At 55.0% G+C, this 131237-nt stretch overlaps 12 protein-coding genes and 1 pseudogene across 48 annotated transcripts; 7 read left to right on the top strand and 6 right to left on the bottom strand.

Annotated features, from left to right (window-relative positions):
- The first annotated feature begins 13839 nt into the window (after window positions 1–13839).
- Window positions 13840–18169, top strand: ZBTB32 (zinc finger and BTB domain containing 32). 4 transcript variants are annotated; one of them, XM_074386544.1, is made up of 6 exons: window positions 13840–13892; window positions 14949–15918; window positions 16165–16238; window positions 16350–16418; window positions 16542–16706; window positions 16884–18169. In XM_074386544.1, exons 2-6 carry the CDS (start codon window positions 15047–15049, stop codon window positions 17156–17158), a joined length of 1455 nt encoding a protein of 484 aa, XP_074242645.1. In that variant the 5' UTR covers window positions 13840–13892; window positions 14949–15046; the 3' UTR covers window positions 17159–18169. The 4 variants fall into 4 exon arrangements, with proteins under 4 accessions (XP_074242645.1, XP_074242643.1, XP_074242644.1 ...); XM_074386542.1 differs by having other exon boundaries at window positions 16542–18169; XM_074386543.1 differs by having other exon boundaries at window positions 16165–16418.
- A 215-nt stretch (window positions 18170–18384) lies between these two features.
- On the top strand, window positions 18385–39714 carry KMT2B (lysine methyltransferase 2B). 3 transcript variants are annotated; one of them, XM_039465856.2, is made up of 37 exons: window positions 18385–18763; window positions 19844–19916; window positions 20159–22182; window positions 22734–22847; window positions 22957–23107; window positions 23384–23663; window positions 23835–23890; window positions 24108–24383; window positions 24957–25051; window positions 25309–25407; window positions 25538–25651; window positions 25806–25952; window positions 26050–26145; window positions 26565–26682; window positions 27452–27565; window positions 27733–27917; window positions 27993–28082; window positions 28174–28278; window positions 28391–28464; window positions 29069–29184; window positions 29279–29370; window positions 29451–29588; window positions 30252–30410; window positions 30643–30763; window positions 30839–30917; window positions 31011–31171; window positions 32156–32383; window positions 32464–33757; window positions 33846–33935; window positions 34012–34121; window positions 37554–37691; window positions 37772–37846; window positions 37946–38123; window positions 38490–38597; window positions 38713–38796; window positions 38916–39045; window positions 39134–39714. In XM_039465856.2, exons 1-37 carry the CDS (start codon window positions 18401–18403, stop codon window positions 39407–39409), a joined length of 8151 nt encoding a protein of 2716 aa, XP_039321790.1. In that variant the 5' UTR covers window positions 18385–18400; the 3' UTR covers window positions 39410–39714. The 3 variants fall into 3 exon arrangements, with proteins under 3 accessions (XP_039321790.1, XP_039321791.1, XP_074242638.1); XM_039465857.2 differs by having other exon boundaries at window positions 18397–18763; window positions 20225–22182; XM_074386537.1 differs by lacking the exon at window positions 19844–19916 and having other exon boundaries at window positions 18692–18763.
- Window positions 39715–39794: 80 nt separating this feature from the next.
- On the bottom strand, window positions 39795–43515 carry IGFLR1 (IGF like family receptor 1). 2 transcript variants are annotated; one of them, XM_010347939.3, is made up of 5 exons: window positions 43455–43515; window positions 41866–42069; window positions 41216–41400; window positions 40541–40913; window positions 39795–40454 (listed from the first exon to the last, which is right to left on the bottom strand). In XM_010347939.3, exons 2-5 carry the CDS (start codon window positions 42020–42022, stop codon window positions 40129–40131), a joined length of 1041 nt encoding a protein of 346 aa, XP_010346241.1. In that variant the 5' UTR covers window positions 42023–42069; window positions 43455–43515; the 3' UTR covers window positions 39795–40128. The 2 variants fall into 2 exon arrangements, with proteins under 2 accessions (XP_010346241.1, XP_074242639.1); XM_074386538.1 differs by lacking the exon at window positions 43455–43515 and adding an exon at window positions 43332–43414.
- Window positions 43516–45461: 1946 nt separating this feature from the next.
- Window positions 45462–46817, bottom strand: U2AF1L4 (U2 small nuclear RNA auxiliary factor 1 like 4). Its single transcript, XM_074385688.1, has 4 exons — window positions 46701–46817; window positions 46531–46589; window positions 46305–46392; window positions 45462–45626 (listed from the first exon to the last, which is right to left on the bottom strand). Exons 1-4 carry the CDS (start codon window positions 46815–46817, stop codon window positions 45462–45464), a joined length of 429 nt encoding a protein of 142 aa, XP_074241789.1.
- On the top strand, window positions 46285–48167 carry PSENEN (presenilin enhancer, gamma-secretase subunit). 4 transcript variants are annotated; one of them, XM_010347937.3, is made up of 5 exons: window positions 46291–46373; window positions 46756–46882; window positions 47084–47175; window positions 47597–47701; window positions 47875–48167. In XM_010347937.3, the coding sequence occupies exons 3-5, from the start codon at window positions 47115–47117 to the stop codon at window positions 48012–48014; spliced, it is 306 nt and encodes a 101-aa protein (XP_010346239.1). In that variant the 5' UTR covers window positions 46291–46373; window positions 46756–46882; window positions 47084–47114; the 3' UTR covers window positions 48015–48167. The 4 variants fall into 4 exon arrangements, with proteins under 4 accessions (XP_074242641.1, XP_010346239.1, XP_010346238.1 ...); XM_010347936.3 differs by having other exon boundaries at window positions 47057–47175; XM_010347935.3 differs by having other exon boundaries at window positions 47020–47175.
- An 88-nt stretch (window positions 48168–48255) lies between these two features.
- Window positions 48256–56895, top strand: LIN37 (lin-37 DREAM MuvB core complex component). Of its 3 annotated transcripts, none has more exons than XM_003937370.4 (9): window positions 48256–50320; window positions 54528–54603; window positions 54785–54835; window positions 55155–55184; window positions 55265–55350; window positions 55438–55604; window positions 56357–56497; window positions 56586–56659; window positions 56733–56895. In XM_003937370.4, exons 1-9 carry the CDS (start codon window positions 50287–50289, stop codon window positions 56812–56814), a joined length of 741 nt encoding a protein of 246 aa, XP_003937419.1. In that variant the 5' UTR covers window positions 48256–50286; the 3' UTR covers window positions 56815–56895. The 3 variants fall into 3 exon arrangements, with proteins under 3 accessions (XP_003937419.1, XP_010346244.1, XP_074242640.1); XM_010347942.3 differs by having other exon boundaries at window positions 54285–54603; XM_074386539.1 differs by having other exon boundaries at window positions 53701–54603.
- Window positions 56896–56905: 10 nt separating this feature from the next.
- HSPB6 (heat shock protein family B (small) member 6) lies at window positions 56906–59444 on the bottom strand. Its single transcript, XM_010347944.3, has 3 exons — window positions 59139–59444; window positions 58099–58221; window positions 56906–58011 (listed from the first exon to the last, which is right to left on the bottom strand). The coding sequence occupies exons 1-3, from the start codon at window positions 59334–59336 to the stop codon at window positions 57844–57846; spliced, it is 489 nt and encodes a 162-aa protein (XP_010346246.1). The 5' UTR covers window positions 59337–59444; the 3' UTR covers window positions 56906–57843.
- Window positions 59445–60265: 821 nt separating this feature from the next.
- PROSER3 (proline and serine rich 3) lies at window positions 60266–73477 on the top strand. Of its 3 annotated transcripts, none has more exons than XM_010347947.3 (11): window positions 60266–60533; window positions 61304–61400; window positions 61732–61934; window positions 64803–64930; window positions 65037–65140; window positions 67267–67349; window positions 67455–67597; window positions 69413–69600; window positions 69716–70634; window positions 70731–70812; window positions 71022–73477. In XM_010347947.3, exons 1-11 carry the CDS (start codon window positions 60523–60525, stop codon window positions 71140–71142), a joined length of 2079 nt encoding a protein of 692 aa, XP_010346249.2. In that variant the 5' UTR covers window positions 60266–60522; the 3' UTR covers window positions 71143–73477. The 3 variants fall into 3 exon arrangements, with proteins under 3 accessions (XP_010346249.2, XP_003937423.1, XP_010346247.1); XM_003937374.4 differs by having other exon boundaries at window positions 60267–60533; window positions 65040–65140; window positions 70985–73477; XM_010347945.3 differs by having other exon boundaries at window positions 60267–60533; window positions 70985–73477.
- Window positions 73478–74348: 871 nt separating this feature from the next.
- Window positions 74349–75086, bottom strand: LOC101034992 (proteasome subunit beta type-2 pseudogene; annotated as a pseudogene).
- Window positions 75087–79546: 4460 nt separating this feature from the next.
- On the top strand, window positions 79547–92682 carry LOC101051439 (rho GTPase-activating protein 33). 5 transcript variants are annotated; one of them, XM_010347950.3, is made up of 21 exons: window positions 79547–79742; window positions 81766–81863; window positions 81944–82028; window positions 82404–82484; window positions 82588–82725; window positions 83154–83246; window positions 84491–84613; window positions 84697–84774; window positions 84858–84924; window positions 85022–85081; window positions 85178–85330; window positions 85411–85513; window positions 86249–86393; window positions 86477–86559; window positions 86643–86750; window positions 88395–88540; window positions 89202–89355; window positions 89445–89590; window positions 89665–89739; window positions 90657–91316; window positions 91418–92682. In XM_010347950.3, the coding sequence occupies exons 1-21, from the start codon at window positions 79737–79739 to the stop codon at window positions 92680–92682; spliced, it is 3867 nt and encodes a 1288-aa protein (XP_010346252.2). In that variant the 5' UTR covers window positions 79547–79736. The 5 variants fall into 5 exon arrangements, with proteins under 5 accessions (XP_010346252.2, XP_010346253.2, XP_039322387.2 ...); XM_010347951.3 differs by lacking the exon at window positions 79547–79742 and having other exon boundaries at window positions 80612–81863; window positions 91418–91809; window positions 91897–92682; XM_039466453.2 differs by lacking the exons at window positions 79547–79742; window positions 91418–92682 and adding an exon at window positions 88718–88961 and having other exon boundaries at window positions 80612–81863; window positions 90657–90970.
- A 416-nt stretch (window positions 92683–93098) lies between these two features.
- On the bottom strand, window positions 93099–97191 carry LOC104650468 (inactive serine/threonine-protein kinase TEX14-like). Of its 6 annotated transcripts, XM_039466455.2 has the most exons (13): window positions 96754–97191; window positions 96517–96671; window positions 96176–96436; window positions 95982–96074; window positions 95242–95577; window positions 94808–94965; window positions 94542–94735; window positions 94384–94456; window positions 94210–94298; window positions 93983–94120; window positions 93637–93797; window positions 93400–93449; window positions 93222–93308 (listed from the first exon to the last, which is right to left on the bottom strand). In XM_039466455.2, exons 1-12 carry the CDS (start codon window positions 96871–96873, stop codon window positions 93431–93433), a joined length of 1797 nt encoding a protein of 598 aa, XP_039322389.1. In that variant the 5' UTR covers window positions 96874–97191; the 3' UTR covers window positions 93222–93308; window positions 93400–93430. The 6 variants fall into 6 exon arrangements, with proteins under 6 accessions (XP_039322390.1, XP_039322389.1, XP_039322388.1 ...); XM_039466456.2 differs by lacking the exon at window positions 93637–93797 and having other exon boundaries at window positions 93099–93308; XM_039466454.2 differs by lacking the exon at window positions 93222–93308 and having other exon boundaries at window positions 93375–93449.
- LOC120362692 (rho GTPase-activating protein 33-like) lies at window positions 97145–98303 on the top strand. Its single transcript, XM_039465746.2, has 2 exons — window positions 97145–97430; window positions 97518–98303. The coding sequence occupies exons 1-2, from the start codon at window positions 97158–97160 to the stop codon at window positions 98301–98303; spliced, it is 1059 nt and encodes a 352-aa protein (XP_039321680.2). The 5' UTR covers window positions 97145–97157.
- A 416-nt stretch (window positions 98304–98719) lies between these two features.
- PRODH2 (proline dehydrogenase 2) lies at window positions 98720–121411 on the bottom strand. Of its 15 annotated transcripts, XM_074386530.1 has the most exons (24): window positions 121133–121411; window positions 120861–121057; window positions 120642–120774; window positions 120470–120556; window positions 115015–115095; window positions 114776–114931; window positions 114531–114697; window positions 113130–113240; window positions 111703–111788; window positions 102887–103001; window positions 102374–102539; window positions 102137–102291; window positions 101996–102056; window positions 101797–101921; window positions 101603–101695; window positions 100863–101198; window positions 100429–100586; window positions 100163–100356; window positions 100005–100077; window positions 99831–99919; window positions 99604–99741; window positions 99258–99418; window positions 99021–99070; window positions 98843–98929 (listed from the first exon to the last, which is right to left on the bottom strand). In XM_074386530.1, exons 1-23 carry the CDS (start codon window positions 121304–121306, stop codon window positions 99052–99054), a joined length of 3075 nt encoding a protein of 1024 aa, XP_074242631.1. In that variant the 5' UTR covers window positions 121307–121411; the 3' UTR covers window positions 98843–98929; window positions 99021–99051. The 15 variants fall into 15 exon arrangements, 9 of the variants coding, with proteins under 9 accessions (XP_074242632.1, XP_074242631.1, XP_074242630.1 ...); XM_074386531.1 differs by lacking the exon at window positions 99258–99418 and having other exon boundaries at window positions 98720–98929; XM_074386529.1 differs by having other exon boundaries at window positions 98845–99070.
- Between the last annotated feature and the right edge of the window lie 9826 nt (window positions 121412–131237).

The raw sequence follows: 131237 nt of genomic DNA, 5'->3' as shown, positions 1-131237 counted from the left end.
TGGAGACCAGCCTGGCCAACATGGTGAAACCCCAACTCTACTAAAAATACAAAATTTAGCTGGGTCTGGTGGCACAAGCCTGTAATCCCAGCCACTCAGGATGCTGAGGGAGGGGAGGCTGCAGTGAGCTGAGATCACACCATGCCCAGCCCAAGACAGATACTTTAAAAGAGTAAATTGGCCAGGAACAGTGGCTCACACCTGTAATCCCAGCTCTTTGAGAGGTCAAAGCAGGCAAATTCCTTGAGGTCAGGAGTTCGAGACCAGCCTGGCCAACATGGTGAAATGCTGTCTCTACTAAAAATACTAAAATTAGCCAGGAGTGGTGGCAGGTGCCTGTAAATCCAGGTACTTGGAAGGCCAAAACATGAAAATCACTTGAACCTGGGAGATGGAGGTGCAGCGAGCCGAGATCCCACCACTGCCCTCCAGCCTGAGTGACAAAGCCAGGCTCTATGTCAAAAATAAAATAAAGAAAAAGAAAATAGGCCGGGCGCGGTGGCTCAAGCCTGTAATCCCAGCACTTTGGGAGGCCGAGGCGGGTGGATCACGAGGTTGAGAGATCGAGACCATCCTGGTCAACATGGTGAAACCCCGTCTCTACTAAAAATATAAAAAATTAGCTGGGCATGGTGGCACATGCCTGTAATCCCAGCTACTCAGGAGGCTGAGGCAGGAGAATTGCCTGAACCCAGGAGGCGGAGGTTGCGGTGAGCCGAGATCGCGCCATTGCACTCCAGCCTGGGTAACAAGAGCAAAACTCCGTCTCAAAAAAAAAAAAAAAAGAAAAAAAAAAGAAAAAGAAAATAAAGAAGGGAAATTAGGTTAAGTGAGGTCATAAGGGTGGAGCCCTAATCCAATAGGACTGATGTCCTTACAGGAAGAGAAAGAGACACCAGGAAGGGCATATGAGGCCACAGTGAGAAGGTGACCTTCTACAAGCCAAGGAGAAATGCCTCGGGACAAACCAACCCTGCTGGCACCTTGACCTTGGACTTCCGGTCTCTGAAAGTGTGAGAAATCAATGTCTGTTGTTTGAGCCACCCAGACTATGGTATTTTGTTATGCAGCCCTAGCAAACCATTACATTCCATCTCTTCTTTGCTTCCTACTATGCCCTTTCTACCAAGCACCATGCCTAGCACACAGTAGGTACCCCCAAAAGATGCACAAACATCATTGCCTCCTCTGGGAAGCTGCATCCTTCACCCCTCTCCACTCCTTCTCCCCTCAGCTTAAGTGCCTCTTCTCAGCTTCACTTCCTACACTTTCCACTTGGCTCTTGAAGAATAAGTTTTGAGGTCTAATTCCTCTCTAGGAAGTGAAAGCTTTAGGCTGGGCACAGTGGCTAGTGCCTGTAGTCCCAGCACTTTGGGAGGCCAAGGTGGGCGGATCACAAGGTCAGGAGTTCAAGACCAGCCTGGCCAACACGAAGAAACCCTATCACTACTAAAAATACAAAAATTAGCCGGACATGGTGGCAGGCACCTGTAGTCCCAGCTACTCGGGAGGCTGAGGCAGAAGAATCACTTGAACACAGGAGGTAAAGGTTGCAGTGAGCTGAGATCTTGCCATGGCACTCCAGCCTAGGTGACAGAGCAAGACTCTGTCTCAAAAAAAGAAAAGAAAAGAAAAGAAAGTGAATTTGCAAGTACCCTAGACACAAATAAGGGTTAAAAAAAAAAAAAAAGTGAAATATTTGAAGGCAGGGCCTGGGTCTTCTCCAGGGCTCAGCACCAATGGCATGTACCATACAAATTTTGTTTTGTTTTGTTTTGTTTGAGGTGGAGTTCCACTCTTGTCACCCAGGCTGGAGCGCCATGGCCCAATCTCAGCTCACTGCAACCTCCACCTCCCAGGTTCAAGCAATTCTTGTGCTTCAGCCTCCTGAGTAGCGGGATTACAGGCCCCACCACCATGCCCAGCTAATTTTTCTATTTTTAGTAGAGACGAAGTTTCGCTGTGTTGGTCAGGCTGGTCTCAAACTCCTGACCTCAAGCGATTCGCCCGCCTCAGCCTCCCAAAGTGCTGGGATTACAGGTGTGAGCCACCATGCCTGGCCAGGAGTTTAATAAATATTTGAGTGAATGTAAGTTTCTTGACCTTGATGCATGGGCCCTGGAGAGCTAGAAGACCTGAGTTCTAAGCTTCACCCCTTTGCAGCCTCGGACACTGAGCCTCAAATGTAACCGTGGTCTGGGGTTTTTCCTGAGATCAAAGCTTGGGGAAAGTCCTTTGTTCTCTGAAAGCTACAGGGTTATTTTCACATCTGTTATGAACACTCTCACCATTGAGCCGAGCGCCTGAGGCTTAGTCAGCTGCCTGGCTCCAGCTGGACTTCCTGCTGTACCTCAGATATACTAAGCTCACTCCTGCCTCGGGGCTTTTGCACTTGCTACTGCTTCTGGGAACACACTGCCCCCAGACTTTCCCATGGTCCCTTAATTTTCAGGGTCTACACCAGAGTCAAGGCAGATGATACTGACTGCAAGGAAACAACTCAGTTACATGGCATTGCGGAACAGAAGAAATACCACTGCTCATTTAATCCCCTCAGTGACTCTGAGAAGGACGTACTTATTTCTTTTTTCTTGAGAAAAGGTCTGAATGCTGTCATCCAAGCTGAAGTGCAGTGGTGCAATCACGGCTCACTGCAGCTTCTACCTCCTTGGCTCAGATGATCCTCCTACCTCAGCCTCCCGAGTAGTTGGGACTACAGGTGCGTGCCACCACACCTGGCTAATTATTGTTTTCGTTTTTGTTTTGAGATGGAGTTTGGCTCTTTTTGCCCAGGCTGGAGTGCAATGGCACTATCTCGGCTCACTGCAACCTCCACCTCCCGGGTTCAAGTGATTCTCCTGCTTCAGCCTCCCAAGTAGCTGGGATTACAGGCATGTGTCACCAAACCCAGCTATTTTTTTGTATTTTTAGTAGAGACAGGGTTTTTCCATGTCAGCCAGGCTGGTCTCAAACTCCCGACCTTAGGTGATCCACCCACCTCGGCCTCCCAAAGTTCTGGGATTACAGGTGTGAGCCACCGCGCCTGGCTTAAATACCTTTTTCTACATGTCAGTCCATTTTCCCAAAACCAGGGCCAATGTGACCAGACCCGAGCCCCATCTACAGAATCAATCCTAGTTAATCATAGCGTAGCTCAAATACTGGGTTCTCACCACAGCAGGGTTCAAGTCCCAGCAATGCCCGTACCCACTGCGAGAGCTGAGATAAACGACTTCACCTCTCTGGCCCTCAGAGGTTAACCTGGCATAGTAATCACCTCCCTCACAGAGTTATTTAGGTTTCAAGGAGTTGATGCACAAGCGTGCCACATGGATAAACACGAGGTGCTGTTCTACCACAGTGCCAGTCCTTCCCCCCTTTTTAGCGGTTTCTGTCCCTCTCGGGGCCAGGGACGACTCAGGCTGTCTCTGTCACGACCGACAGCTCCAGCTGCTTCCCCAGGCTCTTCCGCGAGGTCCCCTCCTGTCTCCTGCCCATCCCTATTCCTCCCCGCTCCAGCTCCTCAGCGAGCCTCTGCGATGGAGGCGCCGACACACTCCGCGGAGCGAGAAGGGACCGAACTCCTCTGGCAGCCTGAAGCTGCTCAGCAGAGGGCAATCTAAAGCGAAGACGGGGCCGGGCGTGGTGGCTCAAGCCTGTAATCCCAGCACTTTGGGAGGCCGAGGCGGGTGGATCACGAGGTCGAGAGATCGAGACCATCCTGGTCAACGTGGTGAAACCCCCCTCTCTACTAAAAATACAAAAATTAGCTGAGCATGGTGGCACGTGCCTGTAATCCCAGCTACTCAGGAGGCTGAGGCGGGAGAATTGCCTGAACACAGGAGGCGGAGGTTGCAGTGAGCGGAGATCGCGCCATTGCACTCCAGCCTGGGTAACAAGAGCGAAACTCCGTCTCAAAAAAAAAAAAAAAAAGGGAAGACGAGCCTCGAGACCAATCAGAAGCGGCAGCGGCAGCGCAATGCCAGCCTCCCTAAGGTCCCCTGGAGCCTTATTGGCTGTGCTTGAGAAAGAATCCCAGGTTACGCCACTTAGAAAGGAGCAGAACGAGCCAATCAGCGGTGCAAGCGCCGCGGGGGCCCAGGCCAGAAGCCCCGCAGGGGCAACTCGGGAGATTGGCAAGGGGCGAGTTCGCAGGTTGTCAGTCCCGAAGCCCTGCCCAGGAGGAAAGCCTGCTGGAGGGAGTCTAACCCCTGGGCCAGTTAATGTTGGGGTAGCGCAATCGGCCGTTCCCTCTGCAGAGTCGTGGGGTGGGGTGGGCGGGGAGCGGGAGTGCAGGCACAGTCACTCCCGGCTCAGTTACACAGCGCACAGTTAATCCTGCTGAGCATACAGTCGAGGTGGCTATGGGAATTGGAAGTGCGAGTGTCATGCTATCAATCACGGCACAAGGCACTGTCCCATCTTGTTTATTCCCTGTCCCTGTACACTTCCAGGCGAGGCGGGACGAGCTGTGCGGGTCATCGTGGTGGCGTGAGAAAAGGGAGCTGTTTAAAGGCACTGAAGCCTGGCTGGCTTTTTTTGTTTGTTTGTTTGTTTGTTTGTTTTAGACGGAGTCTCTCTCTGTCGCCCAGGCTGGAGTGCAGTGGTGCGATCTTGGCTCCCTCCCTGCAACCTGCGCCTCCCAGTTCAAGCCATTATCCTGCCTCAGTCTCCCGAGTAGCTGGGACTACAGACGCCCGCCACCACGCCTGGCTAATTTTTGTGTTTTTAGTAAAGACGGCGTTTCGCCATGTTGTCCAGGCTGGTCTCGAACTCCTGACCCCAGGTGATCGGCCTGCCTCAGCCTCCCAAAGTGCTGGGATTACAGGCATGAGCCACCGCAGCCAGCCTGGCTGGCTATTTTATTTTATTTTATTATTTATTTTGAGATGGAGTCTCCCTCCATCAGGGAGTGTAGCTCGAATGCTGGACTTTCCCTACAGCAAGATTCGAGTCCCAGCAATGCCCGTACCCGCTGCTGCGTGACCTGAGATAAACTTCACCTCTCTGGCCCTCAGAGGTTAACATGGCATAGTAATCGCCTCCCTCACGGGCTTATTTAGATTTCAACAAATGATGAGTGTGATCTCGGTTCACTGCAACCTCCAACTCCCTGGTTTAATCGATTTTCTTGCCTCAGCCTCTCGAGGAGCTGGGACTACAGGCATGCGCCACCACACCCAGCTAATTTTTATATTTTTAGTAGAGATAGGGTTTCACCATGTTGGTCAGGATGGTCTTGATTTGCTGACCTCGTAATCCGCCTGCCTCGGCCTCCCAAAATGCTGGGATTACAGGCGTGAGCCACCGCATTCGGCCTATTTTATTTATTTTTATTTATTTATTAAAGACAGGGTCTCACTGTGTCGTCCAGGCTGCCATGCAGTGGCATGATTATAGCTCACTTTAACCTCAACCTCGTGGGCTCAAGCGATCCTACTACCACCTGGGCCTCCCAAAGTGCTGGGATTATGGGCATGAGCCACCGTGCCTGGGCTTGGCTGGCTCTTACGGGCCTCACAGCCAATCAGGTGTGGTAGCAGCCTACACATCCCCTACACACTTCACAGATTGTAGAGGGTTGAGAGAAAGGTGACAGAGTTTGCAAATGGGAGCTATTCAGGGTGGAAAATTAGAAGCAAGAAAGGCAGGTCAGGCATGGTGGCTCATGGTTGCAGTCCCAGAATTTTTGGAGGCCCAGGCAGGAGGATTGTTTGAGCCCAGGAGTTCGAGGCTGCAGTGAGCTATGATTGCATCATTGCACTCCAGCACCGGCAAGAGAAGGAGACCCTGTTCATAAAATAAAAACAAAATTTTTTTTTTTTACAAAAAGAAGAAGATCGGGCGTGGTGACTCACGCCTGTAATCCCAGCACTTTGGGAGGCCAAGGATGGCAGAACACGAGGTCAACAGATCGAGACCATCCTGCTAACATGGTGAAACCTCATCTCTACTAAAAATACAAAAATTGTCCCGGCGTGGTTGCTCGTGCCTGTAGTCCCAGCTACTTGGGAGGCTGAGGCAGGGGATTCGCTTGATCCCGGGAGGCGGAGGTTGCAGTGAGTCGAGATCACACCACTGCACTCCAGCCTGGCGACAGAGTGAGACTTCGTCTCAAAAAAAAAAAAAAAAAAAAAAAAAAAAAAAAAAAAAAGGCCGGGCGCGGTGGCTCAAGCCTGTAATCCCAGCACTTTGGGAGGCCGAGGCGGGTGGATCACGAGGTCAAGAGATCGAGCCCATCCTGGTCAACATAATGAAACCCCGTCTCTACTAAAAATACTAAAAATTAGCTGGGCATGGTGGTGCGTGCCTGTAATCCCAGCTACTCAGGAAGCTGAGGCAGGAGAATTGCCTGAACCCAGGAGGCGGAGGTTGCGGTGAGCTGAGATCGCGCCATTGCACTCCAGCCTGGGTAACAAGAGTGAAACTCCGTCTCAAAAAAAAAAAAAAAAAAAAAAAAAAGACAGTGGTACTCCTGAGCACCCGCTGAGGGAGCCTCCAAAGCTGTTCAGGTGAAGGAGGATCAGGGTCCAGTGTCTTCCTGTAGAGAATGGGGAAGGACAGACTCCGCGGCAGATCAACTCTGGGGCCCGGCTGGAGGTCAATGAAATCTCAGCCTAAGAAGCCTGAAGCCTATGGATCAGTAAGACTCAAGGCCCTGCCCCATCACAGCCAATCGGCTGCGGGTCCGCTCGGGAGTGGCGCTGTCCTAGGTGCCTCCCAGGCTGCCCCGCGCGCGCAGCGGGCCTGAGCTGCAGAGTGCGGCCCGAGCAGCAGCCAATCAGCGTCCGCTTCAGGACCCAGGAGTGATCACATGCTGGGGCCTCGCGCCCCTGGCCTCGCTCCACTCCCCACTTTTAACGGCCATTCGGGCCGTCCTGAGTGTGCATGAGGCTGAAAGGGAAGAAGGAGCGGGCCGGGCAGGTGAGTGCCATGGTTTTTATTTGGGCTTGGGCCGGGCCCAGGGAAAGCTAGGGTATGGGTGCTTGAGTGGCCGCAGTGAGGACTGGGAAGTGCGGGTTAAGGGCTTTAGCCCTTGGGAAGTGCGGCCTCCTGGCCGCCTTTAGGCCTAGGATTGGCAGAGGCCAAGCCAGCTTGCCTTCCGTGTTGGCCCATGGCCCCCGAGGCCAGCCTAAGTTGGAAGGGTGTTGTGGGGAAGTTGGAGGCCCTTAGCTCTGTAACTGGCCCTGAGGTATGGCCTCTGGACGATGAGAGGTGATCAGGGGTCTCAGGACTGAGCCTCGATCTAGCGACTGAAAGGAGAGGCCTGTGGCTCTCCAAAGGTTATGTAGGGGCGGGGCGCGGTGGCTCATGCCTGTAATCCCAGCACTTTGGGAGGCCGAGGCAGGTAGATCGTTTGAGGTCAGGAGTTTGAGACCAACCTGGCCAACATGGAGAAACCCAGTCTCTACTAAAAAATACAAAATTAGCTGGGCATAGTGGCACCTGCTTGAAATCCCAGCTACTCGGGAGGCTGAGGAGGAGAATCGCTTGAACCCGGGAGACGGAGGTTGCAGTGACCCGAGATCGCACCATTGCACTGCAGCCTGGGCAACAAGAGCAAAACTCCATCTCAAAAAAAAAAAAAAAAAAAAAAAAGAGAAAAAGAAAGAAAGAAAGAAAGGGGCCATTCATTGTGAATGGATGCAGCTGAACCTGTTTTCTGACTTCTAGTCTAGTTCTTTTTCCAGTTAATCCACAAAAGGTGTGCTATGAGGGGGGTCTCTATGATCTAGATCAGGTGTCCGCAAACTTTTTACACAGGGGGCCAGTTCACTGTCCCTCAGACCGTTGGAGGGCCACCACATACTGTGCTCCTCTCACCACCAATGAAAGAGGTGCCCCTTCCTGAAGTGCGGCAGGGGGCCGGATAAATGGCCTCAGGGGGCTGCATGCAGCCCATGGGCCCGTAGTTTGGGGACGCCTGATCTAGATTCAGCTCACCTGGGCATGATTATATCTGGTTCTTGGGTCACATAGAGCACAGATTTAAGGGAAAAAGGGAACTAATTAACTGCTTGTGGTGTCTCTTTTCTGGAAGTCTTGGATGTACTTAACTAGAAAGAGTGAACATCTTTAAAGTTTATGTAAGATTTGGATAATCACTCTTAATCCATATAAAATGCTGTGGGGAATTTAACCACCCTCAGTTGTGGAAAGAGATGGGTTCATGGGAAGAGTGGTGAGTTCACAGAACTTTTCTAAATTGAATCTTATTCAACTTTGCTTGCGAAGAAGCCTTGATATTTAAAATAAGTGAAATAGAGGGAGAGCTTTTTCACAAAACAAATGATCATCCCTCTCATTGGTCTATTCTAATGGTTTGATTTTCATTACAATATTTTAGGAGAATTAGTATTTGTGTTGCTATGTTGGCATTCTTACATTAACCTGGGTTGTGCCTCAAGAAATTCATGATACAGGATTTATGGGAACCTCTGACTTTGCAGCCAGGCTGTGCCCCGAGCCCCTTGCACATTTACCCATCAATGTTCCATTGGTCAAGCCTATCAGTAAGAATAAGAAATATCAGGCCGGGCGCGGTGGCTCAAGCTTGTAATCCCAGCACTTTGGGAGGCCGAGGCGGGTGGATCACGAGGTCGAGAGATCAAGACCATCCTGGTCAACATGGTGAAACCCCGTCTCTACTAAAAATACAAAAAATTAGCTGGGCATGGTGGCACGTGCCTGTAATCCCAGCTACTCAGGAGGCTGAGGCAGGAGAATTGCCTGAACCCAGGAGGCGGAGGTTGCGGTGAGCCGAGATGGCGCCATTGCACTCCAGCCTGGGTAACAAGAGCGAAACTCCGTCTCAAAAAAAAAAAAAAAAGAAATATCAGATTTCAGGCTGGGCACGGTGGCGCATGCCTGTAATCCTAGCACTCTGGGAGGCCAAGGTGGGCAGATTACAAGGTCAGGAGTTCGAGACCAGCCTGGCCAGCATGGTGAAACCCCTCCCCAATTTTTTTTTTTTTTTTTTTTTTTTGAGACAGAGTCTTGCTCTGTCGCCCATGCTGGAGTGCAGTGGGACAATCTCGGCTCATTGCAAACTCTGCCTCCTGGGTTTAAGTGAGTCTTCTGCCTCAGCCTCCCAAGTAGCTGGGACTATAGGCACATGCCACCACACCCAGCTGTTTTTTTTTTTTTTTTTGAGACGGAGTTTCGCCCTTGTTACCCAGGCTGGAGTGCAATGGCGCGATCTCGGCTCACCACAACCTCCGCCTCCTGGGCTCAGGCAATTCTCCTGCCTCAGCCTCCTGAGTAGCTGGGATTACAGGCACGTGCCACCATGCCCAGCTAATTTTTTGCACTTTTAGTAGAGACGGGGTTTCACCATGTTGACCAGGATGGTCTCGATCTCTCGACCTCGTGATCCACCCGCCTCGGCCTCCCAAAGTGCTGGGATTACAGGCTTGAGCCACCGCGCCCGGCTTTTTTTTTTTTGTCGAGACGGAGTTTCGCTCTTGTTACCCAGGCTGGAGTGCAATAGCGCGATCTCGCCTCACTGCAACCTCCGCCTCCTGAGTTCAAACAATTCTCCTGCCTCAGCCTCCCGAGTAGCTGGGATTACAGGAACGTGCCACCATGCCCAGCTAATGTTTTGTATTTTTAATAGAAACAGGGTTTCACCATGTTGACCAGGATGGTCTCGATCTCTTGACCTCGTGATCCACCCGCCTTGGCCTCCCAAAGTGCTGGGATTACAGGCGTGAGCCACCGCGCCCAGCCAAGTTTTGTATTTTTAGTAGAGGTGGGGTTTCACCTTATTGGCCAGGCTTGTCTCGAACTCCAGACCTTGTGATCCACCCACCTTGGCCTCCCAAAGTGCTGGGATTACAGGCCTGAGTCACCACACCCAGCCAAAACCCCATCTCTACTAAAAACACAAAAACTTAGCCAGGCGTGGTGGTGCAAACCTGTAATCCCAGCTACTCAGGAGGCTGAGGCAGGAGAATCACTTGAACCCAGGAGGTGGAGGTTGCAGTGATCCAAGATTGTACCACTGCATTCCAGCCTGGGTGACAGAGCAAGACTCTGTGTCAAAAAAAAAAAAAAAAAAAAAAAAAAAAAAAAAAAAATCAGATTTCAAATTTTATTCAGTAATAGGAGTATTAGGCTGGGCACAGTGGCTCATGCCTGTAATCCCAGCACTTTGGGAGGCCCAGGTGGGTGGATCACCTGACATCAGGAGTTCGAGACCACTCTGGCCAACATGGTGAAACCCCATCTCTACGCTAAAAATACAAAAACTTAGCCAGGCGTGGTGGCAGGTGCCTGTAATCCCAGCTACTTGGGAGGCTGAGGCAGAAGAATCACTTGAACATTTTAAACTGCTGCTGGCTTTCCGGCCTTATGAGCGGAGCTAGAGGCGTCACAATAAAAGCTGATTGATTAGCAGAGAATGTACTGATAGCAACCGATGCCCAGTGTCATTTTCTGTGCGTTCCACAGTCTTCTCTTTCCCCATCGAACTGTGCGTCTTCATGGGGAGTTTCACGTTGGTATCTCTCTGGTGCCTTCTGCAGCCTGGAGGCTCTCAAGTTCCATCTCAACTGCCTGACCTGGGCCGGTGACATCTCTCACCTGGACCCCTAGCTAGGGTGGACGGATCCCAGAGGCAATGCAAGCTGCTTGGATTTCTGCCCAGAAAGAGGAAAGTGGGGAAGGCTTTTGAGTCTAGGGAGGGGGAGAATTTATTTATTTATTTATTATTTTTTTGAGAAGGAGTTTTGCTCTTGTTACCCAGGCTGGAGTGCAATGGCGCAATCTCGGCTCACCGCAACCTCCGCCTCCTGGGTTCAAGCAATTCTCCTGCCTCGGCCTCCTGAGTAGCTGGGATTACAGGCCATGTGCCACCATGCCCAGCTAATTTTTTGTATTTTTAGTAGAGACGGGGTTTCACCACGTTGACCAGGATGGTCTTGATCTCTCGACCTTGTGATCCACCCGCCTCGGCCTCCCAAAGTGCTGGGATTACAGGCTTGAGCCACCGCGCCCGGCCCAAGGGAGGGGGAGAATTTTTAAGAACAGCATCAGGGCCGGGCACAGTGGCTCACGGCTGTAATTCCAGCACTTTGGGAGGCTGAGGCAGGAGAATCACTTAAATCCAGGAGGCAGAGATTCAGTGAGCTGAGATCACGCCACTGCATTCCAGCCTTTGTGACAGAGTGAGACTCCATCTCAAAAAAATAAAAAATAAAGAACAGCAACAACATGCCAGGAGAGGGCTCATGCATGTAATCCCAGCAGTGGATCATCTGAGGCTAGGAGTTCGAGGCCAGCCTGGCCAACATGGTAAAACCCCATCTCTACTAAAAATACAATAATTAGCCAGGTGTGATGGTGTGTGCCTATAATCCCAGCGACTTGGGAGGCTGCGACACAAGAATCACTTGAACACAGAGGCAGAAGTTGCAGTGAGCTAAGATGGTAACATTGTACTCCAGCTTGGTGACAGAACATGATTCTGCTTCATAAAGCAAAAAAACCAATGACAACATCAGAACAGCACCAGCAGTGTCCTTACTCTTCCAAGTCAAAGTGCTGTCTGATTCTGCCATCTGTGCAGGATGGCTTGGGTTACACTGTCAAGAACGCAGGGAGAGGGTAGAGAAGGGCTGAGTGTCATCAGCATAGGGGCTGCAGTGCAGAGGGCCCTGGAGATAACTCAAAGAAGGCCGTCTCTAAGGGGATATCCTTATGTGGGGTTCCCCATTATTGAGGGCTTTTGTTCACTGAAAGGGGAGTCCCCTTGCCCCTCCCCGCTTTTAGGTTCCCCGAAAGCCCACTGATGCTCCCTGGGTACTACATTTGGCTTACACAGGTTGCTGCCCTTTGAGCAAGCTCCAACTCTCTTGATCAAAGAGCAAACCAGTGGGGGAGCTGAGTCACAGGCGCATGACATGGGGCTGGGAAGCCAGGAGGCCAAACTCAGATGGGTGACGATGTAATTGTCCAGACCCCTATACCCTTCCTCTATCCTGGGGGCTGGTCTCTCAGGGCTTTCCACACTTCTTCCTTGTCTTGAGGGACTCTTATTTCTGTGTTGGAGGAAGGGTGTTTCCCTCTGTGCCCGTACATATCAGAGGGATTGATGCTTTTCTGTCTTCTAGATGGGTGTCTAACAAGTCCCTGGGTGTGGTGGTGTGAGGAATTAGAAAGCTTAGAAATGGAAAATACTTAACGTTCAGAGTAGCAGATGAACACGGCTCTCACATTTGCATTTTCCCTTTCATTCTGACTCATCTTCCCCTCTTACCACCCTGTTGCCCCTCCACCAGCCTCACCCATTGACACACCCTGTCTGATCTAGGAAGGGTTAACACCCGCCCACACCCATGCTAGAATAAGAGGGAAGGTGTGGTGGGCCTGGAGAGTGGGAGATTGCTCTCAACATTTGGGGGTCCTGGAGCCAAAGGGAGAAATGGGAGTGAGAGACAATATTTGGGTCTAGGAGGGGACTGGGACTCTTAGATCCTCCTCCCTTAAGAGAAGCCTGTGGGGAACCAGAGTAGCCTACCAGTGCCTGACTTGTTTATCTTCCATCATTTGCTGCATATATGATATGCCAGGCACATATCATCAATGCTTTATCTGCTGGACACGGTGGCTCACGCCTGTAATCCCAGCACTCTGCGAGGCCAAGGCAGGAGGATCATTTGAGCCGAAGAGTTCAAGAGCAGCCTGGGTAACATAGTGAGACCCCTGTCTCTACCAAAAATTAAAAATTAGCTAGGCATGGTGGCTCAAACCTGTAGTCCCAGCTACTCAGGAGGCAGAGGTGGGAGGATCACTTGAGCCCAGGAAGCCAAGGCTGCAGTGGGCCGTGATCCTACCACTGGCCAACAGAGCAAGACCCCGTCTCAAAAGAAATGTGTCATCAACATTTGTTCGATAAATGAAAATTCTGCTATAGCATCAGGGATAACAGAATAATGACAAACAGAAAAAGAAACTTGAGCCTCTCAGACCTCATCCCTTCCCTAGATATTAAAGAGTGCTGAAGTGTGAAAAGAGGGGAAACCTCTGGGGACCTTGACCCCTTGGGCAGGAAGTGAAAGAAACCCAAGTCCTGATTTCAGAGAAATGACATTTGTCATCCGCCCAAGAAAAGGAGGTTTTCACTTCGAAGACCACCACAGGTCCTTCCTGGGGTTGCCCCTTTCAGAGCTTGATGGGAGGATCTGAGTCACTCACGCACCCAGCCCCCCAGGTGACATGGGTCATTCCGAACCAGCAAGTGAGGCTTCCCTGTACCAAGTCAGGGAGAGGGAGGAGGCCAGCTTCTGGCTCCTCCGCCCTATTCTTGGGATCCAAATGTTTCAGTCCTTTTTCCTTCTGGGGTAGCAGAAACAGCTGTGCGGTCTGCTGTCATCTCTGAGAAAGCACCACACCACTGAATGTTACTGTGTACTTACAAACCACGTTCATATTCGTCATGTCACTTCATCTTCACCCCCACCTCCAAATGAGGTAAGCAGAGATTATCCCTAGTTCATGCATGACGTTACTGAGGCCCAGAGAAGTGACCTGCCCGATATGACTCAACTAGTAAGTGGCAGAGATGAAATTCAAAGGCAGGTCTGAGGATCCCAAGGTCTTGCTGCCACAATTGCACTTCTTGGACTCTAGGAGTTCACAAACGAAGTGAGGAGACAGGAGGCTAGGGGTAGAATGTGTGCATTCTGGAAGCAGAGGGGGTGGTCTCTCCTGCAGGCAGAAGGCAGAGGCAGGGTTAGAAAACCCCACCCCCTCGGGGGGATGTTGGCAGACTGATACTTGGGACATCCAATGGAGGCCTGTGAGGTCAGGGGCGGGGCTAGCTCCAGGGGGGCCCCAGGAGCCCCAACAGCAGTTCAGAGCATGCGGTGTCCTGAAGCAAGCTACAAGTGGTGAGTGATGGCTTCTCCCCAGCTGAGGCTTTCTTCCCATCACAACTCTCTGTCCCTTCCCTGCCAACCTGGAGCCCTCTCCCTGAGGTGTCCAAATGTAGCCCTCCCTCCAACAAGGGCCCCTGCTCAGGGAGCCTGCCCCTAGGACTCTGCCTGCTGGGTGCTAAGACATTTGGGTTCTGATTCTCTTGGTATCTGGGTTCCCAGCTCTCTTCTTAAAAGCCAATGTGGTGGTTTTGATGTGTGAGAAACTCCTGCCTTGTTGGGTGTGGTCTCCCTATTCTTCACTTTTTGTCTAATGAAAAACAAATTAAACCATCTCCTTATCCGAATCTTGAGCAGAAACAGCCTCCCTGTTTCCAGGTCCATCCCTTCCTCCCATTTCCCCAGGGGTCCATTCTCCAAAACCTCTCTCCATCATTGGAGGGTCCTCTCCTGTGGCTTCTGCACCTGTTTTCCTCATTCTCTGGATGGGAATGTCTGGTTCCTTCCCTGAGGATGTGTTCTAGAAGCTTCAGCTTCAGGCCGATGATTGCTGGATGCCTTAGCGCCTTCGCTCCTGCAGCCAGGTCCCCTATCATGCTGCTCTCTCTGCCTTTCCTGTGCGGTGGGCTTGTCGGGGAGGACCCACTAGCTCTCTAAGCTCTCCTGTGACACTGTGTCGTGCTCCATCCCTTAGTGCCAGGGTTGGCTGGGTTTTGTGATGATCCTCTTCTCTGGAATGAGGAAAGCCTGGCTTGCACAGAGGTGTTTCCCTGCGGAGGGGGTTGGAGAAGCAGAAGTGGCAGTATCTGCTATCTTTACGTCAGAGACTGCTAACTGGCAGACGTCCCGTATGCCTGTCTTAAACCCACTACTAGGTATTTCTGTTAACTGCCTGGCCCTTGCTCTGTAAGTCCTGAATTTGGTCTAGTTTCCATTCTCTCGCCACCATGCCTACCCATTATGATTCCAGATAAGCTCCAATCCTCTCTTGGGTTACTCTGTTTGCTCACTCAGGACAGAGGGCTCTGATCTAGGACCACCAACTCATACTCTCTCCCCTCACATCCACAGGCTTGAGATGAGATGTTCCTCCCTCCCCTTTCAACCATGGACCTCACACTGTGGCCTTTCTCTTAGAGCCTCTGAGACTGGTTCCCAAGCAAGGCACAATGCCCCTGCCCCCCATAAGACTGCCCAGCCCCTATGGCTCTGATCGGCTGGTACAGCTAGCAGCCAGGCTCCGGCCAGCACTATGTGATACCCTGATCACCGTAGGGAGCCAGGAGTTCCCCGCCCACAGTCTGGTGCTAGCAGGTGTCAGCCAGCAGCTGGGCCGCAGGGGCCACTGGGCTCTGGGAGACGGCATCGGCACTTCCACCTTTGCCCAGCTCCTGCACTTTGTGTATGGGGAGAGTGTAGAGCTGCGGCCTGAGGAGCTAGGACCCCTTGAGGAGGCGGCCAGGGCCTTAGGGGTACAGTCCCTGGAAGAGGCATGCCAAAGGGCTCGAGGAGACAGAGCTAAAGAGCCAGATCCAGGCCTGAAGAAACACCAGGAGGAGCCAGAGAAACCCTCCGGGAATCCTGAGAGAGAACTGGGGGACCAGAAGCAGAAACCAGAGCAGGCTTCTCGAACTGGTGGGAGAGAACAGACGTTGCACAAGCAGGCACCACCAAGAGGCAGCTCGGAGAAGGCAGGAACAACGCAGGAGGCTCAGGGGGAGCAGACGAGGTCAAAGGAGAACCGCCTCCAAGCCCCTGTTGGCCGCAGGGGAGCAGATGGGAAGCAAGGAGTGCTCATGTGGGTGAGGGAGAATCCAGGGGGCTCCGAGGAGAGTCTGTGGGAGCTCCCTGGCCCCTTTCCCCTAGCAGACTTCCCCCAAACCAGTGTCACCCCCAGGCCCCGGTGGGCTGAGGCCCCTTGGCTGGTGGGGGGCCAGCCTGCCCTGTGGAGCATCCTGCTGGTGCCACCTAGATATGGCACTCCCTTCTCCCACAGCGCCCCGACCACTGGAGCCTGGCAGGAGGTCTGGCAGGACCACAGGTGAGTGGAGGGCCTAGTGCGCTCTCTCCAGGCTGGGAGGGCATGGCCCAGGAGGGGCAGGCCTGCTGGGTGGAAGGGCGCCGGATCTCTAATGCACAGTTCCTGAGCTGGGGATGGGACAAGAAGCTGCTACCACAGGGCATGCCAAAGCCCAGCCCCTGGGAGGTCTTGGGACATGCCCTCTTCAGCAAGGGGTCAGGCTCCCAGGTTTAGCCAAGGCTATAACTCTTCCCCACCCCATCCCAGGATCCCACTGTCCCTAAATGCCCCCAAAGGGCTTTGGAGCCAGAACCAGTTGGCCTCCTCCAGCCCCACCCCAGGTAAGCCCGAAGCTGTCCTGCATACACCTGCAACATGGTCTCTTCTCTGGGGTGGGGCCCAGGAGTCCAGGTTGAGCAGGGCCGCCATCTACCTCCCTCCGTTCCTTCTAGGTTCCCTCCCCCAGGGCCCCACACAGCTCAGCCCTGGGGAGATGGAAGAGTCTGATCAGGGGCATACAGGTGAGTGGGGCGGGGGAACTCGTGCTTCAGCCCCTGTAGCCCTTGATTTCTTGCCTGAATGGTACAGTTGAGTTGGCGCTGGGTCCCTGGCCCTGCCCTCCTTTGCATTCTCTGTCCCCACAGGTGTACTTGCAACCTGTGGAGGTCATGAGGGCAAGGCAGGCTGCCCACCTCGCCCGCACCTTCCCCCGGCCCCTCCTGCTCGATCTCGGCCCTATGCGTGCTCTGTCTGTGGAAAGAGGTTTTCACTCAAGCATCAGATGGAGACGCACTACCGAGTCCACACAGGTATGGGCGCCCTGCCCTGTGTGAACTGTCGGCTTTCTTTCCAACTCCGCTCCCGAGTCTCTCCCTGCGTGCCCAGTTCCTGCGCAATCCCCTCTCCCCGTGGCCCCATGTACCCCCTAACTTGGCCAGCTTTTGCCCCCTTCTTCCCTCCTTCACCGGCCTCCGCTTCTCCCCCAGGAGAGAAGCCCTTCTCCTGTAGCCTTTGTCCTCAGCGCTCCCGGGACTTCTCGGCCATGACCAAGCATCTGCGGACGCACGGGGCTGCTCCATACCGCTGCCCCCTGTGCGGGGCCGGCTGTCCCAGCCTGGCTTCCATGCAAGCGCACATGCGCGGCCACTCGCCCAACCAACTCCCGCCCGGATGGACCATCCGCTCCACCTTCCTCTACTCCTCCACGAGACCGTCCCGGCCCTCGACCTCTCTCTGTTGTCCCCCTTCCTCCACCACCTAACGGGGTGTCGGTAGCGTCTCAGCCAAGAGTCCAATTAAAGAACGAAAACCCGGCCAGCTCGGCTTCTGACCTGGCACCGCTGCTACAGCGGCCTAGCAAATTCCGCCCCAGAAAGGGCGCCGAGTGCCCTCTCCCGGACGATCACGGGTCGCAGAAGCCCAGGCCAGCGAGCCCTACAGGGTGAGGGCACTGAAGTGTGCAGGAGCGAAGGTTAACAGTAGGAGGATTGTCGATCGCATCAGCATAATAAAGAGTTTCCTGTGTTCTCCCTTCAGGACTAGAAAGCCGAGTTTAGTCTGTGCACACCCCCGCCCACGCCCCTTGTCCTGTAGCGGCCCCTGGTGGTCCAACGGAGTAGACACTTCCTCCAACCCCAAGGCGCCCCATCCTTCCCCGGAGACAGCCGGCCGCGAGGGCTCGGTGTCCGGGTACACCTTGCGGCAGGTCCTGGGCTGGTGACGGTTGTGCGACCGCAAGTCACTCGCCCCTTCCACTGCAATCCACGGCGTGGAGTCTGATCTGGGCGCGCTCGGCCCAGGGTGGGAGAGGAACGCGTGCTCCGACCTTGCTCTCGGCCACCTGCTTACTCTCCTGGAGCACACTGACCCCGAGACCGCGGCCTCTCCGGCGTCTTCCCTCCACGCCGTGCCGAACTGCTGCCGGGTCGCGCCTGGAACCGAGACTAACTGTGCTTTCCACCGCTCCTTCTCCAGCCCACGCCTCCAACAGCCGCGAACTGCATTTCCCAGGGCCTCGGGATCCCGGGGCCCGAGCCCGCGGCATCCTGGGAGTGGTAGTCCACGCGGTTCGCCGGCCTAGCCAAGAACAATGGGAGGAGCCTGGGGCGAGGACCACACCTCCCGGAGGTCCCGCAACCCGCTTTCCGGGTCCTGGCCGGGAACCCCCGCAGTCCCTGCTCTCGCGCCCTGGTTGCCGGAGAAAGAAGCGAGGCGTCCGGACTACATTTCCCGGAGGCCCCCGCGGCTCGCCCCTCTGCGGCGGCGACGCGGGGTCTGTGCTCCCCAGGCGCGGTCCGAGGGCGCCGGCCGGCCGCGGACTCACGCTCCCGTGGTGCCCCGCGCGTGGCCGCCTCGGCCCCCGGCCCCCGGCGGCCCAGCGGCGGCGCTGGTTGTTGTCGTGCGCCGCGGCCGCCCCGCCCCGCCCCCGCTCTCTCCCCTCCCCCCGCCCCTGCGCACGGGCCGCCCCTCCCCCCGCCTCCCCGGCCCCTCTCACGGTGCCAAGATGGCGGCGGCGGCGGGCGGCGGCAGTTGCCCCGGGCCTGGCTCCGCGCGGGGCCGCTTCCCAGGCCGGCCGCGGGGCGCCTGCGGGGGCGGGGGCCGCGGCGGACGGGGCAACGGAGCCGAAAGAGTGCGGGTAGCTCTGCGGCGAGGCAGTGGCGCGACGGGGCCGGGCGGAGCCGAGCCTGGGGAGGACACGGCCCTGCTCCGTTTGCTGGGGCTCCGCCGGGGCCTGCGCCGGCTCCGCCGCCTGTGGGCCGGCCCGCGGGTCCAGCGGGGCCGGGGCCGGGGTCGGGGCCGGGGCTGGGGCTCGAGCCGGGGCTGCTTGCTGGAAGAGGAGAGCAGTGACGGGGAATCCGACGAGGAGGTGAGGCGGTCGGAGGCGTCCCCGGCGCCGGGTGGGGCGGAGGCCGGGGCTTCCAGGGGTCTGGGTTGCCCCGGGGGCGGCGTGGGCAGGCCGGGTTCTCAGGGTTCCTTCGGAAAGACGAGGCACGGAGGGAGGGAGGCTGCATGCAGCTTCCGGGGGAAAGGGCCTCTGGAAGTGGGTAGAGAAGCCCCGGCTGCAGCCGGGCAGTCGCGCCCGATGCCGGTCCTGTTGAAGTGTCTTGGGCCGATGCTTTTCGGCAGCTGGCAAAGCTAGGGCAGTGGAGGTTTGGGCGAGGAGGCAGTGGGTACTGCATCTCCAGCCAGTGGTGGTTGACAGCGGCAGCGTGGCCTTGGCGAACGGACTGGAGCTGTCTGGGCTCTTACCTGTGGGCCGCCCCGCCGGGCCTCGAAACCTCCTGGTTTCTCCAGGGCCCACTTCCTCTTGGCATCTCAGGTGCAGTGGTGGAGGGCATCTTGTTGGGGCTCCGGTTGAACAGGAGTGGGATGAAGGCCCGGACTGGGACTGGGCACTCTCGCAGGTCAGACCTCAGCTTAGGATTTCTCCCCAGCCTTTCAGAACAGGCAGGAAGGTGGGGGTTGCGTTACCCAGGACAGTTAATAACCACCTGAGAGTTGGCAGTGGAACCTGTGCAAAAGGCATCTGATGCTCTCCCTGCCTCTCCACTTGCGGACCCCTGTTCCCAATTTAATTCAGAAAGAAGTCGTGCCCCGAAAGGGTGTCTGTGGAGGTCCCGCTTTGGCCTGAGTTGGAATCTGAGTTAGGCCTGCTGCCTTCCCAGAGGAGACCCTGTCGTCTTCTTTCCTGGGCCAGTGAACCACGGCTTTGGCTGTGCTGGTGTGGTCCGGCACTGGGGATCGGGGTTGGAAATATCTGGTGCCTGCAGCCCTAGGGAGAGACCCTGTCTTTTACTCCCCTTGACCTTTGAGCCTTTTTCAATCTTTTAAAATAAGAATGGGTATGCTAAGTGGGAACTGGGGATATTCCTCGATACCTGAGGTGGCCCGGGGGCTTTGGCACTGACTGCTGTTTCTCCCCTCCACCCCTGGTCCCCTAAATCAGGAGTTTCAGGGTTTTCATTCAGATGAAGATGTGGTCCCCAGTTCCCTGCGCTCTGCGCTCCGATCCCAGCGAGGTGAGTGACGGGGGAACTCCACCTCTGTAGAGTCACAGGAATTTATCCTCACCCTTCATGTCAGCTCTTCCCTGTTGAGCTAGTCTCTGTCAGTTGCCGAGTGTGTTCTGTGTTCAGAGTCCAAGCTAGGCTGGGCAGTGGGGGAAACACACAAGCAAGACTTAGTCCCTGCCCTCCTGGAGCGCCTTCCTTGGTCTGCAGGGCCGGCTTGATCCATCTCCCCACACCTATTCTCCTTTTAGGTCGAGCGCCCCGAGGTCGGGGTCGCAAGCATAAGACGACCCCCCTTCCTCCTCCTCGCCTAGCAGATGTGGCTCCTACCCCCCCAAAGACCCCTGCCCGGAAACGGGGTGAGGAAGGCACAGAACGGATGGTGCAGGCACTGACTGAACTTCTCCGGCGGGCCCAGGCACCCCCAGCACCCCGGAGCCGGACGTGTGAGCCCTCCACCCCCCGCCGGTCTCGGGGACGGCCCCCAGGACGGCCAGCAGGTCCCTGCAGGAGGAAGCAACAAGCAGTAATGTTGGCGGAAGCAGCTGTGACAATCCCCAAACCTGAGCCCCCACCTCCTGTGGTTCCAGTGAAACACCAAACTGGCAGCTGGAAGTGCAAGGAGGGGCCTGGCCCAGGACCTGGGACCCCCAAGCGTGGAGGACAGTCAGGCCGCGGAGGCCGTGGAGGCAGGGGCCGAGGCCGAGGTGGGCTCCCCTTTGTGATCAAGTTTGTTTCAAGGGCCAAAAAAGTGAAGATGGGACAGTTGTCCTTGGGACTCGAATCGGGTCAGGGTCAAGGTCAAAATGAGGAAAGTTGGCAGGATGCCCCCCAAAGAAGAGTTGGATCTGGACAGGGAGGGAGCCCTTGCTGGAAAAAGCAGGAGCAGAAGCTGGATGATGAGAAAGAGGAGAAGGAAGAAGAGGAAAAAGACAAGGAGGGAAAAGAGAAGGAAGAAAGAGCTGTAGCTGGGGAGATGATGCCAGCCATGGACAAGGAAGAGGCAAAGCTGCCACCGCCACCTCCGACTCCTCCAGCCCCTTCACCTCCACCCCTCCCACCCCCCTTGATATCTCCTCTACCCCCACCCCCACTCTGCCCTCCTCCACCACCCCCAGTGTCTCCACCACCCTTGCCATCCCCTCCACAGCCTCCTCCCCAAGAGGAGCAGGAAGAATCCCCTCCTCCTGTGGTCCCAGCTACCTGCTCCAGGAAGAGGGGCCGGCCTCCCCTGACTCCAAGCCAGCGGGCGGAGCGGGAAGCTGCTCGTGCAGGGCCAGAGGGCACCTCTCCTCCCACTCCAACTCCCAGCACCGCCACGGGAGGCCCTCCAGAGGACAGTCCCACCGTGGCCCCCAAAAGCACCACCTTCCTGAAGAATATCCGGCAGTTTATTATGCCTGTGGTGAGTGCCCGCTCTTCCCGTGTCATCAAGACACCCCGGCGATTTATGGATGAAGACCCCCCCAAACCCCCAAAGGTGGAGGTCTCACCTGTCTTGCGACCTCCCATTGCCACCTCCCCACTTGCTCCCCAGGAACCAGCACCAGCCCCGTCTCCACCACGTGCCCCAACTCCTCCATCTGCCCCAGTCCCTCTCCCTGAAAAGAGACGGTCCATCCTAAGGGAACCCACATTTCGCTGGACCTCACTGACCCGGGAGCTGCCCCCTCCTCCCCCAGCCCCCCCACCTGCCCCGGTCCCTTCCCCACCCCCTGTTCCTGCCACCTCCTCCCGGAGGCCCCTACTCCTTCGGGCCCCTCAGTTTACCCCAAGCGAAGCTCACCTGAAGATCTACGAATCGGTGCTTACTCCTCCTCCTCTTGGGGCTCCTGAAGCCCCTGAGCCAGAGCCTCCTCCCGCCGATGACTCTCCAGCTGAGCCTGAGCCTCGGGCAGTGGGCCGAACCAACCACCTCAGCCTGCCTCGATTCGCCCCTGTGGTCACCACTCCTGTTAAGGCCGAGGTGTCCCCTCATGGGGCCCCAGCTCTGAGCAACGGGCCACAACCTCAGGCTCAGCTACTGCAGCCCCTGCAGGCCTTGCAAACCCAGCTCCTGCCCCAGGCACTACCGCCACTGCAGTCACAGCCACAGCTGCAGCCACCACCGTCACCACAGCAGATGCCTCCCCTGGAAAAAGCTCGCATTTCTGGCCTGGGTTCCTTGCCACTGTCTGGGGTAGAGGAGAAAATGTTCAGCCTTCTCAAGAGAGCCAAAGTGCAGCTATTCAAGATTGACCAGCAGCAGCAGCAGAAGGTGGCAGCTTCCATGCCAGTGAGTATGGTGCTTGGGCCCAGCTGCACACCCATCCATCCAGCCTCCATTGTCTGCAGCCCCCTAACGTCCCACCTCCTTGGACACCTTACAGCATTGTGGGGAACCCTCAGAACCAGCCTTTCCCTGATCCCTCACCTTCCTGTGTTCCTCCCCAGCCTCAATCCTTCTCTATGCTAGTTCCCTATCCCTATCTTCTTCTTCTTCCTTTTTTTTTTTTTTGGAGATGGAATCTTGCTCTGTTGTCCAGGCTAGAGTGCAGTGGTGTGATCTTGGCTCACTGCAACCTTCGCCTCCCGGGGTTCAAGCGATTCTCCTGCCTCAGTAGTTGGGACTATAGGTGCCCGCCACCACACCCAGCTGATTTTTGTATTTTTAGGAGAGATGGGGTTTCTCCATATTGGCAAGGCTGATCTCGAACTTCTGATCTTGTGATCTGCCCGCCATGGCCTCCCAAAGTACTGGGATTACAGGCATGAGCCACCACGCTCTGCCCCCTGTTCCTATCTTTTTTCACAATCCAGCCCCTGACCCTGTTCATTTCCTGCCAGCTGAGCCCTGGAGGGCAGATGGAGGAGGTGGTCGGGGCTGTCAAGCAGATCTCCGACAGAGGCCCTGTCCGGTCAGAGGATGAGTCGATGGAAGCTAAGAGAGAGCGGCCCTCGGTATGCATCGGGACGAGGGCCCTGAAGAAGGCTGGCAGGAGGAGCAGGGCTGTGGGAGCACAAGCAGCAGCTGCCGATATCTCACACACATTCCCGATATCTCTCCCAGGGTCCCGAGTCCCCTGTGCAAGGTCCCCGAATTAAACATGTCTGCCGTCATGCTGCTGTGGCCCTGGGTCAGGCCCGGGCCATGGTGCCTGAAGATGTCCCTCGCCTCAGTGCCCTCCCTCTACGAGATCGGCAGGACCTCGCCACAGAGGGTAGGTGGGGAGACTGGACAGCCATGTCAGGTTTGGGATGACTCCACACTTGGGTGACATGCACCCAAGAGCCTAGGAGAGAGGGAGCCAAGTCAGGCGCTGGGGGTTAGGTGGCGAGTGGGCTGGAGCACTAGGTCCTACAGCAGCTTCGTCTGGGAGCACTAGGAACTTGTTGCTGTGAAAAAGCGAGAGGCAGATTGTGGGGAAGCAGGGAAGTGAGGTAGAAGGCCTGGTGGCTTTATGGCTCCATGCCCTCCTCCTTGTCTCTTGCTGTAGATACATCATCGGCGTCTGAGACTGAGAGTGTCCCATCACGGTCCCAGCGGGGAAAGGTGGAGGCAGCAGGCCCTGGGGGAGACTCAGAGCCCACAGGATCTGCAGGGACCCTGGCCCACACACCCCGGCGCTCACTGCCCTCCCATCACGGCAAGAAGATGCGGATGGCTCGCTGTGGACACTGTCGGGGCTGCCTACGTGTGCAGGACTGTGGGTCGTGTGTCAACTGCCTAGACAAGCCCAAGTTTGGGGGCCCCAACACCAAGAAGCAGTGCTGTGTGTGAGTAGCTGGGCGTGGCTTCATTCCCCTGCTTGTCGGTCCTCTAGGCTTCCTACCTCGCTCCTCTTCTGCCTGGCCAGAGCAGTGGGGTTGGCATCCTTGTGGAGAGCTTCCTCTCTTCCCCCAGACCACCAGTCCCCTACCCTGGTGACGTGCTGCTCCCCTCCCCAGATACCGGAAGTGTGACAAAATAGAGGCTCGGAAGATGGAACGACTGGCTAAAAAAGGTGACGAGCTTTAAGGAGCATTTCTTCTCAAAACCATGTGCTGTGGAGGGAGCTGTTTCTTTGCCCTCCTCCCTTGCAGCTCACCTTCTTTGTCTTTTCCGTCATGTGCTTTCACAGCTCCCGCGTTCATTCCCTGCCCTGCTTCTTTCTGGCTTCTCTCCCAGTGTCCCATGTCCCTGGCTGCGCTCAAATCCTACTAAGTCCCCTGTTCCCGCAGGCCGGACGATAGTGAAGACGCTGTTGCCCTGGGATTCCGATGAATCTCCTGAGGCCTCCCCTGGTCCTCCAGGCCCACGCCGGGGGGCGGGAGCTGGGGGGCCCCGGGAGGAGGTGGTGGCCCCCCCAGGGCCCGAGGAGCAGGACTCCCTCCTGCAGCGCAAGTCAGCCCGGCGCTGCGTCAAACAGCGACCCTCCTATGATATCTTCGAGGACTCGGATGACTCGGAGCCCGGGGGCCCCCCTGCTCCTCGTCGTCGGACACCCCGAGAAAATGGTGCGAACTGCTCAATGTTCTCTCTTGATCGTTTATTTAGTCCTATGTCTTGAGTGGAAGGAACAAGACCAGACCCAGGGCTGTGTCAGTCTGATAGAGAAGGTGGCTGAGGGCAGAGAAGGAGGCAGTTTTCGGGTAGACATACAGAACTGGCCTATGAGGTTCTCAGCCTAATGAGTGAGACTTGAAGAGTCATCCTAGATCTGGTGCGGTGGCTCACATGTGTAATCCCAGCACTTTTGGGAAGCCAAAGTGGGAGGATCACTTGAGCCCAGGAATTCAAGACCAGCCTAGACAATATAGTGGAACCCCGTCTCTATAAAAGCAAAAGTGGTGGCATGCATCTGTGGTCTTAGTTACTCAGGAGGCTGAGGCAGGAGTTCTGGGAGTTCAAGGCTGCTGTGGCCTGTGGGTCACACCACTGCATTCCAGTCTTGTCTCAAACAAGAAAAAGAGTCGTCCTGGCAGGTCTTGGTTAGTTAAAGAAGGCCCTGGGAATCCAGGTAACATTTGGGGTTGTAGAAGAGGGGTGTGGAAGGGGAGGGACCTCACTGCACATTGTGTCCTGCCTAGAGCTGCCACTGCCAGAACCTGAGGAGCAGAGCCGGCCCCGCAAACCCACCCTGCAGCCTGTGTTGCAGCTCAAGGCCCGAAGGCGCCTGGACAAGGTCAGCACGGCCCGCTCCGAGAGCCCCTTCCCTCCAGGAGCTACCTGGCAAGTCAGAGTGACAGGCACACCTGAGTGTCATGGTGTGTCCACACAAGAGGACAGGCCCTGAGGGATGAGGCGGGCCTTGCCTGTCTGGAAAGCAAAGTGGGGTCTGGATCAGGGTCTGGTTCCAGTAGGCTGGGGGAAGGGCGGTAAAGAGGAGTCTGCATCGTGGCCAGACTGGCAGCTCTGAACTCCCCAACCCTTCCTCCCTAGGATGCTTTGGCTCCTGGCCCCTTTGCTTCTTTTCCCAATGGCTGGACTGGAAAGCAGAAGTCTCCTGATGGTGTGCACCGTGTCCGTGTGGATTTTAAGGTATGGCATTGAGTGGGGCGGGTCGCTGGGCCTCTGGTTGGAAGAACCTCGTTGACTGTGCCAGAGAAGCCAGGTGGGCCTGACTTGTATGTCTGGCTGCCCTCTGATCCTGCGTCCTCTCTTCCCCCAGGAGGATTGTGATTTAGAGAACGTGTGGCTGATGGGGGGCCTGAGTGTGCTCACCTCCGTGCCAGGGGGCCCCCCGATGGTGTGCTTGCTGTGTGCCAGCAAAGGACTGCATGAGGTTAGATCTCCTTGTTTCTTCACAGACCCCCAGATCTCTGTTGGCCGTCAAGGCCTGATTCCGTGGGCCTTTGGGCCTTCTCAGCTGGGTCTCATCCCCTCGCCCTCAGGCCTCATGCTATACCCATCATTCACTCCCCGCTCCCTGTCCCCAGCTGGTGTTCTGCCAAGTCTGCTGTGACCCTTTCCACCCATTTTGCCTGGAGGAGGCCGAGCGGCCTCTGCCCCAGCATCACGACACCTGGTGCTGCCGTCGATGCAAGTTCTGCCATGTCTGTGGACGCAAAGGCCGCGGATCCAAGGTTTGGGCCCAGGGGCCAGCTGGGATGGGTGGAGGCCTGAAGGTGAGGGCATCCCTGTGCCAGCAGGTTTCGCTATCTCTGTCTCCACATCCAACAGCATCTCCTGGAGTGTGAGCGCTGCCGCCATGCTTACCACCCGGCCTGCCTGGGGCCCAGCTACCCAACCCGGGCCACACGCAAACGGCGCCACTGGGTGAGAGATGACGTCCACCCCCTTGCCTTGGCGCTAATAATTAACAGCACTACCCCCAAACTTGCTCTAGGCTGGGGCTCTCAGGAAGAGAGGGGGTTTGGGGATCCTCTTGAGAATTTGATTGGTAACATTTTCTTTTCAATAATTTCACGTAGATCAAATTTACATTCAGAATTTGTGTGGAGTAGTTTTAGGAGCTTATGAATCTCATGTTTCCTGGGCTCAGAATCCCCTGCTGTAGTCCAGTGTCCACTCCTACCCTCCTCCTGTTGCGCCTCCGTGTCTGTTCTGCATGTCTCTTCTCTTACTCGTCCTTCCTTGTTTGCTTCCTGCATACTCCCACCTCCTCCTTGCCTATCTCCCATTCATTGCTCTAGCCCAGTGTCTGGCTTTCCCCTAACATCGCCCTGTTCCCCCAGATCTGTTCAGCCTGTGTGCGCTGTAAGAGCTGTGGGGCGACTCCAGGCAAGAACTGGGACGTCGAGTGGTCTGGAGATTACAGCCTCTGCCCCAGGTGCACCCAGCTCTATGAGAAAGGTGGGGACCGGGCAGGGGAACTGGACACCAGGGGCCATGGGGAGATGGCCAGGCTCCTCGACAGGCCTTAGCATAGACCCTCTTTTCTCATGGCTTTCCACCTTCTAGCTATGGGACTGTCTGTTCAGTTCAGGGAACTCTTCCACAGAAGTCCATCCAGGATGCAAAACAGGGATGCATAGCCTCTCTGAGGGTGGTGGGAGTGGAAGGCCTGGGACCTACCATCTTGTCTGAGGTACTTCCTGAAACCTCATATCTCCACCAAGGGGTTTGGAAGTATTCAGGCAGCGCATTAGCAAGGCTTTGTGTTCCGCCAAGTTTGAAGAGGCCTCATTCTAGGGCTGAGCACAGTGGCTCATGCCTATAATCCTAGCACTTTGGAAGGCCGAGGCAGGTGGATTACCTGAGGTCAGGAATTCAAGATCAGCCAACATGGTGAAACCCCATCTGTAGTAACAATACAAAAAATTTACTGGGCATGGTGGCAGGTACCTGTAGTCCCAGCTACTCAGGAGGCTGAGGCAGGAGAATCACCTGAACCCAGGAGGCAGAAGTTGGAGTGAGCCAAGAACTTACCACCACAAGACTCTGTCTCAAAAAAAAAAAAAAAAAGAGGCCTCATCTTCAAGTAGCTTTTAGGGACTGGTAGAGACCCAAGACGGGATCCTAATGGAGGCAGCTAAGGTATGGCTAATCCCTGAACAGAGCCACTCAGGGCTAGGTGGGAACCCCAGCACCTCTGACTCGTCTTTGTCTTCCCTTCCTCCAGGAAACTACTGCCCGATCTGCACACGCTGCTATGAAGACAATGACTACGAGAGCAAGATGATGCAGTGCGCACAGTGCGACCACTGGGTGCATGCCAAGTGCGAGGGGCTCTCAGGTGAGTCAGCGGAGCACCTGGGCTGCAGCCTCAAGCCTGTGGGGACCTCTTCCCCGACCACAGGCCGCAAGAGGACAGGTGGGCTAAGGGTCCTGCTGGCCTAGGGGCTGCTGGGAGCCCTCACATCCTCTGAAACCACTTTCCCCTTTCCCACCTGGCTATCCTAGATGAAGACTATGAGATCCTTTCAGGACTGCCAGACTCGGTGCTGTACACCTGCGGACCATGTGCTGGGGCGGTCCAGCCCCGCTGGCGAGAGGCCCTGAGTGGGGCCCTCCAGGGGGGCCTGCGCCAAGTGCTCCAGGGCCTGCTGAGCTCCAAGGTGGCGGGCCCACTGCTGCTGTGCACCCAGGTCTGGAGGGCCCGGGAGGCAGGATAGGGTGGGGCCAGGTCCAGCCCCAGCCCTGCTGACTTCCCCGCTTTGCAGTGTGGGCCGGATGGGAAGCAGCTGCACCCAGGACCCTGCGGCCTGCAAGCTGTAAGTCAGCGCTTTGAGGACGGCCACTACAAGTCTGTGGTGAGTGGGACACTGGGAGGAACAGGTGGGTTCCAGGAGGAGAGGGCTGGGGTTGCGCAGAGGGGGCTCAGCCTGACAAACCCCCTTACAGCACAGCTTTATGGAGGACATGGTGGGCATTCTCATGAGGCACTCGGAGGAGGGAGAGACCCCAGAACGCCGGGCTGGAGGCCAGATGAAGGGACTCCTGCTGAAGGTGGGCTCTTCCAGGGACACCCGTGGGGTGGGGAAGTGGGCCCTTCAGACCCTGCTTCTGCCAGCTCTCCTGGGGAAGCCGGCTCTTCTCATCCTGTTAATCTACTCCCCAGCTGCTAGAATCTGCGTTCGGCTGGTTCGACGCCCACGACCCCAAGTACTGGCGACGGAGTACCCGGCTGCCAAAGTGAGCAAGGCTGGGTAGCTAGCAGGAGGGGGGCCAGGGAGTGAGCGCAAGGCCAGGGCATGCAGCGGCCATGCGGGCTGAGAAGAGATGAGCAGAGGTAGGGTCTGGAGTGGAGCTGAGGGGAGGGTGGTGGAACCCGGGTGAGATTCCCTGGTGGTTCTGGACTAGCAGAGCTTTGTTTCTGCTTTGCACAGGGCAGTGTTGGGGACAAAGCAGTGAGCAAGTCAGATTGGGCTCTGCTTAAAGAGCTCATTGTGGACCAGGCAGGCACTGAAGACCCAGATGGTCAGAGCAGTGATGGAGAATACCAGGGGGCAGTGGGGGCCCAGAGAGGGCACCTGCTGGAGCCAAGGCGTCAGGGAAGGCTTCCTGAAAGAGGTGACATTGGAGCAGAGCTGAGGAGGAGGAGTATTCCAGGCATGAGGAGCAGTGTTTCATATGTCCAAGGTGGCACAAGAAGGCCTGGCATATTTGGCAGACTGAGAGAAATTCCACGTGGACAGAGAGCTGTGGGTGTCATGGCGAGTTCAGGCTGGTTTGTGGGCGGGTGCCCATCCAGCCGCCCTTGTTGGGCACATCAGCTGCTAACCCTGCCTGTCCACAGCGGGGTCCTTCCCAATGCGGTGTTGCCCCCATCCCTGGACCATGTCTATGCGCAGTGGAGACAACAGGAACCAGAGACCCCAGAGTCAGGGCAGCCTCCCGGGGATCCCTCAGCAGGTACTGGGAAGTTAAGGGCTGGAACCCAAGACCCCTGCATTGGTGGCCAGGCTCTGGGTCCTGATTCTTAGACCTCTTCCCACTTCCTCTCCAGCATTCCAGGGCAAGGATCCTGCTGCCTTTTCACACCTAGAAGACCCCCGTCAGTGTGCACTCTGCCTCAAATACGGGGATGCTGACTCCAAGGTGAGGGCTGCTCTGTGACGCACCAGGTTGTGGGGCCTGGTCCTGGACTTTCCCATCATGCTACTCCCCTTCTGCCCCAGGAAGCAGGGCGGCTCCTGTACATCGGTCAGAACGAATGGACGCACGTCAACTGTGCCATCTGGTCGGCAGAAGTCTTTGAGGAGAATGACGGCTCCCTCAAGAATGTGCATGCTGCTGTGGCCCGAGGGAGGCAGATGGTGAGGGCACGGGCCCAGAGAGGTGGGCAGCCCTCCAGCTCTCGGGGAGGCCTCCTCCCGTGCAGACAGTTCTTCACATTCCCTACCTGGCATCCTTTTGCTGCCAGGCTGAGGTCTCTTGATTGCTCTGGGATGTTGGTGCTGATGGCAGCTTTTTCCTATGTAGGCCCTCTGGCCGTAATCTGGGCCTGAAGCATGGGAGTCTAAAAGTGAGAAGCATGCCCGTTGATTAAACCTAGGCTGCATGCTTTCTATGCTAAGTGGCATTGAGCTTCTCACTACATCCCCATGAGGTTAGAATTCCCTGCTCTTCAGAGTGGTGCCTGGGCCAGGTACAGAGAAGCCTTAAGCACTCTTAGGAGTTGGGGTGGTAGAGATTCCCTCTGTGGAGGTAGCTGTGAGGATGAGAGTAACATAATCTCCGCCTAAGAACAGTATGGCAAAGACGGTCAGTGCCATTAGCAAGCAATAGCTGTTACCGTTCTTGCTTCAAAGAATCAGTTTTGTGTGTACCTGGGCCTGGATGTAGTTGGGGAGAGGCTGCACCTGGTGACAGCCTTTGCCATGCCAGGTGCCAGGCTAGACGGACCCAGGCAGACTCAATGACAGTGGTGCCTGGCACCTGGCCCTGGCTTCTCCCCTGAGCTTCCCTCCCCTATGCAGCGCTGTGAGCTCTGCCTGAAGCCTGGCGCCACGGTGGGCTGCTGCCTGTCCTCCTGCCTCAGCAACTTCCACTTCATGTGTGCCCGGGCCAGCTACTGCATCTTCCAAGACGACAAGAAAGTCTTTTGCCAGAAGCACACTGACCTCTTAGATGGCAAGGTGGGCCAGAACTTTGGGGTACACAGCTCCTTCCTGTCCTCTCTTCCTGTTCACTCAGGGACCCCTGTGGCCCCAGGCCTGGGCCTGCCCCTTCACAGTGTCTCCTAGTCTTGTTTTCCCAGAGGCCTTTAGGCCAAGCCCCTGACTGCTCAGTTCTCGCCTATAGATTTATCCTGGGCCTTCCCCTTCCCCCACCAATCCAGCCACCCTACTTTATCACCCTCTCTCCCAGGAGATTGTGAACCCTGATGGTTTTGATGTTCTGCGCCGAGTCTATGTGGACTTTGAGGGCATCAACTTCAAGCGGAAGTTCTTGACGGGGCTTGAACCCGACGCCATCAATGTGCTCATTGGTAAGCTGCTTGCTCTCCGCCCTGTCTTCCTGCCCTGGCCTGCCTGCCTCTCCTGACCTCCACTTTGCATCACAGGCTCCATCCGCATTGACTCCCTGGGTACTCTATCTGATCTCTCGGACTGCGAGGGACGGCTCTTCCCCATTGGCTACCAGTGAGCAGTCGGGGTGTTCGGTGGGGCCAGGGGGCTCCACAGCTGGATTCCATTTCCCAAGCATCTTAACCCTCTTATCTAACCACACTCCAGGTGCTCCCGTCTGTACTGGAGTACGGTTGATGCCCGGAGGCGCTGCTGGTATCGGTGCCGAATTCTGGAGTATCGGCCATGGGGGCCGAGGGAAGAGCCAGCCCACCTGGAGGCCGCAGAGGAGAACCAGACCATTGTGCACAGCCCCGCCCCTTCCTCAGGTGTGGCCTTGGCTCTGTCTTCTTCCTGAATGCCGCTCTCCCTAAACAAACCCACAGATTCCTGTTCCCCGCTCCTCTTTGGAAAGTCCAGGAGCCTTGTTCTTGCTTCAGTTGCTGTAATGTATCAGCAACTCGCTTACTGCTGTACCTTACGTGCCAGGGCTTTGCCTGGCTTTTCATGATAAGTGAGGAGGGGAGAGTGGCTTTTGGACGACCGCAGGGAGTAGAACACTACAGCTCCCTAACTTGGGGCTCTGCTTTCATGTAATGCCCCCCAGTGTTGCCATACTGCACCTCAAGGGGACAGTGGCTGAACACAGTAACATGGTAGGGAGCTGGAATTGGAACTGGATCTGCTCAGCTCCCAAGCCGGCCCCCTTAGAGTCACACTGGCAGTGGGATGTAGCTGAGAGCTGGATGGCACAGGGCACAAAGAATGGGCTTGGAGATGAGGGAGAGGTGGTTGTGGCAGAGCAGGAGGCAGGAGAGATTTGGATGGTAGAAAGGGCTTTATTCCAGGTTGGAGCAAGACAAGAAGTGAACAGAGGAGGTGGGTATACCCATCCCTACGGGAAACCAGGGAGTGTTGGGAGGAGAAGGGAGATTAGTTTGCAGAGATTGGGTGGAGCCAGGTAATGGAGAGCCTCCAGGCCGGGGCGGGGCGGGGGTGTCTGATGTGGTAGGGATGCGCCAGGCAGGTAAGAAAGTGGTAGGACTGGCCATGCTGGGGAGAGGGCTGTTGTGTGCAAAGCCTGCAGCCAGAGGCAGAGAGAAGATGGCAAAGGACAAGAGCCCTGGCCCAGTTGTGTGCAGGTTTTGCTAACTCCACGGTGGGCTTGGCCTAGGCTGTCACTGGAAACTGGGGCCTGTTGTGACTGGGTCAGGGTCTGGGGCCTGGGAGGCACTGTGGCTCAGGAGGAGGGCATGTGGGCAGGCTTTAGCACAGAGCCCCTGCCACCCCAATGCCGTTTCTTGCCTCTTCAGAGCCCCCAGGTGGTGAGGACCCCCCACCGGACACAGATGTTCTTGTCCCTGGAGCTCCTGAGCACCACTCACCCGTTCAGAACCTGGACCCCCCACTGCGGCCAGATTCAGGCAGTGCGCCTCCTTTCGCCCCCCGCTCCTTCTCGGGGGCTCGAATCAAAGTGCCCAACTACTCGCCATCCCGGAGGCCCTTGGGGGGTGTCTCCTTTGGCCCCCTGCCCTCCCCTGGTGAGCACCGGGCATGTGGGGGTGGGGGGTGGAGCCAGGGAGGTAGGAGCTGCTGGTGATACTGACTCTCCCCCCCACAGGAAGTCCATCTTCACTGACCCACCACATCCCCACAGTGGGAGACCCGGACTTCCCGGCTCCCCCCAGACGCTCCCGTCGTCCCAGTCCTTTGGCTCCCAGGCCGCCTCCATCCCGGCGGGCCTCCCCTCCTCTCAAAACCTCCCCTCAGCTCAGGGTGCCCCCTCCTACCTCAGTCATCACGGCCCTCATACCTACCTCAGGGGAGCTGGCTCCCCCTGTCCCAGCCCCATCTCCACCACCCCCTGAAGACCTGGGCCCAGACTTCGAGGACATGGAGGTGGTGTCAGGACTGAGTGCTGCTGACCTGGACTTCGCGGCCAGCCTGCTGGGGACGGAGCCCTTCCAGGAAGAGATTGTAGCCGCTGGGGCCATGGGGAGCAGCCATGGGGTCCCAGGGGACAGCTCTGAAGAGGAAGCCAGCCCCACCTCCCGATATATCCACTTCCCTGTGACTGTGGTGTCTGGCCCTGGTCTAGCCCCCGGTGCCCCACCTGGAGTCCCCCGAATTGAACAGCTGGACGGCGTGGATGATGGCACTGACAGTGAGGCCGAGGCAGTACAGCAGCCTCGGGGCCAGGGCACTCCTCCTTCGGGGCCAGGAGTAGGCCGAGCAGGGGTCCTCGGGGCTGCAGGGGACAGAGCCCGGCCTCCTGAGGACCTGCCGTCGGAAATTGTGGATTTTGTATTGAAGAACCTAGGGGGGCCTGGTGAGGGAGGTGCTGGCCCCAGAGAGGAGTCACTCCCACCTGCACCTCCCCTGGCTAATGGCAGCCAGCCCCCACAGAGCCTGCCTGCCAGCCCAGCTGATCCCACTCGCACATTTGCCTGGCTCCCAGGGGCCCCAGGGGTCCGGGTGTTAAGCCTTGGCCCTGCCCCTGAGCCCCCCAAACCCGCCACATCCAAAATCATCCTTGTCAACAAGCTGGGGCAAGTATTTGTGAAGATGACCGGGGAGGGTGAACCTGTCCCACCCCCAGTGAAGCAGCCACCCTTGCCCCCTACCATTCCCCCAACAGCCCCCACCTCCTGGACTCTGCCCCCAGGCCCCCTGCTTGGCGTGCTGCCCGTGGTCGGGGTGGTCCGCCCTGCCCCACCCCCGCCACCCCCTCCCCTGACGCTGGTGCTGAGCAGTGGGCCTGCCAGCCCGCCTCGCCAGGCCATCCGCGTCAAGAGGGTGTCCACCTTCTCCGGCCGATCCCCACCAGCACCTCCTCCGTTCAAGGCCCCCCGGCTGGATGAAGATGGAGAGGCCTCAGAAGACACCCCCCAGGTTCCGGGACTTGGCAGCGGCGGGTGAGTGTAGGTGCTGAGGCTGACAGAGCAGGCCAGGGGACAGATGGATGGGAGACACAGCTTATCCTTCTCGGGCTCGCCCTCCCAGGTTTAGCCGCGTGAGGATGAAAACCCCCACAGTGCGCGGGGTCCTTGACCTGGATCGGCCTGGGGAGCCTGCTGGGGAAGAAAGCCCTGGGTGAGTGGCCAGGCCCCTCTCCCTGGAGGGTCTGGGACCTCTGTCCTTCCCCTTCCTGACAGGTCTCTTCTCGTAGGCCCCTCCAGGAACGGTCCCCTTTGCTGCCACTTCCAGAAGGTGGTCCTCCCCAGGTTCCTGATGGTCCCCCAGACCTGCTGCTTGAGTCCCAGTGGCACCACTATTCAGGTAGGGCCTGCCTTGCCCTCTCTCTCCCTGCTTGCCTGTGTTTGGCTCAACTGGGTGACTCACAGATGCAGAATCAGTCCTCTTTGAAAACCAGTATATACTCCCGGGGGCCAAGCCTGAGGCTCGGTGCTAGAGTTAAGAGATGGCCTTGGGGAGCCTCTGGCCTTCTGGGACAAACAGACATGGAAATGACATTTTAGCTCTATGTGAGATCCTTTAAGAGGCTCTGTCCAGCATGGCCAAGAGCTCAGGGGAGGGCCTTAGAGCCTAGCATGCCAGGGGCTGAGCGCTTCCTAGAGTAGCCAGTGGTGAAGTTCTAGGATCATTCAGAGGATTTAGCCCACCTAGCACCCAGTTGAGGGCCAGGGACAGTGGGAAGATCAGAAGAGTGGTGTCCCAGAGGCCTGGGGAAGGGAGTCGCCACAGTCCCAGCTGCCACAGAGACTGCCAAACCTGTGGAGTCTAGGGTTCGTGTCCGGTGAGAGCAGGTGGCACGGGATGGGGTGTAATGTTGGAGTCCAGAATGGAGACCATGGTTGATGAAGGCAAAACAGCCTAGGCACCTGGCCAGAGTTCAGCTAAGAATCGGGAGGGGGAGTTGGGCCAGCATCGTGGAGGTGCTTAGTGTGAGGGCCAAGACAGCAGAGCCATGGATGGGGGGAAGGGCTGGCTGGGATGGAAAAGGTGGGAGGAGGTCCTGGTGGCTGGTTTTGGACTGGTTACCTCTGAGGTGAAGGAGAGGTGGGAGGACAGGTGTTTATGCAGAAACTGTAATGTGCAGGGTGGGAGGAGCTTGGAGGAGGATTGGCTGATGGACTCCTTGAAGCTGGCAGTGAAGTTCTCTGTTGGTCCCTGAGGGCAGTTTTGGGGGGAATGGTTGCAGCCAGGTAAGCTAGTGTTTGAGCAGCCTGAAGCTGGGATTTTTTGGTGGCCCTATCCTGTCCAGATGTTTGGATTTTCTCATGACACAGAGCTCAGTTGCTGAGGAGGGACGTGGATGTGGATTGAGACTGCTTAACTCAGAGGCTGCTTATGTCTCAGAGATGGCCTAAGAATATGGCAGTGGCCTTGGGAGGTCCCTGTCCTCAAGGACTAGACCACATTTTGGTGGGGGGACACAGACGTTAGTTAGCCAGGGCACGTTAGAGCAGGCACTGAGAAAGTGAGCATTGACAGCCCCTGCCAGAGCCCTGTGGTCCGTCCTGCCATATTCGGGAAACCCTGGAGGTGAGGGGTAGGGACACAGGGAAGAAGTTGTCAGAGGTGGACTCTGGGGCACTGAGGCCTGGAGACAGCGGGAGTCACATGGCAGGAGTGTGCTTTAGAGTCTCCCTTGGGTAGGGGAGGTGGGGTAGGGTGGCCCAGAGAGGGGACGTGGGGAGAATGTGGCCATGCCAGTCTTGCCTCCTAAACCTGTTCCACTCAAGATTTTGTGCCCCTACCCCGCATCAGTCAGTCCCCAGCCCACACCTGCTTGAGCAGCAGCAGCATTTGGTGCAGCAGGTCCCTCCCACCTTGAAATACTGTTTTTCCTTAGCTTCCAGAGCTGCTCCTGTTCTCACCCCTGGTCCTGCCTTCTTGTCCACAGCTGTCAATCTAGATGTGTCCCAGGGCCCTGGCCTTGACTTCTCTGTACACTCACTCCCAGGGGCTCCCTTCCAGCTTGGTGGCTGTCCTTCCATCTGTGTTCTGATTATCTCCACATTGCTTTCTGCAGCCTAGACCCTGTCCCTGAACTGTGGCCACCTCCAGCCCGTCCTACTGCCTGCCCATCATCTCCATTAGCAGGTTGCAGGGGGTGGTTTTTAAGAGGCCTCTCAAAGTCAGCGTGTCCCAAACTCAGCCCTCCACCCACACGCCAAACCCATTCTTCTTTTGCTGAGACAGATGTCTCTGTCTCAGTCTGTGGCAGTTTATCCTTTCAGGTGTTCAGGCTCAAGAGTTGTCCCGACCCCCAACCCCCTTCCTCACATCCACATCTGCTGCATCAGCACATCCCATCTGCTCTGTTTAATCTATTAACCCTTGAGAAATCCCCTAAATAGCTCATAACATACAGTGTACTTGGCTCTGTGCATGTGAGCCTATATAATAATATATTTGTAGCTGGGCACAGTGGCTCACGCCTGTAATCCCAGCTCTTTGGGAGGCCGAGGTGGGCAGATCACCTGAGGTCAGGAGTTTGAGACCAGCCTGGTCAACATGGTGAAACCCTGTCTGTACTAAAAATACAAAAATTAGCTGGACGTAGTAGTGGGCACCTGTAGTCCCAGCTACTCTGTAGACTGAGGCAGGAGAATCGCTTGAACCTGAGAGGCAGAGGTTGCAGTGAGCCGAGATCACGCCATCACATTTGAGCCTGGGCGACAGAACAGGAATCTGATAATAATAATTTTAATATATTTGTAATAGTTACAGAAATTTGCTGCATCTAAAAAAAAAAATGCAAAACTATAATTCTTTTTTTTTTTTTTTGAGACGGAGTCTCACTCTGTCGCCCAGGCTGGAATGCAGTGGCGCAACCTTGGCTCACCACAACCTCTGCCTCTCAGGTTCAAGCGATTGTCCTGCCTCAACCTCCTGAGTAGCTGAGATTACAGGCGTGCACCACCACGCCTGGCTAATTTTTCTTGTATTTTTAGTAGAGACGGGGTTTCACCATATTGGCCAGGCTAGTCTCTTTTTTTTTTTTTTTTTGAGACGGAGTTTCGCGCTCTTGTTACCCAGGCTGGAGTGCAATGGCGCGATCTTGGCTCACCGCAACCTCCGCCTCCTGGGTTCAGGCAATTCTCCTGCCTCAGCCTCCTGAGTAGCTGGGATTACAGGCACGAGCCACCATGCCCAGCTAATGTTTTTGTATTTTTAGTAGAGACGGGGTTTCACCATGTTGACCAGGATGGTCTCGATCTCTCAACCTCGTGATCCACCCGCCTCGGCCTCCCAAAGTGCTGGGATTACAGGCTTGAGCCACCGCGCCCGGCCTTGGCCAGGCTAGTCTTGAACTCCTGACCTTGTGATCTACCCGCCTCAGCCTCCCAGGGTGCTGGGATTACAGGCATGAGCCACTGCACCCTGTGATTCTCCAGTATTTTAAATTTTGTGTGAGAAACAGAATAATGACAGGTAGATGGGATTTATGGTACACTGGGTTTGAATGAGCCATAGGTGTGTCCTGCCAAAAGGCCCGAAGCCTCCGTGGAATGCTCTTGTACCCAAGAAGTCCTGCAGAAGAGGAACTTCTGAGGGGAAGAAATGTCCATTCTGCAGGCCTCACGGGGTGGGAACTGGAGCAGTAGGAGGGCCATTAGACCCCAGTATCTGTGTCTGCGCCTAGGAGTGGAAAGAGTGGTGTCTGCTGGGAGCACAGTGGGGCTCAGGGGCTTCTGAGTCCGGAAAGGGTGATCCTCACTCCCACCTGCTTCTTGGGACCAGGTGAGGCTTCCAGCTCTGAGGAGGAGCCTCCATCCCCAGAGGATAAAGAGAACCAGGCCCCAAAACGGACTGGCCCACATCTGCGCTTCGAGATCAGCAGTGAGGATGGGTTCAGTGTGGAAGCAGAGAGCTTGGAGGGTGAGTAGGGGGTGCAGTGGCAGGAGGGAGAGTGTCCATAAAACTCATCCTGACTCAGCCCTGGCCTGCTGTCTCCCCAGGGGCATGGAGAACTCTGATCGAGAAAGTGCAAGAGGCCCGAGGGCATGCCAGGCTCAGACATCTCTCCTTTAGTGGTAAGAGGTGTGCCCGAAGTGCGCTGGGGGCTGGATGTCTCCCCTGAGGGCACGATGGGCCCTCCACATGACAGATGTGTCCTCAACATCTCCCTACAGGAATGAGTGGGGCGAGGCTCCTGGGCATCCACCATGATGCTGTCATCTTCCTGGCCGAGCAGCTCCCTGGGGCCCAGCGCTGCCAGCACTATAAGTTCCGTTACCACCAGCAGGGAGAAGGCCAGGAGGAGCCACCCCTGAATCCCCATGGGGCTGCTCGGGCAGAGGTCTATCTCCGGTGAGAGGTCTGGGGTGTGATACCTGGGTCAGGGTGCCCTATGAGAGCTCTTGAGGGTGGGAGTTAACTGTTTAGAGTTTGGAAACTGAGGCCTGGGGAGGAGACACTAGGTCACTTCAAATTATTTCTAGAGTTGGCCAGGTTTGGTGGTTCACACCAGTAATCCCAGCACTTTGGGAGGCCAAAATGGGAGGATCACATGAGTCCAGGAATTCGACATCAGTGTGGGCAATAGGGCAAAACCCCATCTCTAAAATAAAATTTTAAGTTATTTCTAGAGCTGACATCAGAAAAATGAACCCCACCCATTTCCCCTTTAGCTGTGTCTTCAATAGTGTATTCCTCCCTCCCCACTCCCACCTGCAGGAAGTGCACCTTTGACATGTTCAACTTCCTGGCCTCCCAGCACCGGGTGCTCCCTGAGGGGGCCACCTGTGACGAGGAAGAGGATGAGGTGCAGCTCAGGTCAACCAGGTATGGAGTGTGAGCTGGGAGGCAGGCGGTGGTCTGGAAGGGTCCTAGAGAGTGAGCAGGGGTGAGCGAGGTCATTCTGAGCACCAGCGTGGGTGACACTGCTGTCCCTCACCAGACGTGCCACCAGCCTGGAGCTGCCCATGGCCATGCGCTTTCGTCACCTTAAGAAGACGTCCAAAGAGGCTGTGGGTGTCTACAGGTGAATGGGGTTGGGGGGGAGGATGCCCCTGGGTGGACCGACAGGTACACTGGGTTAGGGGTGCTGTCTGGTTTCTGTCCCCCTCCCCCCCTGAGTTCCCCGTTTGTCCTGCCTTGCAGATCAGCCATTCACGGGCGAGGCCTGTTCTGTAAGCGCAACATCGATGCGGGCGAGATGGTCATTGAGTACTCCGGCATCGTCATCCGCTCGGTGCTGACCGACAAGCGGGAGAAGTTCTATGATGGGAAGGTGGGCTCCCAGTGGCAGTGGAAAGTGGTGGGTGAAGTGGGCTGGCCCACGGGGATGGAGCACCTGATCCCCCGCCTGATCCCTGCAGGGCATCGGGTGCTACATGTTCCGCATGGATGACTTTGACGTCGTGGACGCCACAATGCATGGTAATGCCGCCCGCTTCATCAACCACTCCTGTGAGCCCAACTGCTTCTCTCGAGTCATCCACGTGGAGGGCCAGAAACACATTGTCATCTTTGCCCTGCGCCGCATCCTGCGTGGTGAGGAGCTCACCTACGACTACAAGTTCCCCATCGAGGATGCCAGCAACAAACTGCCCTGCAACTGTGGCGCCAAGCGCTGCCGTCGGTTCCTTAACTGAGGCCGTGGCCACCCACCACGACCCCTCACACCTCCTGCTGCCGTCGCTGCCATCTTGCCCCTAGCCCCTCCTAGAGCATCTCACCCTCACCCTCATGTTCAGGGTGGATGTGGGCATGCAGGCGGCAAGGGCCCCGCCTCCACCCCTCCAGCCCACCCAGCAATCGCCCCCTTTCTGCCCGGGGGGCCCAGGATGTAGATATTGTACAAAGGTTTCTAAATCCCTTCTTTTCTATGCACTTTTTTATTTAAGAGGTGGGGTCCCAGGTGGGAACCCCCCCACAATAAAGTCTGTCAATGTTTGGAGAGGTGGTCTTCCCATTTGTAGGATGTAGGGGCAGGTAGGAACCCTACTTCTCCACGCCCATCCATTGTGAGCCAGGGAATTTAAGCCTCAACAGGTAGTGAGAGGCCATCATTCAGAATTAGAAGTCAGTCATGGGGTCTGTTGTGGCTTCAGAACAACACAGATCACAGCAAGTGCCTGTGGCAGGGCTGTTTCTCAGAGGGGATTGTGGAGGCCCAGGGCACATGGGGTCAGCCCTCCCACATGTGGCCCTGTGTGTATGTTGGAATGGGCCCTTCTAGGGCAAAGAGCAGTGAGGGTATCTGTTGAGTCTTTGCCCAGTTAGGATTGTACTTCAGGAAGTACTTCAGTACTAATTGTATGCTGGGACTAGTAGTCAGCAAGATGGAGTGTTAAGCCCAGGGAACCCCAGATCAGCCAAGCTTGGACAGCACCCGCAATGCATCTGCCCTGCCTAGCTGGGCAAGGTGTATGCCAAGCTGGTCCAGAGAGGCAGAGGGCTCCCTTGCTACCACCATCTCAATCAGAGCCCGAAGTGGCGAGCGACTTGGCCTCAGCGAGTAGGCAAAGGTGGACCAGGCAGCCGGCAGCCCATATCTTGCAGCCAGGTGTCGAGTAGTGCCATGGGCCATGCCCCCACCTGGCCCAGGCTCAGGGTCTAGCAGTATAATCAGCTCTTCCAGCACCTCCAGCTCATCCAGGAGGCGAGACAGGGGCTGTGACGCCAGACTGGGCAGTTCTGGGAGAGAGAGGGGAAGGGTAAAGGAGAGGAAGGACATCCAGTCCACCTTCCCCCGCCCTCCCCGGGGCTCTTCCCGGACTAACCCCTGCTCAGTGGTGAAAGTAGAGAAATCTCCTTCCATGTGTCCCCCGTCTCCAGGGTGCCTGGGGAGCACAAATTTGAGGGGGTGTGGATGTTGGGGACTTCGCAGACCAAGCCAGGATAGGGATAGGGGTCCACTTTCCCCTTGGGCCAGCAGAGGTGCCAGAGCAGAGCAAACAGGAGGAAGGCTGTCACCACCAAGGTCAGGAGCAGGACCAGAACCAAGAGCGGGATGAAACTCGGCAAGGTCTGCCCAGGGACGGGCTCCGGGGTCCTCGAAGCAATGGAACTTGCTGGTGAGGTGGGCTCCTGGGAGCTAGAGGTTCCTGGGTTTCCAGGTGTGAGGGGGCACTGCTCCTTGGCAGGGACCGGCCTCTGGGGATAAGGGGTTGGAGTAAAGCAGGAGGCCACACTCCACTCCAGCCCCCTCCCAAACTACCCATACTTATCAAACCCTTTGATGGGGCCACAGCCCATCTGATGTGATACCTGATAAGGTAGTTGAGTCCCGCAAGGCCCAATTACCTTAACCTAGGACCTCCCGACTCCTGCAGGCCAGCCACCTCACTATACCACGGCCCCGCCCCTTGCCCCTTACGTAAGGCTACGCCCGCTCCCTAGATCCAGGCCCCCCATATCTGGCACGCCCTTGCCCAGTCGGGAGTCCCATCTGCAACCTCTCTGCAGCTCCACGGGGTTCTTCCCCCGCCCGCGGCGGGAGTGGGGATCGTGGCTCCGCCGCCGCAGGGGCTACATAGCTCGGCGCCGTCGGGGTTGCACCGCCCAGGAGGACACTCTCGGAACGCGGGCTTTATGATATCGCCGTGGTCATTGAGTCCGCAGTTTTCCTCGAACTCGTGGTCTAGCGGGAAAGCTGTGCTCCAGTGTAGCCGTCTAACCCCACCCTGCGCAGGCAACGCCCCTCTCCCTTCGCCCAATCCCGCCGAGCTCCGCCCCCTTACGGCGCTCCCAGCCTATCAGCGTGCGCCCCGCTCCTGTCACTTTTCTCCGGGATCTCCTCTCCATGCCCCTCCAGCTCTGCACCAAGTTCCGCCCACGCCCATTTACTCTGCATAAAGCTCAGCCTTTCTACGCGGCCCCTATCCTGCCAGTCTCCCCAGCCATATCCCTTCGCTGTTGCCCTACGGTAGCCCGCACTATCCCCTTCTGCACAAGCTCTGCCTGTCATCCCTATCTGATCTGTATAAGGCCCAACGCTTCGATCCCTAAGCAAGCCTCTCTGGCCCGTAGCCCACAGACCTTGCCCCTCCCCGCTCCGGATCACCTGCGAGCTCCGCCCAAGCAAGGCTGTGTGTTGGATTCTCACCTGGGCAGGGGGGCGGCCCGAAGCGCTGCAGGCAGACGCTGCAGCACTTGTTGTCTGGGTTCCAGTATTCAAGGCGGCCGCAGTACTGGGAGGCTTCCGGCGGTGGCGCCAGGGCCAGAAGCAGCAAGGCCGTCAAGAGGCGTAGTCCAGGCCCCATCTGGGTGGCCGTGATAGCGGGACTTCCAAAACAGCGCCTCTGCCACACTTTTCCGGGGAAACCGGGCCGAAGAAAGGACACGGTGATGTGGAGGAACAGAATTCCCACGCTCCTTCGGAAGCCGGTAAGCTATTCCCCAACTCAGCCGGTTATCAGAAAAGCCAAGGCCACAAGGGGGCTAAGAGAGCGGGATGCGGGATCTAGATTGCAAGAATGCATATCCCACCTCTGCCATGTCCTCACCTACCCACCGTCCCTTTTCCATACCTAAATGAGACAATAATAGCACCTGTCTCATAGGGTTATTGTGGGGAATTAGAACCGTTATTAGAAGTAAAACAGGCTGGGTGCGGTGGCTCACACCTGTAATCCCAACACTTTGAGAAGCCAAGGCATGCGGATCACTTGAGCCCAGAAGTCTGAGATCAGCCTGGACAACCAAATGAAACCTCGTCTCTACAAAAAATAAAAAGCACTTTACCAAGTGCAGTGCTTCATGCCTATAGTCCCTGCTACTAGGGAGGCCAAGGTGGGAGGATTGCTTGCGCCACCGATTCTAGAACAGGCTAGGCAACACAGCAAGACCTCATCGCTAAAACCAAAACCAAAAAAAAAAAAAAAAAAAATGGCTAGGCACAGTGGCTCATGCCTGTAATCCCAACACTTTGGGAGGCTGAGGCAGGTGGATCCCCTAAGATCGGTAGTTCAAAACCAGCCTAGCCAACATGGCAAAATGCCATCTCTACTAAAAAGACATTAGCTGGGTGTGTTGGCAGGTGCCTGTAATCCCAGATACTTAGGAGACTGAGGCAGGAGAATTGCTTGAACCTAGGAGGTGGAGGTTGCAGCGGACCTAGATTGTGCCATTTCATTCCAGCCTGGTCAACAAGAGTAAAACTCCTTAAAAAAAAACAACACAACTATCAAGTTTACAAACGTTCTGGAGGAAGAAAAAAAAAAAAAAAAACTAAAGTGCTTAGAATAGCACCTGGCATATAGTAAACTTAATTTGTCAGGCATTACTAACTCCCATCTCAATTCAGCAGGCAACAGAGGAGCCAGCCCATGCCCAGTTTATCCACATAAAGCCCACCCTTTCCATATGGTCCCTATCCCACCTCTCCAGCCATATCCCTTCTCTGTTGCCCTATGGTAGCCCACCCTATCCCTTTCTGCACAGGCTCTGCCTGCCATCCCTATCTGATCTGCATAAGGCCCACCACTTCGATCCCTAAGCAAGCCTCTCTGGCCAGTAGTCATCAGACCAGCCCTTACTGGCTGGAGACCACCTCCCAGCACCTCACCTCACCTTTGAATCCTAATCTAATCGGGGCTAGGACTCCTCCCATGTGCCACAACCAGATCTCTCCCCCTTGAAGAAGTCTCAGATGGAGGTGCTAAGGTTTCCAGCACAAAGGTATCCCCACCCTACCAGTGCTGTTAGGGTCCCGGGTCCCAAGCTGGCCGTTCCAACTTCCTCAGTTGAAGCTGTGGCCGGAACCCCAATGTCGTTTCCCCCTTTCGTCACATGTGTGGGTGGAAGGAAATGTCAATTCGATTGCTATGGTTTTACAACGAAGAAAAATTCACTGTATGGTACTTTAAGAGAGGGGCGGTAGAAGAAGTTCTCCATCTTGAGCAGATTACATTATGAAGCCCGGGAGCCTGGGAAAGACAGGGCAGGAAAGTGAAGGGGGCTTTGAGGAGAGGTCCTGCCAGGAACATCTGTTCCTGTGGGTGGCAAAGGGTAAGGCGGCCAGGTCCTCAGAAGCGGCCATGCCGGTGATCTGGGGAATGCCAGCAGTTTCTCTCTCGAGGACGGTGGCCAGTATGGGACCTTGGCGGTGACCTGGGAATAGGAGTCTTGAGAGTTGGGTTGGAACCCTGAGGAGTGGTGCAGAGATCCGCAGGCCTGCCTCTCTGCTCTGGGATGAGGCAGGAGGATGCTGAAACAACTAGAGTTCTAAGACATGGCCCAGAATAGGCACTCAGTGGCCAATATCAGGGGTGGCAATCCAGGCTGGTCTTGGATTAGGGGTTCAGGCTGGTTTGGGGATGGGGACTTAGGTACTGGTCTCCAGATGGGGCTCAAAACTACACTTAGGGTATAAGAGTCTTGGGCAGGCATCCGAAAACTACGGCCCGCGGCCCCCTGAGGCCATTTATCTGGCCCCCCACCACACTTCAGGAAGGGGCACCTCTTTCATTGGTGGTCAGTGAGAGGAGCACAGTATGTGGCGGCCCTCCAACAGTCTGAGGGACAGTGAACTGGCCCCCTGTGTAAAAAGTTTGGGGACGCCTGGTCTTGGGAATGACCAGGCGCAGTGGCTTAAGCCTATAATCCCCATACTTTGGGAGGCCGAGATGGGCGGATCACCTGAGGTCAGGAGCTCATGACCAGCCTGATCACCCTGCTAAAACCCCATCTCAACTGAAAATACAAAACATAACCGGGTGTGGTGGTGGATGCCTGTAATCCCAGCTAAGGTGAATTGGTTGAAGCTGGGAGTCAGAGGTTGCAGTGAGCTGAGATGGCACCATTGTACTCCAGCCTGGGGAAGAACAGCAAAACTCCATCTCAAAAAAAAAAAAAAAAAAAGTGTTGGCTGAGCGTGGTGGCTCCCACCTGTAATCTCAGCACTTTGGGAGATCGAGGCAGGTAGATCACAAGGTCAGGGGTTCAAGACCAGCCTGACCAAGATGGTGAAACCCGTCTCCGCTAAAAATACAAAAATTATCCGGGCATGGTGGCAGGTGCCTGTAATCTCAGCTACTCGGGAAGCTGAGGCAGAGAACTGCTTGAAACCAGGAGGCAGAGGTTGCACTGAGCTGAGACCGTGCCATTGCACTCCAGCCTGGGGAGGAAGAGCAAAACTCCATCTCAAAAAGAAAGAGTCTTGGGGATGCTGTTACTGGGGCTTAGGGTCAGGCTCATCTGAGGACATAGGACCCTTTTGGCACGAGGAGACTTAGCAGGCTCGTCCCAAGGTACCTGCACCTGGGTCCCCGCCCATAGAGCTGCTGCCTGAGGTTTCGGGAAATGGGCCGCAGATGCATGAAGTTGCAGAAGCCACCTTGGGTACATTCCCTGCATAGACGGCAGAGATATGGAGGAGGCCACTGTCATGACAGCCCCTACCACACATACAAAGTCTGGGATTCCAAGTGTCCATCCCACCCTTGAACTACCACACCCCATCTCATACTGGTGACAGCATGACTCCCAGAAGTCGGTGACAGGAGACAGCTTGGCGTGCACACCTTGCCCATTGAACCACCGGTTATGGAGTTCAGCCACAGCCCGCTCTGCATCCTCCTCCCGCCGGAACTGCAGGAAACGTCAGTCAGGGTCAGCAGGAGAACTCAGAGATCTTCAGGGGACTCATTAGCAGCTCTGGGGCTGGACCGGATTTAGTGATGAACTTCAAGCTGAGAGGCTTCAGTGGCGACCATCAGGCATTGAAATCCCTCCACCTCTGGGCCCTAAGCCGGGGACAGCAAGCACCTTGACATAGATGTTGCCCACGAGGTGGTTCCTAAGGTTGTCGTACACATTCATCTCTTCGATCTCCCCATACTTCTCCTGCAGTTCCGTGAACACCTCCTGTGGAAGACGGAGAGGAACTCAGCTGAGCTCCCACAAGAAACCCAACCTACCCCTGCCAACCCTCACTTCGAAGAAGCTATCATAGTGCTGCTGCAGCTCCACGTCGCTCACATGACCTGGGGGAGGGGGCAGGGTGGAATCAGGGCCTAGCTTGCTGGGGGCTGCCCACCTAGCCCGAAGGCCTGGTCCCTTACTCACAGTGTGATCCGTCTGCATTTTGGGCTGTGTTCTGTGGATTCCGATACAGGTTGAGCAGCACTATGGTCTGCACAGAATTTAAAAAGGGCGGGGCCTGAGATCAGAGGCCAGGGCTGCATGCAAACAGAGTGAGGCATGAAGGTTGGGGGTGGAACCTTGCACCCCAGAAGGAGCCTAAGCATCATGAGTGCATCGGCGATCCTTTACCCTAGGAACAGAAACAGGATGGAGGGGACTGGCAAGGACGAACAGCTAAGGTGTGTAGACTGTACCTAAGGGGGCGCGGCCAAGTTCCCGGGAGACAGGTATTAAGGCTGGGGGGAGGAGACTGCAAAAAGGGCCAATGAGAAGAAAGCCGGGCGGTGCGGGGGTGGGAAGGGCCTCAGGAACCCGGAATAGGCGGGATCTAGCGACGACTGCCCCAGAAGGGTAAAGGCCGGGAGGCGTTAACCACCGGGGCTCACCACCGGCTCTCACCTGGCTGAAAGTCGGCTTGTTGTGAAGCCGGGAGCATCGGTCCCCGTGCCGGCAGGCCCCGATCTTAAGGTAAAAAGAGCAATTAACCCTGGAAGAAGTGCAAAGAGGTACACAAAGGGCCGGGGAGGTCGGACACCCCAGAAACACCTTCCTCATCCAGGACCCCAGTGCCCCGGCAGGCCCCGATCCCGACCCCTCGAGAGTCCACTCCCAGCCCCGTTCTCACTTGTCCTTCTCAGTCCCGAATATCGAAGCTAAATATTCAGCTATTTTTACCCGAGCCCTCTAGCTCTGGCTGCGCTACGTCACTTCCGTTCCCTATGAGCGCTGGGAAGTGTAGTTCGTTGCCCCCTCCAGGAGCTTACCAAGCGCTGGGAAACGCCCCAGGGCGCTTGCGCGTGGGAGGTGCGCGCCCTCCCCGCAGACTCCCCGGCAGGAGTTCTCCCAACAGCGCTTGCGTGCAGTATAGCCTCGCCCAAAGAAGACTACAATCTCCAGGGAAACCTGGGGCATCTTGCGCAAACGTCCATAACTGAAAGTGGCTAAGGCATCCCAGCCGGAGGAAGTGAGCTCTCCTGGTGAGTTGGGGGTCGTTTAGCCCACCCTAGTAAATAAAAAGAAAGAGCTCTTTCACCCAGCCAGCTTGCTAGTCGGGGCGAGGATGCCCTGCTTGCGCAAACCCACCTTTACATTTATCTCTGATTTGTCGTAATAGGGTGTGGTTGTTCGTGATCCTTGCATCTATTACTTAGGGTCAAGGCTTGGGTCTTGCCCCGCAGACCCTTGGGACGACCCGGCCCCAGCGCAACTATGAACCTGGAGCGAGTGTCTAATGAGGAGAAGTTGAACCTGTGCCGGAAGTACTACTTGGGTAAGGGCAGATCGCTAGAGTCCCAGGAGAAGAGAGGGGACTGGACTAGAGCACTCGAGGGGAAAAGGGCCTTGGGGCCTGGATTCATGAATCTAAGAGATGAAGCACCTGCGAACGCCTACTCCTGGGTTTGAGTGGGGAGGGCCGGGGTCCTGAGGAACGAGGAAGCTTGGGCCTCAATTTCTGGATCCCAAGAGAGGAGGGGAATTGAGGGCCTGGACTCTTGGGTCCTGCGAACGAGGTGATTGAGGAATCAGATTCCTGGATCCCAAGGAGGGGCCGATTCCTGAATCCCTGACAGCAGAAATCTCCATTGAACTTGGGTGTGAGAGAGTTTCTTCCAAATAGATCTTCTAAGTGGGAATTGCAGAAGATCCTCATTGCCTTGTGAGGTTTTTGGTTTTGTTTTCTTTTTCCCTAGGTGGATTTGCTTTCCTGCCTTTTCTCTGGTTGGTCAACATCTTCTGGTTTTTCCGAGAGGCCTTCCTTGTCCCGGCCTACACAGAACAGAGCCAAATCAAAGGCTGTGAGTCTAGAACACAGAGGAGGGAGACCAGTGGCTGGGGAGAGGGGGAAGGGGAGGCCCACCTTGGCCTCCCAAAGAATTCTGGGGCTCTGGGTGAGAAGGGAAGGCTGATCTAGGGAAGTCTGGAGAGCAGCTGGGAGGCAAACCCTTCCCACTTCTGTTTCCCATGACAGATGTCTGGCGCTCAGCTGTGGGCTTCCTCTTCTGGGTGATAGTGCTCACCTCCTGGATCACCATCTTCCAGATCTACCGGCCTCGCTGGGGTGCCCTTGGGGACTACCTCTCCTTCACCATACCCCTAGGCACACCCTGACAACTTCTGCACAGGCTGGGGCCCTGCTCATTCTCCCACAACAGGCTTATTAGACCAGAGGAGCCTGTCCTGGGACCCTCTTCTCAAACCCCTAAGACGTTTTCATCTCCTGTGTTCTCTGCTGACATCCCCCAATAAAGGACCCTAACTTTCCATACTGACTTCCTGGGCTCTTTTAGAGGTTGAGGCATAAATTGCTTATTAATATTTAAAAACATCTGTTGAGTGCTTTCTTTTTGCCAGGCTTAGTATTTAGACATGATGTACATTTTTTCCAGTGCATACTGTTCATAATCTTCTGAACCAGGAACTTTCCTGCTCAGGAAACTATTAGATGAGGAAGTAAGAAAGAAATAGTGCTTCCATTTCTTTTTTTTCTTTCTTTTTTTTTTTTTTTTGGGAGATGGGTGTCTGTTAGCCAGGCTGGAGTGCAATGGCACAGTCTTGGCTCACTGCAACCTCCGCCTCCCAGGTTCAAGTGATTCTCCTGCCTCAGCCGGGCGAATAGCTGGGATTACAGATGCACGCCACCACGTCCAGCTAATTTTTTGTATTTTTAGTAGAGATGGGGTTTCACCATGTTAGTCAGACTGGTCTCAAACTCCTGACCCCAGGTGATCCACCCGCCTCGACCTCCCAAAATGCTGGGATTACAGGCTTGAGCCCTCATGCCTAGTTTAGTGTTTCCATTTCTAGAGGTTGTTATCCTGTACTGGTGGTGGTGAATTCAAAAGCATAACTTTCCTACTGTGGGCTTCAGTATTCTTATCAGAAGTGTAGATCAGGAATCCTGCCTCCTAGGATTTATCTGGGCCAAGACTTGATAAATGGAAGTTTCCTATTTTCTGAAGGAAATGTTGTCTGCAAAAATAAAAGTAGTCGAGAGCTTTTTCATGGAATCCTTCCTTGGCCATCCATCTTTGTTTGTTTGTTTGTTTGTTTGAGATGGAGTCTCACTGTGTTGCCCAGGCTGGAGCCTCCACCTCTTTGGTTCAAGTGATCCTCCTGCCTCAGCCTCCCAAGTAGCTGGCATTACAGGCATGCGCCACCATGCCCGGCTACTTGGCCATCCATCTAATTTAAAATTCAACAATCACCTTGATATTGTTACATCCCTTTCAGGCTATGCTGTTTTGTGTGTATGGAGGAGGGGGCGGTGAGGGGGTTGTTTGGTTTTTTTTGTTTGTTTTTCGAGATGGAGTCTTGCTGTCGCCTAGACTGGAGTGCAGAGGCGCGATCTTGGCTCACGGCAACCTTCACCTCTCGGGTTCAAGCAATTCTTTTGCCTCAGCCTCCTGGGTAGCTGGGATTACAGGCGCGTGCCACTACGCCCGGCTAATTTTTGCATTTTTTGTAGAGACGGGGTTTCACCATGTTGGCCAGGCTGATCTCGAACTCCTGGTTGCAGGTGGTCTGCCCGCCTCGGCCTCCCAAAGTGCTGGGATTTACAGGCGTGAGCCAGTGTGCCCCGCCCAAACTATTCTTTCTCCTATTACATTTCACTTTAAATGTTTTATTTGTTTACTGTTTCTCTTCCATCCTTTAAAAGATAAGCTCCATTAGGGCAAGGATTTTTGTCTGTTCTGTTCCTCGAGGTGTCTCCAATGCCTAGAAGAGTGCCCGGCACACAAATATTTGCAAAATGAATGAAGTTGTACCTGCAAAGAGATTAGCAGTTACCTGGCACCTAGCGAGTGCTCAGTGAGAGGGAACCCAACATTATTTTACATTAGTCTTCCTCTCAGGAATGGAGAGACCCCAACGGTTGGTTAAATCCGGTAAAGAACTAAATTGGTGGTGCTCAAGTCTTCTAACACTACAAAAATCCCAGGAAGCCTCGCGATGCCTTAATTCTTTCTTTCCCACCGTGCCCCGCGCGGCGCAGGCGCTGTTACTCAAGGTGAGTCTCGGGAGCTGAAACTTACACCTCCCAGGAAGCTGAAACTACACCTCCCAGGAAGCTGGGCGGTCCATGGTTTGTTTCCGGCAGCAAAGCCCCAGGAAGGTGGGATCTAAAGCTGGTGGCCTACGGAGGAAGCTCTTAATTGGTCAGGATGCGAGACTGACGGCTGCATTAACTAATAAAAAAGAGATACTGCCCGCCCACAGAAGGGAGGAGGCCACGATACAAGCTGTACACGACCGAAGGCGCAGGACCCGTGAGTCGTGAAGCTAATTTTTGAACTGTCTCCCCACGCCTCCCGCCTTGATTTGTGATCCTAGGCTCTTTGGGGCTCGTCTGACCCAGCTAGCCAGATCCTGGACCCAAACCATGTTCCCCGTGAAGGTGAAAGTGGAGAAATCAGGTGAGGACCCCGACGTCGGGGGCCTGTTAGGAGCATCGGGTTGACAGTGTGGGGGTCCCGTAGAAGGGAGTATCGCGGAAATGGGACAGCGCGACTTCTTCCTGCAGCCACCTGACAATCGCTGTATCAGGCGGCGAGCGTTGGCTGCCACCCTCACCCCTGCTGGGTCTGTGCTTGAAGTCGCCTTGAGATTGAATGATGGTGGCTCAGGCAGTACGGTGCGTGGTAAGACCTGGGGAATCCTGAGCCAGTAACTCTAAGAAGGGCTCTTTTCTTTCCTCTTTTTTATTTAACATTTTAAAATATTTAAGTAGAGATGGAGGATCGCCATGTTGCCCAGGCTGGTCTCGAACACTGGCCTCAAGCAATCGTCCCGTCTAAGCCTCCCAAAGTGTTGGGATTACAGGCGTGAGCCCCGGCGCCCGGCCGAAAAGTCCGCTTTTCTTGGCTCCCCCTCAGTTTCTCCATTTCCAGCAGTGGTCAGAGTCACACATCTTGCTGTGCGCCTGAAGTATAGGCACTGTTAATCCTCACAGTCACTATATTCCAGTAATCCTAGGAAGTAGGAATTGTGGTCGATGGGGAAACTGAAGCTCAGAAAGAGGTCATTTTGAGTTGGGCCAGAGCTGACGGGATCCCAGGCCTGGCATGGTGAGAGCAGTGGGAGGGGTGCAGAATTTAGACAGAAATATAATAGTAAAATGATGTAAGATGTCAAGAGAGCAAAAGTGTTATCAAAACGAAGTGGGAGGCCGGGTGCGATGGCTCGTGCCTGTAATCCCATCACTTTGGGAGCCTAGGGCCTACAGATCACTTGAGGTTAGGAGTTTGAGACCAGCCTGGCCAACATGTTGAAATGCTATCTCTATTTTAAAAATGCAGAAAAGGCCGGGCGCGGTGGCTCAAGCCTGTAATCCCAGCACTTTGGGAGGCCGAGGCGGGTGGATCACGAGGTTGAGAGATCGAGACCATCCTGGTCAACACGGTGAAACCCCGTCTCTACTAAAGGTGCAAAAAATTAGCTGGGCATGGTGGCACGTGCCTGTAATCCCAGCTACTCAGGAGGCTGAGGCAGGAGAATTGCCTGAACCCAGGAGGCGGAGGTTGCGGTGAGCCGAGATCGCGCCATTGCACTCCAGCCTGGGCAACAAGAGCGAAACTCCGTCTCAAAAAAAAAAAAAAAAAAAAAAAATGCAGAAAATAGGATTTCAACGTGAATTTTTAAAAAAGAGCAAAAAGGAAAAAATTGCCAGGTGTGGTGGCATGAGCCTGTAGTCTCATCTACTCAGGAGGCTGAGGCAGGAGGATCGCTGGAGCCGGGGAGGTACAGGTTGTAATGAACTGAGATCACACCATTGCACTCCCCCAGTGAGCTAAGATCACACCATTGCACTCCAGCCTGGGTAACAGAGTGAGACCCTGTCTCAAAAAAAAAAAAAAAAAAAAAAAGGAACGAAAGAAAAATGAAGGGAGTCTGACTACAGATGATGGTGAGGGAAGGTGTACACCTGTGAGTACCAGTCTGAGAAGTGCAGACTCCACCCCTGGGTGCTGTGGAGTCATGGAAGTTTCCAAGCAGGGGAAGATCAGGGTCAAGTTTGTTATTTTTCAGGAAGATTCCCCTGGCCACCTGTGGAGAGTGGATCAGAAGGGAAACTGAGGCAGGGAGCCCAGGGGGAGCAAAGGACAGGACCAGGATAGGTAGAGTAGGGAGGAGGTGGGTGGGAGAGACACTCGGGAGGCCGAGTGGACAGGCCATGGGTTGATGGGTTGAGGTAGGGGAGAGAGAAGGGTATCCATGGTGAGGCACAGGGAGGGACTTGGGGGACAGTGAGGCCACCCTTCAGACAGAGGCTTCAGGCCCAGGTTGACGGTTCAGGAGAGAAGCTGGGCCTGGGGAGAGTTGTGGGCGTGATCTCTATCCTCTGCATCCACCCAAGGCTTTGCTGCAATCTCAGCTGCCCCCTTCCCCACCCTCATGCTGTCTCTCCTCTGAGTTACGTCTGGATCCCTATGTCTCCTGGGCTTCTCAAGAAGCCCCAGGACTGACCAGGCAATTTCCCAGGTGTCCCCTCCAGGTTCTGAGCACTAGAGTCAGAGTTCCCAGCAGTCAGAAGGGCAGAGCAAATACCCCTCAAAGGTAGGAGATCGTAATATCCAGTTCTGTGGTGACGGGAGGTAGCCACAGGCTGACAGGACAGGAAGGTGGGCCTAGATCTCATTTCCTGAGAGGAGAAAGAAAAACCCAAACAGGATGTTTTAGGTGGAATCTCCCAATTTTTAAATGTCAGCTCATTCAGATTTAATTCAGATTTAAAATTATACCACTGTTTGGCCAGGCACGGTGGCTCACGCCTGTAATCCCAGCACTTTGGGAATCAGAGGCAGGCGGATCACAAGGTCTGGAGTTGGAGACCAGCCTGATCAACATGGTGAAACCCCGTCTCTACTAAAAATACAAAAATTAGCCAGGTGTGGTGGCACACGCCTGTAATCCCAGCTACTCAAGAGGCTGAGGCAGGAGAATTGCTTGAATCCGGGAGGCAGAGGTTGCAGTGAGCCGAGATGACACCACTGCACTCCAGCCTGGGTGACAGAGCAAGACTCTGTCTTATAAAAAAATAAATACATTAATTAATTAAACAAAATTATACCACTACCTCAGCCAGATTTGCACTCAGGTTGAGCCTCTGCCTCATAACTTCAGCTTTGAAAACAGCCAGCCTGGGTTCAAATCATCAGCTCTGCAATTTCTTTGCTGCGTGCCTTTGAGCAAGTGGCCTGACATCTCTGTGCCTCAGTTTTTGTTTTTTTTTTTTAAAGACAGGTTTCACCATGTTGGCCAGTCTGGTCTTGAACTCCTGACCTCAGGTGATCTGCCTGTCTCCGCCTCCCAAAGTGCTGAGATTATAGGCATGAGCCACCACGCCCGGCCACATCACTTTCATCAGCTATAAAATAGGAATAAAAATCATATCTATCTGAGCCGGGCTCTGTGGCACATGCCTATAGTCCCAGCTACTTGGGAGACTAAGACAGGAGGATCACTTGAGCCCAGGAGTTCAAAACCAGTCTGGACAACATCATGAGATCCTGCCTCAAGAAAAAAAAAAAAATCAATCTACCTCTAAGGGTTATTGTGAGAATTCAGTGGGTTATTACGTGTGATACATAAGCCTATTTAAAGCTTGCCACTGGGCCAAGTGCGGTGGCCTGCACCTGTAATCCCAGCACTTTGGCAAGCCAAGATAGCTCATTTCAGTCCAGGAGTTCAAGACCAGCCTGGTCAACATCCTGAGATTCCATCTCTATGCAATTTATAAAAAAATAAATTTATATTACATTAAAACAAAATTTTTTTTTTTTTTTTTTTTTTTTAGACGGAGTTTCTCTCTTGTTACCCAGGCTGGAGTGCAATGGCGCGATCTCGGCTCACCGCAACCTCCGCCTCCCGGGTTCAGGCAATTCTCCTGCCTGAGCCTCCTGAGTAGCTGGGATCACAGGCACACGCCACCATGCCCAGCTAATTTTTTGTATTTTTAGTAGAGACGGGGTTTCACCATGTTGACCACGTTGGTCTCGATCTCTTGACCTTGTGATCCACCCGCCTCGGCCTCCCAAAGTGCTGGGATTACAGGCTTGAGCCACCGCGCCCGGCCTAAAAAAAATTTTTTTGAGACGGAGTTTTGCTCTTATTGCCTAGGCTGGAGTGCAATGGTGCGATCTCAGCTCACCACAACCTCCGCCTCCTGGCTTCAACCAGTTTTCCCGCCTCAGCCTCCTGAGTACCTGGAATTACGGCTAATTTTGTATTTTTAGTAGAGATGGGGTTTTTCCATTTTGGGCAGGCTGCTCTCGAACTGCTGACCTCAAGGTGATTCACCCACCTCATCCTCCCAAAGTGCTGGGATTACAGGCATGAGCCACCGTGCCCGGCCCTAAAACAAATTTTTTTTAAACCCAGGGCTCCTAAGATAAGGTGATTGGCCTTACCTCCTACACAGAGTGATTATGCGTGACAGCTCTGGAACTCAGAGCTCTTGGCATCGCTCCAGCCATCTCTGTCTGCTGCACCCTTTCAGGCTGCCTGGGCCTGGCTCTGAGATTGGCTGGGGCAGAGGACACGCATGCCCTTCCCTGGCCCAGTCAGCTGCCCACCTAGCTGGGGCCTAGGAGCTGACTCCTGCTGGGTCCCCTCTTGCTTCAGAGCTGGAGATGGCCAAAGCCCGGAACCAACTGGACGCCGTCCTGCAGTGTCTGCTGGAGAAGAGTCACATGGACAGGTGGGCCAGCTTGGGGTCAAGGCCCAGGCACCCTGGCAGGTCAGGCCCTCTGATCCTGGGTGGATTGGGTGGGACCCCAGAGGCTGATATGGGGAGGAAGGTACGTGATGGAGAGGCCGCTCGGTGCCTGCCTTCTCTGGGGCCCTGGAACCCTAGGCTGAGAGATCTCCTCTGCCTCTAGGGAGCGTCTGGATGAGGAAGCTGGGAAAACCCCCTCAGACACCCACAATAAGTGAGTTTTTCTGACTGGATGTGGAGCTGAGAGTTGGTGGTTGGTAACTTTTTCCCTTACCCAAGCCCTGACCACTCTGCCCGGTGCTTCCTCCATCTTGGTCCTGACCAGTTCACCTGTATGAAGACCCTGCGTCAGGAGCAGCTTAGGTCCCCTTGTGGTTGCCACCTAGACCCCCATGGGTATGGGTGGGATAAAAGGCCCAAGGGCCAAGTGGGGTTAATGTGAGTATCTCAGGTTTGATACCAGTGTCCCCAGGGTGCCCTCTGCAGGGTTTTGCACAAGCATTTGTCTGAGGGTCAACTTTCTTTCCCCACAGGGACTGCTCCATTGCAGCCACTGGCAAAAGGTAAGGTGACAGGGTCCCAGCCAGCTGACCAGAGGCTCCCAGCCCCGACCCCAGTCCTGACACTCCCCCTCCCTACGCAGGCCTTCTGCCCGCTTCCCCCACCAGCGGAGGAAGAAGAGGAGGGAAATGGATGACGGGCTGGCTGAGGGAGGGCCGCAGCGATCCAGTGAGTTGACAATGGCCCTAGAGGGTAGGCAAGGAGCCAGGGGACTGTGCAAGGATGCTTACACACCTCCCCTCCCCACCCTCCCAGACACATATGTGATCAAGCTGTTCGACCGGAGTGTGGACTTGGCCCAGTTCAGTGAGAACACGCCGCTCTACCCGATCTGCCGTGCCTGGATGCGAAACAGCCCCTCTGTGCGCGAGCGTGAATGCTCTCCCAGCTCACCCCTGCCCCCGCTGCCTGAGGATGAGGAGGTGGGATGGGTGGTGGGCCCCAGCCCAGCAGCCTGATGCCAGGGCAATGGGTGGATAGGCTCAAAGGATCCTCCCCATAAGCTAGTGGGGTAGACGGGCACAGGTCCCTCACATGAATGCTGGATCAGGCCAGGCACACAGATGTGCACCCTTAGCCTGGGGTGTGGATGGAGGTCCCTAGGGAAGACATACGTAGCCACCTGGCCTGGGGGACAGGGAACAGGGTTGCCCTGGGTAGTTAGATATGAATCTCCAAGGTCAGGGGTTCCCAAGAGCCGAGGGGTTAGACAGGGGTCCTTAGTACCAACCTGCGGCCACCAGGCCTTGGGGAGCAGATGGGCTGGGCAGGAATGGATGGGGGTCTGTAAGCCATCTGGCCCAGGAGGGTAGACAAGGGTCCCCAGGACAGACATATTAGGACCCTTCACACTGTCAAGAGTGGACAGAGCTTCCTAGGTGGCACAGATGTGACCCCTCGTCAGGATTCCCTGAGGCAGGCAGACATGACTCCCTGGGCTGACAGGTGTAGATGGGGTCTCTGGGCTGGATAGGAGAAGACAGGGGTCCCTGGGACAGGCAGACCTGACCCCTGGCTGGTTGAGATGTCTGCCCTTCAGACATGCCCGCTGTCTGAGTCACTTAGTGAGCCCCTCATGCTGTTTGTTGCTGGGAAAGGTAGGAGGGATGAATGTGGATTCCCAGCCCTCTGCTCTGACTCTCTTGGGCCTGGCTTGGGGCCCTTGTGTCCCCAGGGTTCAGAGGTCACCAACAGCAAGAATCGTGATGTGTACAAGCTGCCGCCCCCCACACCGCCTGGGCCACCCGGAGATGCCTGCAGATCCCGCATCCCATCTCCGCTGCAGCCTGAGATGCAGGGCACCCCTGATGACGAGGTGAGTGCGCCAGGCTGGCTCGAGGTTGTGGGGCACATGTGGTGGGGCTCAGACCTGACCACTCAGCCTGGCCTCTCTGTCCACACAGCCCTCCGAGCCCGAGCCCTCACCCTCCACACTCATCTATCGCAACATGCAGCGCTGGAAACGCATCCGCCAGAGGTGAGCGTCCCCCAGCCTGCTTGCACCTCCTAGGGCCTCTTGCAACTGCTGAGTCTTCCCTCTGCCTCCCCAGGTGGAAGGAGGCCTCTCATCGGAACCAGCTTCGTTACTCAGAAAGCATGAAGATCCTACGGGAGATGTATGAGCGACAGTGATGTTCCCAGCTCCCCCCACACCAGTAAACGTCTCCCAACTCCACACTGGTGACTGTTCCGGTTCATCCTTCCTGGCCCAGACGCAAAGCAGTTGGCAGAGCTCCAGCAAATTTATTGGGAGAGTGAGCCTGGGAAAGTGACAGAGTGGTGGCAGGGAGAAAGGCTGTGGGGAATCAGAGGGGGTGCTCAGTTGGGTCTTGAAGGAGAAGAAGAGGGTAGGAGGTGGGTTGCCAAGGAGATTTCGTGTTGGAGACTTGGGGATCAAGACAAAGGGATGGGGTGGGGGGTCTAGTCAGAGTTGGGGAAGGGGCCTAGGACATCCGTGCAGAGTCTGGGAAGGTTGGGGCAGGAGAGTCTGTACAATTTGGGGTTGGGTGTTCTGGTTGGCCTGGGATAGGTGTCCAAGAGTTGGGGCAGTCAGAAAAGAGTTCCAGAGCCCGGTGAGGCTGGCTGGCAGAAAATGGGCTGGAGGGGCCAGTTATGGATTGTCTGGTTGCAGGGGAAGGATTGGGTCTTGAGAACCAGACCCGGATGATCTGGAGTGGGAGGTCTGTGCAGTCCAGGACATTTGTGGTGTGGAGGGATTGTGCCTGACTGTCCTGGGGTTGGGGGAGGGCTATCTACACCATAATTTGGCGTCAAAGTAGGGAAGGGATGGAAATGTGGTACCCGGATATCTTTGTACTAAGAAGGAAGTAGAGCAGCTGTTTTAAGTGGGGCTGTATGCCAAGAAAGTGGGTCGGTGGGGCTGAGACTGTCGGCTGAGGGTTAGGGGAGTGCTGGTAGGGTCTGAAAGCCAGGGAAGTGTCAGTGTGAAGTCTGAAAGCTAGAGAGGGTGTGACAGTGAGGGTGTCAGAGGAAGGGGCTAGGTTATCAAGGCAGTGTCTAGGGCGGAGGTCAGGGCAGAATCCAGGAGTGGCTGAGAGGACCGTCCTGGGCGCGATCAGGACATCTGGCTGGGCGGAGTCAGGTCAGCTTTAAAAGAGGGAGCCTGAGGAGGCTCCCGGGGTGCGGCCGTGGCCCCGCCCCCTACTTGGCGGCGGCCGGTGGTGGTAGTGGGGCCTGGGCCGACGCTGGTGCGGCCTGGATGGACAGGACGCCCTCAGGGGACAGCGCGGACGTCACGGCAGCCGGATCCACGCCAGGCGGCAGGCGGTAGCGGCGGTGGAACTCGCGCGAGACGAATCCGTGCTCATCCTGGAGGGGAGGGAGGCTTGAGCGGCCCCGCCCCTCAGGCTCGGCGGCGCGCGTGCCCGCTCTAGCCCCGCCCCCGCCGCGGCTCACCGGGCGCTCTTCGTGGCGCGCGTGCACCTCCACGTGTTCGCCCACCACCTTGACGGCGATTTCCTCCGGCGAGAAGTGCTTCACGTCTAGCAGCACCGAGAAATGTCCGGGGTCCGTCGGCACCTGCGCGCAGCGAGAGCGGGTGGGACTGTCATCGAGCCATACCAGGCTCGCGGGACTCACCCAGGGAAACCGCACCCCCATCGGTTCCGTGCTGCAGCTCACTCTGGCCTCCCGAGCTCAGCAATCTGCTCTCCTACTGGGAATCACCCAGGACCTCTTCACCCCGAATAACGGGGATTAGCCCTCCTCCTGTAATATCTGAGATTGCCCTCTCCCCCGCAGTGATGAGGCTCCCTTCCCCTGCAAGGTCAGGAACCTCCGCCCTTCCCCGGTGTCAGGGAATCCGAAGTCACCATGCACCCCAGGGCACTGATTCCCCAGCTCCCTCTTCAGAGCCCCGGGTCCTTTCTCCCCCAGCCCCGACAAACTCCCCAAGATGCCCCTTCCCCCGTCTCCAGAATCCTCTGCCTACTTTCCCACTCGGGTCAAGAAACCTCGGCAGCGACTGGTAGCCTTCCCCCACTTCAGAGTGGCCAGGACCCCTTCCTCAAGTCTCAGGGCTTTTCCCCCCTCTTCTGGAGACATGGAGCCACCGCATACAGTCTCTCAACTCTTCCCCATGACTAGGAACATTCCTTCCCCTCGGGCGGCCTTTTTACCCAGATTTCCCGGGTCACCAGCCTCCTTCAGATTCAGCAAAACTCCCCTTAGAGCGACCCAAGCCTTTCACTCCCTGGAGAGCTAATGAGACACCGCCCCCACCCCACCCGCGACACACACACCTAAGAGCGACCGGGACCTCCCACCCAACGCAGTGAGCGGGCCTCTGGGATTCCCAGGAACTCCGGAAGCCCCTCGGAGCTGCTGGACTCTCCACCCTGCCCAAGGCCAACGAACATTCTGTCACACACCCCCACCCCAGGCTGACCCAGACCCCCCCGGCATTGCTCGAGTTCGCTTCTCCCCAGGCCTGGCACCTGGGCGACCGGCAGCGCCACGCTGGGTGCGCGCAGGTAGTAAGGGGCGAGGGTGGTGGGGCAGAGCGCAGCTAGTTCGGCCTCCAGCAGCCCCTCCCCGAAGCGCTGGTCAAAGAGGCGTCCGGGCGCCGAAAGTCCGGGCAGTGGGGCCGAGGCGCGGCGCAGCCAAGACGGCTGCACAGGCACCGGGATCTCCATCCTCCTCCTCGCGTTGCAGTGCCCCTGCGTGCGCAGCCGCTGATTTATAGTGAGCCCTGTGCCGGCCCCTCGGAGGGCTGCCCAGGGACACTGGGACCGTGGCCAGACTCAGCCATTAGGAGAGCCTTATTTAGAAACCCAAACAATGACTTCGCCATTTATTAAGCGCCTGCTGAATGCCTGGCAAGGCTGTCAAGAAGGTGTCATGAAGATTCCCCAATTTCCAGAGTGGAAACTAAGGCTGAGGTGGGGGGTGGGGGCTTGCCGGTGTGGGGAGCACAGCGCTGTCACTGGGGACCAGGGCCCAAGAGGCCCATGGAAGAGTTTCCAGTCCCTTTAATCCACTGCCGCCCTCCTGGCAACTCTGAGGATGACGCAGATGGAGGTCTCAGGAGCAGATTCCTGGAGAATGCGGTAGCCTGGCCAGGATGTCAGGAGGACATAGAACAGGTCCTCCTACTGTCATCCTCAGCCGGGCCTTGGGCCCAGTCTCCCGGCAGGCCGGGCCTAATTCTGTGCCTCTGACTCAGCCTCAGGTGCGCAGCGGCCAGGGGGCATGAGCATGAACAGTTTAGGCTGGCCCCCCGGGGCTGCGCCCTGGGGCTCGAAATAGCTCATTTTGATCCTGCTACCTCGGCCAGGAGCCCAGACCTGGCAACCGATGCAACCAGCTGCTCCTGCAGCAAGAAGGAAGTGATTAGATGACAATCGGGATGAACTGATTGGCCCAACTGATGGAGGAATGGCGGTCAGAGACGGGGAAGAGTCCCCGCATTGTCCCTGCAACTGAAAGAACGGTAATTAGACCGGAGTCGGGACAGGATTTCTGCAACAAAAAGTTTTTTAAAAGCCGGACTTTTAAGGGAAGATACTTTAGATCACCTCCTAACTGCAAGCCCAGCCTCAAATCCTTCCCATTGGTGCAAGGCCTTGCCAATCACTGTTACACGCTGCAGGTTCTCCAATCAAAGGCGCTCTGTCGGGCAGGCAGGCGTTCCAACCAATCGCGAGACACCTCCTTCCTACTTTTATTCCCTCTCTTTCATTGGTGGCCTTGGAGGCCGCTTGCTTCCTGCGCGGGCACTAAGAGGGGCGGACTGATAGGGCGTTGCTAAGCGACGGAGATGCGCACGGGGCCTGTTTGGTGAAGGAGCAGAGCAGGAGGAAGTGCAGTGGGAGCCGCGGGATGGACCACAGGTGAGGTCGATCCCTCTTAGCAGCACAGCCTGGGGACGGGCCAGATAGGGTCTGGAGTCGCTATGGCTCCATCGCACTGAAACTACAGCTCCCAACAGCCTTTGGCCGTTCCAGCCGTAGCCTTCAGCATCCCGGAGATCCCTTAGAGTCTTAGGTTCCTCTCTAAGGGGCCCCAAGGGATCGTTTCCTCTAAAGATGTCCAAGGAAAGCTCGAGATCTGAATTTTTAAATTTTGAAATGGCCCCCAAACACGCCTGTGCGTTGTCTTTGAACTTTCTCTCGGAGGCGGAGTCCAGTGGATCCTGGGGCTTGTAGTCCATCTACCCTTCGCCTTCGTGTCCCCAAGAATTTATGGAAAATGCTCGGTGATAGAGTCTAGCCGCTGTTCTTAACCTGAGCTCCACCTCACTGTCACCTGGGACGCTGCGGAAAAGACCCGGAGGCTGAAGCCCCACTAACAGATATTCTGATTCTGTTGGTCTGGAATGGGAACCGCGCGTCTGTAACGTAGAAAAGCCCCTCCTAGACTGGATCCAGCACCGGCTGCCAGTTCCTGAGTTGCTCCCTGTTAAGACTGCTCCAAGGGCGGGCTCCCAGGACTCACGCTTCTACTGTTGCTATCCTGAATGTGCAGCGGTGCTTCATGGGAATAACAGTCCCTTTCCTCCAGGAATCTATGGGAGTTGTCTGGTTCTGCCCTCCTCTAGTGTTCCCCTCCCCAAGGCTGCAGCGAAACCACGTGCTGCCTGAACCCCACTTTCCTCTTGCAGCCTGCCAGTTTTCTCCATTCAAGAGAATCCCTTTGGAGGTACGCCCTTGGGTGGAAGCCACTACTGGCCATCCCGGAGTCAGACCTCGTGTCCCAAGGTGAGGACACCCCTCAAAGAGTGCTGAGTGCCAGCCCAGTAGCAAGAGAATGACCTCTAGAGGGTAGGAAGACATGTGATGAGAGATTTAAGAGACAGGCCCTTCTCCCCTCCCTATGGCCCTGGCCTTGTCTGCCTCTCTACCACCTGGATTCCCTTCTGAGCCCCCATCACCTGGATTCCCTTCTGAGCCCCCATCACTCTAGGTCATTATCATTATGAGATGAGTTTCCTCCCCTCTGAACTGAGAATTCGTGTGTGTCTTGGTGCCCCTGCAGGGATGATCCATCAGACCTCACACTTTTTCTTCTTCTGCTCTTCTCCCATCTTAGATCCTGAGCCCATCCAGGTCTCAGAGATCCAGGCTCCCACAAGCTCCCAAGGTTCCAGCCACAGGTCCCAACTCCCCTGAGCTGTCTGAGGAGTCCTGGCCATCCAGTTCAGGGACCCCTTCCCCACCCAGCACCACTGAGGGACAGATGGGGGCCTCCCCATCGCCCACCCTAATTGACAGTGGGGACTCCGTGGTGGCCAAGTAAGTACCAGCAGCCCTGGGGAAAAGGAGAGTTTGGGTTAGAGGGAGGGAGAAGGCACACAGCAATAATCGTCGTGGCCAGAGCTGTTTTCATGCAGCGCTTTTACAGGACCAGGCACTTTATGTGTGTTATTAAGAACTCTGGAACTAGACTGCCTGAGTTCAAATCCCAGCTCTGTCACTTACTCTCTGTATGATCTTGGCCGCAGTTTCTTTCTTTCTTTTTATTTATTTATTTAGAGACAGGGTCTCACTCTGTCACTCAGGCTAGAGGTCAGTGTTGCAATCACAGCTCACTATAACCTCAAACTTCTGGGCTCACGTCATCCTCCCACCTCAGCTTCCGGAGTCTCTGGCGCATACCACCACACCCAGCAATCCTCCCACTTTGGCCTCCAAAAAGTGCTGTGATTACAGGCCGGATCTACCATGCCCAGCTTCAGTTTCTTGATCTCTAAATTGGTTTGTTTGTTTGTTTTTTGTTTTTTTTTTTTTTTGGCCAGAGTTTCATTCTTGTTGCCCAGGCTGTAGTGCAGTGGTGTGATCTCAGCTCACTGTAACCTCTTCCTCCTGGGTTCAAGTGATTCTCCTGCCTCAGCCTCCTGAGTAGGTGGGATTATAGGTACTCACCACCATGCCTGGCTAATTTTTTTGTAGTTTTAGTAGAGATGGGGTTTCACCATGTTGGCCAGGCTGGTCTCTAACTCCTGGCTTCAGGTGATCCACCCCCCTCAGCCTCCAGAAGTGCTGGAATTACAGGTGTGAGCCACTGCACCTGACCTAAATCAGGCATATGAATAGTATATATCTCCTAGGGCTGTTTTGAGCTTTCTTTTTTTTTTTTTTTTTTTTTTTGAGATGGAATCTCTGTTAGCCAAGGCTGGAGGGCAATGGCAAGGTCTTAGCTCACTGCAACCTCTGCCTCCCAGGTTCAAGCGATTCTCCTGCCTCAGCCTCTGAGTAGCTGGGATTATAGGCGCCCACCACCATGCCCAGCTCATTTTTGTATTTTTAGTACAGACCATGTTGGCCAGGCTGGTCTCAAACTCCTGACCTCCTTGACCTCCCAAAGTATTGGGATTACAGGTGTGAGCAACCGTGCCCAGCCTGTTTTCAGCTTCCAGTGAGTCACTATATGTAATGATCTCTAGCAATGCCCCTCACATGGTGAGCACTTAGATTTGTAGAATACAGGTTCAGGTGCTGTAATAAAGAGTCCCAAGTTAATTATGGCTGAAACAAGATAGCATTTATTCTTCCCTCACCTGCAGTCCAGGCAGAAGCCACCAGGGATGATGTGGCAGCCGGTAGTTGTGTCAGGGACACAGGTTTCTTCTTTCTTGTTGCTGTCCCAATTCTAGGCCATTGCCCTTTCCTTCCTGGTACAGAATGGCTTTCAACCACATCGGCTTTCCAAAATCACATTTCATACCCTGTTTGTCAAGAACCTAGCCACGTGGCCACAAGGCTACAAGGGTACCTGGTAAACATAGTCCATAGAAGAACAGCTGTGTGCCCAGCTAAACGTTACTCCTGGATGGGCACAGTGGCTCATGCCTGTAATCCCAGCATTTTGGGAAGCCCAAGTGGGAGGATCGCTTGAACCCAGGAGTTTCCAGACCAGTCTGTGCAACATGCCGAGACCTCGTTTCTACTAAAAATATGAAAATACCACTGTTCAGCTAGGCGCGGTGGCTCACGCCTGGGAGACTGAAGCGGGTGGATCAGCTGAGGTCAGGAGTTCGGGGCCAGCCTGACCAACATGGTGAAACTCCATCTCTACTGAATTAGCCAGGCGTGGTATTGCACACCTGTAATCCCAGCTACTTGGGAGGCTGAGGCAGGAGAATCGCTTGAACCCCAGAGGCAGAGGTTGCAGTGAGCCGAAATTGCACCATTGCATTCTAGCCTGGGCAACAAGAGCAAAACTCCATCTCAAAAATAAATAAAACAAAAATTAGCCGAGTGTGGTGGAATGCACCTGTTGTCCCAGCTACTCAGGAGGCTGAGGAGGGAGGATTTCTTGAGCCCAGGAGTTGGGGGCTGCAGTGAGCTATGATTGCACAACTGCCCCCAGCCTGGGTGACAGAGCAAGACCCTATTTCAAAAAGTTATGTGACTATAAGAAAGAAAAGCAGATATTAAGGGAGAGCTACCAGGCTTTGCCATGGTGCTTGGTAAATGGTGGCTGCCAAGATTACTATTATTTTCTTTTTTAAAGATGGAGTCTTGCTGTGTCACCAGGCTGGAGTGCAGTGGCCCAATCTCGGCTCACTGCAACCTCCACCTCCTGGGTTCAAGCGATTCTCCTGCCTCAGCCTCCCAAGTAGCTGGGACTACAGGCGCGCGCCACCATGCTCAGCTAATTTTTGTATTTTTAGTAGAGACAGGGTTTCACCATGTTGGCGAGGATGCTCTCGATCTCTTCACCTTGTGATCTGCCCGCCTCACCCTCCCAAAGTGCATGAGGCACTGTGTCTGGCCCACTGATTCTTCTTCTTCTTCTTTTTTTTTCTTTTTTTTTTGAGACGGAGTTTCGCTCTTGTTACCCAGGCTGGAGTGCAATGGCGCGATCTCGGCTCACCGCAACCCCCGCCTCCTGGGTTCAGGCAATTCTCCTGCCTCAGCCTCCTGAGCAGCTGGGATTACAGGCACGCGCCACCATGTCCAGCTAATGTTTTGTATTTTTAGTAGAGATGGGGTTTCACCATGTTGACCAGGATGATCGATCTCTTGACCTCGTGATCCACCCGCCTCAGCCTCCCAAAGTGCTGGGATTACAGGCTTGAGCCACCGTGCCCGGCTGATTATTCTTATAATTATTTGGCTCTCCTGACTCCACTCGCCTCCTACCCCTGATGTTCACAGGTATATAAACAGGTTCCGCCAGGCTCAGCCCACCAGCCGAGAGGAGCGCCAGCCTGCAGGCCCAACCACAGCTGACTTTTGGTGGCTGCGGCCTGACCCTCCAGACCCCAGCAGTCAAAATGCAGCAGGTACCTCCTTCCGTGCCATCTACCACCCCCACCCCTAAACCTTTGCAGGTCAGTGCCCCCAGCAGCCACTCCTCCTGGCCCTCATACCTCAACTGGGGATTCACAGCAGGAGCCAACAAACCAGAAAGAAGACCCCATACAGCTGTCCCTACTGCGGCCAAGGTGACCAGTGCATCCCAGGCTGTGGCTCCTCTTCAGGAAATAAAGCAGGTGACATCATTCACTCCCTCCCTGATGTGCCTGAACTGACAGCACCAGCCCTGGGTTAGAATTAGAAGATCAGGAGCGGTGGCTCACACCTGTAATCCCAGCACTTTGGGAGGCCCAAGTGGGAGGACTGCTTGAGGCCAGGAGTTCAAGACCAGCTTGGGCAACATGGTGAGATCCTGCCTCCACTAAAAAAAAAAAGAGAGAGAGAGCCAGGTGTGGTGGTGTGCACTGTAATCCCAGCTACTTGACAGCCTGACGCTGGAGGATTGCTTGAGCCTAGGAGTTCAAGGCTGCAGTGAGCTATGATTGCACCACTGCACTCTAGCCTGGGCAATACAGCAAGACCCTGTCTCTATTTAAAAAATAAAAAAGGCCGGGCACGGTGGCTCATGCCTGTAATCCCAACACTTTGGGAGGCCAAGGCAGGCGAATTTTATGAGGTCAGGAGTTCAAGACCAGCCTGGCCAACATGGTGATACCCGATCTTTACTAAAGATACAGAAAGTGAGCCTGGTGACACAGCAAGACTTCATTTTAGGCCGGGCACGGTGGCTCACGCCTGTAATCCCAGCACTTTGGGAGGCTGAGGCGGGTGGATCACGAGGTCAAGAGATCGAGACCATTCTGGTCAACATGGTGAAACCCTGTCTCTACTAAAAATACAAAAATTAGCTGGGCATGGTGGCACACACCTGTAGTCCCAGCTACTTGGGAGGCTGAGGCAGGAGAATTGCTTGAACCCAGGAGGTGGAGGTTGCAGTGAGCCAAAATCGCGCCATTGCACTCCAGCCTGGGTAACAAGAGCGAAACTCCATCTCAAAAAAAAAAAAAAGTCCATCTTAAAAAAAGAAAAAAATAGTAATCTTGGCAGCCACCATTTACCAAGCACCACGGCAAAGCCTGGTAGCTCTCCCTTAATATCTGCTTTTCTTTATTATACAGTCACATAACTGTTTTTGAAATAGTGTCTTGCTCTGTCACCCAGGCTGGAGGGCAGTTGTGCAATCACAGCTCACTGCAGCCCCCAACTCCTGGGCTCAAGAAATCCTCCCTCCTCAGCCTCCTGAGTAGCTGGGACGACAGGTGCATTCCACCACACTCGGCTAATTTTTGTTTTATTTATTTTTGAGATGGAGTTTTGCTCTTGTTGCCCAGGCTAGAATGCAATGGTGCAGCCGTCACCTCCTGCGTATCTGGGACTACAGGGATGCACCACCGTGCCCAGCTAATTTTTTGGGTTTTTTTTGTAGAGATGAGGTCTTATTTGTGTCCAGGCTGGTCTCAAATTCCTGGACTCAAGCAATTCTCCTGCCTCAGCCTCCTAAAGTGCTGGGATTGCAGGCATGAGCCCTGGCACCCACCTCTGTGCTCCTCTCTTGGGCTCAGCCCCAGGTGGGCTTTCTCCTCACAGTAGCCAGGGTGGCCCTTAGGGTCTCTAGGCTCCCATGGTCCTAGCTCAGTGACTCCACTGGAAAGTGGGGACTTTTCTGATTGCTCCATCCAAAGTCCCAGGGCTCACTGTGATTCACTCATCCTTGAGCCAACCACTGTGAACCAGAAGACAGAATGTTCTGATGAATCAGCTCTGATCTGGAAGGTGGGATCCATCCTACTCCAACTGTGATTTGTCCATGAAAGGTACTGATCCACCAGGCGCAGTGTCTCATGCCTGTAATCCCCAGCACTTTGGGAGGCTGAGGCAGGCGGATCACCTGAGGTCGGGAGTTTGAGACCAGCCTGACCAACATGGAGAAACACTGTCTCTACTAAAAATACAAAATTAGCCAGATACGGTGATGCATGCCTGTAATCCCAGCTACTTGGGAGGCTGAGGCAGGAGAATCACTTGAACCTGGGAGGCAGAGGTTGCAGTGAGCTGAGATTCCCACCATTACACTCCAGCCTGGGCAACAAGAGCGAAACTCTGCATCTCAATTAAAAAAAAAAAAAAGGGCTGATCCAAAGGGGAAAACTGGGTCTCTCTTCCCTGAGGAGGAGGAGCAGATTCTAAGCCGGCACATGAGGTTACCAAGGGCGGTACAACCTGCACTCCAGGCCCTCTGTTTAAAACCCCTTTCCCAGCAGCCTTTGGGTGGGGGCTGGCCTCTGACCCTCTCACCCTGCAGAACCTCAACACATGGAACTCATCCCTGCTGGACCTGGAGACGCTGAGCCTACAGAGCAGAGCTGCCAGGCTGCTCAAACGCAGGTGCCTGCACCCCGCCCCCAGCACGCTTCCCACCCTTCCCACTGCAGCTCCACCTGGCCCAGGTCTTGAGACCTCCATTGCCTCACTCTTGCCTTCTCCTTGCAGCAAAGCCTCCATCTCCTCCTCCTCCTCCCTCAGCCCCAGCGATGCCAGCACTTCCTCATTCCCCACCAGCTCCAACGAACTCTCTCCCTTCTCAGAGACCTTCATCCCTGACTCAAGCAAGGGCCCTGGCCCCAGGGCACCTGGTAAGGGCTGGGAAGCAAGGGCTGAGGGAAGCCTGGGTGCAAATCTCAGCTCTGCCACTGACCATCTGTAGGACTATGGGCCTCTCCGGGCCTTGTTTCTATAGCTGTAAAACAGGGATAATAAGGCCGGGTGCAGTGGCCCACACCTGTAATCTCAGCACTTTGGGAGGCCGAGGTGGGTGGATCACCTGAGGTCAGGAGTTCGAGACCAGCCTGGCCAACATGGGGAAACCCCATCTCTACTAAAAAAAATAACAAGTAGCTGGGCGTGGTGGCAGGCGAATGTAATTCCAGCAGCTTGCAAGGCTGAGGCAGGAGAATTGCTTGAACCCAGGACGCAGAGGTTGCAGTGAGCCAAAATTTGTACCATTGCCCTCCAGCCTGGGCAACAGTTCAAGACGGTCTCAAAAAAAAAAAAAAAGAAAAGAGGACTAGGCGTGGTGGCTCATGCCTGTAATCCCAACACTTTGGGAGGTGGGTGGATCACGAGGTCAGGAGTTCATGACTAGCCTGGCCAACATGGTGAAACCTGTCTACTAAAAATACAAAAATTAGCTGGGTGTGGTGGCATGCATCTGTAGTCCCAGTTACTCAGGAGGCTAAGGCAGAAGAATTGCTTGAACCCAGGAGACAGAGGTTGCAGTGAGCTGAGATCTCGCCACTGCACTCCAGCCTGGGTGACAGAGCAGGAGTCCATCTCAAAAAAAAAAGTGGTGCCATCATAGTCCAATTCCTGGGCTCAAGCGATCTTCGCACCTCAGCCTCCCAAATAGCTGGGACTGCAGGTATGCACCACTATACCCAGCTAATTGTTTTATTTGTTGAGATAGGGTCTCACTATGTTGCCCAGGCTGATCTCGAACTCCTGGGCTCAAACGATCCCCTGGCCTTGGCTCCCCAGAGCGCTGGGATTACAAGAATGAGCCATCATTAGGCACAGCTGGTTGTTGCAGTTTTGAATAGGGAAGCCTGGGAAGGTGCCCGAGATCTGAGGGATGTGAGAGAATCCACCATGTGATACATGAAGGAAGAGTGTTCTAGGCAGAGGGAGCCACAGGTGTAAAAGGCAAAGCCTTTGCCTTTCACCAGGAGAGAGGTGCAGCCACGGGAGGGTTCTTAAGCATCGAGGGGCCTGGTCCAACTCAGGCATTCACAGGCTCCCTCTGGCTGAGAGTAGGGAACAGATTCAGAGGAGAGGAGAGAAACCAGGGAGGCTGCTTGAGAGTCCAGGTGGAGTGAGTGGGGCTGGAGCAGGGTGAGGGCTATAGGGGGTGGGGGAGTGGGTGAATTCGGGGAGTGTCTGCTCACTACTGTAACTCCAGCGTCCAGAACAGCTCAATAAATATCTGTTGAATGAGATCAGGCACTGTGGCTCACACCTGTAATCCCAGCACTTTGGGAGGCCCAGGTGGAACGATGGCTTGAGCCCAGGAGTTTGAGACCAGCTTGGGCGACAAAGCAAGACCCTGTCTCTACAAAAAAAGTAAAAATTACCCCTGTGTGGTGGCGCATGCCTGTAGTCCCAGCTACTCAGTAGGTTAAGGCAGGAGAATCGCCTGAGCCCAGGAGGTTGAGCTCGGTGACAGAACAAGACCATACACATATATATATGATGAACAAAGACTTGAACGATGACAGGTGGAGAAGCCCAGGAGCGCTCACTCCCCAGACTTTGACCCCTTCCTGTCTTCCCACTCTAGAGCCTGTCTGAGTAACCCCTGCACATTCGGCGGGCATGTGTGCAGGCTGTCACAGGGCTGCTGATCTCCCTGGCCCCTGCCTCACCCTCTCCTCTCTACCTCCCTTCCCCTACAGCATCCCCGGCACCAGCCCAGGCCCAGACCCCTACCCCTGCTCCAGCCCCAGCCTCCTCCCCAGCACCCCTTCGGCCAGAGGATGACATTCTGTACCAGTGGCGGCAGCGGCGGAAGCTTGAACAGGCTCGGGGAAGCAAGGGTGGTGGAGCCTGGGTGCTGCCTGGGACCCCTGCCCTCCAGACTCTGGTGAGTCGGGGGAAGGAGGAGCCTGGGGGGAGCTGGAGGACAGGGTGGGTCTGAGGGGAACCGAGGGCGCTTGGCCCTCTCTCCATCTCAGATCTCTCTTCCTATCTGTCCACAGACCTCTCCTGCTCCAGTGGAGACCCTCAGTTCTCTGGGAAACCAGCCTAACCACATCCCACCGCAGAGCAGTGTGGCCCAGCCTGGTCCACCCGAGGTCTTCTATGTAGAGAGGCCTCCCTTTCCCTCTGTGTCCTCTCCACATATCTTTTGGGCCCCTAGCCCCCACGGGTTCTGGGCCCCACAATCTGGGCCTTGGGTATCCCTCGGGGCTGTGCCTCCCATGCATCTGGCCTCCACCCTAGCGCCTCTGGCCTCCACCCTCCCACCCCTGGCCTCCACCCTCCAAACCCCAGCCTCCACCCCAGCTCCTCTGGTCTCTACCCCAGCACCTCCAAACTCCACCCCCACACCCCCAGCTGTCCCCCAAGGCTTTCCCATCCCTGAGCCAAGCAGCTCCGCTCAGCCTAAAAGCCTGGGTCCCAAGTCTAGGAGGAGCAGAGCCCTTCCCCAAGAGGCTGCCGAGCCGGTCCCTGAAGCTGGCCAGGGGCCTGGCCCTCAGCTCAGGGGTGTCCTGGGCCAGGTAGTGGCAGCTCGGCTGTTCCCTGACAGCCTGGAGGACCCGCCTCCTCACCTCAAGGGCCCACTTCCACACGAGGCTGGATCTCTGAAAGTCAAGACCATACAACCCCAAACCAAGGTCACTCCCCCTCCATCTGAATCCCAGTGTCGGTCCAAGGGCATGCCACCCGCAGCAGGGTCAGTGACCTGGAAGGCCGAAGCCACTTCTTCCCTTGGAGCATGCCTACAGCCTGAGGTCCCACCCACTCCAGCAGAGCTGACATCCGCAGTCGAGGCCAGGCTGCCTACCTTCCAGACTGGGTCCCCGGAGGCCCCGGCCCCGCCCCCGCCCGCTGCTCACCATACCCCCTCAGAGGCCCTGCTCGCCCAGGCAGCCCAGCTGCTGGAGGCTGCAGAAGGTGATGCCCGCGCCCTCCGGGATGTTGGTGGTGGGCCAACCTGTGAAGTGGCCAGCCCCCCAGAGCTCATTCTTCTCCCTGTGACTGCCCCCTCAGACTCTGATGGCAGTGAGTTCCAGGACGATCCTGTGCTCCAGGTGCTAAGAGCCCAGAGGGCAGAGCTGAGTCGGCAGAAAAGGTAACCGACCCTCCCCTCCCTCCCCAGCGTCTATGACACTGGGCCCCCGAGTCCTCTGAGACCCAGTTAGGCACCCACCCCTCCTCATCCCTTGTCCCAGCACTCCATCCACAGCCCCAGATCCTAAGCCTCAGCACCTACTCCAGTCTCTGCTCTCCCGGCTTTTCTCCAGGGAAGCAGACGCCCTATTTTTGTTCCTGTTGAACCAGGCCAAAGACCCGGGATCTTGGTCCCCTCCAGCCAAGTCGCCCCCCAGGTCCCCAAGGAGGCTGCTACGAAGGGAAGGAGCTTCCCTGGATGCCAGACGACTTTGAATTGTACAGATTCTAGATTCTGTTTTATCCAGTGAGGTCTTTTGTTGTTGTTGTTGTTGTTGTTGTTGTTGTTACTGGTTATCTGTGAGAAACGGGTTGTTTTGGAAAGGCCAAGGGGTCATGCCAATTAAGGAAATGCCCCCTGCCCTCCGCTGCCCCATGGCTCTGTCCTGCCCCACCCCCACTCTCTTTCTTGACCACGGAAACAAGATCTCCCTTCTGGGCCTCCTTGGGGGAGAGGTTTCAGGCAAGACTTTGGGCAAGACTGGGACCCACCTTATCTGACTTCACTCAGGATTCCTGGCTCAAATGGGACCAAAGGACTGTCCTCTGGGGAAGAAGCTGCTAGGGTCATCGGAGTGTTCAATGATGGTCAGTCCACAGCCCACACCAGCTTGAGCAGCAGCAGCATCTACTGCAGCTCACCCCTCCCTCCTTGAAGCACATTCTCTCCTGCTTCCAAAACTTCCCTGCACCCCTCTGGTCGGGCCTCGTCACTGGCCCAGCGTGTCAACTTTGCCATGACCCAGAGCCACAGCGCTGACTTGTCTATCTATACCCACCAGTAGAGTCTCCTGCCTAGCTTCATGACTCTAAACCCCATCTCCATTCTGATGGGCCCCCAATTTCTATCTGTAACCTAGACCTGGCCATGGAATCTTGGGCTCCTACCTCATCACCATTTCTACCCAAGGGCTTGAAAGACATCTCCAATTCCATAGGTCCTAAATGGAGTCAGTCTTTCCCCCTAAGCATGCCCCTCCCAACTTTCTTCAGCTCTGTCCTTTGCCATTAGAGTTGCCTTTGACTTCTGTCTTTCCCTTCCACCCACAGTTAACCTGCAGATCCTGCCATCTCCAACTTTATCTTGTTTTATTTTGAGACAGAGTTTCACTCATGTTGCCCGGGCTGGAGTGCAGTGGCACAATCTTGGCTCACTTCAACTTCCACCTCCCGGGTTCAAGCAAGTCTCCTGCCTCAGCCTTCCGAGTAGCTGGGATTACAGGCGCCCACCACCATGCCTGGCTAACTTTTTATTTTTTTTTAATTTTTATTATTATTATTATTTTTTTTTTGAGAGGAAGTCTCGCTCTGTTACCCAGGCTGGAGTGCAGTGGCTCGATCTCAGCTTACTGCAACCTCCGCCTCCCAGGTTGAAGCGATTCTTCTGCCTCAGTCAAAAGGGAGAAGCAGTTGAATTCTGGATAGATTTTAAAGGTGGAGGCCAGGCATGGTGGCTCACACCTGTAATCCCGGCACTTTGAAAGGCCGAGGCTGGTGGATCACCCGAGGTCAGGAGTTCGAGACCAGCCTGGCCAACATGGTGAAACCCCATTTCTACTAAAAATGCAAAACAAAAACAAATGCTGGGCAGGGTGGCTCACGCCTGTAATCCCAGTACTTTGGGAGGCTGAGGTGGGCAGATTACTTGAGGTCAGGAGTTCAAGACCAGCCTGGCCAACATGGTGAAACCCTGTCTCTACTAAAAGTACAAAAATTAGCTGGGCATGGTGGTAGGTGCCTTTAATCCCAGCTACTCAGGAGGCTGAGACAGGAGAATCTCTTGAGCTCAGGAGGCAGAGGTTGCAGTGAGCTGAGATTGCACCACTGCACTCCAGCCTAGGTGACAGAGTGAGACTCCACCTAAAAAAAAATTAATTTCTCTCTCTCTCTCTCTCTCTCTCTCTCTCTCTCTCTCTCTGTCTCTGACACTTGCTTTAGAGGCCATGTTTAAAAAACTAGTTGCCATGCTGGGGAGAGGTTTGGGTTACACAGGTGTATGCACTTACCAAACTTAGTGAAGTGTGTGAATTTCATTGTATGTAAAGTTTACCTCAAAAGAAAATATTGAACTCCAGTTAAAGATAACGCCTGTAATCCCACTTCTTTGGGAGGCTGAGGCAGGAGGATCACTTAAGGACAGGAGAGCACCCTGGGCAACACAGCAAGACCCCATCTCATTATTTATTTACAAAAATAAATAAGTAAATAGGTTTGGGGGCACATGATGTGTAGTCCCAGCTACTCGGAGTGAGGGGCGCATGCTGAGGTGAGAGGTTTACTTGAGCACAGGAGTTAAGGCTGCATTGTCCCTGTCTTTAAAAAAAGAAAAGTATGTACACTAAAATATTTAGGGAGCAATGTACCAATGTCTGCAATGTAGGTTGAAATGTATCCAGAGATGAGTTGGGTTGATAGGCAAATAGGATAATAGGAAGGTGTGAGATAATGCAAATATAGCAAAATGTTCATGGCAGAACCTAAGTAGTAGATATGTGGGTGTCCACTGTAAAACTTTTCAACTTCGCTGTATGTTAGAAACGTTTCATAATAAAATGACGGGGAATATATGACTGGGGTTGTTTGATATCTGCATTTACAAAACGGAGGGGTAAGATGGAGTTCTAGTAACTTCTGTATGGCACAGATATAGTAAATACCTGTCTGCAACCTTGGTTTTTTTTTTTTGGAGACAGAGTCTCTGTCACCCAGGCTGGAGTGCAGTGGTGTGATCTCGGCTCACTGCAACATCCGCCTCCCAGGTTCAGGCGATTCTCCTGCGTCAGCCTTCTGAGTAGCTGGGATTACAGGCACATGCCACCATCCCCAGCTAATTTTTTTTTTTTTTTTTTTTGTATTTTTAGTAGAGACAGTGTTTCACCACGTTGGTGAGGCTGGTCTCAAACTCCTGACCTTGTGATCTGCTTACCTCAGCCTCCCAAAGTGTTGGGATTACAGGTGTGAGCCACCACACCCAGCCTGTTTCCAACCTTTCTAAACAAACCATACATTTTTTTTCCCAAATATATCCATAGTCACCTTTATTCTGAATTAACCATTTATCAAGAGTGCACCTTTGTTGGGGGTGGGGGGGAGGGGTGGGGGTGGCTCACATCTGTAATCCCAGCACCTTAGGAGGCTGAGGTGGGCAGATCACAAGGTCAGGAGATCGAGACCATCCTGGCCAACATGGTGAAACCCCATCTGTCTTTAAAATGCAAAAGGTAGTCAGGCATGGTGGCACACGCCTGTAATCCCAGCTACTGGGGAAGCTGAGGCAGGAGAATCACTTAAACCCAGGAGGCGAAGGTTACAGTAAGCCGAGATCATGCCACTGCACTCCAGCCTGGTGACAGAGCAAGACTCCGTCTAAAAAAAAAAAAAAAAAAAAAAGTGCAACTGAAAAGAGTAGAAAAAATAAAGGAGTCCATCAAAAAAAAGTTCCCTGGCAAGTGGGAGGGAGGGCATGATGTTAGGAGCCCTGTTTGGGAAAGGAAGTGTCCGGATCATGAATGCCATTTTTGTCAATGATTCGAACACTGAAGGTTGGCAGATTGAGAAGGAAGCGTTTCTGGAGTTCCTCCAGACATTTCCTAAACAGCTCCACTGCCCTCTCACATGAGCTAGTCGGTCTGTAGTATTGGTCCAGGATACTGAGAGTCAGGAAGGCACTATAGCCATGGGCTGCCAAAGGAGCCTTGGCCAAGGCTGCCAGCTAGTCCACGTAGTAGAACGCTGGCCCTTCATGCTCATCATAGCCAGCCAGGAGGAGGTTCACATGATACGGGGTCTGACTCCAAGGACAGCCAGGTTTCCGTGTGTGAAGTTAGTTGCTGCCGTGGGAGACAGTTCATACCCATTTCGAATCTTATAAAGCAGCACTTTTTCCTGAATATATTCTGCAAACTGTGTGTTTCCAGCCTTTCCAATACACAGGAGTAATATTTTCTCGCTCATCTTAAACATCTTGTCATGATTGTCCTTCATCTGGACAATATTGCTGGTGGCCACCCGGTCGGAGGTGACAATAGCATAGTTAGGGCCTTGGATACTGATGAGGTACTCCACAGTGGCCAGAGGCCAGAGGCTGTGGGTCAGACAAAGCGCAACACTCGCCAACTTCCTGGTCTCACCAGTGAGAAGGCATCTCTGAGTGAAGCTTGGTGGGATACTGGCCATGTGACTTACAAATGATACATTTAAATGAAATCAGGGTGGTCACAGTAGCTCACACCTGTAATCTCAGCACTTTCAGAGGCTGAGGTGGGCGGGTCACTTGAGGTCAGGAGTTCGAGACCAGCCTGGATAACATAGTGAAACCTTGTGTCTACTAAAAATACAAAAATTAGCTGTGCGTGGTGGTGGGTGCCTGTAGTCCCAGATACTCGAGAGGCTGAGGCACAAGGATCGCTTGAACCCAGGAGTCAAGAGGCTGCAGTGAGCTCAGATGGCACCACTGCACTCCAGCCTGGGCAACAGAGTGAGACTTTGTCTCAAAAACAAACAAAATAAATGAAATTGACAAGGAAAATATCTGTTTATAAGGAGAAATAAAAGATGTTTACAGTAGCAGAACCTGATCTAGCTGTGGCACAGGTGGGGTCTAGAAGTATTCCTGATGAAGTTACACTTGAGCTGAGACAGGTAGAAATTATCTAGTTAACAAAGGACTGTCCTAATTAGTCTTGTTGGATAAGAAACTGTCCCCAAAACTTAGTGGCATAAAACATTTTATTATGCTCATGGAATCTGGGAGTTAGAGGTTTGGACAGAGCTCAGTTGGGGACAATTTTTGTCTGCTCCATGATGTCTGGGGATTCAACTAGGAAGACTAAAAGGTGACTCGATGGACTTGATGGCTGTGGAGTGGAATCCCCAGGAACTTCTTCCATGGTCTTCTCCCAGTCTTACTGGGTCTATTGAGTGTTATGCCTGTACATAGCTCCATTAGCTTGGGCTTCTTCAGAGCATGGCTGCCTCAATATAGTCATACTTTGTATATGATGTACTATGCTTCTATAGCTCATTCCAGTGGACAAGAACATTGGTCAAGCAGCTGCATTGCCTTTGATTGCATAGCCTTGGAAATCGCTGTGTCATTTCCACTGTTTTCTGTTGGTTGAAGCTATCCCAGTCCCTCCCAGTCTCATAGAAAGCAGTCATAGATCGGGTGGCCTTGGTGGCTCATGCCTGTAATCCCAGCACTTTGGGAGGTCGAGGTGGGTGGATCACCTGAGGTCAGGAGTTCAAGACCAGCCTGGCCAATGTGGTGAAACCCCACCTCTACTAAAAGTACAAAAATTAGCCAGGTGTGGTGGTGCACGCCTGTAATCCCAGCTACTTGGGAGGCTGAAGCAAGAGAATCACTTGAACCCGGGAGGTGGAGGTTGCAGTGAGCCAATATCGCCCCACTGCACTCCAGCCTGGGCGACAGAGTGAGATTCTGTCTCATTAAAAAAAAAAAAAAAAAAGCAGTCATAGATTCCATGTCTTGATAAGAAGAGTGTCAGAGAATTTGCAGATGTTTTAAAATCACTGCAGGACCTCATTCTCCATGATGCGATCATTACACATTGCATGCCTATATCAAAACATCTCATGTATCCCCACAATATATGTTCCTAAATATACCTATTATGTACACTGAAAAATTAAAAAATAGAAAATCATTGCAGCGGTGGATGGGGAAACACTCCAGGCAGAGGGAACATCATGTGGGAGATCCCTGTGATGGGAGTGAGGTCAGCAAATTCAGTATATAACTGTACATCCACCCCTCCCTCAGCACTCCCTTTCCTCAGCCCCTGCTTAGTTATTCTCCAAAGAATGACTCATCTTCTAATATTACTTTTTTTTTTTTTTTTTTTTGAGACGGAGTTTCGCTCTTGTTACCCAGGCGGGAGTGCAATGGCGCGATCTCGGCTCACCGCAACCTCCGCCTCCTGGGTTCAGGCAATTCTCCTGCCTCAGCCTCCTGAGTAGCTGGGATTACAGGCATGCGCCGCCATGCCCAGCTAATTTTTTTGTATTTTTAGTAGAGACGGGGTTTCACCATGTTGACCAGGATGGTCTCGATCTCTTGACCTCGTGATCCACCCGCCTCAGCCTCCCAAAGTGCTGGGATTACAGGCTTGAGCCACCGCGCCCGGCTTGCATGCCTATATCAAAACATCTCATGTATCCCCACAATATATGTTCCTAAATATACCTATTATGTACACTGAAAAATTAAAAAATAGAAAATCATTGCAGCGGTGGATGGGGAAACACTCCAGGCAGAGGGAACATCATGTGGGAGATCCCTGTGATGGGAGTGAGGTCAGCAAATTCAGTATATAACTGTACATCCACCCCTCCCTCAGCACTCCCTTTCCTCAGCCCCTGCTTAGTTATTCTCCAAAGAATGACTCATCTTCTAATATTACTTTTTTTTTTTTTTTGAGATGGAGTTTCACTCTTGTTACCCAGGCTCGAGTGCAATGGCGCGATCTCGGCTCACCGCAACCTCCGCCTCCTGAGTTCAGGCAATTCTCCTGCCTCAGCCTCCTGAGTAGCTGGGATTACAGGCACGCGCCACCATGCCCAGCTAATTTTTTGTATTTTTAGTAGAGATGGGGTTTCACCATGTTGACCAGGATGGTCTCGATCTCTTGACCTCGTGATCCACCCGCCTCGGCCTCCCAAAGTGCTGGGATTACAGGCTTGAGCCACTGTGCCCGGCCTACTTTTTTTTTTTTTTTTAGGTGAAGCCTTGCTCTGTTGCTGGAGTGCGGTGGCATGATCTTGGCTCACTCCAACCTCTACTCCTGGGTTCAAGCAATCCACCTGCCTCAACCTCCCAAGTAGCTGGGACTACAGGCTTCTGCTACCACGCCAGGCTAATTTTTGTATTTTTAGTAGAGAAGGAGTTTTATCATGCTCACTGGGCTGGTATTGAACTCCTGACCTCAAGTGATCTGCCTGCTTCGGCCTCCCAAAGTGCTGGGATTACAGGCGTGAGCCACCATGCCTGGCCTGATAGTCTACATTTTTTTTTTTTTTTTCTGAGACCGAGTTTCACTCTTGTTACCCAGGCTGGAGTGCAATGGCGCCATCTCGGCTCACCGCAACCTCCGCCTCCTGGGTTCAGGCAATTCTCCTGCCTCAGCATCCTGAGTAGCTGGGATTACAGGCACACGCCACCATGCCCAGCTAATTTTTTGTATTTTTAGTAGAGACGGGGTTTCACCATGTTGACCAGGATGGTCTCGATCTCTTGACCTCATGATCCACCCGCCTCGGCCTCCCAAAGTGCTGGGATTACAGGCGTGAGCCACTGCGCCCGGCCTATTCTACATTTTTAAAGTTAATTTTGTTCATTGTCTTCTCTCAGTAGCTTTTGAGCTCCACTGTGGGCAGGGCATGTTTTTTCCTGGTTCGGTGTATCTACAAATTGATCAGAATTTGAGTGAGTGAATGAATGAATGAATGAATGAACAGACCAAGACCCTCTGAGGTGAGAGTCTTGTGGAGGGCATGACCAGGAAGAGATCCTCTTGTGAAGGGCGTTATTGCAGTGTTATCTGGGCATGCTTAGTAATAGTAGGATCCACTGGGATTGGCTTTATGGGGGGCATAACCATGCTGTGGCATTTCTCCCCAAACCTTTTCTTAGGAAAAAAAAGCATCAAGGCTGGAGGCTGGCCCGTAATAAGCAGTAGAAGAGGAGACAAGAAAATGTCCAGTGGGCAGGGCGAGGCCAAGTCACAGAAAGCCTAGGTTTATGTCCCAGGCAAGGTGTCTGAGACCATGAGAAACGTCCATGGGCAGTTTGTGAGCAGGGTTGGGATCAGGACTGAAAAGGTGGGACTTGGGACTGGGACTTTGAAAAGCCAATTGAGGAATGGAGCACTGCTCTGAGGCCGAGGGAGAATCCAATTAAGAATATCAGGGCCTGGTATGGTGGCTCATGCCTCTCATCTCAGCGCTTTGAAAGGAGGCAGAGGCGGGAGGATCTCTTGAGCCCCAGAGATCAAGACCAGCCTGGGTGACATAGTGAGACCCCATGTCTAGAAAAATTAGCCAGGCGTGGTGGCGCGCGCCTGTAGTCCCAGCTACTTGGGAGGTATTGCTTGAGCCCAGGAGACTGAGGCTGCAGTAAGCCACGATTGCAAGACTGCTCTCCAGCCTGAGCGACAGAGGGACACCCTGTCTCTTAAAAAAAAAAAAAAAAAAGGTCGGGCGCGGTGGCTCACGCCTGTAATCCCAACACTTTGGGAGGCCGAGATGGGCAGATCACTTGAGGTCAGGAGTTCGAGACCAGCCTGGCCAACATGGTGACACCCCATCTCTATTTATAAAATTTAAAAATAAAAATTAAAAAAAAAAAGTCAGAAGAATGGCCACTGTGAGTGGACGAAGTGGAGGGTCCATTGCGTGTTGGAAGAGTCGGAAGCAAAGCATAAAGAACCTGGGGGCGTGTCTCAGGAGGGCGATGACAGCCAATGAAAAGCAGTCATAGGCGTGGCGCTGTCAAACTTCGGGGGGTAGGACTGAAGATACCGAGCCAGGGCGGAGCTCAAGGAGAAGCCAATGAGAAGCCGTCTGGTGGGCGGGGCATTGACCTAAGGCCAAGGGCACAGCCAATGAGAAGAAGCGTTGCGTCCCCTCTGCCCCTCCGCCTCCGTGGGGCGCGCGCCGAAGCCTTGGGTAGCCGTTAGGGGCGGGGCCTGCAGCCGCCCGCGCGCGGCTCGCGCCCTCCCTTTTGTGTCGCCATGGCGGCGGCAGCGGCGACGAGAACGGCGAGCGAGGGGTCGAGCGCGGCCGGGGCCTGAGGGAGGCTACGCGACCATGGTGGTGAGGGGCCCACGCGGCCGTCAGCCTGTCCGTCCGCGTGTCAGTCTGTCCGCGCGCGGCCACGCCCCGCGCGCCCCGCCCCCGGCCCCGCCCGAGCCCTCGGCCTTTGCCTCCGTCGTGGTCCCTCCAGTACCGCGGCCCCGTCCCGGGTCCCAGTCCGCACCTCGACCCCGCCCCCTCGGCGCGCATCCCCTTTTTCCACGCCCTGGATGGGGTAACAGGGACCGACCCGGTCTAGGAGGAGGCGGGGCTGGTCCAGAAGGGACCCGCGCCACCCGAGTGGCCCCCGCTGGGGCCTCCAGAGGCTCCTGGGTCCTTCCCCAGCCCCCGTCCCAGCACCTTCCTGGGCATCCTTCTCCCAGCCCTCAGCCTTCCCGAGCCGAGCCCCCTCCTCCCCACAGCCCGTTTCTCATTCCTGAGCCCCACCCCCACCCGCTCCATCCCCAGCCTGACCCTTTTCTTCTCCTTCTTCCTCATTTTCACCCCATCCCGCTTCCTCTCAGTGCCCCCCCTGCATCAGTCTGAGCCTCTGCCTCGTCTCTCCAGCCACTCCCTCCTTACTCCACCCCAGCAGGCCAGCACTGTACCTCCCTTGATCCTCCGATCCTCTCCATCTCCTTTTCCTCATCCCCTTCCCCCACCATCTCCCTCTCCCACCATGCTGCTCTCGCTTATTCATCCATTCATTCCCTCACTTAGCAGACATTGACTGAGACCGCCTCTGTGCAGGCCCCATGCTCCAGGCACAGAGAGTCAGCTCTCATCCTGCCTTGCGAAGCCTCATGGGCTGGAGGGGGACGGACCCTGAGGGTGAGACCCAGGGGTGACAGGATCGCAGGGACCTGGAGGAGGGAGATGATGTTATAGCCAAGTCTGGCAAATCCGTCTGGCCGCTGATTAATTTATTCAGATTTTACCCAGCCCCTGCTGTGTGACTGGGCTGGCAGTAGGCACTAGGGACCCAGAAAGGAATCAGGAAAAATCCTGTCTTCGAACACCAACTCGGTGCCCAGCTCTGAGCTGGGGAGCTCAGCCTGGGGCCCTCCTCTGAGGGGGGCCAGTCATAGTCCAGTGAGAGATGAACTTGTCACCACCAGTGGCATCTCAGAGTGATCAGCGCTGTGAAGGGAGAAGCTCAGGTCAAGGCATGGAACCTGGGATGGGGTAACCACAGGGGATGGAGAGAGTCCAGAAGAGATGCCAGGCGCAGCCTGAAGGGTCAGGGAGAACTTCCTGGAGGAGGGCACATGTGAGTTGAGACCTGAGGGGTGGGAGGGAGGATGAATGAACCCAGGGAAAGGTGGGGCGAGTGTTCCAGGCTGAGGGAACAGCCTTTGCAAAGGCATAGAAGGAAATGAGAAGAAGGTGGGTTTTTTTTTTTTTTTTGACTCTTAGAAGTTCAAGAGCTCTGAGAGTGGGGGCAATGGAAATAGATGGGACTGGAGAGGTAAATAGAAATCAGCTCAGGGAAGCCTCGAGTATCAGATCAGAGAATTCAGACTTCATCATGAAGACAACAGGGAGTCATTGAAGGCCCAGGATCTATGGAGAAACAGAGCCAGATCTGTGTTTTGTGAAAATGATCCAGGCTCTTGCGGAAAAGCTGGTAGGAGGGGAGAGGTTGGAAGCAGGAAGGCTGATGAGATGGGAGCTGTGATTGTCCAGACCGTGGTAGGAGGTGACTGTACACTGCAGGGTCTACGGAAGGGTTTTCAGCAGGGAGACATGGGACCAGCATGCTCTCCGTCCTGCTGCCCGCCCTGCCTCATGCCTGGCCCCTGCTCCCCCAGTCCCCTGCTCCCCCAGTCCCCCATCCCAGACCACACACGAAGAAGCAGGCCTGTCTTCAGCCCAGCCCTCACCTCCCCCGACGTTCCCTCCTGCTTCATGCTCAGGGCGGTGTGTGGTGTGTGGATCGATCGCTAGGGCCTCTGGGCCCGAGCTGCGCTGCCAGATAACAATGCTCTCGTTGTCTCTTTGCTCCCATCTCTGGGGGCCTCTGATGCTTCTCTCTGCTCTACAGGCACGCAGCACTGACAGCCTGGATGGCCCAGGGGAGGGCTCAGTGCAGCCCCTACCCACTGCCAGGGGGCCCAGTGTGAAGGGGAAGCCTGGGAAGAGGTGAGGGTGAGGGAGGAAAGGGCTCAGCTTAGGAGCTGGGGAGGCTCAAGGAGCTGCTGGTGACATCCCCTGTCTCCCAGGCTCTCAGCTCCTCGAGGCCCCTTCCCCCGGCTGGCTGACTGTGCCCATTTCCACTATGAGAATGTCGACTTTGGCCACATTCAGGTATGGGGGCTTTGCACCCAGGAGGAAAAACAATATCCTACCCAACCTTGCAACTGTATCAGCTGCTTTGCTTCAGAAACCTGTCCTTGTGACTGGCTGCTGCATGCATCTGAGCCGTAAGCCTCAAGAGTTGCAGGAGAGAGAGCAGATGGGGAGAGCTGCTCATTCATTCATCCATGTGTTCTTTTATTCATTAAACGACAACTTTTGTTAGGTATCTGCTCTGTGCCAGATTCCTTTACTGTGACCAGCACATCACCAGGCCCTGTCCTTGGAGAGGTCCATTAGGGGACACAAACCCATCCCTAGTAGTGCCATCCCGGGGAGGTCAGGACTGGGACAAAAGTCCACCTGGGCCTTGCTTTCCCTCTGCAGCTCCTGCTGTCTCCAGAACGTGAAGGGCCCAGCCTCTCTGGAGAGAACGAGCTGGTGTTCGGGGTGCAGGTAACCTGTCAGGTAAGGCCACCCTGCCTCTCATCTAGACTGAGAGACTAGCCGCCATAGTCTTCAGCTCGGTGTCATGGGGCCCCTGCTCCCTTCTGTCCCTCTGCTCCCACAGGGCCGTTCCTGGCCGGTTCTCCGGAGTTACGATGACTTTCGTTCCCTGGACGCCCACCTCCACCGGTGCATATTTGACCGAAGGTTCTCCTGCCTTCCGGAGCTTCCCCCGCCCCCCGAGGGTGCCAGGGCTGCCCAGGTAACCCGCTTGTTGTCTCAGTCCCTGCCTCATGAGTGTGTCTTCATTCGCAGTGCGTGAAATCACCAAGGCAGAGAGACAAAGAAATATTTAAATACTGGTATGGCCCAAGTCCCAACCAATCTGAGTGAATGAAGAAGACTTAGAAACATAGTAGGCTTCTGCTACATTCCACTTTGATAAGTTTTAGGATCATGGGAGGTCCAGGGTCCCATGGGAGGGTCACCATGGCCATACTAACCAGGGCACTCAAGAGCCTGACTCAGCCTATTATTCATTCATATGCCAATAGCTCAGTGCCTAACAGCTGAGCAGCACCCATGTGTTCAGGATGAACTTCAGCCCAGAGACAAGCTAGGACCGTGTGGGAGGGCAGTGGGCTCTCTCACTGCCACTCACAGAGGCCCACCCTGACAACCTGCCCCCAGATGCTGGTGCCACTGCTGCTGCAGTACCTGGAGACACTGTCAGGACTAGTGGACAGTAACCTCAACTGCGGGCCTGTGCTCACCTGGATGGAGGTGGGCCTGGGCAGAGGGCTTGGAGTTCAGAGTGGGCGAGGGTATCTTAGGGGCAAGAACCAGCCTGGGAGTGTGTGTGGGCACAGAAAAAAAAGAAGCCAGAGTGAAGGAGGCATTGATATTTTAGTGTCTGTGTGGGCGAATGCCTGTGAGAGAATATGTGTGAGTGTGTTAGCAGGTGTTGGGCTGTGAGGATACAAAGATTTAAATGTGTGTCAATTAGAAATGGTTAGGCTGTAACTCACAGAACACCTGCCCAGGAACAGCTTAAACCAGAGAGGTTTTTTGGTCTTGGTTTTGTTTTATAAGAGACAGGATCTTGCTCTGTCACTCAGGCTGGAGTGCAGTGGTGCCATCGTTGCTCACTGCAGCCTTTAACTTCTGGGCTTGAGCTATGCTCCCACATCAACCTCCTGAGTAGCTAGAATGACAGACGTGTCACCATGCCCAGCTAATTTTTTATTTATCTTATTTATGTATTTATTTATTTATTTATTTTGAGACAGAATCTTGCTCTGCTGCCCAGGCTAGAGTGCAGTGGTACAATCTTGGCTCACCGCAACCTCTGCCTCCTGGGTTCAAACGATTCTCCTGCCTCAGCCTCCTGAGTAGCTGGGATTAGAGGCACCTGCCACCATGCCTGGCTAATTTTTATATTTTTAGTAGAGACGGGGTTTCACCATGTTGGCCAGGTGGGTTTCAAACTCCTGACCTCAGGTGATCCGCCCTACCTGGCCTCCTAAAGTGCTGGGATAACAGGCGTGAGCCACTGTGCCCAGCCTCTGGCTAATTTAAAAAAAAATGTTTTGTAGAGACAGTTTTGCTATGTTGGCCAGGCTGGTCTCAAACTCCTGGACTCAAGCAATTCTCCAGCCTCAGCCTCCCAAAGTGCTGGAATTACAGGTATGTGCCACCACGCCCAGCACAGAGAGTTTTTAGATGGTAACCATGCAGTATCTGCTGTGGAGGATGAAGGTGCAGAGGTGGATGGGGAAGCTTTGGGTGGGAGAATCCTGAGATATGTGAGGGAAATAAAGGGGTTTGTCTTAGGTTTCCCCACCCTCAAAGGGTGCCAAGGCTGCACCCCTACAAACAGGAATTTAGATGTTTGACCAATAGCTCTGAGTGACAGGAGGTCTTAGGTGGGGGACAGGCAGTGGCTTCACTGGGCGAGGAGCAGCCCGATATGCCTGTACTAACACCATCTTCTGACCTCTCCTTGCCACATCCTGCCTCCATTTCAGCTGGACAATCACGGCCGGCGACTGCTCCTCAGTGAGGAGGCGTCGCTCAATATCCCTGCAGTGGCGGCCGCCCACGTGATCAAACGGTACACGGCCCAGGCGCCAGATGAGCTGTCCTTTGAGGTGAGGCTGTGGGGAAGCAGACAGCTGGGCTCCCCATGCCCCTGCTCCTTCTGACCCTTCTCCTCCCGTCCGCCCACTCCCAGGTGGGAGACATTGTCTCCGTGATTGACATGCCGCCCACGGAGGATCGCAGCTGGTGGCGGGGCAAGCGAGGCTTCCAGGTGAGCCCCATTGGGTGTGGACAGGTGGGGCTAGGGCACTTGCCAATTGGGGTGGCGTAGCCGCTGACTCTGACGTTCCTCAGGTTGGGTTCTTCCCCAGTGAGTGTGTGGAACTCTTCACAGAGCGGCCAGGTCCAGGCTTGAAGGCCGGTAAGTGCCATGGACGGATGGGAGGGGTGGGGAGGGTGGGGGCTCCTGCGTCCTTTGCCTCCCACTCGTCCCTTCCACCTCGTTGTTCGCCCTGCAGATGCCGATGGCACCCCATGTGGCATCCCGGCTCCCCAGGGTATCTCATCTCTGACCTCAGGTAATAGAAATAGGCCGTCAGATCCCTGCCCCTGCTCCGCCATGCCCCTGGTCGTGCTGACCCCACGTGGCCTGCCTTTGCCCTTTGCCCCCACAGCTGTGCCTCGGCCTCGTGGGAAGCTGGCCGGCCTGCTCCGCACCTTCATGCGCTCCCGCCCTTCTCGGCAGCGGCTGCGGCAGCGGGGAATCCTGCGGCAGAGGGTGTTTGGCTGTGACCTTGGCGAGCACCTCAGCAACTCAGGCCAGGACGGTGAGACCCGGGCCCACTTACCCACCCGCCTGTCACGCCAGGGCTGCGGCCCACCCAGCCCTGACCCTGCTTTCTCCCAGTGCCCCAGGTGCTGCGCTGCTGCTCTGAGTTCATTGAGGCCCATGGGGTGGTGGATGGGATCTACCGGCTCTCAGGCGTGTCTTCCAACATCCAGAGGCTGCGGTGAGGGCCTAGAGGAGGGGAGGACCAGGCCATACAGAGGGAGCAGCAGGACAAAGGGAACAGTGACAGGAGGCCACTGCCAAAGAGTCCCCTGCCAGCGTGCTAGGACTTTGCCTCAGGGTTTTGGCTTTTACTCTGAGTGAAGGGGGAACAGCTGGGATTTCGCCTCAGGGTTTTGGCTTTTACTCTGAGTGAAGGGGGAGGCTCCAAGCCAGGGCGCAGTGTAGAGGCGGGGAGGAGCCAGGCAAGCGCTGGGCCTGCCGGAAGCCGGGAGGGGAGTGCTTGAAGCCTGCAGAGACTGAGAGGGGAGGCCGAGAGGGGAGGCCGAGAGGGAGGCAGGAGGTGGCAGCGGGTGGGAGATTTCACCAAGGCAGTGGGGCCCTACCAGAGAATTGGGAGCAGTGGGGTGCTGGGATTTTGTCCACATTTTCCAGGGCTCTCTTACGGCCAGGAGAATGGCAGCTGCACGGTAGGAGTTGCTCACACTGTGGAGTCTGGCAGTCCCAGGTAGCTGTGGGCCGAGGTGCCTCTGCCTGAGCCTCAGCATCCTCCTCTGCCACACAGGCTTGTTGGGGAGTTCAGTAAGGTTCTGCCTCTAAAAAGCCCAGTGTAGGACCTGGGGAAGAGGGTTCCATCCACCTGTGGGCACTTGCGAGTAGGGGCAGGGGGAGCACGGCCAGGTGAGCAAGCCCCCTCTGACCTGGATCTTCCTCCTCCTTGATGCGGTGGTCTCAGGCATGAGTTTGACAGCGAGAGGATCCCGGAGCTGTCTGGCCCTGCCTTTCTGCAGGACATCCACAGCGTGTCCTCCCTCTGCAAGCTCTACTTCCGAGAGCTGCCGAACCCCCTGCTTACCTACCAGCTCTACGGAAAGTTCAGTGTGAGTAAGGGAGCTGGCAGGATGGAGGGGACAGAGGGGCTGGGACGCCTCTGGCCCAGGCCTCATCACGCCCACCATCTCAGGAGGCCATGTCAGTGCCTGGGAAGGAGGAGCGTCTGGTGCGGGTCCACGACGTCATCCAGCAGCTGCCCCCACCACATTACAGGTAAACCAGGAGGGGCAGGGCGGGACTCAGTGGGGTTCCAAGCGGGTTGAGGCTCAGGTGTCCCCCTCTGCTTTCACTCCCAGAACCCTGGAGTACCTGCTGAGGCACCTGGCCCGCATGGCAAGACACAGTGCCAACACCAGCATGCATGCCCGCAACCTGGCCATTGTCTGGGCACCCAACCTGCTACGGTGAGCTGTCTGCTCGCCTGCCTGCCCCTCAGCTCCCTCCCAGGGCAGCCCTCAGGTCTCTCCCCAAAACCACCCCAGGAACCTGCCCAGCTTTTCTCTTTCGTTCGTTTGATATATATCTATCAAATACCTCCCATGAACCCGGCCCCGTCCCCAGCACTGGGGACACAGCACTGAGCACGGCCCTGTCCTTCTGGGACTCATGTTCTCGTGGAGGAGATGGAGCATGAACATCAACAGGAAAAACACAGAATACAGTCTGACGTGATGAGTGCGAGGAGAGAGGAGGGAAGGCCGGTGTGCAGGGACAGGGAAGAGTGAGGATTTTAGCAAGAGTGGCAGGGGAGGCTTCGGCAGGTCATCTATGGCCAGCAACGGAGTAAGCCGGGAGGACTTGATGATGACTGAGACAGGCATGATCTCTGTCCTGCAGGAGTTCACATTTTCCTGGGGGCAGAGATACGTAAACAAGTAAAACAGGTGGCACGTCAAAGGGCTGGCATAAGATATAAGAAGAAAAATAAGAAAGGCCTGGGGTACAGAGAAGGGGGTGAACAGTTTTGAATAAAGTGGGTGAGAAAGACTGCATTAAGAAGGCACCATTGGCTGGGCGTGGTGGCTCACGCCTATGATCCTAGCACTTTGAAAGGGCAAGCTGGGCAGATTTCCTGAGCACAGGCATTCAAGACCAGCTTGTGCAACATGGCAAAATCCCATCTCTACTAAAAATACAGGTGCGTGCCACTATGCCCAGCTAAAAAAATTAGCTGGGCTTGATGGTACACACCTGTAATCTCAACTGCTCAGGAGGCTGAGGCATGAGAATCTCTTGAACCTGAGAGGCAGAAGTTGCAGTGAGCAAGATGGCACCATTGCACTCCAGCCCTGGTGACAGAACAAGATTCTGTCTCAAAAAAAAAAAAAAAAAAAAAAGGAACCGTTTGAGTTAAGACCTGCAGAGGATGAGGGAGGGCCCCAGGTGCACATCTGGGGAGCACCAGGCTGAGAGAATGTCAGGTGCAGACGTCTGGGCCTGTGCCAGTGCTTGGTGCGATGGAGGAGCCACAGGGAGGCTGGTGTGGCTGGAGCTGAATGAGTCAGGGGTTGAGGGAGAGGAAATGATGAGGTCAGAGATGTGACAGGGACCAGATAGAGGTGTGACTCAGGTCATGGGTCACAGTGAGAACTTTGCTTTTCTCCAGAGTCAGGTGCAGCCAGGGCAGGGATCTGAGCCAGGCAGGTCCTAACAGGACTCAGGTGGTCCCAGGGTCCATCTGGCTGCAGGTGGGAACATACTTTGGGGCAGGGACGGGAGGAGGAGGCAAGGAGAAGGCTCTGGGACGTCCAGGCTGGAGGCTGGGCCAGGCGGAGGGCAGTGGACGGAGTGACAGATTGATTGAGGGAGTTAAAGAGGGGGCTCCAAGATATTTGTCCTGAGCCACAGGAAGAACTGCAGGGACTGAGAAGGGGAAGGCGGGAGGGGGCGGATCTGGGGGAAGGCTGAGAGCCCAGCTAGGCGTGATCAGTTTGAGAAGGTCAGAGGTGTTAAATAGGCAGTCACTGCCTCCCTTGGCTTCCCGAATTGCCCTCCCAGAACCTGCCAGCTGGGCTCAAGGCACCCAACCTCCCTCCTGCTCCTCCCAGGTCCATGGAGCTGGAGTCAGTGGGGATGGGTGGTGCGGCAGCCTTCCGGGAAGTTAGGGTGCAGTCAGTGGTGGTGGAGTTTCTGCTCACCCACGTGGACATCCTGTTCAGCGACACCTTCACCTCCGCAGGCCTCGACCCTGCAGGTATGCTCTTCCACCCCCTGAGGACCTGGCTACTGCCTCCCACGGTCAGGGCTGCAGGGGAGGGCAGGTGGGCTCCCAGTCCCATCCCTACCCCACTGAAGCTGGGCCTCCCTCCCGGCTCCCTGAGGACCCCGCCCCGTCCTCTCCCTCCCCGCGCCCCCCTCCTTCTCATTTCAGCTCCTCCTCCGCTCAGGATTCCCACCTCTTGGCCCGGACGCCGCTCTTTCTTCACCCCTTGTAGCTCCTGGGGGCGCTTGGGGCCATGGGTCCACCAGGGAGGAGGTGGGAGGTCCCCAGACTTGACCCCGCCCAGGCCCCACCCAGACTCCCAGCCCTGCCCCGGACCCACCCAGACTCCCCGCCCTGCCCCGGACCCCAGCCCAGTCAGGACTCAGCACGTCGGAGGGCCCTCTAGCCCGAGGTAACTGAAGCCAGAGCCGCTGCCCTCGCTGGCTGCTGGGAGCTGCCTCCTCATCAGCTCGTCCTGCTCCACCCTCCTCCCACCTGCCTGCTGCCCCCGCCCGCTCCTGCCTGTTCCGTCCCGCCTTGCCAGCCCGGGTGGGCACGCTGCGGGGCCGGGGCTTGGGCTGTGGCGCTTGGCTTTGCCTGTGGCGTTAGGTGGCCTCAGAGCTGACAGCTCCTCCCTTTCCACACTCCCCAGGCCGCTGCCTGCTCCCCAGGCCCAAGTCCCTTGCGGGCAGCTGCCCCTCTACCCGCCTGCTGACGCTGGAGGAAGCCCAGGCACGCACCCAGGGCCGGCTGGGGACACCCACGGAGCCCACAACTCCCAAGGCTCCGGCCTCACCTGTGGAAAGGTGAGTGGGATGCTGGATTCTAGGGGTGGCAAGGGGTAGGTGGAGGCCTGGTTCCTCAGATGGCCTCCCATTTCTCCTCCAAATTGCAGGAGGAAAGGGGAGAGAGGGGAGAAACAGCGGAAGCCAGGGGGCAGCAGCTGGAAGACATTCTTTGCACTGGGCCGGGGCCCCAGTGTCCCTCGAAAGAAGCCCCTGCCCTGGCTGGGTGGCACCCGTGCCCCACCGCAGCCTTCAGGTGAGAGGCTGGGCCATGGGCTGGTGGGCATTGGTAGTCGCTGGAGTGCCCTCCTACCTCTCCCTCTCCTGCAGGTGGCAGACCCGACACCGTCACACTGAGATCTGCCAAGAGCGAAGAGTCTCTGTCATCGCAGGCCAGCGGGGCTGGTGAGCAAGGGGGGGTGCTACCCTGTGCCCAAGTGGAGCCGGGAGGAAATGGGGCCCTGGTTTGGCCTCCAAATTTTGTACTTTGTTTTGGGGTCCTGGGGCTTTTAAAAAATTTAACCTGGTCTTTATATACAATGAGTTCCATACAGTATCACCTTTGGTTCATCACAGACTGAACTGAACTTATTGTTCCATGATGGGCCCTTTAGAAGTCTTTATTATTCCCGCTCAACATTTTAAAATAATATTATGGACATCCATGAACCCACCAGGCAAAACTAGAGCAGCCTGTTCCTTCTTCCCTTTGAGGTCCCCCCAATCGGAGGCATCCTCTCCATTCCAAGGCCACTGTGCCCTTGCTCTCCAGGTTTGATCACACACAGGTGTGTGTGTAAGGAACACACCGATTGCTCAGTTTGTGTCATTTTGGAAACTTTATTTAAAGAGCATTGTAATGAAAGGGGCAGCACCCTGAATGGGGAGCTTGGCTTTTTCCCCATCGCTACCTCGTAGTCCACAGCGCTGCTGGGTTCTGCCCTCTGGCCTCTTTGGGGGCTGCTTATCCATCACACCCAGCCATGGTTCTGGGGGCTCTTCTGAGCCACTGCGCCGTCCTCGCACTCCTGGGGTACTGCTCTCTACATATCCAGGAGCAGAGGCGCTGTCCTGCCAGCTCGTCAACCACGTGTGAGTCTGTCTCATGCTTACAGCGTGTGGGGTGGCCACAGGGCCTTTGTGTGTGGGGCCAAAAGTGTCCTCTTCATGGTCTCCTTCGCCATGAAACTGAACAGCTCTTCCTGGCTTCGCGGCCACTGTGGCCCTTTCTGGGGAAGTGTCTCTTCATGTCCTTTCCCCACCTTTCTGTGGGGCTGTGCACTCTATTCTCAGTGATGGTCTCACTGACTTCACCCCTCCAGGCCTCCAGAGGCTGCACAGGCTGCGGCGACCCCACTCCAGCAGCGATGCTTTCCCTGTGGGCCCAGCACCTGCCGGTTCCTGCGAGAGCCTGTCTTCATCTTCCTCCTCATCCTCCTCATCCTCCAAGTCTTCCTCTTCATCCTCCGAGTCCTCAGCAGCTGGGCTGGGGGCACTCTCTGGGTCCCCCTCGCACCGTACCTCAGCCTGGCTAGATGATGGTGATGAGCTGGACTTCAGCCCACCACGCTGCCTGGAGGGACTACGGGGGCTGGACTTTGATCCCTTAACCTTCCGCTGCAGCAGCCCCACCCCAGGGGATCCTGCACCTCCCGCCAGCCCAGCACCCCCCGCCCCTGCCTCTGCCTTCCCACCCAGGGTGACCCCACAGGCCATCGCACCTCGAGGGACCACATGCCCTGCCTCACCTGCTGCACTGGACATCTCTGAACCCCTGGCTGTAACAGTGCCACCTGCTGTCCTAGAACTGCTGGGGGCTGGAGGAACACCGGCCTCAGCCACCCCAACACCAGCTCTCAGCCCCAACCGGACCCTGCGCCCACATCTCATCCCACTGCTGCTTCGTGGAGGTGAGGCCCCACTGACTGACACCTGCCAACAGGAGACGTGCAGCAAGCTCCGGGGAGCCCAGGGCGGGCTCGGTGAGTCCTGCGCAGCCTTCCCACCCCTGCCCTGCCTGCCTTGCCTGCCTTCACTGACGCTGAGGTGCCAGACCCAGCTGAACCCCTCTTCATTTATATAGGTCCCGATACAGAGTCACCATTGCCACCCACTCATGTATCTCTCCTGCGACCTGGGGGTGCACCACCCCCACCCCCCAAGAACCCAGCACGCCTCATGGCCCTGGCCCTGGCTGAGCGGGCTCAGCAGGTGGCAGAGCAACAGAGCCAGCAGGATTGCGGGGGCACCCCACCTGCTGCCCAATCCCCCTTCCGCCGCTCACTGTCTCTAGAGGTGGGCGGGGAACCACCAGGGACCTCAGGGCGTATGCCAGCCCCCAACTCCCTAGCCCACCCGGGTGCCTGGGTGCCAGGACCCCCACCCTACTTACCAAGGCAACAAAGTGATGGGAGCATGCTGAGGAGCCAGCGGCCCATGGGGACCTCAAGGAGGGGACTCCGAGGCCCCACCCAGGTCAGTGCCCAGCTCAGAGCAGGTGCGGTGGGGGGCGGGGATGCCCCAGAGGCAGCAGCCCAGTCCCCATGTTCTGTCCCCTCACAGGTTCCTGCCCCCGGCTTCTTCTCCCCAGCCCCCAGGGAGTGCCTGCCACCCTTCCTTGGGGTCCCCAAGCCAGGCCTGTACCCTCTGGGGCCCCCATCCTTCCAGCCCAGTTCCCCAGCCACAGTCTGGAGGAGCTCCCTGGGCCCCCCTGTACCACTCGACAGGGGAGAGAACCTGTACTATGAGATCGGGGCAGGTGAGGGGTCCCCCTATTCCGGCCCCACCCGCTCCTGGAGTCCCTTTCGCTCCATGCCCCCCGACAGGCTCAATGCCTCCTACGGCATGCTGGGCCAATCGCCCCCACTCCACAGGTCCCCCGACTTCCTGCTCAACTACCCACCCACCCCCTCCTGCTTTCCCCCCGACCCCCTTGGCTACTCAGCCCCCCGGCACCCTGCCCGGCGCCCCACCCAGCCCGAGCCCCTCTACGTCAACCTAGCCCTGGGGCCCAGGGGTCCCTCACCTGCCTCTTCCTCCTCCTCTTCTCCTCCTGCCCACCCGCGAAGCCGTTCAGATCCCGGTCCCCCAGTTCCCCGCCTTCCCCAGAAACAACGGGCACCCTGGGGCCCCCGAACCCCTCACAGGGTGCCCAGTCCCTGGGGCCCCCCTGAGCCTCTCCTGCTCTACAGGGCAGCCCCACCAGCCTACGGGACGGGGGGTGAGCTCCACCGAGGGTCCTTGTACAGAAGTGGAGGACAAAGAGGGGAGGGGGCTGGTCCCCCACCCCCTTACCCCACTCCCAGCTGGTCCCTCCACTCTGAGGGCCAGACCCGAAGCTACTGCTGAGCGCCAGCTGGGAGGGGCCCTCCTTCCTTCCCTTCACCCTCACTGGATCTTGGCCCAGCCAAATCCCTTGTTTTGTATTTTCTTGAGCCCTGACCCCTAACCCCAGGTTTCTAACTTTGTAACTTGCTTCTGATGTGGGTTTCTAACCTGTAATCCCAGCTTCCCTATCCTGGGCTGACGGGTCTGCCCACCCCCCACCTCCCTCCATCCTGGGGGTCCTCGCACAAATCTGGGGAGGGGGTGCTAGGCTGACCCCATCCTCCTCTCCCTCCAGGAGCCCCCAGCATGTCCTAACCTGTGCACGGGGGTGGGGGCACAGTTCCTGCCCTTCTCTCCCCACATGCCCCACTAAACCATCTGACAACATTAACGAATAAAATGGCGAAAACGTGGCTGCTGGTGTCGTGCTGGGGCCAAACTCAGTGAGTGGAGAGAGACAGAGGAGGTGCTCTATCATTCTATTTCCTTTTGGGGGGGCACTGAGGCGGGAGTTACTCCTGGGAAGCTCTCAGAGGGAACCATGGGCACCCTGGGAGTCTGGGTCAGGGGTGGGGCTCAGGCTGGGCTTTTCTCCGAGCTGACATCCTTTTTGCAGCTCTGCCAGGATCTCCTCCAGCAGGTCCATCCTGGGGAGCAGGGAGGCAAGGGCAGACGTAGGGTTACCTCAGGGATGAAGAAGGGCCTCAGGGTCGTCCCACGCAAGGCCTCAGGTCTCACTTCTGCAGGCTGGGGAAAAGACCTCCTCCAGTCAGCTCAGCACCGGGTGTCTGCAGGAGAGAAGGCTGCAGCTGCCACCGGCTAGCCATGGCGCTCCAGCGGGCCTGGGCGGGCGGGATGGGGCACAGGCTGGGCTCGGGGTCCTCTGCTTAGCCTGCCCCTGTGGCCTTCCCTGCTGGCAGCCTCCCAGTGCGTGGGAAGCCTCCCTGTGGCTCAGCGGGCTGGGGGTGGGCTCACAGGGCTGGGGGTCCAGCAGGGTAACCCTGTGTGTGCGCCGCAGCAGCCCCTGCAGGGCTGGGGTCTTGGCTGAGAGCTTCCTCAAACTGCTCCGCAGAGCTCGGGGTCCCCAGCAGGGAGGCTGAGTCCTGGAGGCTGGAGTTGGAGTGCAGGGAAGGGCCCTGGGGGAAGCAGGGTTGGTTAAGGGTCACAGGTGAGAGAGGGGACAGTTGGGTGTCCCTGAAGTTCCCTGGTGAAAGGAGGGCAGCCAGGGAACCCGGGGTTGGTGACTACCGGAGGGCGGGCGGGGGGAGGGGGCCACAGGTTAGCAATGGGACAGCCATGCAGGGCTCTGGGGTATCCGTACCGTTGAGCCGGGCTCTCCGCAGCACTGCAGGTAGGCCCTGGCTGTGGGGCCGCTGCCTAGAGTCAAACTGCTGTCCGAGTTCCAAGCTACGCCCCTCGGGACCCTGCTGTGGCCTGTGACCTCAGGAGTCTCTGGGGCCTGCAGAGAGGCATGGCAGAGAGCTGCCGTGGCTTGCCCACGTGTCCCACAGCTCCCCTGGCCCCCCACAGCCCCATCCTGTCTCCCACCTGGGATGGGATGCGGCCTGGAGACACCACAGTGGGCACAGGCCTGGGTGTGCTCTTGGCTCTGTGAGCCATTTCACAGTACAGTTTCTCTGTGGGGACAAACCAGTTGGTCACATGGGGGGCACAGCTCAGCTGTGCCCAGCACCCACCATTGTCTCCTCCTCGTCCTCTCACGTGGTGGGGAAGCCTGGGGCGCAGGGGACAGCGTGGTCCACTCCATCGGGGAGCCTACCTCAGGAGCCACGTCCTGTAGACCAGAGGCTGCATATGGGGACATGGGCCTGCCTGGGGTCCCATGGCCACCACCCACCCCCTCCCGACCTGCCCTGTACCTGGGCCATGGCCTCCCGCAGTAGGTATCGGGTACTCTGCAGGCTGCCCCAGCGGTCGGCAGGTGCTAGGCCTAGCCCAGCTCGAAGCAGGGCCTGGTAGGGCGCTGGCACCCGAGGGTCCAGGGCCGGGCTCTCCCCTGCCTCCAGCTTGGCCTTCACCTCCGGTCCCCCTCTACCAGCCCAGGGCAGCTCTCCTGCCAGGAAGCACAGTTAGGGACCCAAGCAGGAGGGTGCCTCCGTGGGGCAGGGCGCAGCCACTCACTGACCGGTGAAGACCTCCTGGGCCAGGGTGCAGAAGCCGTAGAGGTCCGAGGTGGTGGTGGGAATGTCACTGCAGATCAGCTCAAGTGGCAGCCACGGGTACAGTTCAGGGGGTGGGGGAAGCCCTGGGCCTGGGCCTCCCCACGGGTAGCCCTGCTGTGGCCTGTGGACCCCAAGGGGCCTGGTGAGCCGACGGCTGCTGGACAGGGACGTGCACCCGCCACCAGACGGAGGAAAACTGAGACCCCAGCTCACACAGCAGCCCAGCAGTGGGAGGGCCAGCAAGCAACTCCTTACAACTCTCAGTGCTCCTCCCCACCCCCACCTCCTTCCTGGGGCCTACAGGACACAGCTGTGCCTGGCCAGGGAGGCTGGAGAATGGGGAGGAAGGGAGCGTGCAGGCCCGAGACAAGGGGCAGCAGGTGGGGCAGGTGCTCACCTGGGCCGCAGCCAGCGCTGGTGCAGGGGGCGCCCGTGCTCCAGGTGGGCCACTTTAGCCAGGCCTGGCCGCACCAGCTGCACAGCATGGGAGCTGAGGCCACCGTGAGCTCGCCAGCGGGCCTGCAGGAACAGCAGGGCCTCCAGCACCTGCAGCAGCAGCGGGCCAGGCGGCAGGCCCGGCACAGTCCGGGGTCCCTCCTCACTTGGTCCCCGAGGGTGCAGCACCCCGTGCAGGGAGCCCAGCCACACAGGCTCAAAGAGAAGGCACAGCCCCGACAGGTCTGCAGAGGGGCTCAGTGCCATCAGCAGCAACAGGCCGGGGTGGTGCAGCGTGCTGGGCAGGAGGAGAGCAGGCCGCTCAGGAGTAGGCCCCAGCCACACAGGGTGGGAGCTGCTCCTGGGCACAGACCCCCCACCACGTTCCGGGTCAGGTGGTCCGTACCGCCACCAGACAGAGGAGAATGACCCTGGGTCAGGCAGCCTAGCAGTGGAGGGCCAGCACCCAGCTCCCACCTTGTCCTGGTGCCCTCTGCACCCCCACCTCCTCTCTCAGGCCTACAAGGCACCGCACACAGAACTGGTACCCACCCACTGTCCAGTGGGGCCATCGCCCCAGCGGAAGAGCTCCATGACAGGTGCTGGCCCAGAAGTAAAGACTCCAGCCATGGCTACAGCCACACACCCTGGTCTTCCACGGGAGGGCCGGCAGGAGGCTGGGCTGGGGGCTGGCACGGGTACCTGCAGTGCTGAAGGTCAGCCAGCAGCACATCAGGCTGGGTTCCAGGGGACTTCAGCTGCCGCACGGTCACGGGGTGGCCCCTCCACAGGAGGCTGGAGAATGGGGGGCAGGGCAGGACAGGTCTGAGACAAGCGGGGGCTTTCCGGGGTGGGGGAGAGCAAGAGAGCTGACAGGGGCGCGGCGGGGCTCTCACTTGGCCATGAGGGTGTGGGAGCTGCTCTCGTAGGTGCGGTCGGCCTCTCCCTGGGCTGCCAGCAGCTCTTTGGGGTCCGCAAGGGGGATGCCCGTTACCAGCCCCAGCGGCCACAGGCTACTCAGCTGGGGACGAGGAGCAGGACCATGAGGCACGAAGAAGACGGGTGGTTCCCACTCCCCCAACCGCTCCCGCTTACCTGACCGAACCCCAAGGCCGGAACCTGGGGGGGCTCTCCTGATCTGCGCTAGTCTCAGCGCCCTGGGGTGGGGGCAGGCCGAGGATAAGTCTGGGGTAGCTGGGCATGGTGGGCGGGTGGGCTTCAGGGTGTGGACAGTTACCTGTCTGCCGGCATCAGCCTCAGGGAGGACAGGGAGTCAGGCGGGCTGTTCCCAGATCTGGCCTGCAACTGGCCCAGAGATGCCATGGGTGGCAACTCACCACCATGCAGTAAGGCTGATATGTGGGCCCCGCAGAGCTGGAACAGCTCCAGCACCTGGAGGAGGGCACGTGGGGTGAGGCCCAGTGGGAGCCGGCCCGGAACTCTCGCTCTCGCTCCCACCAAGGCCACTGCTCACCTCCCAGTTCTGCTGGGCCCCACCCTGCTCAGCCCAGTCTCGGGGGGTGCGACCCCGCTGGTCATGCAGTCGCAAGTCACCCCCCGCCTGCAGCAGGGGCACCATGACCAGGCTTCTCATCCCTCAGCTGCTTGGTGGAATGGAGGTGCCACTGACTGACACCTACCAGCAGGAGACCTGCAGCAAGCTCCAGGGAGCCCAGGGCGGGCTCGGCGAGTCCTGCGCAGCCTTCCCACTCCTGTCCTGCCTGCCCTCACTGACGCTGAGGTGCCGGACCCCGCTGAACCCCTCTCTTCATTCATTTATATAGGTCCTGATACAGAGTCACCATTGCCACCCCGTCCCTTGTCTCTCCTGCGACCTGGAGGTGCCCCAAGCCACCCCCTAAGAACCCAGCACGCCTCATGGCCCTGGCCCTGGCTGAGCGGGCTCAGCAGGAGTGCGGGGGCACCCCACCTGCTGCCCAATCCCCCTTCCGCCGCTCGCTGTCTCTGGAGGTGGGTGGGGAGCCACCAGGGACCTCAGGGAGTGTACCAGCCCCCAACTCCCTAGCCCACTCGGGCACCTGCGTGCCAGGACCCCCACCCTACTTACCAAGGCAACAAAGTGATGGGAGCATGCTGAGGAGCCAGCGGCCCATGGGGACCTCAAGGAGGGGACTCCGAGGCCCCACCCAGGTCAGTGCCCAGCTCAGAGCAGGTGCGGTGGGGGGCGGGGATGCCCCAGAGGCAGCAGCCCAGTCCCCATGTTCTGTCCCCTCACAGGTTCCTGCCCCCGGCTTCTTCTCCCCAGCCCCCAGGGAGTGCCTGCCACCCTTCCTTGGGGTCCCCAAGCCAGGCCTGTACCCTCTGGGGCCCCCATCCTTCCAGCCCAGTTCCCCAGCCACAGTCTGGAGGAGCTCCCTGGGCCCCCCTGTACCACTCGACAGGGGAGAGAACCTGTACTATGAGATCGGGGCAGGTGAGGGGTCCCCCTATTCCGGCCCCACCCGCTCCTGGAGTCCCTTTCGCTCCATGCCCCCCGACAGGCTCAATGCCTCCTACGGCATGCTGGGCCAATCGCCCCCACTCCACAGGTCCCCCGACTTCCTGCTCAACTACCCACCCACCCCCTCCTGCTTTCCCCCCGACCCCCTTGGCTACTCAGCCCCCCGGCACCCTGCCCGGCGCCCCACCCAGCCCGAGCCCCTCTACGTCAACCTAGCCCTGGGGCCCAGGGGTCCCTCACCTGCCTCTTCCTCCTCCTCTTCTCCTCCTGCCCACCCGCGAAGCCGTTCAGATCCCGGTCCCCCAGTTCCCCGCCTTCCCCAGAAACAACGGGCACCCTGGGGCCCCCGAACCCCTCACAGGGTGCCCAGTCCCTGGGGCCCCCCTGAGCCTCTCCTGCTCTACAGGGCAGCCCCACCAGCCTACGGGACGGGGGGTGAGCTCCACCGAGGGTCCTTGTACAGAAGTGGAGGACAAAGAGGGGAGGGGGCTGGTCCCCCACCCCCTTACCCCACTCCCAGCTGGTCCCTCCACTCTGAGGGCCAGACCCGAAGCTACTGCTGAGCGCCAGCTGGGAGGGGCCCTCCTTCCTTCCCTTCACCCTCACTGGATCTTGGCCCAGCCAAATCCCTTGTTTTGTATTTTCTTGAGCCCTGACCCCTAACCCCAGGTTTCTAACTTTGTAACTTGCTTCTGATGTGGGTTTCTAACCTGTAATCCCAGCTTCCCTATCCTGGGCTGACGGGTCTGCCCACCCCCCACCTCCCTCCATCCTGGGGGTCCTCGCACAAATCTGGGGAGGGGGTGCTAGGCTGACCCCATCCTCCTCTCCCTCCAGGAGCCCCCAGCATGTCCTAACCTGTGCACGGGGGTGGGGGCACAGTTCCTGCCCTTCTCTCCCCACATGCCCCACTAAACCATCTGACAACATTAACGAATAAAATGGCGAAAACGTGGCTGCTGGTGTCGTGCTGGGGCCAAACTCAGTGAGTGGAGAGAGACAGAGGAGGTGCTCTATCATTCTATTTCCTTTTGGGGGGGCACTGAGGCGGGAGTTACTCCTGGGAAGCTCTCAGAGGGAACCATGGGCACCCTGGGAGTCTGGGTCAGGGGTGGGGCTCAGGCTGGGCTTTTCTCCGAGCTGACATCCTTTTTGCAGCTCTGCCAGGATCTCCTCCAGCAGGTCCATCCTGGGGAGCAGGGAGGCAAGGGCAGACGTAGGGTTACCTCAGGGATGAAGAAGGGCCTCGGGGTCGTCCCACGCAAGGCCTCAGGTCTCACTTCTGCAGGCTGGGGAAAAGACCTCCTCCAGTCAGCTCAGCACCGGGTGTCTGCAGGAGAGAAGGCTGCAGCTGCCACCGGCTAGCCATGGCGCTCCAGCGGGCCTGGGCGGGCGGGATGGGGCACAGGCTGGGCTCGGGGTCCTCTGCTTAGCCTGCCCCTGTGGCCTTCCCTGCTGGCAGCCTCCCAGTGCGTGGGAAGCCTCCCTGTGGCTCAGCGGGCTGGGGGTGGGCTCACAGGGCTGGGGGTCCAGCAGGGTAACCCTGTGTGTGCGCCGCAGCAGCCCCTGCAGGGCTGGGGTCTTGGCTGAGAGCTTCCTCAAACTGCTCCGCAGAGCTCGGGGTCCCCAGCAGGGAGGCTGAGTCCTGGAGGCTGGAGTTGGAGTGCAGGGAAGGGCCCTGGGGGAAGCAGGGTTGGTTAAGGGTCACAGGTGAGAGAGGGGACAGTTGGGTGTCCCTGAAGTTCCCTGGTGAAAGGAGGGCAGCCAGGGAACCCGGGGTTGGTGACTACCGGAGGGCGGGCGGGGGGAGGGGGCCACAGGTTAGCAATGGGACAGCCATGCAGGGCTCTGGGGTATCCGTACCGTTGAGCCGGGCTCTCCGCAGCACTGCAGGTAGGCCCTGGCTGTGGGGCCGCTGCCTAGAGTCAAACTGCTGTCCGAGTTCCAAGCTACGCCCCTCGGGACCCTGCTGTGGCCTGTGACCTCAGGAGTCTCTGGGGCCTGCAGAGAGGCATGGCAGAGAGCTGCCGTGGCTTGCCCACGTGTCCCACAGCTCCCCTGGCCCCCCACAGCCCCATCCTGTCTCCCACCTGGGATGGGATGCGGCCTGGAGACACCACAGTGGGCACAGGCCTGGGTGTGCTCTTGGCTCTGTGAGCCATTTCACAGTACAGTTTCTCTGTGGGGACAAACCAGTTGGTCACATGGGGGGCACAGCTCAGCTGTGCCCAGCACCCACCATTGTCTCCTCCTCGTCCTCTCACGTGGTGGGGAAGCCTGGGGCGCAGGGGACAGCGTGGTCCACTCCATCGGGGAGCCTACCTCAGGAGCCACGTCCTGTAGACCAGAGGCTGCATATGGGGACATGGGCCTGCCTGGGGTCCCATGGCCACCACCCACCCCCTCCCGACCTGCCCTGTACCTGGGCCATGGCCTCCCGCAGTAGGTATCGGGTACTCTGCAGGCTGCCCCAGCGGTCGGCAGGTGCTAGGCCTAGCCCAGCTCGAAGCAGGGCCTGGTAGGGCGCTGGCACCCGAGGGTCCAGGGCCGGGCTCTCCCCTGCCTCCAGCTTGGCCTTCACCTCCGGTCCCCCTCTACCAGCCCAGGGCAGCTCTCCTGCCAGGAAGCACAGTTAGGGACCCAAGCAGGAGGGTGCCTCCGTGGGGCAGGGCGCAGCCACTCACTGACCGGTGAAGACCTCCTGGGCCAGGGTGCAGAAGCCGTAGAGGTCCGAGGTGGTGGTGGGAATGTCACTGCAGATCAGCTCAAGTGGCAGCCACGGGTACAGTTCAGGGGGTGGGGGAAGCCCTGGGCCTGGGCCTCCCCACGGGTAGCCCTGCTGTGGCCTGTGGACCCCAAGGGGCCTGGTGAGCCGACGGCTGCTGGACAGGGACGTGCACCCGCCACCAGACGGAGGAAAACTGAGACCCCAGCTCACACAGCAGCCCAGCAGTGGGAGGGCCAGCAAGCAACTCCTTACAACTCTCAGTGCTCCTCCCCACCCCCACCTCCTTCCTGGGGCCTACAGGACACAGCTGTGCCTGGCCAGGGAGGCTGGAGAATGGGGAGGAAGGGAGCGTGCAGGCCCGAGACAAGGGGCAGCAGGTGGGGCAGGTGCTCACCTGGGCCGCAGCCAGCGCTGGTGCAGGGGGCGCCCGTGCTCCAGGTGGGCCACTTTAGCCAGGCCTGGCCGCACCAGCTGCACAGCATGGGAGCTGAGGCCACCGTGAGCTCGCCAGCGGGCCTGCAGGAACAGCAGGGCCTCCAGCACCTGCAGCAGCAGCGGGCCAGGCGGCAGGCCCGGCACAGTCCGGGGTCCCTCCTCACTTGGTCCCCGAGGGTGCAGCACCCCGTGCAGGGAGCCCAGCCACACAGGCTCAAAGAGAAGGCACAGCCCCGACAGGTCTGCAGAGGGGCTCAGTGCCATCAGCAGCAACAGGCCGGGGTGGTGCAGCGTGCTGGGCAGGAGGAGAGCAGGCCGCTCAGGAGTAGGCCCCAGCCACACAGGGTGGGAGCTGCTCCTGGGCACAGACCCCCCACCACGTTCCGGGTCAGGTGGTCCGTACCGCCACCAGACAGAGGAGAATGACCCTGGGTCAGGCAGCCTAGCAGTGGAGGGCCAGCACCCAGCTCTCACCTTGTCCTGGTGCCCTCTGCACCCCCACCTCCTCTCTCAGGCCTACAAGGCACCGCACACAGAACTGGTACCCACCCACTGTCCAGTGGGGCCATCGCCCCAGCGGAAGAGCTCCATGACAGGTGCTGGCCCAGAAGTAAAGACTCCAGCCATGGCTACAGCCACACACCCTGGTCTTCCACGGGAGGGCCGGCAGGAGGCTGGGCTGGGGGCTGGCACGGGTACCTGCAGTGCTGAAGGTCAGCCAGCAGCACATCAGGCTGGGTTCCAGGGGACTTCAGCTGCCGCACGGTCACGGGGTGGCCCCTCCACAGGAGGCTGGAGAATGGGGGGCGGGGCAGGACAGGTCTGAGACAAGCGGGGGCTTTCCGGGGTGGGGGAGAGCAAGAGAGCTGACAGGGGCGCGGCGGGGCTCTCACTTGGCCATGAGGGTGTGGGAGCTGCTCTCGTAGGTGCGGTCGGCCTCTCCCTGGGCTGCCAGCAGCTCTTTGGGGTCCGCAAGGGGGATGCCCGTTACCAGCCCCAGCGGCCACAGGCTACTCAGCTGGGGACGAGGAGCAGGACCATGAGGCACGAAGAAGACGGGTGGTTCCCACTCCCCCAACCGCTCCCGCTTACCTGACCGAACCCCAAGGCCGGAACCTGGGGGGCTCTCCTGATCTGCGCTAGTCTCAGCGCCCTGGGGTGGGGGCAGGCCGAGGATAAGTCTGGGGTAGCTGGGCATGGTGGGCGGGTGGGCTTCAGGGTGTGGACAGTTACCTGTCTGCCGGCATCAGCCTCAGGGAGGACAGGGAGTCAGGCGGGCTGTTCCCAGATCTGGCCTGCAACTGGCCCAGAGATGCCATGGGTGGCAACTCACCACCATGCAGTAAGGCTGATATGTGGGCCCCGCAGAGCTGGAACAGCTCCAGCACCTGGAGGAAGGCACGTGGGGTGAGGCCCAGTGGGAGCCGGCCCGGAACTCTCGCTCTCGCTCCCACCGAGGCCACTGCTCACCTCCCAGTTCTGCTGGGCCCCACCCTGCTCAGCCCAGTCTCGGGGGGTGCGACCCCGCTGGTCATGCAGTCGCAAGTCACCCCCCGCCTGCAGCAGGGGCACCATGACCAGGCTTCGGCCAGAGAAGGCGCCTGCATGTGTAGGTGTGCTGCCATCCAGGCAGCGGCTAGAGCAGAACAAGGCAAGTGGTAGTCAAAGAAGAGACTCAATAGGGACTTAAAGGGGCAGGAAGAGGGCCCTGCGGGGTGGGAGGAATCATATGAGAATGGGAGGGGTCAGGTGAGGACATGATGGGATCTTTAGGGGATCAGGATCACTGCCAACACGGAGGTACCGGGAGAATGGGAAGAGTCAGTGGGGAATGGGCAGGGGTTAACTGAGAGGACAAGGAGGGTCACCCAAGAATGGAAGAGGTGTCACGAGGAAAGCATGCCTCAGGAGAGGAAAGCCCTGGCTCTCAGGGGCTCAAAGTCAGGCCCCTGGGATGGGAGGCATCACTGGCTGGCCACTCACTGGTTGGGGTTGGCTCCAAAGGTCAGCAGGAGCTGCACGGCAGAGCTGTGGCCCAGCAGCGCTGACAGGAAGAGCGCCGTCTGCCCCTCGGAGTTTTCCCCATCCACCTGGACACCTGAGGGGCGGGCAAGCTTAGGACACCCCTGGTCCACACTCCTGAGTTGGAGGCCTGAGGGCCGAGAGGCAAACACCCTTGCCGATTCCCATCCTCCACACCCTCTCCTTGACTGGAATGACTGTGGACCCCAGGTTCCATCTCTGTGTCCTGGAACCCCCACCCTCCAGCTGCTGAGGACCATGCCTCGAAATCCACCTCAATACAGTGCTCCCAAAACGATTAAGTCTACAAATTTGAAACAAGGGGTGACATCTGCCTGCTATGCAAATATCTATCCCCCATCCCGGTGGGGTCAAAACCATACAAAGTTCCCTAGGGGACTTCGCGACCTTGACTTCCAGGAGCCTCCTGCTCTGGCCAAGACAGGTGGACTCCACCCAGCTGTGACTCAGTGTGGTACACACAGGTCCCATGAAGCCAGCTCTCAGCTCTTCAAGAAAAGCAAACTCTGGATTTTATCAGGAGATCGCTCCAATTTTTATTTTAATTTTTAATTTTTTGTAAAGATGGGGTCTCACTATGCTGCCCAGGCTGGTCTTGATCTCCTGGGCTCAAGCAGTTCTCCTGCCTTGGCTTCCCAAAGTACTGAGATTACAGGCATGAGCCACCATGTAGAGACTTAATTTTATTTTTGAAGCCTGCATATAAGGGCTTGATCCTAGTGGCAACCTCCTCCAAGCCCTCACCTCCAGGCCTCTGCCAATTCCCTCCCCAGCCATCTTCCTGCTCAGCTACCCCTCCCGACCACTCACCCCTGCCCAGAGCCCTGGATCTTCCCACCCATCATTGCCCAGTTCCTCTTTGTCCAGCCCCCACCCCAGATAGGGCAAACGCACAGTATCCCTGTCCTTGCACTCCTGTGCCCTTGGCAGATACAGCTAATTATTCATGAACTGGGCCCAACCTGACGTGGTCTCTACCACAAAATCCATCCAAATGTGGACCTTCAATACCAGATCCGCAGCATTGCATTTGACTCAATAGACCACCATCTTTTACAACAGCGTCTTAACTGCCTTTCCACACTCATACTGCCCCACAGAGGCCTCTTTTTTTTTTTTTTTTTCCTGAGACAGACTCTCACTTTGTTGTCGAGGCTAGAGTGCAATGGCGAGATCTTGACTCACTGCAACCTCTGAATCCCAGGTCCAAGCAATTCTTCTGCTTCAGCCTCTCAAATAGCTGGAATTACAGGTGTGTGCCACCACACCCAGCTAATTTTTTTGTGTAATTTTAGTAGAGTCGGGGTCTCATCATGTTGGCCAGGCTGATCTCGAACTCCTGACCTCAGGTGATCCGCCCGCCTTGGCCTCCCAAAGTGCTGCGATTACAGGCATGAGCCATCGCACCTGGCCTTTTTTTTTTTTTTTTTTTTTTTTTTTAAGGCATGGTGGCTCACACTTGTAATCCCAGCACTTTTAGCCTCCATCAGGAGGCAGAGGCAGGCGGATGACCTGAGGTCAGGAGTTTGAGACCACACTGCCCAACATGGAGAAACCCGTGTCTCTACTAAAAATACAAAATTAGCTGGGTGTGGTGGCACATGACTGTAATCCCAGCTGCTCAGGAGGCTGAGGCAGGAAAATCGCTTGAACCTGGGAGTTGGAGGTTGCGGTGAACCGAGATCACGTCATTGCACTCCACCCTGGGCAATGAGAGCAAAACTCTGACTCTAAAAAAAAATAAAATAAAAATAAAGTCACTTTGTCACCCAGGCTGGAGTGCAGTGCCACAATCACAGCTCACTGTAGCCTCGACCTTCTGAGCTGAAGGGATCCTCCCACCTCAGCCTCTTGAGCAGCTAGGACTACAGGAGCTAGCACACTCCACCGAACCTGGCCCGAGGGCTCTTCCTAAAACACAAATCACTTTAAGGACTAGATAATCTTATATGAGTTGTTCCAAAGAAAAGAAAAATAGAAAAAGAAGACAAAGCTCATTTTATAAGGCTAACAGGATCTTAATTCCAAAACCAGATGAAAGTTTCCAGAAACAGAAAGATTATGTATCAATTACATGTATATGCAAAAACCTTAAATAAAATAAAACAGATTTGTCCTTATAAAGCAAGGATGATTCAACATAAAAAAATCTATTGGCTGGGACTGGTGGCTTACACCTATAATCTCAACACTTTGGGAGGCAGAGGCGGGCAGATCAAAAGGTCAGGAGTTTGAGACCAGCCTGACCAATATGGTGAAACACCCGTCTCTACTAAAAATACAAAAATTAGTCAGGCATGGTGGCAAGTGCCTGTGATCCCAGCTATTTGGGAGTCTGAGGCAGGATAACTGCTTGAACTCAGGAGGCAAAGGTTGTAGTGAGCTGATATCAAGCCACTGCCCTCCAGCCTGGGCAACAGAGTGAGACCCTGTGTCCAAAAAAAAAAAAAATTACAACTAGTAAGCAAGTAAGAAAGTAGTCTGAAACACAACCAACTTTACAAAAACCAGAACAGAAATCGTAAAAATTTTTTTTGAGACAGAGTCTCACTTTGTCCTCCAGGCTGGAGTGCAGTGGCGTGATCTCAGCTCAGTGCAACCTCCATCTCGCAGGTTCAAGCCATTCTCCTGCCTCAGCCTCCTGAGTAGCTGGGATTACAGGCACCTGCCACTACACCCAGCTAATTTTTTGTAGTTTTAGTAGAGACGAGGTTTCATCATGTTGGCCAGGCTGGTCTCCATCTCCTGACCTCATGATCCGCCCACCTCAGCCTCCCAGAGTGCTGGGATTACAGGTGTGAGCCACCATGCCCGGTCATCTGTCCCCACTACTTTTCCCCTTTTTTGCATAGCTGGCTGTTATACTGTGAGACTCAAGCATCTCCCACCTGAAAGGCCATGCTGTCTACTAACTCATCCTCATCCCAATGAATTTCATTCCCAGTGGATCCAAGGATCATATTCACCCTTCAGTCCCCATCAGGGACCACAGAACTCAGAGCTCAGCGCACAGCAGGTGATCTGTACCACTGCTGACTGGCCAACTGAAGCCACGTCCTCCGTATAGTTACGTGATCCCGTCCCAACAGATGTACCCGCAACCAGACCCTCACCTCTCTGCAGCAGTCTGGCCAGGACCCATCCTGGGCCCCCAGCCACCGCCAGGCGGTGCAGACGGCCCACCTGGGTATCTAGATCTCTCTCGGAGGCCAGCTTCACCGGGAAGCGAAAGGGTGGTGAGGGCATCTGTGGGCTGCAACTCAGTCTGCTCTTGGGCAGGGATCCCTGGGGGATGTGAAGGACCGGAACTTTGGGGACGACAAAACAATAAAGACAGAGCTGGCTGGGGGCCCTGGGGGCGCAGTCTAGACAGGAAGGGGATTCACGAAGGGTCTGATGGGAAGGGAGGCGGCTGAATGAGAAAAGGGGGTGGCTCTGGGAGGACAACACACCAGAAGGTCTGGGGTGGAAGGAAGGCTGAGAGCTGAGGGGGATCTAAGGCAACAGGGAGGCTGGGAGGGGGCTTAGGGCTGGGGTCAGGCATGCCAGGGTGGCGAGGATAGAATCTGAGCCTGGGAAAGGAGTTGGAGGGCTCGGGAGGAGGTTTTGAAGGCTGCGGTGGGAGCAAGAGGCGCCTGTGGTTTAGGATCTGAGAGGCGGTGAGAAGGGTCGTGGGGAGGCTCTGGAGACAACGTCTGTGGGGTCCGCGGAGGGGTGGGGTCCGCGGAAGGGGTGGGTCTGAGGGCAGCGGGCAGGCTCTGGAGGAGGAGTGGGCTCTGACGGCAGGATCTGCCAACTGCGCAAGGGTCTGCGGGTGGGGCATGTGGACTAAGGACTAGGGAAGGGTCTGTGTTGGGGGTGGGGGCAGCAGGCTGGAGAAAGGGGCTCTGAGGACACCGTGTGGGTCTGGGGAAGGGGTCAGCGGAATGCGGACAGGGTTTGCTAAAGGAGTGGAGGAGGGGTCTGAGGGCGGAAGAGACAGACAGGGTGGGAGGGGCCTGAGAGCTGAAGGAAGGGTCTGAGGGCGACCTGAGGGCCCAGAAAGCTCTGGGAAAGTTCTGAGCCCAGACCCCAATTCAGGTGGCTTTGCACTTACCGTTGAGCTCAATAGTGGCCGCCTCGTGACTGCCACGTGACCCGGTAGTGTTAGCGGGAATCGAGGCGCTTGCGCACCAATGGCCTCCCACGGAGCCTGCGCACCAATGGCCTCCCACGGAGCCTGCGCACCAATGGCTGCCTGCAGCGCCTGCGCAGTAGCACCTGCTTCCCCAACACAGCACCTGCTACTCGGCCTGGGACCCACAGCCCTGTCCGGTCCTGGCTGTCACTGTCTGAGTATGGGTCTGTCTATCCCCACCGGACTAAGCCCTGTAAGGCAGGGCCTGGGGTCATTCTTGTCACGGTTGTGTTCACAGCGTTGTTCACCCCAGAACCTAGCTCAAAAGAGGCCTCATTCAGTGCTTTCATTCTCACTCTGTCGCCCAGGCTGGGGTGCAGTGGCGCTATCTCGGCTCACTGCAACCTCCACCTCCCAGGTTCAAGTGATTCTTCTGTTTCAGCCTCCCGAGCAATCTGAGCTCCCAGCAATTTTTGCCTCCGGGTTTAAGCGATTGATTCTTCTGCCTCAGCCTCTGGAATAGCTGGGATTACAGGCGCGTGCCACCACGTCCAGCTAATTTTTGTATTTTTAGTAAAGACGTGGTTTCACCAAGTTGGCCAGGTTGGTCTCCAACTCCTGACCTCCTCCCGCCTCAGCCTCCCAAAGTGCTGGGATTATGGCCATGAGCCACCGAACACGGCGTTTTTCTCAGACAGGATCTCACTCTGTTGCCCAGGCTGGTGTGCAGTGGCGAGATCATAGCTCACTCCAGCCTCTACCTCCAGGGTTCAAGCCAACCTCCTGCCTCAGCCTCCCAGGTGGCTGGGACCACAGGCACAGGTCACCCACCACACCAGGCTAATTTTTTTCTCCCCCTCCTCCTCTTTTTTTTTTTTTTAGAGATGAAATTTCATTATGTTGCCCAGGCTGGTCTCAACCTCCTGACCTCAAGCAATCTACCCGCCTTGGTCTCCCAAAGTTCTAGGAGTATAGACATGAGTCACTGTGCCCAGTTTCATTCAGTGCTTATTAACTAAGAGAGTGGCTTGGCTCTTTCCTCTGTCGCTTCCTGGCCACATGGCCGGGGCCCGGCCCCTTGACTTCAATGCCTTGGTCTCTGCTCCCCATGTGCGCCCTTCCTAATTTAGGCATACCCTGGGATGAAGAAAGTTGTGTGTCAGTCACTCACCAGACTCAACTTAGGACAGACAGGCTGCCTCAGAGGTGGGAGAGGCTTCCTTAGTCCTCCATCAATGCCCAGGCTATGCTCAATTAAAAAAAAAAAAATCTCTGTCACCCAGGCTGGAGCACAGTGGTGCAGTCATAGGTCACTGCAGCTCAAGTGATCCTCCCACCTCAGCCTTCGGTAGCTGGGACCACAGGCACGCATCGCCACACACTAATGATTTAATTTTTTGTAGACAAAGAATCTTGCTGTGTTGGCCACGTTGGTCTTGAACTCCTGGACTGAAGCGAGTCTCCCACTTCCGCCTCCCGAAGTGCTGGGATTCTAGGCATGAGCCACCACGCCCAGCCTAATGATCTCTCTTGTACTACAAAACCCCTAGCATGGGCTGGCTGAGGTCAAGATGAGCCCTTCCCCAAGGAGGCAGCCTCAGTGCAGGACAACAGCCTAGGCAGTGCCTGAGAACCTTTATTGACCACATGACCCCCTCAGGGGTGCTAGCGGGGTGCCCTCCGGCCTCTGGGCAGCAGCCGCCGCCACAGTTCTTGGGCGAGCAGCTTCTGTTCCCTGCGGGCACCCTGAAGCACACTCCGGTTTTCCTGGGCCCTCCGGATCAGGTAGGGGATCACCTCCTCCAAGGAGCCATAGGGGATGGACTTATATACTGCATAGCCGGCCTGCCCTGCAGAGACAGTGGGTTTTGTTTTTTTATTTTTTGGTGTCTTTTTCTTTTCTTTTCTTTTCTTTTTTTCTTCTTTTTTTTTTTTGAGACGGAGTCTCACTCTGTTACCCAGGCTAGAGTGCAATGGTGTGATCTCAGCTAACTGCAAACTCCACCTCCTGGGTTTAAATGATTCTTCTGCCTCAGACTCCTGAGTAGCTGGGATTACAGGCGTGCCACACCATACCCAGCTAACTTTTTTTGTATTTTTAGTAGAGACGGGTTTTCACCACTTGTTCAGGCTGGTCTCCAACTCCTGACCTTGTGATCCGCCTGCCTCAGCCTCCTAAAGTGCTGGGATAACAGGTGTGAGCCACCACACCCGGCCACGGTTTTTGGTGTTTTTCTGAGAGAGTCTCACTCTGTTCCCCAGGCTGGGGTACAATGGCACAATCTTGGCTCACTACAGTCTCCGCCTCCCGGGTTCAAGCAATTTTTGTGCCTCAGCCTCCAGAGTGGCTGGGATTACAGGAGCTTGCCACGACACCCTGCTATTTTTTGTATTTTTAGTAGAGATGGGGTTTTACCATGTTGGCCAGACTGATCTCGAACTCCTGACCTTAAGTAATCCTGCTTTGGCCTCACAAAGTGCTGGGATTACAGGCGTGAGCCACCTCGCCCAGCCTGGAGTGTTGACAGGGTATGGGCTTGGGCTGGGGAGAGACTCCCCAGTCTCCACCTGGAACAGAGACTTCTGTATCTGAGAACTTGGCAGATTAAGTGAGTTGGATAAAATTCCTAACTGAAAAAGCTAAAAGAAAGTCCTGGAGCAAACTTTTTTCTGTGAGACACAGTCTTGCTCTGTGGCCCAGGCTGGAGTCCAGTGTTGTTATCATGACTCACTGCTGCCTTGACCTCCCAGGCCCAAGCAGCCCTCCCACCTCAGCCTCCTGAATAGCTGGGACCACAGGCATACACCACCATGCCCAGCTAACTGTTCTTATTTTATTTATTTATTTTTTTTATGGGGTCTCGATCTGTCACCCAGGCTGGAGTGCAGTGTCGAGATCTTGGCTCACTGCAACCTCTACTTCCCAGGTTCAAGTGGTTCTCTTGCCTCAGCCTCCACAGGCATGCACCACCATGCCAACTAATTTTTGTATTTTTAGTAGAGATGGGTTTTCCCCATGTTGGCCAGGCTGGTCTCGAACTCCTAACCTCAGGTGATCCACCCGGCTCAGCCTCCCAAAATACTGGGATCACAGGCATGAACCACCAAGCCTAGCCTATTTATTTTGTTTTTGAGACAGAGTCTTGCTCTGTTGTCCAGGCTGGAGTGCAGTGGCACAATCTCAGTTCTCTACAACCTCTGCCTCTTGGGTTTAAGTGTTTCTTCTGCCTTAGCCGCCCAAGTAGCTGGGATTATAGGCATGCACCATCATGCATGGCCACTTTTTGTATTTTTAGTAGTACAGATGGGTTTTACCATGTTGGCCAGGCTGGTCTTGAACTCCTGACCTCAAGCGATCCACCCACCTTGGCCTCCCAAAGTGCTGAGATTGCAGTGAGCCACCACACCCAAACCCAGCTAATTATTTTTATTATTTGTAGAGGTGGTTGGGGTGGCTCTCACTATATTGCCCTGGCTGGTCTCAAACTCCTGGGCTCAAGTGATCCTCCTGCCTCTGCCTCCCAAAATGCTGGGATTACAGGCGTGAGCCACTGCATCTGGCCTGCATTTTTGAAAATCTTAGTTATTAGAATGCTGCCAAGAGAGTAAGAAATTTACTAATCTAACAATTAAAAGAAAGTAAGGCTGGGCATGGTGGCTCATGCCCGTAATCCCAGCACTTTGGGAGGCCAAAGCAGGTGGATCAGCTGAGGTCAGGAGTTTGAGATCAGCCTGGCCAACATGGTGAAACCCATCTCTACTCAAAATACAAAATTAACCGAGTGTAGTGGCAGGTGCCTGTACTCCCAGCTACTTGGGAGGCTGAGGAAGGATAATTGTTTAAATCTGGGAGGCGAAGGTTGCAGTCAGCCAAGATGGCACCACTGGACTCCTGCCTAGGTGACAGAGCAAGACTCCATCTCTAAATGAATGAATGAAAAAATAAATAAATAAGAGAGGATTAGAATCCGGAGAGAGAAGGGACACCCAGTAAGCCACTCCTGCCCTGAAGGCAAAACCAAGCTGATAGCTGATAGCTTCACAGATTTGTAGGGGTACAGCTGAATCAGACTTCAAGCCTAACTGAGGTGAGAGGTGTAAGGGAGAACTTCCCCAAATTAAGCTGGAACCCAGAAAAGCTACACCCTCAGAGTTATAAAAAGTCAACCCTCTGACCTTCCCCCAGTCCCAAGGAATCGTCTCAGCCATAAACAGGTCAAGGAAGAAAACAAAAAAATCCACTTCTGGAAAGTTGGGGCTATGGGTTAACCCCTTTATGTATTTGCAGCTCAAACTTGCACCAGTGCGGTGTCTCAAGAAACCTCAAGCTGTGAATTTAGGATAAAGTGATTTCATTCCCCTTAGCACCTGGCAGAAGGAAACATTAATTATCTGGTGTCAGGCCCTGAGGAGCATCAGAGTAAAGATAACAAGACACACAAGAAATACTACATCATGATCAAGAACCAGCAGAAACGGCAGACAGCAGACACAGAGACACAGCCTTGGAAGGCTTGCAGACATTGGAATGACAGATCTCTCTGGAAGGATCTGGAATTGGTTGGGAATAGAAGAAGGGCTCTGGCTGGGAGGTAGTGACACCTGGGGCTTGGTGGGGGTAGGGGAGCCATTAACATACCTAGTGCCAGAGAGACGTGGTCACACATGCCCAGAAGTTGTCCGAAACAGACAGGCCCGTCCAGAGGAATGCCCAGCTCCCACATGCTACAGAAAAGGCCACATCATCAGTCCAGACCGTGGCTGCATCTAGAACTTAAAGTCAGCCACTACACACCCATATGGTGGTTGCAGTAATTTAAAAACAATTTTTTTTTTTTTTTTTTTAAGATGGGGTTTCACCATGATGGCCAGGTTGAACTCCTGACCTCAAGTGACCCACCCACCTCGGCCTCCTAAAGTGCTAGGATTAAAGGCGTGAGCCTCCGTGCCCCACCTAAAAAAATTTTTTTTGAGACGGAGACTCACTCTGTTGCCCAGGCTGGAGTGCAGTGGTGTGATCTTGGCTCACTGCAACCTCCACCTCCTGGGTTGAAGCAATTCTCCTGCCTCAGCCTCCTGAGTAGCTGGGATTACAGGCACCCACCACCATGCCTGGCTTATTTTTGTATTTTTAGTAGAGATGGGGTTTCGCCATGTTGATCAGGCTGGTCTCGAACTCCTGACCTCAGGTGATCCACCGGCTTCAGCCTCCCAAAGTGCTGGGATTACAGGTGTGAACCACCGCGCCCGGCACAGTAATTCAAATACTGAAGTATTTTCAAACTCAATGACAAATAATACCAAGTCCTTTGCATTCCTTGAAGCGCCCTCTCTCCCCCCTCCCAGTGACTGCCAGCCACTTTCCTGGAACCCTCAGAACTCCTCATGCCCCAGCAAATAAGGGACAATGATTTGTCCATCTGGGACCTGTAAGGACCTACAGGTATAGCAGGGGTTAATGTGTTTTTTGTTTATTTTAAGAGATAGGGTCTTGCTTTGTTACCCAGGCTGGAGTGCAGTGGCTCAAGCACCGCTCATTGCAGCCTCACCCTCCTGGGCTCAAGCGATCCTCCCACCTCAGCCTCCCAAACAGCTGGGACTACAGGTGTGTGCCGCTGCACCCAGCTGTTTTTAAAAATTTGTTGTAGAGCTGGGCGTAGTGGCTCACGCCTGTAATCTAAGCACTTTGGAGGCCAAGGCAGGCGGATCACCTGAGGTCGGGAGTTCAAGACCAGCCTGACCAACATGGTGAAACCCCGTCTTAAAAAATAAAAATAAAAAAGAAATTTGTTGTAGAAATGGGGTCTTGCTCTAATCTGATTCAATTTAAAGATGCTAATTAAAAAAATAGAGTCTTGCTATGTTGCCCAGGCCAGTCTCAAACAATCCTCCAATTCAGCCTCCCAAAGTATTGGGATTATAGGCATGTGCCAACCGCACCTGGCTATAAATATTTTTTAAATCTTCTGCAGAACACTTCTGTCCATCTCTGTCGTTCAAGAAAGGGAGAGAAAGGGAGGGCCCTTTTGTGGGCACCTACTTCCCGCCCGTTCCTCCACCTCATACCACTTGGTTGCTTGGCGAACAGATTCCTCATTGTGGGAAGCCACCATGAGGTGGCACATAGGGCTATGGCGGGCCACGTGCGTCAGCATCAGTTCCAGGCAGCGGCTGTAACTGAAGGAAGATACTCTGTTCAGCTCACCTGGTGAGCGAGGGTCAGGCCCCAGGAATTGGAGGGGGTGGGGTGCTCCTAAATGAGGGATCTCTGGAACCAGTACCCCGTTCTATCTGCTCCAGCTGTAAGGGACAAACAACCCTCTGTGAGCCACTTTCATCTTTTGGGGTTTTTTGGGGGGGGTTGTTGGTTTGTTTTTGAGGCAGAGTCTCACTCTTTACCTAAGCTGGAGTGCAGTGGTGATCTCAGCTCACTGCAGCCTCTGCCCCGGGGTTCAAGCGATTCTCCTGCCTCAGCCACCTGAGCAGCTGGGATTACAAGCATGTGCTAACATGCCCAGCTAATTTTTGTGTATTTAGTAGAGACAGGGTTTCACCATGTTGGCCAAGCTGGTCTTGAACCCCTGACCTCAGGTGATCTGCCTGCCTCAGCCTCCTAAAGTGCTGGGATTACAAGCATGAGACACCACGCCTGGCCATAATTTTTTATTTTTAATGTTTTTACAGGCAGGGTCTCGCTATGTTGCCCAGATTGGGCTCAAACTCCTGGGCTCAGTCTTCCCGCCTCAGCCTCCCAAGTAGCTAGGGTGACAGGCACACGCCACTGTGCCCGGCTTGGTGCCAGTTAAGCCGATGGGACACAAACGTGCCCTGGAGCCCTCAAGCATGGCTAGGCCACCTGCTCTGTAACCTGGGTGAGTCCCTGTGGCCCCCAGAGAAGGTATCAGGAAGTAAAGATCTAAGGAGGTGAAGAATGGGGCCATGCTACTGTCTGCAGGGGGAACGTCCCAGGTAGTGGGAACAGGAAAAGCCAAGGCCCTGGGGATCATCAAGGAGGCCAGAGTGTCTGCAGTGGAGTGAGGAAGAGGAAGAGAGTGAGGGGAAGTTATGGAAGTGACAGAGACCAGAGCATGTGGGGCTTAGAGGCCACTGTAAGGATTTCTTTTTGGTTTTTTGTTTGTTTTGAGACAGAGTCTTGCTCTGTCACCCAGGGTGGAGTGCACCGGTGCAGTCATGGCTCACTGCAGCCTTGAATTCCTGGCCTCAAGTGATCCTCCCACTTCAGCCTCCTAAGTAGCTGGGACTACAGGCACATACTGCCATGTGCCATTTTTAACATTTGTTTAGAGATGGGGGTCTCCCTATGTTGCCCAAGCTGGTCTCCAACTCCTGTTCTCAAGTGAATCTCCAACCGCAGCCTCCCTAAGTGCGGGGATTACAGGTATAAGCCACTGCACCCGGCCACTAGGTGTTATTATTTCCCGCAGAAGCCAGCTGGCCCAGGCCTACCTCCGACTGGTGGCCTCATAGTCAGGCTGAGTGGGGTCTTCGGTCCCTTGGAGCCGGGCCACTGCTCTCTCCTTGTCCAGATACGCACCCCGTACCAGCTTCACTCCGAAGGCCAGGCCAGCCCTGTGCGCGGCCTCTGTGTCCCGCTCCAGCCGCTCAAGTGTGTCCTGCAGGGCACGCGGGCAGGTTCTGGTAGGTCGGGGTGTGGGGACCCCAGCCTGCACCTCCCGGAACACACCACACACCTTTAGATAGGCCTGGTAGGTGTTCCACACCCAGGGCCCGCCTTCCCCCGGGCTGTTCCAGCGCATGGCCAGGGCAGCCACAAGCAGTGAGAGTGCGGGGTTCAGTGAGGTGTACTCTGCATCCACCAGGAGCCGCACGTGCCGGGCCCGGGCATGCTGAGGGTGACGGAGACGGCAGTCAGGGCCCTCCTGGGAGTCCAGCAGGGGCACTGGAGCCAGACCCCGGCAGGAGGGGTTACCTGTGCCACCCGGTGCAAGCGGCTGAGGGAGGCCTGGAGGTGCTGGTTCTGCTCCGCATTGAGACAGGAAACCTGGAGGCTCTAGGGCGCAGCAGGGGAAGTGGGAAGAAGCTTAGAAGTTGCTAGAAATTTGAAAATGAGGAATATCAGATAGGTACTATTTATTAAAGTGGTTCTGAGCCCAGAATCAGGGTTTGAATCCAGTCTCCGCCACACTATTGTGTGACCTCGGGCAAGTTGTACAACCTTTCTAGGCCTCAGTTTTTTGGGGTTTTTTTTGGTTTTCTTTTTGAGATAGAGTCCTGCTCTGTGGCCCAAGCTGGAGTGCAGTGGTGTGATCTTGTCTCACTGCAAACTCCGCCCCCTGGGCTCAAGCAATTCTCCTGCTTCAGCCTCCTGAGTAACTAGGATTACAGGCTCACGCCACCACGCCGGGTTAATTTTTGTGTTTTTAGTAGAGACGGAGTTTCACCATGTCGACCAAGCTGGTCTCGAACTCTTGATCTCAAGTGATCTGCCCACCTCAGCCTCCCAAGGTGGTGGGATTACAAGCATGAGCCACCGTGCTCAGCCCTCCCTTCTACTCTTTGAACACAACAGGTACCTTACCACCTCCAGACCTTCGTCTGCTCCCACTTCTTCAAGTCTTTGTTCTAATGTCACTTTCTCAGCATGGTTTTCCCTGCCATACATTGGCAACTTCTTTTCGTATTCCTCAGCTTTATTTTTCCTTACTTGTTACATACTGACTTTTTTTTTTTTTTTTTTTTTTTTTTTGAGACAGGATCTTGCTGTGTTGCCCAGGCTGGAATGCAGTGGCATGATCATGGCTTATTGCAGTCTCTTCCTGTCTGGCTCAAGCAGTTCTCCTGCTTCAGCCTCCCAAGTACCTAGGACCACAGGCACCCACCACCATGCCTGGCTAATTTTTTGCTATTGTAGAGTCAGGGACTCCCTGTGTTGCCCAGGCTGGTCTCAAACTCCTGAGCTCAAGCGATCCTTCCACCTCAGCCTCCAAAAGTGCTGGGATTCTGACTTTGATTTTAATTGTCTCTTGCCCCTAACTAGCAAGTAAGTACCTCAAGGTCAGGGATTTTGCCTTCATGCCTCCTTGTCCCCTAGCGCCATATCTGGAGCAAGATAAATGTTCAGCAAGCACTTCAGGAGTGGATACGCTTGTAACGTGGGAATAAGAACCGTTCCTAACTCAGTCTTGTTATGCGGATTCATCGGTTCAATGTGAGCTGCTGGTGACTCCAGGGAGTCTGGCTGGGTTCAAATAAATTGGGAAATGGAAGAAAGAGGAACAGGTGGGGCTGAAAGCTTTTCATTACATCCAACAGGGTCGATACGGATGATGCAGGTGTAGGCTTCCTCATGGAACCCCACCTGGAGGCAGGTTGGGCTAGAAGCTGCAACCCTCCCCATCGACAGGGAGAATGTTCCCTCCTGGAGCAGGGAAGAGCTGGGGGCAGCGGCCTGGTTACCTCTTCCCCCGTCAGAGGATTGTCTCCCCCTTGACTTGGGGCATGGTCTCAGGCCCTCAGGGAGCTATTTCAGACACCCACCAAATATTTAACCCGTTTAATCTTTACCACCCTCCGATGTAGCAACTGTTATTAACCCCCATTTTCTAGATGGGGAAAGTGAGGCACAGAGCGGTGAAGTCACTGGTTTAAAGTCACACAGCTAACTCAGGGCAGAACTGAGGCTCTTTCCAGAGCCTGGATATTTGTTTCTTTTCTTTAATCTTCTCCCTCCCTCCCTCCCTTCTTCTTATTTATTTATTTTTTTTTTTTTTGTGAGACAGGGTCTTACTCTGTCTCCCAAGCAACAGTGCAGTTGTGCGATTTTGCCTCCCGAGGTCAAGTGATTCTCCTGCTTCAGCCTCCAAGTAACTGAGACTACAGGCGCACAGCACCACTTCTGGACAATTTTTATATTTTTAGTAGAGATGGGGTTTCACCATGTTGCCCAGGCTGGTCTCAAACTCCTGACCTCAAGTGATCCACCTTTACTTAGCCTCCCAAAGTGCTGAGATTACAGGTGTGAACTATGGCACCCGGTCCTCTTTCTTTCTTTCTTTCTTTGAGACAGGGTCTCATTCTGTCACCTAGGCTGGAGTAAAGTGGTGCGATTTTAGCTCACTGCAGCCTCAAACTTGCCAGCTCAAGCAATCCTCCCACCTTAGCCTCCCAAGTAGCCAAGATTACAGGTGCCTGCCACCACATCCAGCTAATTTTAAGAATTTTTTTTCTTTTTTGTAGAAATGAAGGCTTACTATATTACCCAGGCTGGTATTGACCTCCTGGGCTCAAGCAATTCTCCTGCCTTAGCCTCCTGAGTAGCTGGAACTACAGGTGTGCTCCACCACGCAAGCTAATTTTTAATTTTTTTTTTTATAGAAATGGGGTCTCACTATGTTGCCCAGGCAGGTCTCAAACTCCTGGGCTCAAGGAAACCTCCCATATTAGCCTCCCAGAATGCTGATTACAGGTGTGAGCCACTGCACCCAGCCTGTTTCAATCCTTAAAACCACCGAGAAAGTGCTGTCACTCTCCCCACAGGAATAAACTAAAGCTTATGAAGAGGTGAACCCCTTACTTGCCAAAGCTGATTTTCTAAACCATTTCTATGTGTTCTCTGACACAGTATAAAGATTACAAATAGGGGCCAGGTGTGGTGGCTCACACCTATAATCCCAGCAATTTGGGTGGCTGAGGCGGGTGGATCACTTGAGGCCAGGAGTTTGAGACAAGCCTGGCCAACATGGTGAAACCTCGTCTCTACTAAAAATACAAAAATTAGCTGGGTGTGGTGGTGGGTGCTTATAATCCCAGCTACTCGGGAGGCTGAGGCAGGAGAATCGCTTGAACCCAGAGGTGGAGGTTGCAGTGAGCCGAGATCGTGCCACTGCACTGTAGGTGACAGAGTGAGACTCTGTATCAAAATAATAATAATAATAATAATAATAATAATAATAATAAATACATACATACATAAAAATTACAAATAAAAAAAGATGAGAAAGAAATGTCAGCATGTCCACTGTAGCATCGTTTGGGGGATGGAGACTCAGAGGCCACCAGGGGTCCACCCCAGGAGAGGTAAACCATGCAGCTAGATGCAACTATTGGAAACAGTGGGGGCTGGGCATGGTGGCTCAGCCTGTAATCCCAACAATTTAGGAGGCTGAGGCAAGAGGATTCTTGAGGCCAGGAGTTAGAGACCAGCCTGTGCAACATAGTGAGACCCCTTCTTTACAAAAATTTTGAAAATTAGCCAGACGTGGTGGTTCATGCCTGTAATCCCAGCTACTTGGGAGGCTGAGGCAGGAGAATTGCTTGAACCCAGAAGTTCGAGGCTATAGTGAGCTGTGATCATGCCACTGCACTCCAGCCTGGGCGACAAAAAGAGACCCTGTCTAAAAACGAAAACTAAAACGAAACAAAACTTTGTGGATCTTAATATCAGTGGAAAAAATAAGCGGTAGAATGAGAAAGCTGATATAATGCTTTCATGTAAATTTAAAACATCGTCTCAACTGATGGAGATGGGCAGGAGGGAACTTCGCAGTGATGGAAATGTTCTAAATCTTTTTTTTTTTTTTTTTTTTTTTTTTTAGTCATAGTCTCACTCTCATCACCCAGGTTAGAGTACAGTGGTGTGATCTTGGCTCACTTCAACCTCTGCTTCCTGGAGTCAAATGATTCTCTTGCCTCAGCCTCCCAAGTAGCTGAGATTATAAGCGCCCACCACCATGCCCAGCTAATTTTTGTATGTTTAGTAGATACCACATTTTAGTAAATATCACATTGGAGAAAATAAAAGATAAACAAAAAAATAAGAAACAAAAAATATCACATTGGTCAGGCTGGTCTCGAACTCCTGACCTCAGGTGATCACCTGCCTTGGCCTCCCAAAGTGCTGGGATTACAGGTGTGAGCCACTGCACCCAGCTGGAAATGTTCTAAATCTTTTTTTTTTTTTTTTTTTTTTTTTTTCTTAATTTGAGGCAGAGTTCCTCTCTTTTTGTGCAAGCTGGAGTAGAGTGGTGCGATCTGGGCTCACTGCAACCTCCACCTCCCAGGTTCAAGTGATTCTCCTACCTCAGCCTCCCGAGTAGCTGCAATTACAGGTGCATGCCAACTCATCCAGTTAATTTTGTATTTTAGTAGAGATGGGTTTTGCCATGTTGGCTAGGCTGGTCTTGAAGTCCTGACCTCCAGTAATCTGCCTGCCTTGGCCTCCCCCAAGTGCTGGGATTATAGGTGTGAGCCACCGTGCCTGCCCATGTTTGAAATCTTGATAGGGATTTGGATTGCTCAAGTGTGTATATTTGTCAAGGTTCATCAAGGGACACAACTACAATGTGTGTAGTTCATTGTTTTACCTCCAAAGAAAATAAGTGCTGCAAATAATCACTGGGCTCTAATTAATGAACCCATTATTCACATCCTGAAGCATTTAGGGGTAAAATGTACTGATGTCTGCAATTTACTTTGAAATGCATCAAAAAATCAGATGGATTGATGGATGGAGAGAAGAGAGGGATGGAATGAAGAAAGGGATAGATGAGTATAGTTAAAGGTGGCAGGTACGTGGATGTTCACTGTACAATTCTTTTGACTTCTGTATATTTGAAAATTTTTATAATGGCATATTGGGGAAATTATGCCCCTCATGGAAGGTATACACCTGGCAAAACAAAATCATAGGAACAAAAAGATATACATTATACAAAACGGAAGGCTGGGCATGGTGGCTCACACCTGAGATCTCAGTACTTTGGGAAGCTGAGACTGGAGGATTGCTTGAGGCCAGGAGTTAGAGGCCAGCGTGTGCAACACAGTAAGACAAAGAAAGAGAGAGACAGAATGAAAGGGAGGGAGGGAAGAGGGGGGAGAGAGGGAAGGAGAAAAGGAAGGAAGGAAGGGAAGGAGGGAGGGAGAGAGAAGGAAAGAAAAGAAAAGAAGGGAGGAAGGAAGGGAGGGGAGCGAGAAAGAGAAAGAGGAAGGAAGGAAAGAGAAAGAAAAAGGAAAGAAGGAGTGAGAGAAAGAAAGATGGAGTAATGTTGAAATAGCATATAGAGATGAAAAGGAATGAATGAATGAATGAACAAAGATCCCATTGGCCTAATCAGAGCTTACATGCAGCCAGCTGTCACCCACGTGGCTGTGTTGACTGAAGACACATTGATTTACCTCCTTCCAGTTCATAAACAGCTTCTATCCCAATCCCGCCTCTGAGAGCCTCCAGCCTCCAGGCCCCTCCCTGAGAACCCCAGGGGACCCTGATTCCATCCATTTCAGCCATGCTCTGGAGCTACAGCTGCATTTCTGCTGGCTGTTCCAAGCCCGGAGGTGGCCTGAGCATTTTGAACATCTGGCGTGCAGTGAGGTCACATCCCAGGCCAGAGCACTCTGTTCCCAACACTCACGCTTGAGATCTTTACCTGCCCAGAGTCCATGGCTTCGGCCAGCCTCTCAGGGCTCAGCTCCAAGGAGGCCCCTGGCCTTCTGACCCATGAGGTTAGCTCCTTCTGAAATGGGTTGGTTGGTGGGGTGGTGAGGGGAGCCCAGTGGGCAGCTGCCCCTTCCCCGCACCCCCATCTTTGCACCCCTTACACAGAGCCGAGTGCTGGTCAGCGCCGTCACCTTCAGCTGCATGAAGCTGGGCTGGCTGAGGGGCTCCAGGAGACTCCGTGACAGGTCCACACCCCGCAGCATAACACCGAGGTTCCCCTCGTAGCAGGCCTCACTGCCCAGCCAGCAGGCGTCAGGGCCCGACCTGCGAAGCCCCTTCCTGCATCCCCCCAGCCTCCCTGGGCCCTGTCCCCTACTCACCCAGTCTTGGCAGTGGAGTCCGGCTCCTCCTCAGTGGGCACTGCCAGCAGCGGCCGGAGGCCGAGGGTCCGAAGCTGCTGCACGCAGTCCCTCACCTCCTCTGCTGTCTCACCGGCCACAAACTGCCCGTAGAAGGATGCTCGGAGAAACGCGCCCGAGAGCCGGGAGCCCAGGAGTCGCTGAGACCAGGCCTGGAGCTGGGTGACAGGGAGCGAAGGCTCAGCGCCAGGCTTCGGGGAGCCTTCAGGCTGGTCCTCGGGGTCACTGCTTACCGCCAACCCGTGGGTGACTAGTGGGGGCCAGGCACACAGCCGGAGAACCAGCAAGGCCCGTGTCAGCTCTTTCGTGTGCTTGAGTTGGAAGGCGCCGCCATCAAATTTCAGGGGTGGACAGCTCCTGGAGGGGGGACCGGCTTGAGAACAGAGCGCGCGGCAGGTCTGGAGCATCCTGGGTTCCTGGCTGCATCCACACCAGGTGAAGGGACTCTGGAAGCAGCAGGTTCACCAACTGCCCCTTGCCCAGGCTGGGGGCAGTGACTGATGGCAAAGCTTCAGGATCACAGGCTCTTTGGTGGCGTGGGGTGGGAGGGGGAATTAATTATTAACCAATGGGGACAGAGTTCAGAGTAACGGTAACAGGAGGCAAATCCCCAGTAATAGCCTCCAACAATCTTCAGCACAACAGCCTGCGCTTATTAGGTGACCGCCTTGTACTGGGGAGAGCAGGGGCCCTGGGGCAAGGGTCCCAAGACATTGGGCTTTGTGATCTGGGGCAAGCTATGTAACCACTTTTGTGGCAACTGCTTCCTCTTAAAATTGGAAATGCTGTAGTGTCATTGAATACATTTGAAAATATGGCTCTCACATTTATAATCTCTGCACTTTAGGAGGCCAAGACCAAGGAGTTGGAGACCACCCTGGGCAACATAGTGAGACCCCATCTCTACGAAAAATACAGAAGCTGGGCATGGTGGCACGCACCTGTGGTCCCAGCTACTCGGGAGGCTGAGGAAGGAGGATCTCTTGAGCCCAGGAGGTCAAGGGTGCAGTGAGATGTGATTGCACCACTGCACTCCAACCTGGGTGACAAAGTGAAACTCTGTCTCTAAAAAAAGAAAAAAGAACAGACAAATAACCTATATAACCCAGTGGTTTCATGCTAAGTACATATCCTAGAGACCTTGAACATGGATAGCAGGAAACATGTATAGGAAAGGACGTTCAAAGGAGCACTGTCTGAACCACCCAAATGTCCATCGAAAGGATGATGGAGCCGGGCGCGGTGGCTCACGCCTGTAATCCCAGCACTTTGGGAGGCTGAGGCGGGTGGATCACGAGGTCAAGAGATCGAGACCATCCTGGTCAACATGGTGAAACCCCGTCTCTACTAAAAACACAAAAAATTAGCTGGGCATGGTGGCGCGTGCTTGTAATCTCAGCTACTCAGGAGGCTGAGGCAGGAGAATTGCCTGAATCCAGGAGGCGAAGGTTGCGGTGAGCCGAGATCGCGCCATTGCACTCCAGCCTGGGTAACAAGAGCGAAACTCCGTCTCAAAAAAAAAAAAAAAAAAAAAAAAAGAAAGGATGATGGATACATACACAGTGGTGTAGTTATGCAGTGGCGTACTATACCGTTATGAAAAATAATGGATACTGATACACACAGCTGTGTGGCTGAATCTCACAGTGTCAAGTGAAAGAAGCCAGGCACCAAACAGAGCAAGCTGTATTATTCTTTTCAATAGCTATAAAAGCAAGGAAAATAAAACTACAGCAAAATTTTGGGAATACTTGTATGGGTGGTCAAACTATAAAGATAAGAAAAGTAAGGAGACGATTATCACAGAGGTCAGTGAGGTGGTTGATTGCCTGTGGAGATGGGAGGAGTTGTAACTGGATAGAGGCTTATGGGGGCTTCTATGTCCTATTTTTTTTTAAATGGAAACCATATGTCCTAGGTCTGTTTTGTTTTGTTTGTTTTGTTTTGATTTGTTAGAGTGATCATTGCTCTGTTGCCCAGGCTGGAATGCAGTGGTGTGATCTTGGCTCACCGCAACCCCCAACTCGCAGGTTCAAGTGATACACACCTGCCTCAGCCTCCTAAGTAGCTGGCATTACAGGCACCGACCACCACTCCCAGCTAATTTGTGCATTTTTGTATAGATGGGGTTTCACCATGTTGACCAGGCTCGTCTTCAACTCCTGAACTCAAGCGATCCACCTTCCTCCTCCTCCCAAAGTGCTGGGATTACAGGCCTGAAGTCCTCGGTCTTAACATGGATGATAATTCACAGTTGTTCACATTGTAAGGTTTTGTTTTGTTTTGAGACAGAGTCTTGCTCTGTCTTCCAGGCTGGAGTGCAATGGGGTGATCACTGCTCACTACAGCCTTCAACTTCTGGGCTCAAGCAATCCCCCCGCCACCTCCACCTCCCAAGTAGCTGGGATTACAGGTGTGTGTGCTCACACCCAGGATAATTTTGACTGGGGTTAGTCACATGGGCATGGCTGACTGCTCGAATGACTGACCTTGTCTCTAGCCCCTCCAGAGCTCAAGCTGATACTACAAGGCCCAAGGTCCCCAGATAAACAAAGATATTCTTTTTTTTTTTTTTTTTTTTTTTTATAAAGACAGGGTTTCACCATGTTGGTCAGGCTGGTCTTGAAATCCCGACCTCAGGTGATCCACCTGCCTTGGCCTCCAAAGTGCTTGGATTATAGGCGTGAGCCACCACGTCTGGCCTAAACAAATATATTGTTTTATTTTTTTTTTTGGAGATGGAGTCTCACTCTGTCACCCAGGCTGGAGTGCAGTGGTGTGATTTTTGGCTCACTGAAACCTCTGCCTCCCAGGTTCAAGCAATTCTCCTGCCTCAGCCTCCTGAACAAAAATACTCTTATCAAGAAGGATAGTACAAGGGCTTAGTGGTTTCCTCCCAGGAACTGGGCTGTGTTAATCCTTTACTACACAACCCCCAATTCACAGATGTTAAAAGTGGAGGCTCAGGCTGGGCATGGTGGCTCACGCCTGTAATCCCAGCACTTTGGGAGGCTGAGGCGGGCAGACCACCTGAGGTCAGGAGACCAGCCTGATCAATACGGTGAAACTCTGTCTTAAAAAAAAGAAAGAAAAAAAAAAGTGGAGGTTCAGCCGGGCACAGTGCCTCACGCCTGTAATCCCAGCACTTTGGGAGGCGAAGGCGGAGGGATCACCTAAGGTCAGGAATTCAAGACCAGTCCAAACAACATGGTGAAACCCAGTCTCTACTAAAAATACAAAACTTAGCCAGGTATGGTGGTGGGCACCTGTAATCCCAGCTACTCAGGAGGCTGAGGCAGGAGAATTGCTTGAACCCCGGAGGTGGAGGTTACAGTGGGCTGAGATCATGCCACTACACTCCAGCCTAGGCGGCAAGAGTGAAATTCTGTCTCAAAAAAAAAAAAAAAAAAGTGGAGGCTCAGAGAGATGGAGACACCTGCCTGAAGTTGTACAGCCAGTTATCAGCCAAGTGCTGATGTAAGACCTCTTTCCCCTAGACACCAGACTATAACTTTTTTTTTTTTTGAGGAGTCTCACTCTGTCACCCAAGCCGGAGTGGAATAGTGCGATCTTGACTCACTACAACCTCTGCCTCCTGGCTTCAAGGGATTCTCCTGCCTCCGCCTTCTGAGTAGCTGGGATTATATGCACCCACAACCATGCCCAGCTAATTTTTGTATTTTTAGTAGAGATGGGGTTTCACCAGGTTGGCCAGGCTGGCCTCAAACTCCTGACCTCAAGTGATCCACCAGCCTTGGCCTCCTAAAGCACTGGGATTACAGGCATGAGCCACCATCCGCAGCCTGTGAGATTTTTACGACCTCTTTCTGTTGTCTTTTCTTTAGTACACAATCCACAGAGCTGATTGACAACAGCCGGAGTTAGAATCCAGCAAAACCTGAGCTAAAAAAGCCTTTTAATTTTTTTTTTTTTTTTTTTCCTGTAGAGACAGGGTCTTGCTATATTGCCCAGGCTGGTCTCAAACTCCTGGCCTCAAGGAATCCTCTCACTTTAGCTCCCAGCGTACTGGGATTACAGGTGTGAGCCATCATGCCCAGCCCTGAAAATGAAGCCTTTAAGCTTTTATTTAATTATTTATTTTTTGAGATGGAGTCTCACTCTGTTACCAGGCTAGAGTGCAGTGGCACAATCTCGGCTCACTACAGCCTTGAATCCCAGGTTCAAGTGATTCTCCTGCCTCAGCTTCCTGAGTAGCTGGGACTACAGGCATGTGCCACACAACCACGCACAGCTAATTTTTATATTTTTAGTAGAGATGGGGTTTCACCATGTTGGCCAAGATGGTCTCAATCTCTTGACCTTGTGATCTGACCACCCTGACCTCCCAAAGTGCTGGGATTACAAGCCTGAGCCACCCCACCCAGCTGCCTTTAAGCTTTTTTTTTTTTTTTTTTTTTTTTTTTTTTTTTTTTTTGAGACGGAGTTTCGCTCTTGTTACCCAGGCTGGAGTGCAATGGCGCGATCTCGGCTCACTGCAACCTCCGCCTCCTGGGTTCAAGCAATTCTCCTGCCTCAGCCTCCTGAGTAGCTGGGATTACAGGCACGCGCCACCATGCCCAGCTAATTTTTTGTATTTTTTTAATAGAGACGGGGTTTCACCATGTTGACCAGGATGGTCTCGATCTCTTAACCTCGTGATCCACCCGCCTCGGCCTCCCAAAGTGCTGGGATTACAGGCTTGAGCCACCGCGCCCGGCCGCTTTTTTTTTTTTTAATTACATAAATGGTTCATATTTTTAAAAATTAAAATACCAAAGGAAGCAGAGTGAAAAGTTAGTCTTTCTCTCCTGAATTTCTGTGCACCAGTCTCTTCTCTCTAAGGCAACAGAGTATCCTTGCAGAGATAGTTTATGCATAGAAAGTTGCATAAGCTTTCTAGTTTCTTTTTTTTTTTTTTGAGACAGAGTCTCACTCTATCACCCAGGCTGGAGTGCAGTGGTGTAATCGTGGCTCACTGCAACCTCCACCACCCAGGTTCAAACAATTCTCTGCCTCAGCCTCCCAAGTAGTTGAGATTACAGGCGCCCACTACCACACCCAGCTAATTTTTGTATTTTTAGTAGAGACAGGGTTTCACCATGTTGGCCAGGCTGGCCTTGAACTCCTGACCTGGTGATCCACCCACCTCAGCCTCCCAAAGTGCTGGGATTACAGGCTTGAGCCACTGTGCCCGGCCAAACTTTCTAGTTTCTATAGCAGCTATATCTCTCCAGCACCTGTACGTTACCTTTATTTATTACATGAATGATAAAATATTACTTGTGCTTTTGCACACTGCTTTTGAAATTTTTACTTATTTTATTTTATTTATCTGTTTTTGAGACAGGGTCTGACTCTGTTGCCAGGCTGGAATGTGGTGGTATGATTTCGGCTCACTGCAGCCTCAAACTCCTAGACTCAAACAATCCTCCTACCTTGGCCTCCCAAATGCTGAGTTTACAGGCATGAGCCTGCATACTCAGCCTTTTATTTTATTTATTTATTTATTTATTGAGATAAAGTCTTGCTGTGTCACCCAGGCTGGAGTGCAATGACGGGATCTCGGCTCACTGGAACCTCCATCTCCCAGGTTCAAGCGATTCTCCTGGCTCAGCTTCCTGAGTAGCTGGGATTATAGGCATGTGCCACCATGCCTGGCTAATTTTTGTATTTTTAGTAGAGGGGGGGTTTCAACATGTTGGCCAGGCTGGTCTCGAACTCCTGGCCTCAAGTGATCTACTGCTTCGGCCTCCCAAAGTGCTGGGATTACAGGTGTGGGTCTCTGCTCCTGGCCTTTTTATTATTATTATTTTTTAACAATTATTTTGAAGGATCATTGCCATCTCAGCACATATAGCTCTATCTCAAATTCGAAAGATTTTGTTATTTCTTCTTTTTGTCTTTGATAATTCACCAGTGAAGCCATCTGGACCTGGAATTTTCTTTGTGGGAAGGTTTTTAATAATGAGTTCAATTTCTTTAATAAATATAGAGCTCTTCAAGTTTTTTGTTTCATCTGTGTTAGCATTTATATGTTGTGTTTTCCTTTTTTCTTTTTTTTTTTTAAAGACGGGGTTTCACCATGTTGGTCAGGCTGGTCTTGAACTCCCGACCTCAGGTGATTAGCCCACCTCGGCCTCCCAGAGTGCTGGGATTACAGGCATGAGCCACCGTGCCTGGCATTTTATTTTATTTATTAAAAAAAAAATTTTTTTTTCGTATGTTGTGTTTTTCAGAGAAATGTCATTTTGTCAAATCTGTTGATGCTAAGTTGTTCATAATACCCTCTATGTTCTTTTAATGATTCCAGAATTTGTAGTGATAACCTTTCTTTCATTCTTAATACTGGTAATCCCTATTCTCTCTCTTTTTTACTCTAATGGGGAATTTTATCAATCTTATTGATTTTTTTCAAAAAACCAATACTGGCTGTTTGTTTTTTGTGTTTTGAGACAGAGTTTCTCTCTTTTGCCCAGGCTAAAGTGCGGTGGCGCAATCTGGCTCACCGCAACCTCCACCTCCTGGGTCCAGGTGATTCTCCTGCCTCAGCCTCCCAAGTAGCTAGGAGTACAGGCATGTGCCACCTCACCCAGCTAATTTTTACATTTTTAGGAGAGACAGGATTGCATCTTGTTGCCCAGGCTGGTCTTGAACTTCTGAACTCAAGTGATCAGTCTGCCTCAGCCTCCCAAAGGGCTGGGATTACCACCGCCCCCTGCCCAATATTGGCTTCTTTAAAGAGCCCAGGCCAGTCATCTTGTAGAATGCCTCCTGTATTGAATTTGTCTGATTATATCCTTGTGATGTCATTTAATGTATTCCTTTATCCTGTATTTCCTGTAAACCAGAGTTTTGGTCTAGAGCATAATTTATTAGATCACCTACTGGTGACCACTATGTTGCCTCCAGAGTCCCCAGTGCCTGGCTAACATGATGACACCCTGTCTGTACTAAAAATACAAAAATTAGCCAGGCATGGTGGTGCCTGTAATCTCAGCTACAAAATTGCCTGAACCTGGGAGGCGGAGGTTATAGTGAGTCAAGATCGAGACACTGCACTCCAGAGTGGTTGACAAAGAGAGACTTCGTCTCAAAAAAAAAAAGAAAAGAAAAGAAAGAAAGAAAAAGAAATGAAATGAATTAAGAGTGATGTCTTACCCTCTGACATGTTCCGACGAATGAGTGTCTCCTCCCTGTCCCGGGCTCACCAATGGTTCCCAGAAGGGCTCCCATCCCAGCAGCACTCCACCTGTGCTCCCCAGTGCTCTGAGAATAAAGGAAAAACTCCTTGAAATGCTCTGCCACCCCCGGCATCAGTGGCCCACCTGGCCTGCCACTGAGATCCCCTGGGGAGCCTCTTTCTTGTTACCTTTTTAATTATTATGCAATAAAAATGAGGTTTTTTTTTTCCCTTTGCCATACAATTCAATGAATTTTAGCACATGTATAAATTCCTTTAGACACTGCCCTCAATTGAAATCAAGATAAGAACAGTTCTATCACTCCCAAAACTTCTTTTACAGTCCTACCCTCTCCCCATCCCTAACCTCCAACAACCACTGGTCTATTTTCCATCTTTTTAATTTAGTCTTTTTGAGATTATGAAATACATGGAATCACACAATGTGGAGGCTAAAGCAACTGCATTTTTTTCTTTAAGAGACAGTGTTTTGCTCTGTCACCCAGGCTGGAGTGCAGCCGCACAATCATGGCTCACTGTAACCTTGAACTCCTGGGCTCGAGTGATCCTCCTGCCTCAGCCTCCTGAATAGTTGAGACTACAGGCACATGCCACCATGCCTGGCTCATTTTTAAATTTTTATAGAAACGGGGTTGCCCAGGCTGGTCTTTTACTTCTGGCTCCAAGAGGCGATCCTCCCACCTCAGCCTCCCAAATTGTTGGGGTTACAGGCTTGAGCCACCGCCCCCGACCAGCAGCCCTATCTTGGATGCTAATCCATTTTATTGGCTTCTGATTACCCCGAGTTCTGAGAAGGTCTCTAAGATTTCTAGTTCATTTACTGATCCTATGTAAAAGTAGGTACTTACTGGAAATCCTGCCCTCAGGTCAAAGCAAGCTTGACGTTATTTTGCTTTTCAATTGTCCTTCACATCTCCTCTGAAGAAGGTATGCACTTTCCTGCTGGTCAGCAAGCCCTGCACCTCGGGGGTAATGATAAGGACCAACCATCTGATGTTGTTACCGGAAGAGAGGATTCTTGGATCTCGAGCAAGCAAGAATTCAGGGCGAGTCCACAGTACAAAGGAAAAGCAAGTTTATTAGGAAAGTAAAGAAATAGGCCAGGTGTGGTGGCTCAGGCCTATAATCCCAGCACTTTGAGAGGCTGAGGCAGGTGGATCACGAGGTCAAGAGTTCCAGACCAGCCTGACCAAGGTAGTGAAACCCAGTCTCAATGGAGAATGTCCAGTCACATTGTAAGAAGAGCAAATCTTTGAGAAATACAATCTCCCACAACGAAAAAAGATTAGAGACCTGAAAAATTTTGGACACTGAAATTGTCAAAATCACACTATAAACTAGCCTTTAAGAACTGTCTAAAGAAATGTAACTGCTCAGTGAGTTGGCAAATGGTAGCAAAAAAAAAATATATATATATATGTATATATATAACACAAAATCACAAATAAGCAAGCAAGAAGAGAGGATCAGGAAGGAAAATAAAAACTCAGTGGATTGGACATGATGGAAGACAGAACAATTGAAGTGGAAGCTCTGTCCAATCATCATACACCCAAATATATCAAATTGTTGTAGGAGTTATTAAGAAATTACTTTAGGTAGATAGAGAGGAAAAGGGTCTTTGGGAAGTTTTTGTTTTTAAAGCAGCTCTTAGAGCCAGGCCAGCAACCTTTGGTGTCCAAATGCCGGCCATTAGAAACTGGGTCCACCCAAACATGGTGATTCCAGCACCATGTGTGTAGAACATCATGGCCCCTTCATTTGCATATTAAAAGACTAGGGTGGGAGGCCCCCAGCTTTTTTTTTTTTTTTTTTTTTTGAGACAAAGTCTCACTCCGTCACCAGGCACCAGGCTGGAGTGCAGTGGCACAGCCTTGGCTCACTGCAACCTCCACTTCCCGGGTTCAAGCAATTCTCCTGCCTCAGCCTCCCAAGTAGCTGAGACTACAGGCGCATGCCACCACGCCCAGCTAATTTTTTTGTATTTTTAGTAGAGACAGGGTTTCACTATGTTGGCCAGGATGGCCTTGATCTCTGGACCTCATGATCTGCCTGCCTCACCCTCCCAAAGTATGAGGCCCCCAGCTTTTAAGTGGGCTACATGAATAACATGCCTGGTCAAACCAATCCCCTGAACCCTATGCAAATCAGACACCACCCTCCAGACTCTATACAAACCTGGCTGGTTTCCACTCCAGCTGGGGGTCTCTTCCTTCGGTTTTGAAGCCCCCCTCCCTCTGTTTCTGTACAGAGGAGCTTCTTCCTTCTGCCTTCTCCCTTCTTTCTGGCCTGTTGAACTCTCCACTCCTTAAAACCACCCCATGTGTGTCCATGTCATTTTATCTAATTCGACTCCAGACAAAGAACCTTGTGTTCCTCCACTCATCAAAGCCGTATCAGTATGATCCAGCACAGAGAGACAGAGATGGATATATGAAAGTGGGGCATATATCAGGTATTAATCAAAGTCTCAAAAGTAGAAATTAGGCCAGGCACAGTGGCTCACGCGTGTAACCCCAGCACTTTGGGAGACTGAGGCGGGTGGATCACCTGAGGTCAGGAGTCCGAGACCAGCCTGACCAACGTGGAGAAACCCAGTCTCTGCTAAAAATACAAAAATTAGCTGGGCACAGGCGGGCACCTGTGATCCCAGCTATTGGGGAGGCTGTGGCACAAGAATCACTTGAACCCAGGAGGCAGAGGTTGCAGTGGGCCAAGATTGCACAACTGCACTCCAACAGCTACACAGGTGGGCTCTGTCTCAAAATACATAAATAAATGAATAAAAATTAAACACAAAGCAAAAAACTGGACTCATGCATGACTCCGATGGTTCCGGGAGGTGACATGTACACAGAATGTAGAGTGTAGGCTGGCAAGCGTAAGCAGCTCATAAATGCTGTCACTGCTGCTGGCATGACTCAATGGTTTCCTGTCACCCACAGGGATAAAGCTCAAACCCATAAGATGACCTTTGTGGCTCGTCTTCGGCCATCCCATTAGCCTTAATTCCTGCCACTCCCTGCCTCGGGGGTTATTCTCCAGCAACGGTTTTAGGAAAATCCCATCCTGCACTGTGCTCCTGGAGTCCTCTCTGCCTCAATGCCCTGCACAGCTACTTACCTCTTAATACTGGA

The sequence above is a fragment of the Saimiri boliviensis genome, chromosome 14 (genome assembly GCF_048565385.1).
Source record: "Saimiri boliviensis isolate mSaiBol1 chromosome 14, mSaiBol1.pri, whole genome shotgun sequence".
Classification (NCBI taxonomy): domain Eukaryota; kingdom Metazoa; phylum Chordata; class Mammalia; order Primates; family Cebidae; genus Saimiri; species Saimiri boliviensis.
This window is presented reverse-complemented; position numbering and strand designations above follow the sequence as displayed.

Excerpts from the sequence above, each read along its gene's own strand:
- ZBTB32 (XM_074386541.1), top strand. The coding sequence starts at position 15,047 with ATGCCCCTGCCCCCCATAAGACTGCCCAGCCCCTATGGCTCTGATCGG. Across the intron at positions 15,919-16,164 it reads GAGGTCTGGCAGGACCACAG|GATCCCACTGTCCCTAAATG; the intron begins GTGAGTGGAGGG and ends ACCCCATCCCAG. Across the intron at positions 16,419-16,541 it reads GTCTGATCAGGGGCATACAG|GTGTACTTGCAACCTGTGGA; the intron begins GTGAGTGGGGCG and ends CTGTCCCCACAG.
- KMT2B (XM_039465856.2), top strand. The coding sequence starts at position 18,401 with ATGGCGGCGGCGGCGGGCGGCGGCAGTTGCCCCGGGCCTGGCTCCGCG. Across the intron at positions 23,108-23,383 it reads GCAGGACCTCGCCACAGAGG|ATACATCATCGGCGTCTGAG; the intron begins GTAGGTGGGGAG and ends CTCTTGCTGTAG. Across the intron at positions 30,918-31,010 it reads CTCTTCCCCATTGGCTACCA|GTGCTCCCGTCTGTACTGGA; the intron begins GTGAGCAGTCGG and ends ACCACACTCCAG.
- IGFLR1 (XM_074386538.1), bottom strand. The coding sequence starts at position 43,371 with ATGGGAGGAGTCCTAGCCCCGATTAGATTAGGATTCAAAG. Across the intron at positions 40,914-41,215 it reads CCCCGTGGAGCTGCAGAGAG|AGGCCGGTCCCTGCCAAGGA; the intron begins GTTGCAGATGGG and ends CCTTATCCCCAG. Across the intron at positions 40,455-40,540 it reads ACTTTCACCACTGAGCAGGG|AACTGCCCAGTCTGGCGTCA; the intron begins GTTAGTCCGGGA and ends TCTCTCTCCCAG.
- U2AF1L4 (XM_074385688.1), bottom strand. The coding sequence starts at position 46,817 with ATGCCCCAGGTTTCCCTGGAGATTGTAGTCTTCTTTGGGCGAGGCTAT. Across the intron at positions 46,590-46,700 it reads AGGGCGCGCACCTCCCACGC|AGGGCTCGGGTAAAAATAGC; the intron begins GCAAGCGCCCTG and ends AGCCAGAGCTAG. Across the intron at positions 46,393-46,530 it reads TTCGGGACTGAGAAGGACAA|GGTTAATTGCTCTTTTTACC; the intron begins GTGAGAACGGGG and ends CACTTCTTCCAG.
- PSENEN (XM_074386540.1), top strand. The coding sequence starts at position 47,115 with ATGAACCTGGAGCGAGTGTCTAATGAGGAGAAGTTGAACCTGTGCCGG. Across the intron at positions 47,176-47,596 it reads GTGCCGGAAGTACTACTTGG|GTGGATTTGCTTTCCTGCCT; the intron begins GTAAGGGCAGAT and ends CTTTTTCCCTAG. Across the intron at positions 47,702-47,874 it reads ACAGAGCCAAATCAAAGGCT|ATGTCTGGCGCTCAGCTGTG; the intron begins GTGAGTCTAGAA and ends TTCCCATGACAG.
- LIN37 (XM_003937370.4), top strand. The coding sequence starts at position 50,287 with ATGTTCCCCGTGAAGGTGAAAGTGGAGAAATCAG. Across the intron at positions 54,604-54,784 it reads GAGAAGAGTCACATGGACAG|GGAGCGTCTGGATGAGGAAG; the intron begins GTGGGCCAGCTT and ends CTCTGCCTCTAG. Across the intron at positions 55,185-55,264 it reads ATTGCAGCCACTGGCAAAAG|GCCTTCTGCCCGCTTCCCCC; the intron begins GTAAGGTGACAG and ends CTCCCTACGCAG.
- HSPB6 (XM_010347944.3), bottom strand. The coding sequence starts at position 59,336 with ATGGAGATCCCGGTGCCTGTGCAGCCGTCTTGGCTGCGCCGCGCCTCG. Across the intron at positions 58,222-59,138 it reads TGGCGCTGCCGGTCGCCCAG|GTGCCGACGGACCCCGGACA; the intron begins GTGCCAGGCCTG and ends CGCTGCGCGCAG. Across the intron at positions 58,012-58,098 it reads CGCGCCACGAAGAGCGCCCG|GATGAGCACGGATTCGTCTC; the intron begins GTGAGCCGCGGC and ends CCTCCCCTCCAG.
- PROSER3 (XM_010347945.3), top strand. Across the intron at positions 65,141-67,266 it reads CTCTTCAGGAAATAAAGCAG|AACCTCAACACATGGAACTC; the intron begins GTGACATCATTC and ends CTCACCCTGCAG. Across the intron at positions 70,813-70,984 it reads GAGCTGAGTCGGCAGAAAAG|GGAAGCAGACGCCCTATTTT; the intron begins GTAACCGACCCT and ends GCTTTTCTCCAG.
- LOC101051439 (XM_010347950.3), top strand. Across the intron at positions 85,331-85,410 it reads CAGCAACTCAGGCCAGGACG|TGCCCCAGGTGCTGCGCTGC; the intron begins GTGAGACCCGGG and ends GCTTTCTCCCAG. Across the intron at positions 88,541-89,201 it reads CGCAGGCCTCGACCCTGCAG|GCCGCTGCCTGCTCCCCAGG; the intron begins GTATGCTCTTCC and ends CACACTCCCCAG.
- LOC104650468 (XM_039466455.2), bottom strand. The coding sequence starts at position 96,873 with ATGAGAAGCCTGGTCATGGTGCCCCTGCTGCAGGCGGGGGGTGACTTG. Across the intron at positions 96,075-96,175 it reads TCCCACACCCTCATGGCCAA|CCTCCTGTGGAGGGGCCACC; the intron begins GTGAGAGCCCCG and ends CCCATTCTCCAG. Across the intron at positions 94,121-94,209 it reads CAGGCCGCATCCCATCCCAG|GCCCCAGAGACTCCTGAGGT; the intron begins GTGGGAGACAGG and ends GCCTCTCTGCAG.
- LOC120362692 (XM_039465746.2), top strand. The coding sequence starts at position 97,158 with ATGGCCCTGGCCCTGGCTGAGCGGGCTCAGCAGGAGTGCGGGGGCACC. Across the intron at positions 97,431-97,517 it reads GACTCCGAGGCCCCACCCAG|GTTCCTGCCCCCGGCTTCTT; the intron begins GTCAGTGCCCAG and ends GTCCCCTCACAG.
- PRODH2 (XM_074386530.1), bottom strand. The coding sequence starts at position 121,306 with ATGCTCCAGACCTGCCGCGCGCTCTGTTCTCAAGCCGGTCCCCCCTCC. Across the intron at positions 115,096-120,469 it reads AAGCCATGGACTCTGGGCAG|AGCCTCCAGGTTTCCTGTCT; the intron begins GTAAAGATCTCA and ends GCTGCGCCCTAG. Across the intron at positions 101,696-101,796 it reads TCCCACACCCTCATGGCCAA|CCTCCTGTGGAGGGGCCACC; the intron begins GTGAGAGCCCCG and ends CCCATTCTCCAG.